The 144179-nt window shown below is 40.7% G+C and overlaps 1 protein-coding gene across 2 annotated transcripts; it reads right to left on the reverse strand.

Annotated features, from left to right (window-relative positions):
* Positions 1 to 4329: 4329 nt before the first annotated feature.
* On the reverse strand, positions 4330 to 119237 carry PAWR (pro-apoptotic WT1 regulator). 2 transcript variants are annotated; one of them, XM_008256842.4, is made up of 7 exons: positions 119097 to 119237; positions 117897 to 118591; positions 47920 to 48051; positions 34406 to 34440; positions 17975 to 18122; positions 16793 to 16897; positions 4330 to 13160 (listed from the first exon to the last, which is right to left on the reverse strand). In XM_008256842.4, the coding sequence occupies exons 2-7, from the start codon at positions 118431 to 118433 to the stop codon at positions 13074 to 13076; spliced, it is 1044 nt and encodes a 347-aa protein (XP_008255064.1). In that variant the 5' UTR covers positions 118434 to 118591; positions 119097 to 119237; the 3' UTR covers positions 4330 to 13073. The 2 variants fall into 2 exon arrangements, 1 of the variants encoding a protein (XP_008255064.1); XR_011380183.1 differs by lacking the exon at positions 119097 to 119237 and having other exon boundaries at positions 13116 to 13160; positions 16793 to 17228; positions 117897 to 118779.
* Between the last annotated feature and the right edge of the window lie 24942 nt (positions 119238 to 144179).

Genomic DNA, 144179 nt, shown 5'->3' on the forward strand with positions numbered 1-144179 from the left:
GACTTCAACCCTAGCGGGAGTGTTTCTCAAGTAACTAGATATCAACAGCTTGTGGAGTGTTAGTTCCACCTCAACTGCAGAGCTCAACAGGAAAGAAAACTGCACGAAGAGGTTTACTTAACTTGTGGAATTCTTTAAAAAATGTTTGAGAGGGAGAGTGGAAGGGAGAGAGAGGTCTTCCATCTGCTGGTTCAGTCCCCAAATGGCTGCAACGGCCAGGGCTAGGCCAGGCCAGAGCCAGGAGCCAGAAGCCATATTTGGGTCTCCCATGTGGGTGCAGGGGCAGCCATCTTCCACTGCTTTCCCAGGAGCATTAACAGGGAGCTGGATCGAAAGTGGAGCAGCCGGGACTCGAACCCATGTCCATATGGAATGCCATGCCAGCTTAACCTGCTGCACCACAGTGCCAACCCCAAGAATTTTATGAGCTGTAAGAACACATATATTTGTGAATCCATTGCAAAATTAAGCACAGAAACTGAATAATTTCAAGTGATTATCAGAATATACTGGAAAATGTGGCACTCTTGACATCCACCGAAGGGTTAACAGCACTGGTCTCCCACGTGGGTGCAGGAGCCCAAGGACTTGGAGCATCTTCCACTGCTTTCCCAGGCCACAGCAGAGAGCTGGATCAGAAGTGGAGCAGCTGGGACTTGAACCAGTGCCCATATGGGATGCCAGCACTGCAAGTGGCAGCTTTACCTGCTACGCCAGGGCACCAGCCCCTACACTTTTTTCTCAAATTATGGATTTAATGTATACAGCCATAATACTTTTTCACAGTTAATTCAATGAGTTATGTACTTACTTTTACAGTTATATGGCAGAAAATAAACAATCTTGACTTTCATATACAATTATCTTAAGTTATGAACAGGCATGACTAGACTTAACTTTCCAAAGAAAAATCAAGATATATCTACTCTCTGCCTATCATTTGCAGAGAAAATGGTAAACAAAATAAACCAGATTTCTGTGACCCTAAAAATTTTCAGTGGGGGATGATGTTATGGTGCAGTGGGTTAAGCACCACCTATGACACCTGCATCCCATATGGACATGAGTTCCACACTGGCTGCCTCACTTCTAACACAGCTTCCTGCTAATGTGCCTGGAAAAGCAGAAGACAGCCCAAGGACTTGGATCCCTGTCACCCTCATGGGAAACCCAGATGGAGTTCAAGGCTCCTAGCTTAGGCCTGGCCCAGCCCCAGCCACTGAGACCATTTGGGGAGTGAACCAGTAGATGGAAGATCTTTCTGTCTCTTCCTGTGTTGGTCTTTCAAATAATAAGTATGTTTAAAAATGTCTAGAAAAAGCACAAGTTAGAAAATGTTTTGTGTCCTAATAGATTTTACAGTTCAGAACTCAATAACGTCCTCTCATCTGATAACTTTGATGGTAATCAAGGCTTTAATTCTCTAAGTAGCTTTTTTTTTTCTTTTTAAGATTTATTTATTTACTTGAAAAGCAGAATTACACAGAAAGAAAAGGAGAGGCAGAGAGGTCTTCCATCCATTGGTTCACTCCCCAGTTGGCTGCAATGGCTGGAGCTGCACCGATCCAGAGCCAGGAGTTTCTTCCGGTCTCTCATGCAGATACAGGAGCCCAAGGACTTGGGACATCTACTGCTTTCCCAGGCCATAGCAGAGAGCTGGATTGGAAGTGGAGCAGCTGGGACTCGAACTGGCGCCCATATGGGATGCCGGCCCCTCTAAGTAGCTCTTGATTCCAGGTCATGAAAATGGAATACACATTATGAGACAGGAACATCTTAGACCAGAACCCAAGGACAACACTAGAAACCAGCAGGATACACACAGGAGCCAAATGGAAGGTGCTCTCAAGGGTCAAAATAGGACAATTTGAACATTAAAACAAATGGCTGCCATGGATTAAAGCACATTAAATATATAAAACTCGTTTCTTACTTTTGCATGTTGCAAGGGCTCTGGCCATGACCATAAAATTGGCAAGTATCAGCATCATCTTCTTTCTTATACTTGAAGAAAACCAAATACCTAATACCATGGATGAATGCAGCAAACCTAATGTTTGTTGACAGCGTTACACAGAAGGCTGATGAACCTACTAATCATTAAATATGCGACAACCAGACATTGTGTGCCTTGATTCTACAGAAAAGTACACACCAAACCCAGCTTCCACCTCTAACAACTTACAGAAAGTAGAGGGTGATGGAGAACCATGTTAACTAACATGGTTAAGGTGCTATAAGTCACATCCAGAATGTGGAAATTTCAAGAGTAAATGATTTAATTTCAATTTGGAAAATAACTTAACTGACAGATTAAAAAGATTGGAGACAGTCTAACCAGTTGCACCGTACGACTCTGGATTGAGTATTTGATTAAAACAATAAAAACCTTTTTACTTTCAGGTTCCTGGGAGAAATTTGAACACAAGGGATTAGATGAAGTGGCAGCCATGAAAACGGGCCTCTCAGAGGGCCAATCTGGGGTGGCCACTGACTGCCGGTTCGAGTTGCTGTGGTCCAAGTCTGCAGTGGTTTACAGTGAATATTACACTTCCTGCTGGCAGCTCCTTGCCAACACATGAGCACAGCAGGAACACACTGGCAAGTCCACTCCTGTAAAATGTGAGGTTACTGAGAGAGAGCACACTTGGCTGGAGGACTTGCAGTTGCTTAGCTAACACTGTGTTTTTTTTTTTTTTTTTTTTTTTTTTTTTTTTTTTTTGACAGGCAGAGTGGACAGAGACAGAGAAAGGTCTTCCTTTTGCTGTTGGTTCACCCTCCAATGGCCACTGCGGCCGGCGCCCCGCGCTGATCCGAAGGCAGGAGCCAGGTGCTTCTCCTGGTCTCCCATGGGGTGCAGGGCCCAAGCACTTGGGCCATCCTCTACTGCACTCCCTGGCCACAGCAGAGAGCTGGCCTGGAAGAGGGGCAACCGGGACAGAATCTGGCGCCCCAACCGGGACTAGAACCCGGTGTGCCAGCGCCGCAAGGCAGAGGATTAGCGTATTGAGCCACGGCGCCGGCCGCTAACACTGTTTTAAGAACTTCCCACCCATCATCCTCCACTGGAGTCAGGCCTCTATCGAGGTAAGAGCACTCCCAAATTCTTTGAGTCCTCACCTCTATTTTCTTCACAGGTGTTTTCCTCCCAAGAAATCTTCTGCATGCTTGCTTCTCAGAGAACCCAAAACTAAACATATGCTATTATGGAATATGAATTAGGATTAATTTTGTTTAGTGTAATATTGTGGTTATTCTAAGATTTTACTATTAGAGACACACACGGGAGTATTTATCAGTGAAATGACAAAATGAGAATTTAACTTTAAAATATCCCAGCAAGAAAGGAAAGACAAAACAAAATTGGTAAGGTATTGGTATGCTTTTTTCTTATCTATCTGTTCATAGGAAAAAGTGAAAAATACTTGACTTACTCTCAGCTCTCTCAAGTGCATGAGAAACTGTCACAGTTGAGGAGTCTAGGGGCCAGCGCTGTGACATAGTGGGTAGAGCTGCGACCTGAAATGCCAGCATCCCAAAAGGGCACAGGTTTGAGTCCCGGCTGCTCCACTTCCGATCCAGTTCTTTCCTATGGCCTGGGAAAGCAGTAGAAGATGGCCCAAATCCATGGGCCCCTGCACACATGTGGGAGACCCAGAGGAAGCTCCTGGCTCCTGATTGGGGCAGCTCCGGCTGTTTCAGTCATCTAGGCAGTGAAGCAGTGGATGGAAGAACTCTGTCTCTGCCTCTCTGTAACTTGGCCTTCAAATAAATAAAAATCTTAAAAAAAAACAAAAGAGGAGTCTAAGGAGACATGATTACTAAATGTAATACGGTATCCTGGTTTGGATACTGTAACAGAAAAAAGATACTAGGGAAAAACTGAGGCAATTTGAATCAAGTATGGATGTTAGTAAGTAATAATATATAAATATTGGCTAAGTGACAAATGCACAATACTAATGTACAATGTTAACAGGAGGAACTAGGTGTGAGGGCATGTAAGAACTTTAGGTATTATATTTACAATAATTCTGTAAATACAAAACTGTTCTATAGTTTCTAAAGTACAAAAACCAAAAATAGCTTATCATTAAGATATTATATGAGAAATGAATGGTCCAGAATCAATACATATAGCTTTTTATGTTTATTCATGGGTATGCAATATTGTAGCTTTTTTTCCCCAGTGATCAATTAGCTAGAAAGAGCTGCTGACTTCTGAGCTCACCACGTAAATTTCAAAGATTCAGACTCCTTAGACACAAACCCTCCTACCCCTCAGCCTTGGACTGATATGTATAGAAACAAAAGACACAAAACTGCAACTTGGATGAAATATATATTTATTTGTTTCAATCATGTTTTAAAATTGGACAAAAATACATTATTGTTACCAAAAACCTTCAGGCAATAGCTGAGATAAATCTTAACACAGAACAAAGATTTCATTCCAGTCTCTTGGACTTGAGAATCCACTCGAGTTCCAGAGATAATACTAAACTAATGGCATTATGTCAAGCTGCCAATGCGCACACTGAGGCTTTTCCTGATACAATCTTTTGCAGTGTAAACAAGAAAGACTAGCTTCCCCCCTTTTTTAAAGTTCACATTCTATTACTCTATTACACAATGTACAAAACAAAAGACCAAGAGCTTTGCTTAAAAATAAAAACACACAATGCAATAGTTTGAAAGCTTGACCTGCATCAAAATTACCTTGAAGGGCCTAATAAATGATTACTGGCTCCCACCCTCAAAGTTTTGCATTCAGATGCTAGGTGCAGCCAAAGAATTTTGTGTTTCTAAAAAGTTCCCAAATGAAGCCAATGCTACTAGTGTGGGTAGCACTTTTGAGAACCACTGGCAAAACATTTAATACAACAGTGATTATGTCACCGAAGTAGGTCATAGCACAAAAACCAGTAAGTTTTGTAACCAGACTAACTTTATACATTGGACAAATTACCCTGTTAATAGGTATGTTGCTCATATTTTAATGACACAGATAAAACAATGCTTAAAGTACCTAACACACTGCCTAGCACATATGGCTATTGAATTACTAACTACTGAATGTTTACACTACATTAAATTAGGATTAAAGTTATGTTCCAATTGTTGCCTAACTGAACTGTTATGCTTAGCTAAAGCTGAGGTGTATTGATCTTAAAATGTGTTACAAAATACTGTTAGGCCTCCAATGATCATCAATTAGCATTTCCAAAGTGTCCATTTATTCACCCCACTAAAATTTATACCAATATTTTGATTTAATTAACAAATACAATGAATATGAACATGGCTGGCATTTTGTTTGCAGGTTGTAATGTTGTCCTGATGCATCCACATATGAAATTTTCAGTCTGCTTGGGAAGGCTAATAATTTTCTACTTTTTCCTTAGTACTTGGACTATCAAATTTATGTATTCTTACAAAAAGTGATTTTTCAGATTCTACAAATGTGGATTTTGTATACTTTTGATATCTTTGTTTATATACTGTCCACTGTAAAAACAAAAAATAAACTAAATCCCATTCTATTCATTGCTCTTAATAATTTGCTTCTTGTAATGCTAAAACATCCACTGATGACATCATCTACTTCTGGTTAACCACAGTAAAATGTGCACATTTTAAAGGAATGCAAGTATTTCTTTGGATAGAGGTCTTTAACAGATTGTGCACTTTATATCCCATAGTAGTGCATCTTAACAGGGACAGCAACTGAATATGGATTAAGACACAGTGATTAATGCAACCCACTTGTAATGTGAAAAATAAAACAGCAGCAAAACTCTTGTTTTCAGATGCATAAAGTAAAAGTTCACCTATTTTTCTTAATTGCTTTTTTTTCATGTTACTCAACTATCTGACAAAGTAGGGCTTCTCCTTTCTTTAAAAGCATTTTGCTTCAGTGATAAATGTCTGTGAAAATTGAGTGTGAAATTGTGCATTTGGCCCAGGTTTAAGAATAAAGTTTTACTTTCCAGGGTTTTTTTTTTTTTTTAACATTATCTGGTTAGATTAAAATAAAATAAATGAAAGGATTGTAAAGGACATTATAACCAGCCCTATTCCTTTAACATGAAGGTCAGCATTATAGAATTCTTTCCAAGGGCTGGCCAGAAATAAAATGTAAGTTCTTGTGGAGATGAAGAAGAGAAACTGCAGGAATGAGATTACGAAAGTATGTGGTAGTTTGCAGCTGCTGATAGAATGTGTGCATGCATGCACAAACAGAGTGAATCTAGAAGAAAAAAAAGAGATTTGATGAAGTCCAAGATAAAGGGTTCCAGTTTCAATTAAGATTATGAGACCTTGCAGAAGTTTTTAATAGGCTTGCTAGTGGAGTATGTTCCTAGTTCAGGACTTGAGACATATAAACAGACTGACCTGAGGATGCCTGTTCACTTGTTAGACATGTATGACATAACTGAGAAGATTAATTTAGGGGCGTCGAAGTAAAGAAGACTGATTAGCTTCTGCAGGTGTACAAAGAATGACACAAAGACCAAAGGTTATGTAAACCATTTACTAAAAAACAAAGACTGGATTTATACATTCCCAGAAACTTACTTATCTTTATCAAACTATGAAGGACCTGAAATTCTTTGAACATTGTAAGATTCAGTTTATAATCATACCAATTTTGAATTAAGAAATTATTCAAGTAGCTTTACAACAAAGACAATAGAAATTTTCAGTTTGAACATATGTACACTTCCTCACTTATTCAAGGAGCCTCCCAATTAATATATTCAGATCTTAACATTATATTTGTATTATTCTAAAATAATACACCAAATAAAGATCTTTAAAGTACTGCATACTGTTTCAGTAGGAGGCACGCCGCTAATTAGATTAATATATTAGCATTATCCTTTAGTCATAAAAGTAAAACTCCTGGTAAGGATTTACTGGTATTATAGCAAGGAAAAATACAATTAACCAGTGTTGAAAAATAAATGAAAACTTACTTTTTTACTGAGTCTTTATTGTATTTTACATAAAAAGCATATTAAAAGTGAATCTATGTTGACTTTTCCACAACGAACACCCATGTAGTGGGAAGGATTAAAGCTGTCTAAACAATACTAACATGTTCAATAAATTATCCAGGTGTTTTCCTACAAATACTTTGATTACCTGAATTAGCTGATTTTTCAACAAAACAGTAAGCTGTAGCCTTCATACAGTCTTTGCTAACAGCAACAGCCACCTGCTACTTAAATTTGGAGAAAAATAGCGTAAGAATAAAATCCCTGAATAGTTTAACCCAATGCTTCAAGAAACAAGATCACCAAAAAAGAAACATACCAATTATGCATCTAGAGGGGAAAACAAAACACAGGCACTTAGTCAATGTCCATCAAATGACCATCACTAACATTCTATTATTACGAGAGTAACTACCAACACATGAGCTGTAGATTAGAGTAGCTTTAAATAACGTTAATGGCAAATCAGTAATCAGTATGTACACAGAAACACTAACCTGAAATCATATTCGAGTACCATTAACTGTTTGGTGTATGTGATATACACTGAATTCTTTCACTTTGTTAACTGCTACAAATTCCTTATAAAAGTTCTTTTCCTAATACATAATTATCTAAAGAAGATATTTCCCAATATGTGTCAGTTCTTTCACTTCATCATTAAGTATATATTGAAGCAAATTAAACATTACCTATTAACTACATATGAAAGGTAATGGCTGGATTAGTAACATAAAAATGTACTTCTGAGTGAACTACCTAGTTTAGACAGACAAATGCTAGCTAAGTTTGTACTCTGTGCTACCGATATACACTATATTGATTGTACACCAAGAGCTGAGGAGGTGGTCTCTATCCATTTATTTAAAACTTGTGCAATATCTATACTAGTATACCCAGTAGACTCAGAAATACTTGCTCAAACAGGTATAAAACTTTAAGCAAACTTCAAATCTATATTTCTCTGACATATAAGTATTTTGGGGGGTGCTGACATAAATTTAATGTGCTTTGATATTCTAGCTAAGTACAATAAAAATAACGTGGGCTTGGTTTTTCTTCTGTAATGGTTCAAGTCCTTTTTTAAAATTTATATAAGGGGAACTGATTTCATGTATTTCATATATACAGTTTTAAGAACATACCGATACTTCCCACCCTACCCTCCCTCAATCCACTTCATTATTTATTAGTATTATGTTTCCAATTTAATGGAACAACAAAAAGGTCACATTGTTCTCAGTATGAATTACAGTCCTCATCAATGGGATGTTCTTTATGTATGACAGTGTAGTTCTTTCTTTGTTTTTCTAACATAAAAGAAGTCAAGCTCTGTTACAAATTAGAACTCGTTCAGATACAATATGAGAATGTTTAATACTAACTTAAAGTTCTGACTTCTAAATGGTAGTTCCTCCTCACTTAACATTTTTCCTTCCATGAAGACCTGTTGTGTTTGGCTTCATACTGGGTTATTAAATAAGACTTAAGTGTTATTAAATAAGAGCCAATACTGTCTGAACTTATTAGTCAAACTCAAAATTATAAAACTACTCCAAAACAGAAAAATGGCCCTCACTGTACTCAAAAATACTGTCCAGGACATCAGATCAATGGTCAAATCCAATGCCTTTGCTGTCATCTTATGGTATTGAAAACATGGATATTTCTAATACACTGATTTGTACTGTTTTCAAAAGTTATTAGTAGACTTAAAATCTTACATTTTAATTTCAAATTTCAAAACTCCAGATTAATCCAGAAAGCATAAACCACATGTACCTGAGGTAGGTTTCTCACTTCAACAATGTGTTACTTCTATTACAATTTAAAATTTTTTAAATTAAGAAAAAGATCACCTGACTTTACATGACAACTTCCCCAAAACTTAGTTTTTTATATTTTAAACTAATCAAACAAATGTAAAAATGCTAATCTACTACTATTCAGTAAATCCCTTACATTATTTAGAATTACATGTCCAAAAGCATTTCCCTTCCTCCATTAAGGTACTGTAGTGCAATAAAGTTACCCACAATTCTAGAAAGATGAAATAAAAATGGCTACAGTAATTTTCAAGTTAATTCCTATCAGAAATAAGGAAGGTAAGTCGTGTTCATTTTAAAAATAATACAGTTACTGTTTTCAAAACAATCTCATACACATACTAGAATTTTGGATGTGCTTTATTATACAACAAATTCCCAAGAGATACGGGAAATAATATTTGTAAATAGGAGTAGTAATTTTGTGAACACTTGTACTTCACCGATAATAGCCAAGTTTTCTACGGTAGCAAACATGCACTTAAATTATCTTTAAAAAAATCAATGCTTTTTATGTTTTACAAATAAACTGTAGCAGATTCTACTTATTTTTAATGGTCAAGGGGAAAAAAATCTGTGAAATAAGTACACATTTTAAGGAGGTGAGATGGTTTGCCCAAGCTGCAGGCCTATATTTGCACCTGGTATCATCAAGCTAAAAAACCAAAACTTATGGCTGGAAACATTCCCAAAAAACTGAAGAAAAGGAAAAATGATAAACCAGTCTTTAAAAGCACTAATAATTAGTATAATTTAAAAAAAAATAAATGTTCTCTTAAGTATGAATTAAATGGAAAACTCAACGTATTTCTTTTATTGAGAAACTAATATACTAACATATTTTAAGGTTGGAGACTGACAGCATCTTCATACTTAGAGTGTAAGTGAGAGGGCAGGTGTTTGGCCTAGCAGTTCAGATGGCAGTGGGTAGGATGCCCATGTACTGCTCTGGAGTCCCTCGGTTGCATACCTGCTCTGGCTCCCATTCCAGCTTCCTGCTGATGCAAACACTGGGAAGGCAGCAGTGATGACTCAAGTAACTGGAGCCCTGCTACCCACATGGTAGATCTGGATTTTGAGTTCCCGCTACCCCTTGCTCCTTGCAGAATTGGGGGAGTGAAACAGCAGATGGGGAAAGAATGCTCTCTTTTTCAGATGAACATTTGAAAAAGTGTGAGGAACTAGGCAACAAAAAGACGTACCTAAGGGTAACTAAAAGGAGATGAGTACCTTGCAACCAAGGTGGTGACCACTCTGACATATGGGCAGAAGTCACTGTTCCCATGCTGCGTAAAAGTCTCCAAGAAGGAAGCACTCTTTGCAGTAATTCTGCAACAATACCAAAGTTGGTACTCTGAACTTTTTGTGAGCAGAGTATACAAGGGTACTTGAAAAAGTTCATGTAAAAATGGAATTAAAAGGCAAGTTTAGGGGCCGGCATTGTGGTGTGAGAGGTTAAGCCACCACCTGCAAGGCTGGCATCCCATAGAGGCACTGGTTGGAATCCCGGCTGTTCCACTTCTGATCCAGCTCCCTGCTGGCCTGGGGCCATCCGCTGCTGCTTTCCCAAGTGTTTTGGTCTCTGCACCCACGTGGGAGATCTGGATGAGGTTCCTGGCTCCTGGCTTTGGCCTGGCCCAGCAAAGGCCACTGAAGCCACTCGGAGAGTAACCAGTGAATAGAAGAGCTCTCTCTCTCCCTCTAACTCTGCCTTTCAAATAAGTAAAATAAATCTTTTTTCTTTTTATTTGACAGATGGAGTTAGACAGTGAGAGAGAGACAGAGATAAAGGTCTTCCTTCTGTTGCTTCACCCCCAAAATGGCCACCATGGCCGGAGCTATGCTGATCTGAAGCCAGGAGCCATGTGCTTCCTTCTGGTCTCCCATGCAGGTACAGGGGCCCAAGCACTTGGGCCATCCTCCACTGCCTTCCTGGGCCAAAGCAGAGAGCTGGACTGGAAGAGGAGCAACTGGGTCTAGAACTCGACACCCATATGGGATGCTGGCACCGCAGGCGGAGGATTAACCAAGTGAGCCATGGTGCCAGCCCTAAAATAAATCTTTTTAAAAAAAGGTAAATTTATTTTGGTGCGAAGAATTTTGAATCCATATATACTATTTTTATAATATGCATTTTCCATAAAATTTAGGGAAATTCGTGCACATTATTTTCATAATACACATTTTCATGAACTTTTTGAAGATCCCTAGTATAATATAGACATATGATATTAAATAAACTAAAATGAAGAAAGTGCTAGTAGCTAAAACTATTTTGATTTCAGGATCTGCACTGGAAAATATAGGAGTAAAGACACAACAGCAGCTGTTTCTAAAACTACGTTGTGATCAGAAACATCAGATGCTGAGTTTGAAAAATTATGGCATACAGGGTCTCAATCTAAACCTATCCAGGAGCTGTAGCTAGGGAGTTCTTTTTAAGTTTTTCATGTGATTCTGATATTCAGCCAAGCCTGGAACTTCTGAAGTGGGGAGGAGGCAAACCAATTTAAGAGGTAAAGGTAGACTTAGAATTCAACATGTGATACTTCTAATTTCCTTCACGTTTGTTCTCAATTGTCTCACCTTCCCTGTTTTCCTAACAGCGATTAAACAGAAGGGCTTGGCAAGTGAAGGGAAAACTTAGTAGGGTACCAAAGATGGATTTTACTATATTCAAGCCACTTTGATACATCAATTGACTAAAAAGTTACCGGTATTGCTGTTTAAGATTCAACTGAGATGACCGGTGCTGCAGCTCACTTGGCTAATCCTCCACCTGCGGTGCCGGCACACCGGGTTCTAGTCCTGGTTAGGGTGCCGGTTCTGTCCTGGTTGCTCCTCTTCCAGTCCAGCTCTCTGCTGTGGCCCAGAAAGGCTGTGGAGGATGGCCCAAGTGCTTGGGCTCTGCAACCGCATGGGAGACCAGAAGGAAGCACCTGGCTCCTGGCATCAGATTGGCGCAGCGCGCCGGCCATAGCGGCCATTTGGGGGGTGAACCAATGGAAAAGGAAGACCTTTTTCTCTGTCTCTCTCTAACTGCCTATCAAAAAAAAAAAAGATTCAACTGAGAGGCTCCTATCTTTCAGTGTTAATGTATTTTAAGGTAGAGGAGGAGGTTCTTAATGTGAAAATATAATTATGAAACAACTCTAAACACTATTAATATTTAATAAGAGCAAGTCTGTATATTTCTTTAAAAATAATTGCTTCAGTTTTGTATGTGGGAAGGGGAATATCCTCATGAGAAAACCTGCATCAAAGTGTTGTACTCCAACTTAGAAATTAGGCAAAGTATTTTAGTATTATGTCTGCTTATATGTGGTTTTGTTAACATATGTATAAACATTTAAAGTATGGATAAAGATTTTTTTGAGTTTAATGAATATAATAATATGGATGTTTTTACACATTGGAGTTGTATACATTTTCAAGGCCTGAAGAATAAACAACTTTTTAAATATGCCATGTTCACTAATAAACCTTGGAATAATTAAAAAAAAAAGTAGTACCTACATAAGACACTTTACACTAGAATCACAATTGTAATATTTCAGAAGCTAAAATGATTTAAAATTTTTTTCAATATTCAAACACAAAACAGTAAATTTTTACTTACTATATATAGCAAAATTCAAGTATTTTCTTAAATTTACATTTAGCCAACTAGAACATGCTATAAACTGACTTTTATTTTATAACAGCTTTCCTTTTATAAGACTACATTATACAAAATAGTCTAACCCTCTTACTATAGATCACTTAAAGTGGAAAGAACAAACAGTAGACTAAATACCTTGTTAACTAAGTCATCAACAAGTAAAAGGCTGCACACATTAGTAATAAGGCATGTGAAGGTAACTCCCCAAAAGTATTTGAATTCATGTAAACAAAGACTATGCATATATCTTTTAGGGAGAAAAATGTACTATCATAGATAAAACAAACTCAAATGGTTGTGACTTTAAGCCATGTTATTATTTGAATACCACGTAAAACCAAAGGAGGCATTATCTATCATTTTAATAACTGAAAGACGCTACTTATGAAATAAAAGTTGAAACTATTCTGAAACTAATAAAGAAAAGAAATATTTTGAAAATAAACATCCATCCATTTTTTAGAAATAAATATACATACTTAGTTATTTTAAGGTATTGCAGCATAGGAGTATAGTCCTAGCATTGATCATTAACATTCAATCAGTAGTTTTAAAATATTTTTTCCACATTGAGCCTTGGATCTTCTACCTTGTCAACTGCCCAACAACTTTCAAAAGAGTTTTATTTTCCTGCTTTAGTTGTTGATTTTCATCTTCTACGTCATCCAGTTCCTTAAGTGGGGAAAAAGGAAAATAATACTTGAAAAATAGGCGTTAGGATATACTAAAGGAGATGTAAAAAAAAAACCACTAAAAATACGTATTTATAGATAATTCATACTATCAATGTTGAAATGTGAGCAAGTTCTAAAAGCAACTTTAAACCCATAGTGAGCATCCATTATCAGAACTTCATGATTATCATACTTAGCAGGTCAGTTCTTGCCAGATGGTTCAGTTTTTCAAGGGACGTCAGAAGTCACGATTTTTAAACTGTGATGACCTCTCTCTCTCTTATCAAAATGTTTATTTATTTACCTATTTAAAAGTCAGAATCATGGCAGGAGGGAAGATAGAGATATCTCTCATCTCCTGGTTCACTCCTCAAATGGTTGTGACGGCTTCTTCTGGGTCTCCCAAGTGGGTGCAGGGGCCCAAGGACTTGGGCCACCTTCTGTTGCTTTCCCAGGCAAATTGTCAGAGAGCTGGAATGGAAGTGGAGTAGCTGGGACTTGAAATGGAATCGGTCCCTATATGGGATGCTGGCACTGCAGACGGTGGCTTAGCCCACTGCACCACAGTGCCGGCCCCTGAGCTTCTGATTTTTAAAAATCATAAATAACTTAAGCCATTAAACTAAGTATTTACTTCTCATCTTTAAAAGTGTATGAGCCAGGGGCTGGTACTGTGGCTCAGCAGTTAAAAGTGGCAGCCTGCAGAGCTGGCATTCCATAAGGACATGGGTTCCAGTCCTGGCTGCTCCACTTCTGACCCAGCTCCCTGATAATGGGAAAAGCAGCAGATGATGGCCCAAGTCCTTGGCCCCCTGCACCTACATGGTAGACCCAGAAGCAGCTCTGGGCTCCTGGCTTTGACCTTGTCTAGGCCCAGCAATTGTGGCCAACTGGGGAGTGAACCAGAGGATGGAAGATCTTTCTCTCTCTGTAACACTGGCTTTTAAATAAATAAATAAATTTTTCCTCACCTCCAAAATATAACCACTTAGATAATACTAAGTTAATACTAAAATAGAAACTTATTTCAAAGCAGACTATTGAACAACTGTTAGAAAACCAGATATTTACAGATTTCTCTTTGCAGTTTATAATATTTTGACACAATCAATTTGAAAGACATATTCTGATAAATTTAGTATACTAACTTTGGACAACTGGTAAATGATTTTAAAACTAAAACATAGGCCGGTGCTGCGGCTCACTAGGCTAATCCTCCGCCTGCGGCACTGGCACCCCGGTTCTAGTCCCGGTCGGGGTGCCAAATTCTGTCCGGGTTGCCCCTCTTCCAGGCCAGCTCTCTGCTGTGGCCCGGGAGTGCAGTGGAGGATGGCCCAAGTGCTTGGGCCCTGCACCCGCATGGGAGACCAAGGGGAGGCACCTGGATCCTGGCTTTGGATTGGCAGCGTGCCGCCAGAGCGGCCATTGTGGGGGGGTGAACCAACGGAAAAAAGGAAGACCTTTCTGTCTGTCTCTCTCACTATCCACTCTGCCTGTCAAAAGAACAAAACAAAAAACAAAAAACAACTAAAACATCAAGTTTGCATTTATTCACAAACTGATGCTGGGGAACAAATCTGTTGAAACTAAAAATATGAGATTATTAAAATTATCACAACTGAGATCTATCTAGGATTTTGGATTAAATGACAGAGCACCAGAAGATGGCCCAAGTACTTGGATCCCTGCTGTTCACCTGAGAGACCCTGAAGGAATTCCAGGTCCTGGCTTAGTCCTGGCCCACCCCCAACTGTTCAGGCCATTTAGGCAATGAAACAGTGGATGGTAAAGTTTCAATCTCTCTCTTCCCTTGTCAATAAATCTTAAAAAATATATATTTGCATAATTTCTTAAACAAAATTTTAGCACCAACAGAGGAAACCTGTGTTAGAAATCAGGATGAAAGTAGTCTAACAAAAGAGTAGGACTATCAAATACCTCAGTGCAAATATTGCATCAACACTTATTATACAAATAAGGTATTTCAAAAATTTCATGGCAAACTGGAATCAAAAGATAAGCTTATTTGGGAGCAAAAGTAAATTTCTGAAATTTATGCAGAGCCTTTTCATAATATATATTTTTGCACAAAATATACTTATCTTTTTAAAAACTCTTATTTTTATACTGGTTTAGTTTATTGGAGATGCAAGGAAACAGAGATGAGAGAGACAAAACTCCTATCTGCTGGTTCACCCCCAAACATCTGGGGCTGGTTGAAAAGTCAGAACTAAGGAACTCAGGGACCGGCATTGTGGCAAAGCAGGTAAAGCCATCACCTGCAGTGCTGCCTTCCCAAATGGGCACTGGTTTGAGTCCCAGCAATTCCACTTCCAACCTAACTCTGTGCTATGGCTTGGGAAGGCAGTAGAAGATGGCCCAAGGGTTTGGGCCCTGCATCCACACGGGAGACCCGGAGGAAGCTCCTGGTTCCTAGCTTCGGATTGGTGTAGCTCCGGCCACTGTGGCCAGTGGATGGAAGATCTCTCTCACTCTTTTTCTCTCTCAGCCTCTGCCTCTCTGAAACTCTGCCTTTCAAATAAATAAATAAATCTTAAAAAAAAAAAAAGAACTCTGGAACTCAAATTCTGGTCTCAGAATGTGGGTGGCAGGGACCCAGGTACTTAAGCCATGATCTGCTGCCTCCAAAGAAGGTGGAATCAGGAGATGGAGCCGACTCAAACCTGGGTACTCTGATATGAGATGTAAGCATTCAAAATGCCTGCCCCAAGTATTTTTTATTCCGCTTTCCACAAACTTTTTAAAGTTTTATTTGTTTATTTGAAAAGCAGTGTAACAGAGAGGGAGAGCTTCCTTAAGCTGGTTCACTCCAAATACCCACAACAGCTGGGACTTGGCTGCCAGATTGAAGCCAGGAGCTAGGAACTTCATGAGGGTCTACCACAAGGGTGGCAGGGGCCCAAGTACTTGCGCCCTCACCTGCTACCTCCCCAGGTGCAACAGCGTGAAGTTGGATCAGAAGCACAAGTGGGACTCCATCTCAAGAGTGAGCATCCCCAAGCATCAGCTTAATCAGTTACACCACAACACGGCCCAATTGTTCACAAACTTCTTGAAGCACCTTTATATGACTGTGAGCAAGTTAAACTCTGAGTCTCTGTGTCATCATGTATAACCTGTGGTTGATGCCTTACTTAGAACTTTATTTATTATCAGTAAATCAATTCTGGGGCTAAAGATAGAACTACAAAGAATAATAATATAAAGTGTGAGGTAAGGCTAAAACTTGGGATGCATACAGGTAGAAAAATGGCAAAGATACTTGAAATTTTTTATGGTAACAAAGGGCCAGTTTTAGTTCCTTATTCAGGCAACAGTGTGGACTGCAGTGCCCTTATACAAATGGTGGTTACCAACCTCCCTGTCACTTCCAGACCAGCAAAACAGAATAAATCCATTCACCATTTCAACCCCAAAGAATAAAACTGAGTGAGCAAAACTGATAACTGCCCAGAGGATATTAGCTTTATAGAACAAAATGAGGGGTTCTCATAATCTTATTATCAAAAGAACAGAATAATAAAATTAAATAATTTGTTCATATTTATGTATTTTTAGCCAATTGCCAAAAATTGCAAACCCTGAAGTTGAAATATGTGAAATACTTACTCTATTTAACATATCAATTTCTTCCTTGAGTTTTCCAATCATTTCTTCTTTATCTTGCATCAGTCTCACAAGCCTTAGGTTTTCTTGCCTTTCTCTTAGTATTTCCTGGTAGATATGATTACAAAGCATTAATTGAGAAGGAATTGGTTGTTTATAATCTTAAACGGCATACACCTGCCAAATTTGGTAAAGTATCTTAGATATATGAAAATTTCCAAAGAATTTCTTAAGACACTTTCAAGGGAAGAAAGATTGGGTCATGAGGGGCATATTGGAACAGTAAGTTATGGTCCTGATTAAACCCATGTTTATATGTACAAGTCTTCAGCAAGCAGTTACAGACTCACAGTGACTAACCTTCTTTAGCTGATCACCACCATTACTTATAAACTGCCTTTTAAAAATGAATAATTCCTTGTTAGAGGAAACTCAAAAACTGTAAATAAAAATATAAAGTGTAAGAAAAAGAGATGCCCCACTAGAAAACTAAACACAAAAACAAAGGCCCTCAGTTTTATTTCTGGTTTTGCCAATTAACTGATGATTGATACAATGAAGGAACTGAAAGAGATCGCTGATTTTAAAACTTTTTTTATAAAAACAATGAAACACCTTATTCAAATAAATCTTATTTAGAATCCAGGACCTTGGACTCAGCCAGACATGTTGGGTATAAAAGGGAGGCAGAACTTAAAAGGCCTTGGCCAGACCTTGGCTTCTGTCCTACAAAGTCTCAGAGAAAGCACCCAGCAATCTCCACCAATCAGCTGCTACAAGCTACCAGCAACTCAACCCAAACTCTTTCCAGACCTGAAGCCTTCCCAAGGAACTTCCTTGAAAACCATTAGGCTATGTGTTCTCTAAAATTTTAAATTTAAAACAATGAATTAATGGTTCCAAGAAGAAACTAGTACTAAGGCTTAGATGTGACCTAAAAAATAACAATGTTATAAAATAGAAAACTCTTAAAATTAAAGGTCTAAGGTTCACAAATATATGCCAATATTCATTTGAACTATTCTTAAAAATAATTCTAAGCAGATTTATTCTTACACAAAAATGTCTCAAACAACAGTGCAACTCAGAACCAGTGGCAGGTCTACAAATGACAATCTGTTCAAGCAACACAGTTAAGTACATAATACATAATTTTATAGATGTTAAATAATTTATAATTCATACCTTTTCAAGTTCTTCAATTTTCTTTTCCAATGCACTACTAGATAGCAGATTACCTGAAGCATTTCCATCCCTGTTATATCTACTGAACCCACTCCTATCTGTTCGTGGATATCGACTTGATCCATCTTCTTCAGAGGCAGCAGCTGTACTATGGAGAGAAAAACACAAATTTCACAAAAATCTCTGGTACCGAGTAAGAGAAATGCCAAGAATAGCCAACTTATTGGAATTAATAACTTCAGAAATTAATCATTGTTCCAACACAATTTTAAAAAAAGGTAATAGAGGGGCTGGCGCTGTGGCTCAGTGGGTAAAGTCGCCACCTGCAATGCCAGCATCCTATATGGTTTGAGTCCTGGCTGCTCCACTTCTGATCCAACTCTCTACTATGCCCTGGGAAAACAGCAGAAGATGGCCCAAGTTTTTGGGCCCCTGAACCTGTATGGGAGACCTGGAAGAAACTCCTGGCTTCAGATCAGCTCAGTTCCAGCCACTGCAGCCATTTGGGGACTGAACCAGTGGATGGAAGACCTCTCTCTCTCTCAAGGGAGGATTTAAAAAAAAAGTAAAAGAAATGTTAATTCTTTCAACCAGCACCTACAAAGTAGCTGCTAAGTACCAGACCAATGTTTTGGGTATCCAAGATGTTAACAGCAAACACGGAAATGGACTCAGCTCTTCACAGAGCTCTCAATTTAACAGGGAACACGAACAATCATAACCAAGTGAGACAAACATTCTGACAAGGTCAGTGAAAAGTACTATGAAGACTATGACAGAGTAGATCTCCTAGACTAGCTGTGGTGAAGAACAACTCTCCTTTTCCTCTTCAACCAACTTCAATCTTTCATAGGCCAGTATTTTTGTGAAATGAAACAAAAATGAACAGCTGGTTAAATAAGTTAAAAAGTTTAAAAGGTCATCCAAATGTTTTATTAGATACAGACCCATAAAATTACAGATAAATGTAATTAAAATAGAAAAAAGGGAAGAAGGGGCCGGCACAGTGGGTTAAAGCCCAGGCCTGCGGTGCCTGCATCCCATATGGGAGTCCTGGCTGCTCCTCTTGCAATCCAGCTCTCTGCTATGGCCTGGGAAAGCAGGCAGAAGACGGCCCAAATCTTAGCCCCTTTGCACCCACGTGGGAGACCCAAAGAAGCTCCCGGCTTCGGATCAGCTCAGCTCTGGCCGTTGGCATTCGTTTGGGGAGTGAACCAGCAGATGGAAACCTTTTTCTCTCTCTGGCTCTACCTCTCTAACTCTATCTTTCAAATAAACAAAATAAATCTTTAAGAAAAAAAAGAAAGAAGAAAGGGGAGAATTACACAAAGCTGTATGTTTTTCTTTGAAAGTATGCACGTAGGTAATCAATATAGAAAACTTACCAATTTAATAAGTTTTGCCACTTTATAAACATAATTTAGACAAAAGTTACAGGCAAAAAAGTAATTTTTCAAATTCACACACTCTCAAGGCAGGGAATCATTTGGGTATTTATATCATTTGCAGGTCATACAAAATTGTCAAGCGAAAAATTAGCTTGCTATAAATTTATTGAATTTTGAGTTCTATCTGTGGTTGCCTAGGCATGGCCAGACCAAATGATTCTATAGGCCTTACTTGGCCCACGGGCCGGATGGTCCCCACCCTTTCTGAAAGAATAGCAAACACATAATTATGTAAAAATTTTAATGTAACGAGTGTGCTTGTTGATTACTATATATATCTATTACTACATAAAAACTACTCCAGAAATTAGTGGCTTTTAGGACGACACAAATTTGTTATCTTAAAGAGTCTGTTTTTCAGGATCTTAGAAGGAGCTCAGTTGGGTGCTTGGGTTTCAAGTCTAAGATGCTGGTCAGAGCTGGTCATGCGAAGGGGAAGGGCCTCACCTGCTCCCAGCCTCTCCACTGGGCTGTTCACCATCTGGCAGCTGGCTTCCAGAGAGAAAGCATCAAAGCAAACAAGACAGGAGCTGCAGTATCTGTTACAACCTAATTTCAGAAGTGACATACTATCAAGGAGCCTCACTCTATTGGTTGCAGATATCAGTCCTGGCACCATGGGGGGGATTATACAACTATCAATATCAGGAGGTAGGGCATAGTGGGGGTTATCTTGGATGCAGGCTACCACATTTGTTAATTTATGTAATCCAGGCTGGACTGATAGCAAGCCTACTCACAAGGGATAATGTACATCTGAACTACATCTATGTTTTGTTTTAATAGCCCTCAGAAAGAAATTGACATTTCCAGAATCAATTATTGCTTACAGCTTGGCTCTACTGTTGTAGAAAAACAAACAAACAAAATAAAAAAGCACTCAAAAAACTACTCTCACTCATGTATGTTGACAAACAGGATACAAAATTTTTTTTAAAAAATATATTTATTTGAAAGATGGAGTTACAAAGAGACAGAGGCAGGGAGAGAGAGAGAGAGAGAGAGAGAGAGAGAGAGAGAGAGAGAGAGATCTTCCATCTGTTGATTCAGTCCCCAAATGGCTACAACTGCTGGAGATGGGTCGATCTGGAGCCAGGAGCTTCTTCCAGGTCTCCCCATGCAGGGACAGAGGCCCAAGGACTTGGGCCATCTTCCTCTGCTCTCCCAGGCCATAGTAGAGGAGCTGGATTGGAAGTGGAGAAGCCGGGTCTCAAACAGGCGCCCATGTGGGATGCCAGCATTGCAGATGGCGGTTTTACCAGCTATGCCACAGCACTGGTCCCAACCCGAGAGATTTTTAAAGCAATTTCAGCAAGCTTAGGATAAAAATTTTTCTCTGAAATGCAAAAAATTTGCTTTTCAAAATTTGCCTTTAGTGCCTCACTGGTTTAACCAGAAAAAGAAAAAAATATATAGTTAAACCTAAATTTTTAAAAAAGTTGATTCCTGATACATGAATTTCCTACCCATGGATTCTCTTTTCATGGAAAACACAATTCAAAATGTCTTATCAAAATTTTTAAGTATCTGACTATAATTTTTCTTTTTCTTTATATACATATATACATATATATTTATTTAATGAATGCATTTTTTAACTTTTATTTAATGAATATAAATTTCCAGAGTACAGCTTTTGGATTACAATGGCTTCCCCCTCCCCATAACTTCCTTCCCACCCAAAACCCTCCCCTTTCCCGCTCCCTCTCCCCTTCTATTAATGAATGCATTTTTACATAGATTCAACTTTAGGAATACAGTGGTTCTTTCCTTCATGCCCCCAACCCTGCTCCCTTCCCTCCTCCCATTCCCTGTCCCATCTCCTTCTTCATTATGGATCATTTTTAGCATGACTTTATATATAGAGGACCATCTCTATGCTAACTTTTTCAACTTAGATTACAACCAACTTTACTGGTGCTCAGCCCACCTGGCCTTCCCCATTCAACCATGTAACCTCGCTCTCTCCCAGTCCGAGCTACTGGGCGCTCTCTCTCTGTGCCTTCCGTTCTGACGGATGCCCTGTCCCCAGTAAAGCCTTATCACTCCGGGGCAAAAAAAAAAAAAAAAAAAAAAAAAAGAAAAACAAACAAAAAAAACACAACTTTACTAGTAATTGTTTCTATATTATAGATCCACCATAACAAGTTATAAAAACTTCTCCCCAAATTTCTAACCGTCATATTTGCTGTTTGATTTATCTGCCATTGAAAAAAATCTGACATTTCTTCCTTACAGGAAGGCTAAAATAAATAGGGAATGGAAGGGAAGAAGGGAAGGGAAGGGAGGGAGGAAGGGAGAGAGAGAAAAGGAAGAAGGAAAAAGGGAGGGAGGGAAGAGGAAGAAAGGAAGGGAGTGAGTGAATGAGTGAAGGAGCTTTCAAGCAAAGAAGTCTAATTCACATATTCAAAAATCTGGGGGCCAAAATGATTTCTCATCTTGCAAAAAGAGTATGAGAGTCCACCCCAAAGTTCAAATACTCTAGACTAATAATTTCCCTGATAAACAAGGTTTACATCAGCATATGATGACAGCTGATCAGCTCAACTGTTAAGATCAACTCCCAATCATTTAATGTTTTAGAAATCTCAAATTCACACTTTGAGTGAGCTATTGTTAATTCAGCTGACATAGCAAGCACACTGCTTAGTTCATCTGGCATAGTAAGACTTCCTCATAAGGCAAAACACGCTGATTTACATCCTGGCACAACCTCTAGCATATTTTCCTTGTCACTATTCCTGTACAATCAGAATATATTGCAAGAAAAGCAAAACAAAACTCCAAGCCACATTTACAGATATTGTAACCTTTTAAAGTTCCATATACTTTAGGGAAATTTATGTTTGTCAGCAATGAAGCTGAAAAATAAATTCTTTCTTTGCATCACTGTCATGTTAGCAAAATCAATGTGTTTACTCAACTGTTACAAAACTCTTCTGCTACCCTTATTTGTCTGAGAATTGGTTTTCTTCACCACTGTCCTGTTCCTAAATACATCAAGCTAGTGTTGTGGAAACTGGTTTACAACCTACCTCCTCTGCTTCAGAGTTATCCAATATTTCCAAGCTAAGACATTTTGTCTTGTCATTTGTGTGTGTGGTTTTAAAAAATATTTGTTTATTTATTTGAAAGGCAGAGTTACAGAGAAAGGAAGGGAGACAAAGACACACACAGAGAGAGAGAGATCTTGTATTTGCAGGGTCATCACTCCCCAAATGGCCATAACAGTCAGGGCTAGGCCAGGCTGAAGCCAGGAGGCAGGGGCTTTATCCAAGTCTCCCAGGTGGGTGGCAGGAACCTAAGAATTTGGGCCATTCTCAACTACTTTCCCAGATGCATTAGCAGGGAGCTGGATTGGAAGCGGAGCAGCCAGGATTTGAACAGGTGCCCATATGAGGCGCTGGCATCACAGGAGGCAGTTTAACCCACCACGCCACAAGATCAGTCCCTGTATGTAGGTTTCTAATGTTGGCAACATGAAGTGAGACTATATAAGAAAGTCAGAAAGCATTAATGAATACACGTGAAATCATGAACATTACTTCTGTCAGCATTTTCATGTAACATTCTTTCTTCCAAATGGACTTGGTTTTGAAAATATTTATAACATGCATATAAATGCCGAGTAAACTTTGATGGACCTGCTGTTTCATCAGCTATGTTTTCACAAATAATATTCTATCATTTCAACATTTCTCTATAAATTTTGGCTCAACACTGAACTCATTATAAGACAAATAACACGTGTCAACAAAACCAGTAGACTCTTTTTGTCTTTATCTCTCTGAAATTACTTCCACTGCCATCAGTTGGTTTACTACTACTGTCACATTCAAAGTATGCCTTGTCCTTTTTTGTTTGTTTAAAGACTTATGTGTTCATTTGAAAGGCAGAGAGACTGAGACAGAGAGAGAGCTTCCATCTGCCAGTTTACTCCCCAAATGGTTGCAATGGCCAGGGCTGGGCCAGGCTGAAGCCAGGATCCTGGAACTCCATCTACTTCTCCCAAGGGTGGTAGAGACCCAAGTACTTGGGCCATCTTCTGTTGCTTTCCCAGGCACATCAGCAGGGACTTGAATTGTGCACATATGGATGCTGGCACTGCATGCACTAAGGTAACCCACTGTGGCACAAGACCCGGCCCATATATCTTTTCTGTCAAAAAAGTCTAGTAAAGCTTGTTTTGTCATTACCAAATAGAATTAAATATTAAATGGCATGAATTTTATTTCTAATATGTAAGTCATACTTAAAAAAATCAGAAACTTAAAGGAATGAAAATGATTTTTGCTTTGCTTAATTAATATACAGCGATTTTAAAAAATCATTTTGGAACAAAAATAAGTACTTCAAATTAACACAAAATGTTAAAAATAGACAAATGCTAACATTTTCTTCTATTTTTGAGCATTTCTGGGTCACTAATTATTTGCAAGAATAAAACCACAGATTATAACAGTTTTGCAGAGCATGACCAGCATGCAACTCACACGGCACTTAAACTACTAGTCTGTGTCTATTCACAGAGTAGTTCACTTATTAGGCACTTGGATGTCACGAAGACTATGTCAAATGCATTTCGGGTTTCTAAATGCTTACTCTCAAGTTCTTTTCTTGTCTTGTTATGGACTGGTAACAAACAATTCAAGGACCTTTTTGAGAAGCACTATGTTTGAAAATATCCAAACAGACTTAAAAGAGGAACAACAATGTGCAAATGTCTAGAAAGAAAGAGAATATGGCCCATGTGAGATACAGAGAAGTCCAATATGGCTAAAACATGAAAGTAAACATGCAGTGATAAGATTTGAGGCTATAAAAGCAAGCAGGAAACTGAAAGCTATTTTACATTCATTACATACCTATGTTGGTATGTATATTATTCACTATTTTTACAGGATTTATAAAATAATAAATAAAAGTATAATTGAATATGCATCATTTCTGAAGATCTTACTTTAACATTTTGTGATACACAAGAGTCAGACAGCTGGTTCTAATAATTTATTCACCTGATTTTTAATGGCTATCACAGCAGAAGAAGTCACCACCAGCAATACCAGGATCCCATACTGGAGTGCTGGCTCAAGTCCCAGCTGCTCCACTTCCAATCCAGCTCCCTGCTAATATGCCAGGGAAGGTAGCAGAAAATAGTTAAAGTACTTACACTCCTGTCACCCACGTGGGAGACCCAGATGGAGTTCCTGGCTTCTGGCTTCAGCCTAGCCCAGCCCCAACCATTGTAGCCATTTGAGGAGTGAACCAACAGATGGAAGATCTCCGAGACTCTGTCTCTCCTCATCTCTCTCTGTCACTCTGCATTTCAAATAAATCCTTTTTAAGTTTTACTTAAAACCTTAAAATCAGCACTAAGTTTTTTTTTTAATTTATGAAAACAGACTTGATTTTGTGTACCCTGCCAGTTCAATAACCATGAGATCATCTTTGTAGTCATATATTGCATTTTCATTTCCTCCATAAATTCCTCACCTCCACTTGGTGAGTACTGGTTAAACTAAATAACTCAAAAGCTCACAGACATTGAAATTAGAGTACTGTGTCATACGCAGAAAGTGAATATAGCACACTTCCCTCGGGATACCTTCAGGATCAAATGACTAGCTGACAAATGAGCAAAGGAAGAGTGACTAAATAACTAATATGTTTAAACTAAATGTTTAAATACAAATGTCTTCATGTTTCTCAGAAAAAAAAGGTAAAGAGAAACAGTGATTATAGTAACTTCTTCCTACACTCTAGCAGTTTACCTGTGCACTGCCTCTCTTTGGACACCATTCGTTTAGATTCTAATTAAAGGTAATCTGAAGCTATTTAAACAGGGAAAGTAACAGAATGGTTTTTACAGAGTGTACTGGAGATGAGCACAAATGGAAGCAGGGAGGCCAGTCTGGAGGCTATTGTAACTACCTATGTAAGAGGCAATGGTGTCCTAGACTGGTGTGGTAGCAATGGAAATATACAGGAGATAAATTCAGCAAGGCTTGCTGAATGACTGAATACAGGTGAGGTAGGAGAAAAAATAGTATCAAATAATGTCTAAGTTTCTTGTCCTGAAAAGAGTACATTTTGATGTCAAAGACTAAAATCCATCAGGGTTCACAAGTTCACTTTTGGACATGCTGAGTTTAGTATGCTTCTGAGAAATCTGACAATTGCTGAATACACAGGTTTGGAACTAAATATTCAGAGTTAACACCATATGTATAAAAAGTAACTGAATGCACTGAACTGAATGAATTTTCTAGCACAAATACAAGGAAACAAAAGAGAATAGTGTCTAGGAGAGCTGAGTAACAACAACACATAACAAACAGGTACAGAAAGGACTATGAAGAAGTATGGTAAATACCATTGAAGTGGCAGGAAGAAAATAAAGTATCACTGAAGCCATACCATACCACAGAAGAGCATCAGAACATTTACTCAAAAAAAAGTCCAATTTTTTTACAACAACCAAACAAGACAATCAGGTAAACTACAAGACTGGCAACTACAAATAAACCACACACCTAGATATACGGATGTCCCTTAATGGTTTTGTATGTGCTTGATGAACCAGTTTAAAACAGCATTTCAAGAACAGGTCTTCAAAGAAGGAGGTACCTTTCTCTGAAGGGAGGAGAGAACCTCCACTTTGACTATGACCTTGTCTAAACAAGATAAGAGTCGGAGAACTCAAGGGGCTTCCATAGCCTTGGAAACTCATGACTGGAGCATGGGGAGATTACTGAGGCCATAAACCAGAGTGTTAATTTGTAAAGTCAACAACAGGAGTCACTGTGCACTTACTCCTCATGTAGGATCTCTGTCCTTAGTGTGCTGTACATTGAGACTTAATGCTGTAACGAGTACTCAAACAGTATATTTCACTCTGTGTTTCTATGGGGGTGCAAACTGTTGAAAGCTTTACTTAATGTATACTAAACTGATCTTCTGTAAAAAAAAAAAAAAAGAAGAAATTATCAATTCCCAACTTGACTCTCACTGGGATTAAACATGACAATAGGTCTGATCTGATTTCATCATCATTTAAAAAATCATCTATTATTTTTCACTTTATGTTTCTGTGTGGGAGCAAACTGTTGAAATCTTTACTTAATGTATGCTAAACTGATCTTCTGTATATAAAGAGAATCAAAAATGAATCTTGATGTGAATGAAAGGGGAGAGGGAGTGGGAGAGGGGAGGGTTGCGGGTGGGAGGGACGTTATGGGGGGGAAGCCATTGTAATCCATAAGCTGTACTTTGGAAATTTATATTCATTAAATAAAAGTTAAAAAAAAACAGCATTTCAAAACAATTTAATCTGTCAACAACTTCATAAATACTTGGTGTGGGCATCTGGTAACAGCAGTTAAGATGCTGCTTAGAATGCCTGCAGCCTATATTGGAGCACCTGTGTTCAAGTTCCTGCTCCACTCCCAGCTCCAGTGCCCTGCTAATGTGCACCTGGGAGATAGGAAGTGGCGGCTCAAGTACTTGGGGCCCTGGCACCTATGTGGAGTGATGCAGATTGAGTTCCGGATATCTGGCCAGCTATTGCAGACATTTGGGGAGTAAATCGGCAGACAGAATATCTGTTTTCTCTGCTCTTCAAATACATGAAAATAAAATAACTTTTCCTAATTAAAAAAGTCCTTCACACGGTCCTTGTCAAAACATAAGTGGTATTATTATACAAATTAAAGGCAAGAAATAATTATTACTGAAAAACAAAATCAGTGTTTTATCTCTAGGATGTATTATATTTGAAAAGAGTACTGACCTAACTGTGAAAAACTGTGTTATTTGATCTTACTGCCAAATTTAGTTGTTTATTCTAAAAACAGAAATGTTCTTAACCTATTTTGTAGGCCAGATATGTAGAGTGCAAAATACACAGAATAAAAGATTGTTTCATTAACTCCAAAGGGTTTGTAACGTTCTGCTTTGGAATGTCAACACAATCTCTAACATGATCCAAAAAGAATCCTCCCTCTGCCCTTGGGTATGAAGATATTAACTATAATATTCAGAAAAGGAAAAGAACAAACAATATCATCAAAGATAAATACCACCCTTTACTGGAAGTTTTACCCTTCTGGGAATTTTCACATTTTCTGTGGAAGGATCAAGGGGTGTTCGGGTCGGGGGAAAAACACTGTTATTCTGAAACTATCATGAGAATGAGATCGGCAGCAGTAAGAGATTACAGCTAGAGGAATTTTCCACTAAAATAGACATTTTAAAGCCAGCAATTAGAAGAAATACAAGACTCATGGTAAAATCCTACTTTCAGAATGAGTATCAAATATACACAAGTGTTGAATATATCATGACACTCCTCAATAACCAAGTACATGAATGGCCTCCACATTTTTAATACCTTTGAAATATCCTGTTCTGTTCTCTCACCACCACTCCCAATCCTCACAACAATCCCTAGTCCAGTGTAGGGTTTCTTTCTTCTTCCTTTAAATACAACCACACACAAAACCATATACCAACAACTAAAATTCAAAATGAACTCTCAAACCCTATTAAAATTCTTGACACACATTCACTGTAGAAAACAGAAAATATAATTAGTAGCTTAACACTTTTTTGGATCACAGATCCTTTTAAGCAATTTGATGAAAAATATAGATCTTCTTCCAGAAAATAAACATGAGGGTGGGCATCTGGCACAGCAATTAAGACGCCAGCGTCCCAGGTCAGAATGTCTGGGCTGGAGTCCCAGCTTCCACTCCCAATTTCATCCTCCTGCTAACGGCACAATGGGAGGCTGCAGATGTCTCAAATAGTTGGGTCCCTGACACTCACAAGGGAGACCCAGACTAAGTGCCCAGCTTTGGCTTCAGCCTTTGCCCAGCCCTTACTTCTGTAGGTACTTGGTAAATGAACCAGCAAATGGAACCACTGTCTCTCAAACTTTAAAAAAAAAAAGAAGAAGAAGAAGAAATAACTTTTAAACGTTCACGATAAAAATGGAATTTAAAATTTATATTTTAATGGCCAGTGTTGTGGCATAGCAAGTTAAATTTCTACCTGAGACATACCATATGGGCAGTGATTCAAGACCCAGCTGCTCCACTTCTGATCCAGCTCCCTGCTAATGTGCTTAGTAAGGCAGGGGAAGGTGGCCCAAGTTCTTGGGCCCCACCTCCATGGGAGACCCAGAAGCAGCTCTAGGGTCCTGGCTTCAGCCTGTCGGGCCGTTTCAGCTATCTGGGGGGATGAACCAAGGGACAGGAGATCTCTAGCTCCTCCTGTCTCTGTGACTCTGCCTTTCAAAACAAGTAAAAAATCTTTCAACAAAAAGTTTATTTTGATGCAAAAAAATGAAATCCATGTATATTTTTTCATAATGCACATTTTCCATAAACTTCTAAAGACAAAATGTATATAGATTGAAAAAGTTTCTTGCAGCACAATAAACTTATTTTTCAAGATTGATTTGAAAGCTACAGAGAGAAGAGATAGACAGATCTTCCATCCACTCCTGCACTCCACAAATGGCCACAACAAATGGGCTGAGCCAGACAAAGTCAGAAACCAGGAATTCCTTCCTGGCTTCCTACATGGGTGGCAGGGGCCCAAATACTTGTACAATTCAATATAATACTGGAAGTTTTCGCCAGAGCCATCAGGCAAGAAAAAGAAATCAAAGGGATACAACTGGGGAGAAGGAAGTCAAACTATCCTTGTTTGCAGATGATGTGATTCATAGGAGAATCTAAAGACTCGACTAAAGGAACTACTGGAACTCCAAAGAGTCTGGTAAAGTTTGCAGGATATAAAATCAACACACAATAATCAACAGCTTTTGTACACATAGACAATGCCATGGCTAAGAAAGAACTTCTAAGATGGGTCACAATAGCTACAAAAAAATTTAAATACCTTGGGAATAAAGTTAACCAAGGAGGTGAAAAATATCTACAAGGAAAATTATAAAACATTAAAGAAGGGAACAGAAGAAGATACAAAACAAATGGAAAAATCTTCCATGTTTGTGGATTGGAAGAACTAATACCATCAAACTTACAGATTTACTATGATCCAAATTACAACACCAACATTCTTCTCAGATTTAGAAAAAGGATATTAAAATAGACATGAGGGCCAGTGGAATAGAATAGAATCCCCACAAATCAATCCACACATCAACCACCAAATAACCTTGGACAAAGGAGCTGAAATCAATCCCTGGAGAAGGGACAGTCTCTTCAACATATGGGTGCTGGAAAAACTGGATCTCCACATGCCAAAGTACTTTAAACCTTATACCAAAATTAACTCAAAATGGATCAAGGATCTAAATATGCAAACTGATATCATCAAATTACTAGAGAACAACGGAGAAACTCTGCAAGACATCTTAGAAAAGAACTCAGAAGCACAGGCACTAGAAGCAAAAATAGATAAAGGGGATACATTAAGCTAAGAAGCTTCTGCATTGCAAAGGAAACACTAAACAAGGTGAAGAGGCAACCAACAGAATGGGAGAAAATATTTGCAAACTATGAAATTGACAAAGAATTAATATTCAGAATCTCTAAAAAAGCTTAAGAAATTCAGAAAACAAAATAAATAATCCAGTTAAGAAATGGTCTAAGGGCATGAACAGTCACTTTTCAAAGGATAAAATATATGCGGTCAATAGACACATGAAAAAAATGCTCAGGATCACTAGCCATCAGGGAAATGCAAATCAACCGCAATGAGGTTTCACCTCTCCCCAGTTAGAATGGCTCTCACACAGAAATTACAAAAATAGGGGCCAGCACTGTGGTGCAGCAGGTTAACGCCCTGGCCTGAAGCGCTGGCATCCCATATGGGTGCCAGTTTGAGATCCAGCTGCTCCACTTCGAGCCAGCTCTCTGCTATGGCCTGGGAAATCAGAAGATGGCCCAAGTTCTTGGGCCCCTGCACCCATCTGGGAGACTCTGAGGAAGCTCCTGGATCCTGGCTTCGGATTGGTGCAGCTCTGGCCGTTGCGGCCAACTGAGGAGTGAACCAGTGGATGGAAGACCTCTCTCTCTCTCTCTGTCTCGCCTCTCTCTGTGTAATTCTGACTTTCAAATAAATAAATAAATAAATCTTAAAAAGAAACCAAAATCCAAAGCATCTTTCATGCCTATTAAAAATAAACAAACAGGGGCTGGCGCCGTGGCTCACTTGGTTAATCTTCCACCTGTGGTGCCGGCATCCCCTATGGGTGCTGGGTTCTAGTCCCAGTTGCTCCTCTTCCAGTCCAGCTCTCTGCTGTGGCCTGGGAGTACAGTGGAGGAGGGCCCAGGTGCTTGGGCCCCTGCATCTGCATGGGAGACCAGGAGGAGGCACCTGGCTCCTGGCTTTGGATTGGCGCAGCATGCGGGCCATAGTGGCCATTTGGGGGGTTAACCAACAGAAGGAAGACCTTTCTCTCTGTCTCTCTCTCTCACTAACTCTGCCTGTCAAATAAAAAAAATAAAAATAAAAATAAACAAATAAACAAGCAAACAAATAAATGCTGAAGAGGATGTGGGGACAATGGTTGCCTAATCCACAGTAGGTGGGAATGTATACTAGAACAGCCACTGTGGAAGACAGTATGGAGATCCCTCAGAAATCTGAACATTGACCCACTCCTGGGAATTTACCCAAGGGAAATGAAATTAGCATATGAAAGAGCTATCTGGTCCCCCATGTTTACTCCAACTGAATTAAAAATAGCTAAAATATGGAATCAACCCAGTTGACCATTAACGAATAACTGGGTAAAGAAAATGTGTCATTAAATAAATTGAAAGCATGTCATTGTAAAAATTAAAAAAAGGAAGGAGATGAGAGGGTAAGAGCATGGGAGTGACGGTAGGGTGGGAAGTGGGAAGAATCACTATGCTCCTAAATCTATGTATTTATCTGAAACACCCAAAATTTGTTTAGTTTATATAAATAATAGTTATTTAAAGAAAAAAGGAACACACATACAAAATAGTCTTCTAGATACCCAAACTCTATAGTGACTGTTTAAAAGTTCCTCCCATATGCACATATATACCCTAAGTTATTTGGTTTACTAAAAGTATTTTCTAACATAGACACTAAGTTTCTCTTAACCTACTTCTGTTTTTCCTATTCCCATTAGTCAGTAAACACTCTAAGAACCATCCATTTTCTAATCATTGTTACACCTTGCTGACAACATCATGAAACTAACAGACTGTCCTAGTAGATAAAAGAATGGATAAATTTACTTGTAAATTTTAGGATTTTTGTTTGGTTTTGTATTCTTGTGTATTAGCTTTTTGGCTTTTTTTTTTTTTTGCATTTTTAGATGGCACTAAAACAGTTGTAATCCAGTGAAAACTGAGTTGAAACTTAAAAATATCTGTAATAACACAAAATGCTATTCGTAGGCTAACCATTTAAAAGGTGAAAAGTAACAAAAACATACTCTAAAATAAAAGGCTAAGAATGCAAAATAGTTATAAGTGAAATAACGGTCTTGGGAGTTGGTGTTATGGCACAGTGGGTTGTGCCATCACCTACAATGTTGGTGATTTTCTTTCTTTGTTTCTCCATCTCTGCCACTGCACTTCTCAAATAAAACAAAAGAAATCATTTTTAAAATGGTCTTAAAAGTGTTGGGCCTGTGCTGTGGTGTAGCAGGTAAGGCTGCTGCCTGCAGTGCCGGCATCCCATATGGACACCAGTTCGAGTCCCAGATGTTCCTCTTCCCATCCAGCTCTCTGCTATGGCCTGGGAAAACAGTGGAGGATAGCCCAAGTCCTTGGGCCCCTGCACCCATGTGGGAGACCTGGAAGAAGCTTCTGGCTCCTGGCTTCAGATCAGTGTAGCTCCGGCCTTTGCAGCCAATTGGGGAGCGAACCAGCAAATGGAAGACATCTCTCTCTCCCTCTCCTTCTCTCTTTGTGTAACTCTGAGTTCCAAATAAATAAAATAAATCTTTAAAAAAAAAAGTGTGTGTATGTGTAAGATTTACTTATTTATTTGAAATGCAGAATAACAGAGAGTAAGGGAGAGACAGAACAAGATCACCTGCTGGTTCAGTCCTCAGATGGCCACATAACCAGGGCTGTACTAGACTGAATCCAGGAGCCTGGAACTCCATCTGAATTTCCCATGTTGCTGGCAGCAGCCCAAGTAGTTGTGCCATTTTCCGCTGCTTTCACAGGTGCACTAGCAGGGAGCTGAATTGGAAGCAGAGCAGCTGGGACTCGAATCAATGCTCTGATGTGTGATGCCAGCATCACACGCAGTGGCTTAACAACTGTGCCACAACGCTGCTAGGCCAGTGCTTAAAGATTTTATAATAAAAATGTGCACCCTTGAAATACATAAAACCTGTACAACTTAAAGTGATATTCATAATTTTAGGGTCTATTATTTAACAACTCAACATGTATGATTGGGACAAGTTGGGAAAGTTATAAAAGTTTATCTTTTTTCTTCAAAGTAAAAAAAAATTTTTTTGGTTAGGAATGTGGCCTGAAAGCAGGCTACATTAAGGCTAGATGGCAATGATTTCTGGTGGGAGAAAAAAGATTATTTTTAAACTATCTTTGGTAAGCAAAAATGACCACACCATGTTCACATATTAGAAGGTTAAAAGAACAGGTTTCATTATACCTAAATAACAATTATTTAGAAATGGTAACAAAAAAAAATGGTAGCAGGAAATATATTGTGTTTTTTTGTGTGTCAGATTTGAGAGCAACTGATTTGCTACTGACTGCACTTGGCCCTCTCAGCCTCTTGAACCTCCTGAAATACTAATAGGTTCTACCTCCCAGGGTAAAAATAAAATATTGAACTTTATTTACATAGTATTAAAATTAGAGTTCCCATTAATGAATTATGTTTTACTTCAGTGGAATACAATAACCAAAATATGTTAAGTTTTTACGTCCACGTAACTGAAAATAAACACTTCCTACATATAAATCTGATGGTGATGGCCTGGTGTAGTTGGCAAGCATGTGGGTTCTAAGGTCAGACTGCCGGAGTACAAACCCAGACTGTGCTGCTGACTAGGTTTGTAACCCCAGAGAAAGCATTCCACTTCCTTAACCTCATTTCCGATGTCCACAAAATGAAAGTAAACACTATTATCTACTTTAGAGATAAGCCCTGAGAACTGAATGAGCACCTTGAACATTACAAACACCCAATAATATTCACAATTTCTATGGCCTCAAGTAGGAAGAGGTAGGTTACTATCTCAGGTACCTTATTCTCAGGTAACTTAATTCTTTCCTCTTAGGTACCTACACATTTCTCTGGCAGAAAGCTTACTTGGTAGGTAGAGGGAATGTAATGGAAAGAATTTTGTATTCCTCACATTCTTATTTTGAAGCCCTAGATGGTATTTGGATATAGCTTTGGGGAGATGCTTAGGTTTAGAACAGGTTGTAGGGGTCGATCAGGAATTCATTTGTAGGAAGCCACATTAGAGAGCTCACCCTGCCCCCACCTCTCTCCACCTTGGTGCAGAGGAGGCCATCCGAAGCCAGGGAGAGCCCTCTCCAGAGCTCGATGACTAGGGTGGCTCTATGGCCCTGGATTTTCAGCCTCCAGAATGTAAGAAAATAAGTGTCTGTTGTTTAAGACATCCCATCGATGATACTTTCTTATGGCAACCTGAGCTGACTAACGCAGGTGGTCTACATGTACTTTCAATGTTTATATGCATGAGGAAAAGCAATTCTACATTTTGTACTTTTGAAAGTTCATCGAACTCATGTAAATTCATGACCTGGGCAGATTTCAAAGACTGCAGGGTGTGTCAGAATAAGCCAGGGTCAGACAGACATTACACTCCTACCTACAACATGCTTTCTTTTTAAGAGCACAATATTGAGACTTTTACTTTTCAAAAAGCTGCTATAAACAGTTCCAGATAAGCTGCGATCAACCAGACATTACACTCATATCTGCAATATGCTGTAAGTCATAATGTAAGGATTCTTACCTTTTGTATCTGCCTGAAACTGTTCTAGATGGTTCCTGTAACATAAAAACAATGAAAAATCAGTTTGAAAGTATGTGTAAGCATGCAATTACTGATCATATAAATAAACAGCTGGCAGAGAATACCTAATTTGAAAGAATGAATTTAAAGCAACTGTAATTGTGTTATAAATACACATTACTGATAACACACACACACACACACACACACCACAAAACCAAGACTCTACATCTGATTTTGCATCCCAAATCAATTACTTTTTAAAAATAATTTTTAAAATTAGAAATGTTTTAAAACTCAGAAAACAGGGGGCAGAGCTGTGGTATAGCAGGTAAAGCCACCACCTGCAGTACCCGCATCCCACAGGGGCACTGGTTAAAGTCCTGGCTGCTCCACTTCCAATCCACCGCTCTGCTGTGGCCTGAGAAAGCAGTGGAAGATGGTCCAAGTCCTTGGGCCCCTGCATCCAACATGCGAGACCCAGAAGAAGATCCTGGCTCCTGGCTTTGGATTGGCACAGCTCCAGCCACTGCAGCCATTTGGGAACTGAACCAGCAGAAGGAAGACCTCTCTCTCTGCCTTCCAAATAAATAAATAAATCTTTTAAAAAAAAAAAACACTCAGAAAATGGACAAGGGGGTATTATTCATCAACTGATCAGCTTAAATCTTTCTGGAAAATCAACTGGCATTAAAACTCACAACCATTATAATCTTAACACAGCCACCTTTATCTTTTTATATTCACTTTAAAAAAAAAGATTATTTATTTATTTGAAAGAGTTACACAAAGGAAGACAGAAAGAAAGAGACAGAGACAGATCTTTCACCCACTGGTTCACTCCCAAAATGGCCACAATGGATGAGGTTGGGCCAGGATGAAGCCAAGAGACAGAAGCTTTTTCTGGGTCTTCCATCTGGGTGCAGGGACCCAAGCATTGGGCCATCTTTCACTGCTTTTCCAGTCACATTAGCAAGGAGTTGGATTGGAGGTGGAGCCGGATCTCAAACCAGCATCCACGTGGAAGGGCAGAGTGGAAGGTGGCGGCTTTACCTGCTATGCCACAGTGCCGGCCGCGTTTTTATACCCTTAATTTTAAAATAAGTTAAAGTTCATTACTTATATACATACAATGACTAATAACTTTTAAAGATCATAAATGCAGGTAAAAATAAAAAGCAAGGAAGTGTATTTTATTGTACTGGTTCTATGCAACAAAGGAAAAGTTAGGATGAAATTTAACATCAATCATTGGGGTAGAAAAATTATTACCACATAGCTAACCAGGCCATTATTTTGATGGCCCAAGCCCTCCCAATATTTTTGCAGTTTCACTTTAAAAAAACAGTATTAAACCAGATGAGTCTTTTTAAAAACTGTGCAATCATCTTTTTAAAAAAGCTAATTGTTGGGGTAGGTGTTGTAGCCCAGAGAGTTAAGCCACCACTTGGGATGCCAATACCCCCATACTAGAGGTTCCAGTCAAAACTGCTCAGCTGCTGAGCCAGTTTCCTGCTAATGCATCCTGGGAGGCAGCAGATGATGGCTCCAATGTTTGGGCCCCTGCCACAAATATAGGAGACCTGGCTGGATTTCCAGGTCCTGGTCACAGCCTGGTCCAATTCTGGCTATTGCAGGCAATTTGGGTGTGTATCATTAGAAGGTCTCTCTTTCTCTCTCTTCTCCCTTCTCTGTCATTCTGTAGTTCAAACAAATGAAGATAGATAAATAAACAATTTAAAAAGTTAATCATTAAGTCTCCAAGAGAAAATACTATAAATAAACAATTTCTGGGGGCCAATGTTATGGCATAGTGGGTAACGCTGCTGCCTGCGACTCCAGCATCCCATATGGATGCTGGTTCGTGTCCCGAGTGCTCCACTTTCAATCCAGCTCCCTGCTAAGATGCCTGGGAAAAGCAGTATAAAATGACCCCAATGTTTGGGGCTCGGCCATCCACATGAGACACCCAGAAGAAGTTCCTGGCTTTGGCCTAGCTCAGTCTTCTTGCGGCTACCTGGAGAGTGAATCAGTAGATGGAAGATCTCTCTCTCTCTCTCCCTCCCCCTCTTTTTCTCTTCACTCTCTCTAACTCTGCCTCCAAACAATAAATAAATCTTAAAAAAAATTTCTGGCCTGGTTAAAATAAACAATAAGCTCTCATTACAAAATGAGCAGTTCAATGGTAAAAGAATAAATGTTGCCTATGTGATACTGTAAAAGACATGGCAATATGAGGAAGCAGTACAGCAAACCAAATGGTTAAAAGGTATAATTATGTCATTCCATCCAGACAGGCCACTCGGTGGCTTTGAGACTGTGGGTTTATTTTCTATCACGCCTCTTCTCCTCACCTCTATAATGAAGTAACAACAATGCCTATTTTACTGCTTGATGTGGGAGTTAAATAACATAAGTAAACAAAACTAATACAATTTCTTTACAACAGGCTTAATATAAATTTGATGGCTCAAATTAAAAAAAAAGTTACAGAAAAATTCAAGTGGGATACAGAATTTTAACGAATCTGACTTTTTTTTCACTTTTTTTAAACTTTTATTTAATGAATATAAATTTCCAAAATACAGCTTATGGATTACAATGGCTTCCCCCCCCATAACTTCTCTCCCACCCGCAACCCTCCCACAAATCTGTCTTAATTATTCCAAATCAATAAATTTCTATTACAACAGCCTAAGTCACTTAGCTAAATATAACTATCTCAAATTTTCATGTCTGCGTCTTATTTTCTAAATAAAATACTGGCTTCTGGCAGACAGAGATGCCCCCCTGTTCTTGGGTTCCTTTCTTTCTCCCTAAAAACCCCAGCTCAACTAGCATACAATATACAAAATACATATTGACAACACATTTCGGGAAATAACTAATTTCCTTAGTAATCTCCAGTTACAGAAAAAAGCATCACTAGGGAAGTAAGCAGTTGCAGGCAGCCACAAGGTAACAGGAAACCAGAGTGTGCATGTGTGTGGGCTTGCGTCCCTAAGCAGGATTACCCCTGGGAAGCCAAGCCTTGACTGTTGATGCGAAGACAAGTTTCATCCCTTTCTGGGCTTCAGCTACTCTTACATCAGGGACAGTAACAAAGCCCTAGCAAGTAAACTTCAATAAGAGTTTCTTATCTTACTGTCATTAAAGGGGCACCCTGCAATGATGAGAGAGGAGATGGATCTTCTGTACTTTGTGTGCCAAACACGTAAAACAGACTTCCATTAATAAGAATATGGTATCTCTAGTAACAGCAAAGAAACATATTTCATAAAATCTAGTTTTACACTATTTTTGAAAGCTTAATAAAGTGTTTAATTAATGACTGTTTAGATAAAACAGAATACTAAGTTTACATGTATCCATTCAAAGTACATTTTATTGAATATGGATGAAAATAGTCTCACACAGAACCATTTCCCCTGGAGTTCTGCAAACAATACCATACCAATGTTTTATAAAGGTTTTGTCATCAAATTAAAACCAAGAAATATACCTCGGGGCTGGCGCTATGGCACAGCAGGTTAACGCCCTGGCCTGTAAGCGCCAGCACCCAATATGGGCGCCAGTTCAAGACCCGGCTGCTCCACTTCCTGTACAGCTCTCTGCTGTGACCTGGGAAAGCAGTAGAAGATAGCTCAAGTCCCTGGGCCACTGCACCCACATGGGAGACTGGAGGAAGCTCCTGGCTCCTGGCTCCTGGCTTCGGATCGGCAGAGCTCTGGCCGTTGTGGCAACTTGGGGAGTGAACCATCGGATGGAAGACCCCTCTCTCTCTCTTTCCTCTGTGTGTGTGTGTAACTCTGACTTTCAAGTAAAAATAAATAAATCTTTAAAAAAAATATCTCAAATGGTGTCTAAATATGCATGAGAAAAAATGCTAATAATACTAGAATCTGCAAAACAAACACTGTAAACATCACATTGCCCTCATTTTGATATACACAAATATTTCAGAACAAAATTAGCATGACTGCACAGACCTCTTACTGAAATTGAGTAAGCAGAATTGCTAAACCACAACAGCCCTAGAAATTTACTGATTTGTTGGTTACTGATGTATCAACCAAAATGATACGAATGTGGCAAAAAATACTATTTATCAGGCCTGAAATAAACATTTTCCAAAATATCTAATACTGAGATAACAAAGATGTAGAGAAGAAATTTTAACTAACACATAAATGTGAAATGGGGGGGGGGCATTTTACCAACACTGAACTAGAGTGGCATTATACTAATTTTATGTTTCCACACAAATGATTTTAAATGACTTAAGGTCAGCAGCACACACGTTTTCATACATTTTTACAATCTGTTAGTTTTTAAAAAGCAAACAGGCACTTAAAATACATAGGTTTTACACAGGATAGTCTACACAGCTTGTTGCAGTTGATAAAATCACAACTTTAAAATACCTGATCACAAATACACTTTTCCTTAATTATATTACTAAAGGGAAGGGAAAAGACCTGTGTAGAGCTGACAGAATGTTGGCACAGCACAAACTGTTTAATGTACATTTAAATAAAGCATTCTGCTTCATTTAAGCTTAGAATGGTCAACAAGGAAATCCCATAAACACTGCCTTTACAGGTGCAGTGGCAGATTAGAACTTGGATAAACAAATATAAAAACACATGTGAAATAAGATCTGACATATACAAGCCCAAAAGCATACGGCAAAAGAATATCAGTTATTAAATAAACTAATTAGCAAAAAAGTCACAGTGCTCAGTAAAATTATGGTGTAACATGTTCACACATCCTCAGGACTAACTTGAAATATTTATATTCATGTGTAATTTAGTAAGTTAAACAGCAGAAAGATGAGTGCAGAACAAAATTTCTGAGACCTATAATTGATATATTAAGAAGATGAAAAATAAAGAACTTTATCAATTAACATCAATTAACGAAGATTTTAAAAGGAGAAACTCATCTTTCCCATTACATTCCTTTATTGAAAAATTCAGTACTAAAGCTATTAGAAGGGGCACAGCCAGGTAGAAAGAAGCCTGGATCCATAATAGAGTATCTGGGTCTGAGTATCAGCTCTGTTAATTTCAGCCTGCTTTTAATATGAACCTTGGTAAGCAGCAGGTGATGGCTCAAGTATTTGGGTCCCTGATACCCACATAGGAAACCTGGATTGAATTCTGGGCTCCTGCCTTAGCCTGGCCCATAACTAGCTGTTGTGGAAATTTGAGGGGGTGAACCAGTAAAGAGGGTGCTGTCTGTTTGTTGGTCTCTCAAGATAGATAGGAAGGTAGGTAGACAAATATTTTTTTTAAAAAAGAAGGGTGCATAAAACTCACTAACACCCTCTGACAACATGGCATTGATTACATAAAGAAATATAAATTTTTGCATAAATAATTTAGGCAATATGTATCAATACATTTAAAATCTTAATGTATTTCATATTTTTTGAATTAGTAACTTTCTCTGGAAATCAGACCAAAGAAAATAATTCCAAGTATAAAAGTTTAATCTCCACAGATGTTAATTCCAGTGTTATTTATAACAGTAAAATTCTAAACAGATTATTTCCATTAATGAGAAATTTGTATTAAAACACATTAAAAAATTAAAATACTATGACACTGAAAATAATAAGCAGAATTTTGAAAAATGGAAAACACTTACACTAAAACAGTTTAGAAACATTATCAAAATTAAAAATGCAGTTTTTCACTAAGCAATTCCAATGCTAGGATTTTAATCCACAGATTTACAAACACATATGCAAAATAGCATATACATTTTTTATCACTACTTTTTTTTTGACAGGCAGAGTGGACAGTGAGAGAGAGACAGAGAGAAAGGTCTTCCTTTTTGCCGTTGGTTCACCCTCCAATGGCCGCCCACAGCCAGCGCGCTGCGACCGGCAAATCATGCTGATCCGAAGCTAGGAGCCAGGTGCTTCTCCTGGTCTCCCATACGGGTGCAGGGCCCAAGGACTTGGGCCATCCTCCACTGCACTCCCTGGCCACAGCAGAGAGCTGGCCTGGAAGAGGGGCAACCGGGACAGAATCTGGCGCCCTAACAGGGACTAGAACCCGGTGTGCCAGCGCCACAGGCGGAGGATTAGCCTATTGAGCCACAGCGCCGGGCAGCATTTTTTTAAAGATTAATTAATTTATTTTCAAGGCAGGAGTTGGGGACAGAGAGATAGAGATCTTTCATCTACTGGTTCACCTGCCAAATACCCACAACAAGGGCTGGTCCAGGCTGAAGCCAAGAGCCTTCTGACTGTTCCCCTGTGGTTAGCAGAGACCCAAGCATTTGGGCCATCCTCTGCTGTTGTCCCAGGCTCATTAGCTGGGAGCTAGAATGGACACAGAGCAGCTGGGACTCAAACCAGTGCTTCAGTATGGAAGCTAGTGTTGCAGGTGGTGGCTTATCTCACTGTGCTGCAATGCCAACCTCTAAGCATGCTGTTTTGCAACTTGTCATTTTTCATTTAATATAATGAGTAGACTTCTGCAATAATGCATAAAGCACTATTATTTTCTTACAACTGCACAGTGTTCCATTGTATACTATCTTTTTTTTAAAGATTCTATTTATATACTTCAAAGTCAGAGTTATAGAGAGGCAGAGGCAGAGAGAGAGAGAGAAAGAAAAACGTATCTTCCATACACTGTTTCACTCCCCAAATGGCCTCAATAGCCGGAGCTGAGCTGATCTGGATCCAGGAGCCAGGAGCTTCCTCCAGGTCACCCACATGGGAGCAGGGGCCCAAGGACATGGGCCATCTTGTACTGCTTTTCCAGGCTATAGCAGAGAGCTGGATCAGAAGTGGAGCAGCCAGGACTTGACCAGCACCCATGTGGGATGCTGTGCTGCAGGTAGCAGCTTTACCTGCTATGCTACAGCACTGGCCCCATATACTATCATTTTTGTAATTCTTCTTAATGATTACTTGGATTATTTATACTCTTGTTCTTAAAAAAAATGTAGTTGGCCGGCTCAATAGGCTAATCTTCTGTCCTGCGGCGCCGGCACACCAGGTTCTAGTCCCGGTCGGGGCGCCAGATTCTGTCCCGGTTGCCCCTCTTCCAGGCCAGCTCTCTGCTGTGGCCAGGGAGTGCAGTGGAGGATGGCCCAAGTCCTTGGGCCCTGCACCCGTATGGGAGACCAGGAGAAGCACCTGGCTCCTAGCTTCGGATCAGCATGATGCGCCAGCCGCAGTGCGCCGGCCGTGGTGGCCACTGGAGGGTGAACCAACGGCAAAGGAAGACCTTTCTCTCTGTCTCTCTCTCACTGTCCACTCTGTCAAAAAATAAAAATAAAAAAATAAACAATTGTAAGCATTTTTATTTATTTAAGTATGGATTAGGCACTCGCTAAGCTGCCAGTTAATGACACATCTCAAAAGGGAGCACATGGGTTCAACTCTGGGCTCCAACTCCTAACTCCAATTTCCTGTTAATGCAGACCCTGGAAGACAGCAGCATTGGCTCAAGTAATTGTGGTTCCTTTGTGGAAGACCTGGACTGAGTTCCCAGCTCCCTCCCATCTTAGGCATCTCCTCCCACCTCCACCACATAGGGAGTGAGGCAGCAGGAAGAAGTGCTCACTTTCGCTCACTTTCTGATTCTTACATAACAACAAAAAAAATTTTAAATTATTTTATTTGGGGAGTGAACTGGAAGATGGAGGACTTCTCTCTGTAATTCTTTCAAATAAAATAAATCTTAAAAAATTATTTTAGTGGAAGTGCATAAAAGATAGGCAAGGGTTCTTCAAAGAGTTCATGAAAAAATGTGTATTATAAAAAAGCTATGCACACATTTGAAAATTTTCTGCACCAAAATAAACTTAAACCAGCAGTTCCCAAATGACAACTAGATTCAAGAAGGAGCAAGATCATACTGAAGATGAAGCCTGAATCACCTAAATAGCAACATCATTCTGCAAGGAAATAAATCAATCCTGCTCATGTTCTAATTGAAGGGAAATAATGATTAACACAACAAACAACACCCAGTACCACAGACTTCTCAACGGGATCATCTTAACAGAGTTCTAACAACAGAAGTAAAGTGGAGCAAACTTTCTGTTTGATGGATACCAAAACTGCTGTGCTCAGATCAGCTGCAAACAGGAGTGGAGCTTTCAATGGAAATTTCAAACAAGAAGGATCAAAAGCCTAAACCATTTCTTCTTGCATTTTTAACAGAAGATGAACATGGCTTTCCTAGTATGACCCTGAAGACAATGCACAATCAAATTAATGGCTACCAAGAAGTGGTTGAGCAAAAGCAAAGGCAGACCAGTCAAGAGCAAAGGTCATGGCAACAATTCTTTGGAATGCTTAAGGCATTTTGCTTCTTGACTTTCTGGAGGGACACAGAACTGTTAATTAGCATCTGCTTATTCTGAGAGTGTTCTGAGAAAGTTAGCTAAAGCTAAAGCAGCAAAATGCCTGGGAAAGTTTCTCTACTACAACAATGCTCCTCCTTATTAAACAAGTGCCATTTTGTGAAAGGGCCAGGGGAAAATAATGAAGCATCCACCTTAATGTAATTATTTGGTTCCATCTGAATTCTGCTTCCTAAATATTAAAAAACATTTAAAGGGGACCCATTTTCCTTATGTTAATAATGTAAAAAGGACTGCACTGACGTGGTTAACTCCTGGAACATTCACTTCTTTAGAGAGGGACTGCATAACTGATATCATCGCTTAGGAAAGTATCTTGAATTTGATAAAGTTTAAAAAATAACATGTGTTTTCACTTTATATATTTCATTTCCCAAGAAATTTTTATAGTCCTCTTATACAGACTTATTTACTTGTTTATTTATTTATTTATTTCAAAGGCACAGTGACAGAGGGAGAGACAGAGATCTTCCATTCAATGGTTCTCTTCCCAGGTGGCTGCAATGGCCAAGGCTGGGCCAGGCTGAAGCCAGGAGCCCTGAACTCCATCCAGGTCTACCACATGTGTGATGGGGCCCAAGCACTTGGACAATCTTCCAATATATTCCCAGGCCATTAGCAGGGAGCTTAATTAGAAGTAGAATGGGCAGGACAAAAAGCAGCACCCATATGGAATGTTGGCATCACATGCCAGCTTAACCTGCTGTGTCCAACGCTGGCCCAGATATATTTATTTATTTAGACAAAGATAAAATTTTGGGGCCAGTGCTGTGGAGTAATGGGTAAAGCTACCACTTGCAGTGCCAGCAAACAATATGGGCAGTTTGAGTCCTAGCTGCTCCACTTCAGATCCAGCTCTCTGCTATGTCCTGGTAAAGCAGTAGAAGATGATGCCAAGTCCTTGGGCCCCTGCACCTGCGTGGGAAACCTGGAAGAAGCTCCTGGCTTCCCATCAGCAGCCATCTGGACAGTGGATGGAAGACTTCTCTCTCTCTCTCCCTCTCAAATAAATAAATAATTTTTTTCAAAACAAAGTTTTGTTTATCCAGTTCTGGAAAGCATATATGAGATAAGAAAGAATTAGCTGTTTCCAGAGGAGGTAACCAGGTAGCTGAAGGAGATTTATTTTTTATAGTTTTTTTTTTTTTTTTTTTGACAGGTAGAGTTATAGGCAGTGAGAGAGGCAGTGAGAGAGACAGAGAGAAAGTTCTTCCTTCTGTTGGTTCACCCCCAATATGGCTGCCATGGCCAGTGCTGTGCCCATCTGAAGCCAGGTGCCTTTTCCTGGTCTCCCATGCGGGTGCAGGGCCCAAGCACTTGGGCCATCCTCCACTGCTCTCCCAGGCTACAGCAGAGAGCTGGACTGGAAGAGGAGCAACCGGGATTAGAACCCAGCACCCATATGGGATGCTGGTGCCGCAGGCAGAGGATTAACCAAGTGAGCCATGGCGCCAGCCTCTGAAGGAGATTTTTTGTTATCACATATTCTCTTATGCCTTTTGCATTTTTTATCACGTGAATGTATGTAGCCTTAAAGTTCAGTTGAGCTGGGTGCAATTGTTGTGGCACAGGCAGTTAGGTCAGTGCTTACTATACCAGCATCCCACGGTGGAGTGCTGGTTCAAGTCCTAACTGCTCTGCTTCTGACCCAGCTTCCTGCTAATGCACCTGGGAAAGCAGCCGATGACGGCCTAAGTACCTGGGTCCCTTCCACCCACATGGGAGACCCAGCTGGAGTCCCTAGTGCTCATCTCAGGGATTGGTGCGTTTGACAAATGAGCAGATGACTGTTGCAGTCATTTGGGGACAGAACCAGTTGATGGAAGATCTCTCCATCTCTCTGAGATATGGAATACTGTCATCTTAACCACAAAGTCAATGTCTGCCCTTACTTTTCTTCATATTTAAAGATCTGTTTCCTGAATGGTTCAATTCATTAACAATGCTAAAAAAGCAATCTTTCAAAAAAATTTTCACAACAATCTGAAGTTGGAAGTGTAAACAAGTATTTATCTGATACATATAATAGAATGTGCTAGTTTAAGTAGTAACTCTGAGGTCAACTACACAGATAGAGCAGTTCTTGTTCCCACTCCAATTTTAATGAGCCAATCTGAGGCATCCATGAGAGAGCATTAACCCTACTCTCATCCCACACAAATAGCCTAGCAAAACAGACAATTAAAGTCAAGGTCAGCAGTGAGTGATCAATTACTAGTAAGACAAACAAAGTGAAAGAAAGGAAGATTATGACTGGGAAGAGACTGCGAAAGCTGAAAGAAAGAAGACAAATTAGAAAGGTCTTCCGAGATTCCATATCAGCTGAGTTCAGAGTTCTTTATCTGTGTTTACAAGTATATTCAGGTGGGGGTGCTGTGGCGCAGTGGGTTAAAGCCCTGGCCTGAAGTGCCAGCATCCCATATGGGCGACAGTTCTAGCACCAGCTGCTCCACATCCAACCCAGCTCTCTGCTGTGGCCCGGGAAAGCAGCAGAAGATGGCTCAAGTGCTTGGGCCCCTGCACCCATGTGGGAGACCCAGAAGAAGCTCCTGGCTCCTGGCTTCAGATTGGCGCAGCTCCGGCCGTTACGGCCATCTGGGGAGTGAACCAGCAGATGGAAGACCTCTCTCTCTGTCTCTACTTCCTGTAACTCTTTTAAATAAATAAAACAAATCTTTAAAAAAAACAAAACAAGTATACTTGGGAACAATATTAGATGGTGAGTGAATAGGGACCTCCTTCTCCAGCAAGAACTAAGCTCTTTAAAAGTCACTGTCTGGAGGCTGGCGCTGTAATGTAGTGGATGAGGCCGCCGCCTGCAGTGCTGGCATTCCATATGGGTGCTGGTTCAAGTCCTGGCTGCTCCACTTCTGATCCAGCTCTCTACTATGGCCAGGAAAGCAGAAGATGGCCCAACTCCTTGGGCCCCTGCACCTGCATGGTAAGACCCAGAGGAAGCTCCTGACTCTGGGCTTCAGATCGGTGCAGCTCCGGCCATTCCAGCCATCTGGGAAGTGAACTAGTGGATGGAAGACCTCTTTCTCTCTGTCTCTGCCTCCACCTCTCTTTAACTCTGCCTTTCAAATAAATAAATGTCTTTAAAAAGAAAAAAAGAAAATGTCCACAGGGGCTGGCGCTGTGGCATAGCAGTTAAAGGTGTCACCTGCAGTGTCAGCATCCCGTATAGACATCAGTTTGAGACCCGGCTGCTCTACTTCCAATCCAGCTCTCTGCTATGGCCTGGGAAAGCAGTAGAAGACAGCCAACTGCTGGTGCCCTTGCACCCGTGTGGGAGACCCGGAAGAAGCTCCTGGCTCCTGGCTTCAGATCAGCCCAGCTCTGGCCGTTGCAGCCATCTGGGGAGTGAACCAGCAGATGGAAGACCTCTCTCTCTGTCTCTACCTCTCTCTAACTCTTCTTTCAAATAAATAAATAAATAAATAAATAAATAAATAAATAAAAGATCTCTGTCTCTCTAACTCTCGGCCTCTCTGTAACTTGATTTTCAAATAAATAAATAATTTCTTTTTTTTTTAAATCACAGGTTGTATGAGCATGACACTATTTGAGTATGGCAGGATAAGTGGCAGAACCAAGATGTGAGATCAGGTAGTATAGACCCTGGATCTAAACGCTATATTGTTTCTATCTCAAAAAACTAAGCATTCATCTTGTAGTAAATATTTGCTGGAATCTGCCAAGATTTAAGTTCAACTCTGTTAGCTAAAGGACACAAAGATATGTTAGATTATGAATAGTCACAAGGATACTGAGAGAAATGCTGGCTGTTAGCTTGTACCCAGTTAGAAGAGGGCACTACCTTTCCTACAACTGTAATGACTATCACGCACAGTGGCAGTGATTTTCTCTTCTTGCCTCTGGGAACAGAAGAGAAAGCAGTTTGGCACTTCCTAATCCTTCAAACTATTTGCCCCTCTCTGAGAAATGCCTTCATAATCCTGCAAATTAATAGGTAGGTTTATATTTTATCTTTTCATCAGTAAGATAGGGGAGATATGTAGACTGACCTGAAAGTTCTTTTAAAGTGATACCATAATAAAATTCACTTTCAAAGTCAAGACTAGAAGTCTGAAAAAGCACAGAGTACCCTTAAGATCTCAAAATGCCACAAAAATAATGACAAGATTATAAGAATATTCCTAAATTACAGCTTATATAAAATAATTCTGTAGAGTGATTTGTTTTATAGTGAAGCAACCTTATAACATAAGCTCCCAATTTTCTGTACCACAATTGCCCAAAATAATAGCAAATTTGAAATTGAATTGAATTTCATTTTTAAAAGTACTTTACAATTACACAGAAATTTAGATGTTTCTGGAAATTCACAATACTAAACAGTATGTTTTATTATTATGTTTAAACTTTTGACTTTGAGAAACTCTGTTCAACTTTTCATTTGCTATATAATTCTTTTTTTTTTTTAAAGATTATTTGAAAATCAGAGTTATACAGAGAGAGAGGCAGAGAGAGAGAGAGGTCTTCCATCCGCTGGTTCACTCCCCAGATGGCTGCAACGGCCAGAGCTACACCGGTCCAAAGCCAGGAGACAGGAGCTTCTTCCAGGTATCCCACGCGGGTGCAGGGGCCCAAGGACTTGGGCCATCTTCCACTGCTATCCCAGGCCATAGCCGAGAGCTGGATTGGAAGTGGAGCAGCCAGGTCTTGAACTGGCGCCCATATGGGATGCTGGCACTTCAGGCCAGGGCGTTAACCCACTGTGTCATAGTAGTGGCTCCTGCCATATAATTCTAATACAAGTATCAGAGTAGAGCAGAACTGACTGCTCATTTCAATGTACTAATTCCTACTTGTTTTATGAGCAAGGAGATAACTACTTTTCTTGGGTATTTTTACAGTTGACACTGCTTAAAGCTGCTTACTCAGTCAGCAAATACTCACTGGTCAGAAAGCAAGGGCTAAACATGGCTTAAGTAAAAAAATATTTGGATATAAGGAAAAAAAATTCAGTGGTTAAATCTATCAGAATCACTTAAAAGTAGTTGAAGCCACCAAAATGAGACTGGGACAATTATTAACAGTATCTTACAAGTTGTCATTAAAACAGCTAGTGACTTCCGGGTACCTTTACTCACCTGTGGCAGATAGGAACCGCCTGGGTCTACTAAGCTGACAGCTTCATTCTGCATTGTGTTCTGTTGTGTGACTGCATCTTCTCGTCTCCGCTCCTTCTGTCCTGCTTCATCGTCGTCATACTCATCTAAGCACTGAAAGAAACAACGGTTTCTGTTTATTTTCACATATAATTAATAAGATGTTTCAATCGGCACATTCAGAAACTAGTTTACACAACAAAAGTGTCCTTTCAGGAATATTTATTACATACTAAATAATTTAATTCTTATAAATCAAATGAGGTGTTTTTTTTAAAAAGATTTATTTATTTATTTGAAAGTCAGAGTTACACAGAGAGAGGAGAAGCAGAGAGAAAGAGAGTTAAAGATGGTTCACTCCCCAACTGGCCACAACAGCTAGAACTGCACCGATCCGAAGCCAGGAGCCAGGAGCTTCCTCCAGCTCTCCCACACGGGTGTAGTGGCCCAAGAACTTGAGCCATCCTCCACTACTTTCCCAGGCCACAGCGGAGAGCCAGATCAGAAGTGGAGCAGCTGGGTCTAGAACTGGTGCCCATATGGGATGCCAGCACTTCAGGTCAGGGCATTAACCCACTGCGCTACAGTGCCGGCCCCTCAAATGAGGTTTGTAAAGCCCATACCTCCACATTCACATCCCTGACAACATATCTATTCTCTAGGCTCTAGCTACCACTCACTTACTCACCTGCACATTTCTCTCACTGAATAAAATCCTTAAAACTTAAAACAAAAAAATCTACTAAAACTGACATTGTGCAAGATCACAGGATAAAATCAAACAAAATTAATTACATTTGTATATACTGACAACTTGAAAATTGAAGCCAAAGGGAATACACCATTTTAAAATACTTACAGGCAAAATTAACATAATATATGCCGTACTTTCTATACTAAAAACTACAAAAAACTGATAAGAAAAATTTGAAAGACCTAAAAAGTAGAAAAATACATGTTAATGGATCAGAAAATCTTCTGTTGTCAAGGTGCCAATTTCTCCTCAAATTAATCCATAAATTCAAAATAATCCCAATCCAAATCCTAACGAATTTTTAGGAAAAACCTAAGAAACTGATTCTAAAATTTATATAGAAGTAAAGATGTTCTAAACTGGTACTACAAAAATAAACTTTCAAAGAAGAACCAAATTCATGAATTTATACTACTTGATTTGGACATGGATTATGAAACTGCAGTAATCAAGACAGTGTGTACTGACATAAAGAGTCACACAGAGCACAGGAATGAACTAGAGCACAAACAAACCTCTAACACACAGCTCATCAATTTTCCACAAAGGTGTCAGCAAAATGCCACTGGGAAAGAATGATCTTATAAAGAAATGATGTCTTTAAATGAGTGCTCATATTACCTCTCCTCCAAAAAGGAAAAGTTAACTTCAATCTTTTACCTCACATCAACCCAAAAATTATCTCAAAAGGTACCAAAGATCTAAACATATAAACTAAAATACTTCTAAAAACAAAAACAAAGAAACTGGAGTGACCTTCAGGGAACTTTTGCTCTTCAAAAGACATTCTTAAGAAAAGATAAGCCAGGCTAGGAGAAAATATTTGTAAAAAATACACCTAATAATTGATTTGTATCCAGAATACCATAATAAACTCTTAGAATCCAATAAGAAGAAAACAAATAACCCAAATAAAATGACTAAAAACTCGGACACACACTTCAACAAATATCTCGAGATGGTAAAGAAATAAATAAAAAGAGGCTCAGCCTCCTAAGTCATTTAAGAAATGCAAATATAAACCATACTAATTTATCACTACACATACACCAGAATGACTAATATTTTAAAAGACTAACAATATCAAATGTTGGTGATGATTACTGGTGAGAAATGATCACTGTAAAGCCAGTAGGAATAGTTTCGCAGATTCTTGTACACTTAAATATATGCTTATCAAGTAACTCAAGAATTCCACTCCTAGTCACTTACCAAGGGAAATTAAACATGTTTACCCCATATTTATAAATATTCTCTTCTAGACAAATCCAGCTTTTTCCATAATGGCTAAACACTGGGGGGAAAGCTGCCCATCAATTTGTACATGGATAAACAAATAGTAGTATATCCAATATGGAGTAGAATACTACTCAGCAACCAAAAGGAACAAATCTCAAAAGCATTATGCTAAGTGAAAGGTAGCAGAAAATGGAAACTATATATTATATGATTCCATTACCATAAAATTCTTGAAAAAAGCCAAACCAAAGTGAGGGAAGGGGCCAGCGCTGCGGCGCAGCGGGTTAACGCTCTGTCCTGAAGCACCGGCATCCCATATGGGTGCTGGTTCTAGTCCTGGCTGCTCCTCTTCCAGTCCAACTCTCTGCTATGGCCTGGGAAAAGCAGCAGCAGATGGTCCAAGTGCTTGGGCCCCTGCACTCATGTGGGAGACCTGGAAGAAGCTCCTGGCTTCGGATCGGCACAGCTCTGGCTGTTGCGGCCATCTGGGGAGTGAACCAGCGGATGGAAGACCTCTGTCTCCACCTCTTTCTGTAACTCTTTCAAATAAATAAAATAAATCGTAAAAAAAAAAATGAGGGAAAGTACACCACTGACTGCCAGGAGCTAAGTGTAAGAGGAAGGGCTGCCTAGACAAGGGTAGGAGGACTATGGGAATGCACTATAACCTGATTTGCAGGTGGGTACCTATCTGTAAAAATCTGTCAAATCATCACATTGCACTGTTAGGATGCTATTTTGTGTAAATTATCTTAAAAATTTGATCTACAAAAAGAAACGAAAGGGAGGTAATGAACAAAATGAAATGAAATACTGAACCAGAATCTGATCAGGCCTCTAAGTTCAAGTTTTAATGACAGGAAATAGGACAGAAGAACATATTACACAACACCATGCAGATGTAATCATGAAAATTCAGATTGTGGGAAACTCAAAACATGGGTCACAAAACTATAAAAGATAAAAAAGCAAGTATTAGACTTTGGGGGCCATATAAGGATTGTTTTCTTTTTTTAAACAATTCTTTAAAAATGTAAAAACCAATTTTGGCTCTCCATTACACAAAAACAAGCCTCTGCTGACCACTGCTATAAAAAATAAATGGTCCATTTTCTCTAATAAATTGCAAGAATTAGAAGAAAAGGAAAAGAGTCCTATAAATCTCAAACTCAAAGGACATATGAACCACTAACAACCCACTGACCTCATTTGGGTCATTTAAGGAAACTAAAACAGATGGTTTGAACAATGAATGAATATATGATGAAATTAAAAAACTATATTTTAAAGCTTTTTCAAGTATGACAATGAGTTTGATTTAAAGAAAATATCCTTTTTTAAAAAAGAGATTTATACTGAAGTATTTAAAATTGAAACAATATACCATCTGGGATTTGTTTCAAAAATAACTCCAGAGGTAGAATGGGTAGCATGTGGAGGTACAAATAAAACTGTCCATGAAGGGACAACTTTTGGAGCTGAATAACAAGGATGTAGAAGACTTCCTACCATTCTCATTCTCTTGACTTCTGTATATGATTGAAATTCCCATAATAAAGTTTTTAAAAACAGCAACAAAAGTTAACTATGGTTTGACTAAATAACCAGAACTAAGTATTTTATTCTAAATAACACAATACTCTGTCTCTTGAAAATAGAATGGGGAGGGGTTGGGGGTGGGCACTGTGGTGCAGTGGGTGCTGCCTACCTCCCATATAAGCACCACAGATTCAAATTCCAGCTACTCTAGTTCCTATCTAGCTCCCTGATAATGCACCTGGGGAAGTAACAGAAGATAGCCAAAGTCCCTTGGGCCCCTGTGCCCATGTAGGAAACTTGGAAGTAGCTCCTGGTTCCAGGCTTCAGATGGGCCCAGTTCTGGCAGTTGAGGTCCTTTGGTGAGTGAACCAGCGGATATAAGGTCAGTCAGTCTCTCTCTCTCTCTCTGTCTGCCTTTCAAATAAATAAATCAAAAAAAAGAAGAAGGAGAAGGAGAAAAGGAAGGAGAAATGTAGGGACATGCTTAAATTAATGTAAAGTGAAAAAGTACGTATGAATAGTAGGGAAAACGATACATTAGATTAATTTTTCTTTGCTTTTTAAATAATCTGTAAACATGTGTTAGGTCATAAAACTACAAGGTAAGATCTCAGATTTTGGAATTGGAGATCTATATTCAAATTCCAGATCTAACAGTTATATTAATAATAGTGTCCATTATTAATTCAGTATTTTCTAGCTGTAGGACTCTGTAGCACTGCTATCTAGCATTTCATAGAATTCTCGAAAGAACTTGTGGAGATGGTGCCAGCACTGTGGCGCAGTGGGTTAACGCCCTGGCCTGAAGCGCCGGCCCGGCATCCCATATGGGTGCTGGTTCTAGTCCCAGCTGCTCCTCTTCTGAACCAGCTCTCTGCTATGGCCTGGGAAAGCAGTAAAAGATGGCCCAAGTCCTTGGGCTCCTGCACCCGTGTGGGAGACCCGGAAGAAGCTCCTGGCTTTAGATCGGTGCCACTCTGGCCATTGCAGCCAACTGGGGAGTGAACCAGTGGATGGAAGACCTCCCCTTCCCTCCCTCCCTCCCTCCCTCTCTCTCTCTCTCTCTTTCTCTCTGCCTCTCCTCTCTGGGTAACTCTGATTTTCAAATAAATAAATAAATCTTAAAAAAAAAAAAAAAACTGTGGCGAGAAATACCACTTTGGAGACAAAGAATCTGAACATCAGAGTTAAAAACCAGGTTTAGGGAACAAAGCTGTTAAATGGTGCGGTCTGCAACTAAGCAGTCTGTTTGAACCCTGAACCCAGTTTTTCTAACAGCCAGGTACAATCTGTTTGTCAATTATAAAGTTGATTCTGTGCATTGCAACACAGAATGTTTACAAAGAAACAGAATAGAATAAATAAGTGAATAGTTTTCAAAATTTTTGTTTCAGATCAATGTCCTGGATCACTTCGTAACCAGAGAATTACTTGGAGTTGCAGCCCAGAAGAATGGCTATGGACTCATGGTTCATCTGCTCTGTTTTTCTGTGTGCTAACATTTTCAGATTTTTCAGATTGAAAAGAGGCTATGTGGAGGCATTCTGGAAGGTCTCATTTCCACATTTTCCTCAGTCACTGACAGCAGACAATCCTTCCTAAGTCTCACGTATCACTGTACACATTCTCATTTGCATATTGCTCTGTACATAACCTAAGCTGATCCAATCCTGCAATCTTTTTCTCCCTTCTCTTCATTTCATTGGGCCCCTTGAAATTCCTATTTAATAATTAACAACTTGCTATCCTCACTTGCAGACTGGCTTCCTGAAAAAGTCCCTCTCCTTGCAGCTCTCTCAAATGAAAGCTATTTGCTTTTTAATTTTCCTCACACCTTGGGAACCCCCAGTCAAGTTAGTGTCTTCTCTGACTACCTCTCAGAGAAAGTCTCCCTTTTGGCCATAATGTTCCAGCCCAATCATTCTGAGTCAACACTACTAACTATAAAAGATTTGGAATTTTGTGGATGCCCTTTCAGCCATCATGAGACTGAGGGATTCTACCGGGTTTATGGAGCAGAAGCCTAATGTGACATCTTGAAATTTGGGAAAAAAAAAAAAAAAAAGTTCTGCTATGAAAGAACTGCCGCGGATCTCATTCTGCTAATATCAAATAAGCAAGTGCAGGTGAAAAATATGTATATAATGTTTTGAACTCGGTAAGTTACCTATAAAAATGAAGTCAGTAGGGGAAGTAAGGATTTAAAAACACACACAGATTTCTCTAGAATGACCCATTCCATAAATCCATGAAATAAGGTATCTTGTGTGTTTGTAATTTATTTAAAAAATTACAGGCAGGTGCCGAGGCTCACTTGGCTAATCCTCTGCCTGTGGTGCCGGCACCCCGGGTTCTAGTCCCTTTTGGGGTTCCAGATGGCACTTGGGCCACCCTCCACTGCACTCCCTGGCCACAGCAGAGAGCTGGACAGGAAGAGGAGCAACCAGGACAGAATCCGGAGCCCCGACTGGGACTAGAACCTGGTGTGCTGGCGCCACAGGCAGAGGATTAGCCTAGTGAGCCGCGGCACCAGCCCCAGTTTTATCCTGATAATACTTAGGGAGTGGTGATTCCATCCTTCTAATTTCCAATTTATTGTGAAAACGCAAGCCACCAATCCCACCCTTTTGATGTTTTCTTGTCTTATCATGAGCAAGCTAGACAGGGCAAATAAGATAAATAAATCAGGCTTTTGATGGGTTTTGTCCCTGCCTTCTCATTGTTAGCTGATCCTCAGTTTTCCCCAAAATTGTGCTTTAAAACCCCTTGACCTGGCAAAGCACCTGGGGCTTTGCCTCTCTTGCATCTCTTGGAGGCCCCCTCCAGGCCGCTTCAGCTGGAAGTTTCTGACTTAAATAAATCTTGCTTTTCTCTCTGCCTTGTCTGTGGGGAATTCTTCTTTCACGAGACAAAGAACCAATCTCTCTCCTCCCATGACAACAGTATTAGCATTTCGAAAGCACAGAACACAGGGCAGACTGTACATATTCAATAAAGGTCTGCTGAACTGAACACTAGGAAGTGTGGTGAAGAACCCACATTGACTTGAACAGATTTCAAAGGACAATGACACATAGGAACTGCTGAGACCTAATGTACAAAATATGATAGAAAACAATCAATTGAGGTAATTTCTTAAACAAATGAGATGACACACTGGTTTTTAAAGACAGACCTTACTGTGATGCAGCCAAGAATGTTCCAACGTGGAAATAAAACTGATTTAATAATCTTAAAAGCAGCAATTTCCTACTAAATCTCTATTATTATAGCTCTAAAACAAAGAAAAAGGATTCATTTCATGTTACATTTTTTCTAAAACAGAATTCCACAGAATTCTGAAAAAGCAATCAGCATACCATTTGCCTATTTTAAAAACAATGTGCATTATCATATTTTAAAAATATATATATAATATAAGGAGAACAACAATCCCTAGGACTTTTTACTTATATTAGTGAGAATTTTTGGACAGGAGAGGTAAACTTAAACATAAAAGTCAAGTAGTGGGGCCAGCACTGTGGCTCACTTGGTTAATCCTCTGCCTGCAGTGCCAGCATCCCATATGGGCGCTGGGGTTTAGTCCCGCTTGCTCCTCTTCCAGTCCAGCTCTCTATTGTGGCCTGGGAGGGCAGTGGAGGATGGCCCAAGTGCTTGGGCCCTGCACCCGCATGGGAGACCAGGAGGAAGCACCTGGCTCCTGGCTTCAGATCAGCGCAGCTCTGGCCGTGGCAACCATTTGGGGAGTGAACCAATGGAGGGAAGACCTTTCTCTCTGTCTCCCTCTCTCTCACTGTCTAACTGTCAAATAATTAAAAAAAAAAAAAAGCATTATCACTTTCCTACAACTATGCATAATAAATATGGTAAACTTTTTCATTTACATATTAAAAATTATCAGGATTTTTAATAAAATAAACTCTTGAGACAAGTTTTGAAACTCTGATATTCTGATAGCTTAAATTGTACTGTATACTATTTATATGAAGGGTTACGCTAACATTCATTTCTTTTTTCATATCTGTTCTCCCTAGTAAATGATGAGTCTTACAAATTAAAGCAACAACTCATTCATCTTCACATAGATAATTCTGACAACAGTTCAAAGAATCCTTTAAATGATATTGACATTCCTTATAAATAATGCTGGCATCCCATATGGGTGCCAGTTCGAGTCCCAGCTGCTCTACTTCTGATCCAACTGCCTGCTAATGCACCTGGGAAAGCAGTGGAAAATGGTCCAAGTCCTTAGGCTCCTGCACCCATGTGGGAGATCCAGAAGGAGCTCTTGGCTCCTGGCTCCAGATTGGCCCAGCTCTGGTAGTTGCTGTCATTTGGGGAATGAACCAGTGGATGGAAGAGCTCTCTTTCTCTCTCTGCCTTTCAAATAAATTAATAAATTAATTAAAAAAATAAGTTGTGTCTTACTAGTTTTGTGGGAATACTTATTTATGAAAACATTCAAATTTCATGAAGACAAACCACCTGGTGAGATTTTTGGGAAGAGAAAAGATTGTAGACTAGAAAGCAATGGCTACATGCTGAGATTTCTCCAATCCAATATGCTTTTACTGAGAATTAAGAAATATCTAGGAAAACACAATGACATCTGTATACATACTTGAACAGAAGGAATGACAGCAATGAATCTTTGGGAGTTTAGCAATCATCCTAGAATCACTTTTATGCTCTGAGAAACAACACCGAACAGCTTCGCTGTCTCCCTTAGCCAGAATCCTCAAGAGAACATCACCATTTGGTGAATACTACTAAAAAGAAATTACCAAATAAGGGAAAGTAACAAGAAAAGAGATCCTAGAGAAGAGTAAGTTTAGAGTCAACAGCAGGTTCCCACATGCACGGCACAATGCTCCATGCCTAGATTCTGCTGAAGATGAACTTTTCTGGTTTAGCATTTGTAAAGCTCATCTTCAGCCCTTTTTCCTGCGGGACTATTCAGCTGGCCCTTCACGAAGTTTTACACTCTTGCTTAAATTCTCTTGTCCCCTGGCTTTCTATAGGACACTTCAAAAAGTTCATGGAAAAGGGAAATAAAGATTTAAGTTTGTTGTGATGTAATCATTTTAAAATCCACGCAGTTTTTTTCATTAATACATATTTTCATGAACTTTCCGAAGACCCTGTATATATACACATCCTCTTCTTCCACTCATAAATTTAAATAAAAACAATCTGAATTTATATAAAGAATTCAAACATACAAATATATAAAAATATACAAATATACAAAAACACAAAACCTCCATTTTCAGGATCTATTCCTCCCAGAAGAAATTAAAAATTTTTGATTGCATAAACTACAACTGACTTTGACTGTAAGCTAGGACTTAGGACAGAGGTCAGCACATTACAGATACTTAGGAAATACTAACTAGACTCTGTCTAGTTTAGTCTAGCAGTTAAGACACAAGCATCCCACATCAGAGGATATGAGTTCGATTCCTGGATTTGGTTCCTAATTCCAGCTTCCTATCAGTGCAGACCCTGGGAGGCAGTGGCGACAGCTCAAGTAATTGGGTTACTGTCACCCATGTTGGGGACTTGGATTACATTCCCAGCTCCTGGTTCCTTCCCAAGTTGTTGTAGGCATTTGGGAAGTGAACCAGTAGATGGGGGCTCTTTACTTCTGTCAGTCTCAGTCTCTTTGTCCTTCTGTCTCTATCAAAACAAAATTCGGAAAAAAAAAATACATCTTTTTTTGTTTTTAAAAATAGGGGCAGGCATTTGGTTTCATGGTTAAGCCAGCGGTTTGAATGCCTAAACCCCACACACCAGAGCGTTCAAGGCTCTGCTCCAAATTATCAGCTTCTTGGTAACACACACCCTGGGAGACAGCAGGTGATGGCTGAGGTAACTACGTCCCTGCCACTCAAGTGGAATATCCAGACTGAGTTCCTAGCTGGGAGCTTTAGCCTGGCAGCACCAGCAGTTCTGGGCATTTGGGAAGCAAGCCAACGAATGAGATCTCTCCCCTCTCTCTCACTCTGTCTCTTTCAAATAATTTTTTTTAAAAAAACAAAATATTAAGTAAATGAAAAAACTGACCAGTAAACTAATTTAAAAAAAAAAGATTTATTTACTTATTTGAATGTCAGAGTTACACAGAAAGAGAAGAAGAGGAAGAGAGAACGAGAGAGAGAGCGGGGGGTGGGGGGGTGTCTTCCACTGCTGTTTCACTCCCCAATTAGTCAGAATGACCAGAGCTGCGCCTATTCGAAGCCAGGAGACAAGAGCTTCTTCCAGGTCTCCCATGTGGGTGCAGGAGCCCAAGGACTTGGGCCATCTTATGCTTTCCCAGGCCATAACAGAGAGCTGGATTAGAAGTGGAGCAGCTGGGACTTGAACCAGCACCCATATGGGATGCTGGCACTGCAGGCTGTGGCTTTACCCACTAGGCCACAGCGCCAGCCCCTAAACTAATCTTCAGCCATACCAATCACCAAGGAAAAGACTCACCAGTTTCTTTAGCAATATCTTAGTCCAAAATCCTCCACTTATCTCCTATCTTTCTACCTCAAGACTTAAAGACTGAGTCCTATTTATTGTTCCTCCGCCATCTCAGGTCTGCAATCATTCTGTGACCTAAGTAAGCAGTTTAATCTTCATGGGAAATTCTCAAGCTCTCTACTACTTTGGATTCATACATTGCTGGCACATAGAAAAGAAAGGACCTAGGGGAAGGCTGATTGGCTGGAAGTACAGGGATGCTGATTAAAGAAACTCAATCCTTGTTTGATGGGTAAGAATCTTGGATAAGAACTTGTGAGTGTAAGGATAGGTATCTTTGAGAGTATGAGATTAGGGGAAATAACTAAATTGTACCAGTTACTTCAACATTTTGTGGATAAATTTAAAGGTGCATTTTCCATGAACCTTTTGAGGACATCTTAAATAGTCTATTACACTGCCAGTGGCTAGATACTAAAGGAAATGAAAACAGAACTAAAAATTTAATCCTAATTTCATGTAATTACCATATAGCCCACTCATCATTAAAACCAGGGTTTATTTAACTTTTTTTTTTTTAAAAAAGATCTATTTTATTTATTTGAAAAGGCAGAGTTACACACACACAGAGAGAGAGAGAGGTCTTCAATCAGCTCGTTCACTCCCAAAATGACTGCAAGGGTTGGAGCTAGGCCAATCCAAAGCCAAGAGCCAAGAGCTTCTCTTCCATGTGGTGGCAGGGGTCCAAGCACTTGGGCCATCCTCTGCTGTTTTCCTAGGTGCATTAGCAGGGAGCTGGATCAGAAGTAGAGCAGCCGGAATTCAAACTGGCACCAATATGAAATGCCAGTATCGCAGGCAGTACCTTTACCTACTATGCCATAACATCAGCCCCATTTGAACTTTCATTTGATAACTTTAAATTCTACTGTGTCCTTAATTCTCAGGTTTTGTTGATTACATAGAAAAGTAATTAACCAATAATTTTTTAAAAAAGAAGAGAAAATACTACTCATATTAACTCAAATACAGGAACAACAATGGCAGTTAACAATATATAGCACTCATGTCCCAGGCAATGTATCAGGTGTTTTTCAAAAAAATAATTCTTTTAGGGCCAACACTGTGGTATAGTGGGTACAGCTGCTGCCTGTGATACTGGCATCCCATAAGGGTACTGGTTCATGTCCCAGCTGCTCCACTTCCAATCCAGCTCCCTGCTAATGTCTGGGGAAAGTAGTGTAAGATGGTCCAAATGTTTGGGCCACTGCCACCCATGTGGGAGACCCAGATGAAGCTTCTGACTTCGGCCTGGCCCAGCACAGGCCGTTGCGGCCATCTGGGAGCCAATCAACAGACGGACGATCTCTCTGTGTCTTTCCCTTTCTGTAATTCTGACTTTCAAAATAAATACATAAATCTTAAAAACAGAGAGAGATTGAGAGAACAACTCTTAACCTTCACAACAACCCTATGTGCTAGGTATTGCAATTATCTCTATTTTCCAGATTTGGAAGAAATTCAGCAACTTGTCTGAAGTCACATGGCTAAGAAGTGACAGAACTGTGATTTGAACTTGACAATTTGGCTGAAGAGCCTATACTCTTAACCACTAAGCCATATATTCTATTTTATGAAAACTAGTTTGTTCTCTACTTTCAATGACATAAAACAATCCTTCAAATACAGTAGATAGTTTATATAATGTTCCTTAAAGGATTAAAAAAGTTGAATGATTTACCAACTGAATAATAACTCCTTTTCTGAGCCTTGTGAAATACTTATCTGAGATGCTACAAGGGGAATTGGGTAGAAGATGTGATGGTAAAAAACTATTTTGGGGCCTGCACTGTGGCCTACTGAGTTAATCCTCTGTCTGTGGCACCAGTATCCCTTATAGGCGCCGATTCAAGTCTGGGCTGCTCCACTTCTGATCCAGCTCTCTGCTATGGCCTGGGAAAGCAACACAAGATGGCCCAAGTCCTTGGGTCCTGCACTCGCGTGGGAGACCTGGAAGAAGCTCCTGGCTTTGGATCAGCGCAGCTCCAGCTGTTGCAGCCATCTTGGGGGAGAACCAGCAGATGGAAGACTTTTCTCTCTGTCTCTCCCTCTCACTGTCTGTAACTCTACCTCTCAGTTAAATAAAAATCTTAAAAAAAAAAAAAATTATTTCATTTCACCTAAGACACCAGTCCCGAAAACACGGCATTATTTTCTGTGCCATAGAAAGTAACTTCTGCAAAATTATAATACACTATCATATTAAAATACACCATTAATAGGGAGAGGCATTTGGCCTAACAGTTAATGGGGCCCACATCCTGTAATGGAGTACCTGGTTCAATTTACAGCTGGGCTCTTCATTCCAGCTTCCTGTCAATGCAGACCCTGGGAGGCTTGGATTCAGTTCTCAGCTCTTGGCTTCTGCCACGGCCTAGTTTTGACTGTTGCAGCCACTTGAGAGTGGACAAACAGATGAGAGCTCGTGCTCTCTGTCTGCCTCCTAAGTACTTCTTCATCTCATATATGCCTAGATTAAAGCATATGGAATAGTTTTCTACTGTGACCATATCAAAATCCTACAAATGGGCTGAGTTAAACCACAGAAATTTTATTGGAAGCCGAGGATCAAGATGTCACCAGATTTGGTTTCTTCTGAGGCCTCTCTACTTGGCTACAGAGAATTGTTTTCTTGCTGTAGACTCATAAAGCATTTCTGCTGTGTGTGTATAAACCCCGGTGTGTGGGAGTGTGAGTGTGTCTTCTTGTAAGGACATCAGTCATGCAGGATTATTGTTTCACTTTCAAAACTTCATCTAACCTTAATTACCTTAAAGGCCCTATCTCAAAACCACCCATATTGTAATATTTTAATTTTAAAAAATTTATTCAAGAGGCAAAGTCAGAGAGCCAGAGAGAGCTTCCATCTGCCAGTTTATTCCCCCAATTCCTGCTGTCATTTGGAGGCTGGGACTGGCCTAAAGCCAAGAAAGTGGAGAGCCACACAGCTCACACATGTGGTTGGCAGGCACATTAACTGAGCCAACATCGCTGCCTCCCAGAGTCAACATCAGCAGGAAAACAGAGTTAGGAGCCAGAGCCAGCTATCAAACTCAGGTACTTCAGCAGCAGCTGATATTATAGAAACCCAGTCCTGGGATATAAAAATCATTTTATGTATTACAGCAAACTATGTTGAACTAACAGTACTACAAAGTCATTTCCACATAAGGATCAACATCTCCCTTCCTCACCCCCTCAAAAAAAAAAAAAAAAAATCAGAGTCACACAAATGATTAAGCTGCAGCCTGCAACACTAGTGTCCCATGTGAGACAGTTCAAGTCCCAGCTGCTCCACTTCTCATCTGGCTCCTAGCTAATGAACCTGGGAAAGCAGCAGAAGATAGCCTGGGAAGACCCAGATGGAGTTCCAAGCTCCTGCCCAAGCCCCAGATGTTGTGGCTACTTGGGGAATTAAACCCCACAAAATGGGGTTTAACGCTATCTGGGGCCGGCGCCGCAGCTCAATAGGCTAATCCTCCACCTTACAGCGCCGGCACACAGGGTTCTAGTCCCGGTCAGGGCGCCGGATTCTGTCCCGGTTGCCCCTCTTCCAGGCCAGCTTTCTGCTGTGGCCCGGGAGTGCAGTGGAGGATGGCCCAAGTGCTTGGGCCCTGCACCCCATGGGAGACCAGGAGAAGCACCTGGCTCCTGCCTTTGGATCAGCGCGGTGAGCCGGCAGCAGCGCGCCGGCCGTGGCGGCCATTGGAGGGTGAACCAATGGCAAAAAGGAAGACCTTTCTCTCTGTCTCTCTCTCACTGTCCACTCTGCCTGTCAAAAAAAAAAAAAAAAAAAAACAAAAAAACAAAAAAACCACGCTATCTGAAAGGAGACCTATCAAAGCTTATGAGGCATATACTACTGCCAGGAAGTCCTCTACCCCCTCCACTTACCACCACCACCAAAAGAAATTCTTAAACACAGCATTTGGCACAGCAAAGGAAACCGTCAACAGAGTGAAGAGCAAACCTACACAATGGGGGAAAGTATTTGTAAACTGTAGATCTGACCAGAGATTAATATTAAGAAAATTATAAGGGGGCTGGCGCTGCTGCTGCTTTTGATGCCAGCATCCCACACTGGAGCGCCACTTCAAGCCCTGGCTGTTCTGCTGCTACGCTTGATCTTAGCTCAAAGGCTAAGGAAGGCAGCTATGGCTGGGAAGGCAGCAGAAGATGGACCAATACTTGGGCCCCTGCCACCCTTGTGGGGGGCTAGGGTGGAGTTCTTGGCTCCAGGTTTCAGCCTGGTCTTGACCTGGATATTGCAGGCATTTGGGAAGTGAATCAGGGAATGGAAGATCTCTCTCTCTCCCTCTCTTCTGTATATTCCTCTATCTCTGTGACTCTACCTTTCAAATAAATCTTAAAAAAAAATATATATATATATATATATAAGGAACTCAATAGCAAAAAGTCAATCAATCCAATTTAAAAAATGTGTGATAGATCTAAACAGACATTCTTCAATGTTTATTTTGGAAGATAGACAAATTTAAGATGGTTGAAGGCTCAAAATTTATTACTGGTTCTTCCATGTCCTTATCCTGAAATCTACTGACATACTATATTACAAAGACAAATCTTGCTTTTGGGCAATTTTCATACAATATTTTCTGCATTACTTAAGAACAAAAGCTACTTTGTATATTTGACTCACTAGCTCCTTGCAAAGTGCCTGGCATATTGTAGCTTCTCAGTGTACCTTTCATATGCTAAATGTACATGGAAAAAAAAAATGCTCCACTCACCATCAGGGAAAGGAAAATCAAAACCACAAAAAGGGATCACCTCACTTTGTAAAACTGGCTATTATCAGAAAGATAAAGATAGTAAGTGCTGGCAAAGATGTGGAGAAAAGAGAACCCTTAAACCGTACTGGGAATGTAAATTAGTACAGCCCTTTTAGAAAAATATGAAAGTTCCTCAAATAATTAAAAATGGAACTACTATATGCTCTAGCAAACCAGCTAGCTATTGGCTACATATCCAAAGGAAATAAAATCAGTCTGTTGAAGAGATTATCTGCACTCTTGTGTTCACTGCAGCACTATTTATAACAGCCAAGAAATGGAAACAACCTAAGAGCCCATCAACTGATAAATGAAGAAAGTGTGATTCATATACACAGTGGAGTATTACTCAGCTATAAAAACAACTGAAAATCTTGTCATTTTTGACAATATGGATAGAAATGGAGGTCACTATGTTGATTAAAATAAACCAGGCACAAAAAAACAAGCACAGCTTGTTACTTACAGTAACAAGTACTAAGTTAGTTAAGTAGAATTAGAAATATCAGTGTCAGGGCTGGTGCTGTGGCTTAACAGGTAAAGCCACTGCCTGCACTGCCAGCATCCCATATGGGCGCCACTTCTGATCCAGCTCTCTGCCATGGTCTGGAAAAGCAGAAGATGGCCCAAGTTCTTGGGCCCCTGCAACCATGTGGGAGACCCAAAAGAAGCTCCTGGATCCTGGCTTCAGATCAGCCCAGCTCTGGCTGTTGTGTCCATTTGGGGAGTGAACCAGCGGAAGGAAGACTTCTCTCTCTCTCTCTCTGCCTCTGTGTAAATCTGCTTTTCAAATAAATAAATAAAAGAAGTATCAGTGTCCTATTTCATAGTAGGGTGACTACAGATGATAATGGACTCTGTGTGTGTGTGTGTGTGTGTGTGAGTGTGTGTGTATATGTGTTTAAAAGGAGAACATTCTGTTTTTTATCATAAAGAAATAACTGAGGAGATAGTTACCCTGATTTGAATACTGCATAATATATATGTATCTAAACATCACATGAACATACACTAATTATATATATATAATTTTTATCAATCAGCTAATTTTTTAAAATATTTATTTATTTACTTGAAATTGTTAAATGAATTTTATTACAGACAGAGAGGGAGAGAGACATCTTCCATCCATTGAGTCACTCGCTAAATGGCTGAAATGACCAGGCTGGGCCAGGCCAGACCAAGATCAGAGCTGGGAGATTTTTCTGGGTCTCCCACGTGGGTGGTAGGGCCCCAAACACTTGTGAAATCTTCCACTGCTTTCCCCAGTCCTTTAGCAGGATTTTGGATCAGAAGTAGAGCAGCTAGGAAACAAACTGGTGCCCATACGGGATGCTGGGGGCATAGGTAGGAGCATTACCTGATATGCTATAATACCAGCTCCTGAGCATTTACAATACCAACTCTTCTATTGTTTAACAATTTATTTACTTGAAAGTCAGAGTTACAAAGACAGAGATGGACAGACATCAAGTCCAAGATATTCAGAACAACCCACTGTACAGTCAGCTCACTGAAGTTTTATTTGTGGCACCAATGCACAAAGGGAAGAGTGGGAGCAGAGCCACAGGGAAACAGACACTCTTAAATGGTTTCCTGCTATTTTTCACCTGTGGAGAAGTATCAGACCTTTAAACAAAATAAAGCAGTTGGGGTCTTACCCATATGAAAACTACTTTTTAAAAGATTTATTTACTTATTTATTTATTTGAAAGGCAGAGTGAGAGAGAGGCAGAGGCAGAGAGAGGGGGAGGTCTTCCATTCTGCTGGTTCACTCGCCAAATGGCCATAACAGCCAGAGCTGGGCTGATCTGAAGCCAGGAGCCACTTTCAGGTCTCCCACATGGGTGCAGGGGCCCAAGGACTTGGGCCATCTTGTACTGCTTTCCCAGGCCATAGCAGAGAGCTGGATTGGAAGTGGAGCAGCCGGGACTCAAACCGGTGCCCATATGGGATGTTGACATCTATTTCAATGGCAATGGACTGAATACGGCATCATGAACAAATCTGTATTGTTTTTTGTGCACTTTGATTTGATGTACTACAAATCTCTCTATAATTCAGATAATTTTGTGTGAAGATGTTAAGAAAACAATACAACTTTACTGATTCAGATGTGTCAATTCAACCATTAACATACAATAGTTATTTAGAAGGAAAAACATTCCCTCAGAATAAATGTGCTTATTTTGTGGTTTCTCTTCTTTGTCACTGAAATTTAAGATTTGTTTAAGTGGCCAAAAAGCCCCATATCATCGGGTTTTAGTTTATTTTAAAAGATTCCAAAGTTCTTGATCTCTCATGTCAGCAGGACAGAACAGAACCTTTAAAATGAGAGAAAACAACATGTCTAGAGAAAAAGTTAATTTTGTCTTAATTTCGACATTTACTAAAAAATGCTCTTGTGCAGCATTCTGTTCAAAGCCTTTTAAAGAACGATAATAATATGCTTTTCCCATTACATAGTTCAGATCAAATTATATGCCTAACAATTACAGCCACGAAGTATTCATTTACATACCTTCCTTCAGTGTTCAGAACACATTCACTGTTAACCAAATCACTGCAGCGAAAGATTTAAAGGGACAGTAGGTAACAAAACTTGCATTTCTTTGTAACTCATTTGTTTTCCAGTTCCTTTTATTAAATAACTGGTATTTAAAAAGTCTTTCTATGGAAAGCAAAAAAAAAAAAAAAACAAACAAAAAAAAAAAACAAAAAGAAAACCTTACATTGATGATGATTCCCTATTTTTTAAAAAAGCTCTCTGCTATGGCCTGGGAGGGCGGTGGAGGATGGCCCAAGTGCTTGGGCCCTGCACCTGCATGGGAGACCAGGAGGAAGCACCTGGCTCCTGGCTTCGGATCAGCGATCAGCGCAGCACGCCAGCCATAGCGGCCTCTTGGGGGGTGAACCAATGGAAGGAAGACCTTTCTCTCTCTCTCTCTCTCTGTGTCTAACTCTGCCTGTCAAATAAAAAAAAATCTATAAGCAAAGACAAGAAGTGTTATATTTTAGGTGCTCAGCTTGCCTTGACTGTATCAAGAGTCCACACCAAGAGACTAAGCTATACTTCTAAGTGTGTATATATACACTATGATGTTCACACAACAAAATAGCTTGATGATGCAGGATGCATCCCCACTGAGAAGTGACACATGACTGTGTTTGCCAATGGGTAGAGTGGTAAGAAATACCCCTTTTCATGAAACTTAAGATTCTAATGGGGAAAATAATATATTTAATCTCAGTTCCCTTCTATTAAAATGACAATAAAGAAATTAAAAAAATATATTAGCACACAATGACAAAAACCTACAGGAAACAGAATGAGATGAGAGTACAATTTTAGAACACAAAAACAAAGGGGTGAGGGGGCGCACTGTGGCGCAGTAGGTAGAGCTGCAGCCTGCATCCTCTATGGGCGCCCGTTCAAGTCCCAGCTGCTCCACTTCCAATCCGGCTGTCTGCTATGGTCTGGAAAGCAGAAGATGGCCCAAGTTCTTGGACCCCTGCACTTGCGTGGGGGACCAGAAGAAGCTCCTGGCTCCTGGCTTTGGATCAGCACAGCTCCAACAATTGTGGCCAACTGGGGAGTGAACCAGCAGATGGAAGACCTCTCTCTCTCTCCCCCTCTGCCTCCCACCCTCTCTCGCCGCCTTTCCTTCTCTCTCTGTGTAACTCTGCCTTTCAAATAAATCAATAAATCTTAAAAGAGAGAGAGAGAGAAAGAGAGAGAGAGAGAGAGAGAGAGAGAGAGAGAGAATTGCTGATTCAGCAGAAAACACTAAATCTACAAGCCATCTAAAAAAATGGGGAAACAAGGGGGCTGGCACTGTGGCACAGTAGGTTAAAGCCCTGGCCTGAAGCACCAGCAACCCATATGGGCGCTGGTTCTAGTCCCGGCTGCTCCTCTTTTTTTTTTTTTTTTTTTTTTGACAGGCTGAGTGGACAGTGAGAGAGAAAGACAGGTCTTCCTTTGCCTCCAATGGCCACTGCGGCCGGCGCACCGCACTGATCCGAAGGCAGGAGCCAGGTGCTTCTCCTGGTCTCCCATGGGGTGCAGGGCCCAAGCACTTGGGCCATCCTCCACTGCACTCCCAGGCCACAGCAGAGAGCTGGCCTGGAAGAGGGGCAACCGGGACAGAATCCAGCACCCTGACCGGGACTGGAACCCAGTGTGCCGGCGCCGCAAGGCGGAGGATTAGCCTATTGAGCCACGGCGCCAGCCAGCGGCTGCTCCTCTTCTGATCCAGCTCTCTGCTATGGCCTGGGATAGCAGCAGAAGGTGGCCCAAGTCCTTGGGCCCCTGCACCCACATGGGAGACATGAAGGAAGCTCCAGGCTCCTGGCTTCGGATTGGTGCAGCTCCAGCCATTGCAGCCAATTGGGAGTGGAACCAGCGGATGGAAGAACTCTCTGTCTCTGCCTATCTCTGTAACTCAGTCTTTCAAATAAAATAAAATAAATATTTTTTTTTTAAATTGGGAAACAAATAAGCATATGTCAAGCAGTTGGAGAAAAGGCTTAGAAATTAGAGGTATCAGGCACTCCTTATGACAAAGAAGGAGGGATGGTAAAAGCTTTAAGAAGAGCAAACAGTCTATGGAAGAAGTTAAGACACCACCATCCCTACTCTCCTCAGTCAAGCAACTACTTCTTCCTCATAGAAATGGTTTATTCTCTGCAGTTACTGGACTAGAGAGGTACCTGACTCTAAGAGACAAGTTAATGGTCAAGAGTGGAACTGAAGAACAAATCATATAAAAAACAAGGAGTTTAAGTATACACACAAAATAGCAGTACTGGGGCCAGTGCTATGGCACAGCGGGTAAAGCTGCCACCTGCAGCACCGGCATCCCATGTGGCACTAGTTCAAGTCCCTGCTGTTCCACTTCCAAACCAGCTCTCTGCTATGGCCTAGGAAAGCAGTGGAAGATGGCCTAGTCTTCAGGCCCCTGTACCCAAGTGGGAAACCCAGAAGAAGCTCCTGACTTTGGATCAGTCCAGCTCTGACTGTTGTGGCCATCTGGGGAGTGGACCAGTGGATGGAGGACTTGTCTCTCTCTCTGCCTCTGCGTAACTTTATCTTTCAAATAAATAAATAAATCTTTAAAAAAAGAATAGCAGAACTTCCAACTTCTTTGCCCCAAATGGGTCTAAAAACAGTAAAATAAGAAATTATTTATATAATCTCCTATTTTCAGATGTATCAGATTTACTGTATATTATTTATAATGGTTCCTGTCCACCAAAAATCTGTAAACCATAAAGAAAAATATTTACTACATTCAAGTTTTATAGAAGCAGAGAAAAACAGAGAAAGGGCATTGTTTTCAAAGACTAGATGTTAATCCTGTCAGGATAAACTCCATTTAAGCAATGAATAGCGAATACTCAATAAAATTATAAATATTACACAAAATAAAGTTATTTTAATATACATTGAAAAATAATAGCCAAAATACTAAATATGTAACTTCACAGGTATTATTATTGCTTAACCAAGGGCAAGTTTAAAAAAAATAGCAAGTAAACATTAACATAAACTAACATAGGCTGTTTGTAGGAACAGCAGTAGCACGTAAACATTTGAACTCTGAGGCTCACTACTATAAAAACAATTATTAAACTGGGTGTTGAAAGCCAAACTAAAATTCCTTCAAACTCCAAGGATTCTTTCAAATATTATCCTAAACACTTTTTAAAATAGTCACATGTTCAGCTCTCTGCTGTGGCCCAGGAAGGCAGTGGAGGATGGCCCAAGTCCTTGGGCCCTGCACCCGCATGGGAGAACAGGAGGAAGTACCTGGCTCCTGGCTTCAGATCGGCGCAGCGCTCTGGCCGTTGCAGCCATTTGGGGGGTGAACCAACGGAAGGAAGACCTTTCTTTGTCTCTCTCTCTCACTGTCTAACTCTACCGGTCAAAAAAAAAAAAAAAAAGTCACATGTTTGAAGCAAGTATCTTTTAAATTTATATTGATATAACTTTAATCTAACCACAAACATGTTTTGTCAGGGACATTTTTCCAAAATAGGAGTTAACATTTGGGAAAATTAATTTTTCAAGTTCTGATCATTAAAAGTTATAAAACAGTGCAATAGATTGGATAAAGCAAGAAAAAAGATATGAAACAAGAGAGACAGCAGTTACAGCGATAAAAACCATCACTTATTGAGCTGTTTCTATGTTCTAGGCACTGAGTTAGACAACCAAAATGTAGTCATTACACAATTCCTTTAAACAGATTAAAAATCTAAGACTGAGAAGTTAAGTAAGTTACTTATGAGCCCAGCTGTGAGGAGGGAGAAATTAAAAGGGAAAAAGTGGGAAAAAAAAGAAACTTTTGATAACCAACTCTTATAATTAAATCCTCAGTATATTTTTGTGACACTCCTAGCCAGAAGGTTCTAACAAAATCCATTATGTAAATAAAATGGCTAAGGACAGGCAGGTAAACAAATAGCACCAAATTAGATTTGCTGCATTAGCATTCAAAAGAGATATGGTGGCTAGAAAAATAACTAATAGATGCATCATGTTCATCTTATCCTAGCTAAGGACTTCATTACATTTCTGGTTCAATGAAGAGTCAAAAAAAAAAAAAAAAAAAAAAAGCCCCGAAAATAAATATTTACATTTCCACTTTTCAATTAAACATAGTGAGAAGTTATTGAGCAACCCAACAATAACATAAAAAAAGAGACTTACAGACAAAAACACTAGGCTATATGCTTTACACTGTGATGATTTGCGTCCTTAAAAAGTCAAAAAAGTTTTAGCAATTCTCTAAGTTTTCAGAAATCCTCCCACATTTGCATTATCACAAAACAGTTGAAATTTTGTGAAACTGAAGGAAGACTCTGCAACTCATGCTTCCTAAATGTGCTTTTAATTTTTTTGACTACTATAAAGGCCATAATAATGTCACTGGGAAAACAGAAGGCTGAGTGAGCATCTGAGGGTAAAAAGGAATGTTTTCACAGGCTCAGTTGGTAAATACCACTGGCTCTAGCTGAACATTCTTCCTTAACAGGAAGCCAATCACAATTTAATGTTAAAAACCTCTTTGTTGTAAAGAGCAGTGGAAGGCCATATTATCTCAATCATTCCTTCACATAAAACTTAACAGTTCTACTAATACTTAAACATTATCAGAATGCATCCTTTCCTTTTTAACTGTGTTTCTAACAGTCCACCCTGAAAAATCAGACTTAACTAAGCAATCAACGGGCTCAGATGTGAGTCGCCTTCTAGTTTGGGTACTATGAAGGGCAGACTTTTATGCTCCCTCCATGCTTTCATTTTGATTATACATTCAATTTGCAAGTTACAGAAAGAACTAGGGACCTGAGACATGCATGAAGCATAATCACATGAAATAAATAGAAAATGTTTAAATAAATCAAAATATTACATTTCTGAAACTTAAAGTATTTTTCTTTGTTCACACTTAAATTGTTACTGTAAGTGACCAGACAGAAAATATACTTTAAATGTTAGAAAGGACCAGGGTTGTGGCATAGCAGGTAAAGCTGCAGCCTACAGCCCCGCCAGCCCATATGAGAGTTGGTTCTTATGCCAGCAGCTCCACTTCTGATCCAGCTCCCTGGTAATGGCCTGCAAAAAGCAGCAGAAGATGGCCTAAGTGCCACCCATGTGGGAGACCCAGATAAAGGGCTTGGCTACTGGCTTTCTCCAGGCTCAGCCCTGACCTTTAGCCACTAGGGGAGTGAAATCACACGGATGGAAGACTGATCTATTACTTTGATTTTCAAATAAATAAATGTAAAACCTTTAAAAAAAGTTTAAAAGCATGAAGGGACAATTCAAGAAAGAAATATCCCCAATGACTAAGTTTATACATATCTAAAATCTCAAAGAAAGAAAATTACAAGCAAATGAGAGACCATTTAAAGAAATTATGGATGTTATTTCCATTACAAGGCTATATTCTGTAATCCAATCTTAGTCTTCCGCACCTCATCACTTCCTCCAAAATACCTGCCTCATCAGACATTTCAGTTTAGATCTACCCTGAGGATTAGGTTATTTTCATATCCAGGAAAACAGACTCATATGACAATGAAGAAAAATCAAAGAATAAAGCAATAATTTCAATGCTTAAACTCCTTAGTACCACCTATAGTGGATTTCTAAACCACAGTCATGATTAGATACTGACATGAGTATTTAAAATCTATGCTATAAACGAAAGAAAATGAAGCCACCCATGTTCCAGCAGTACATACAGTGGGATCTTTTTTCAGCCTTAATTAAGAAGAAAATTCTTATACATGCTGCAACATAGATGAACTTTTAGAAACTTTCTAAATGAAATAAGCCAGTTTTATTTTAGGACTTATATTGCATGATACCACCTTTACGAACTATCTAGAGCAATCAAGGCAGATGGTGGTGGCCAGGGGGTGGAGGAGTTACTGTTTAACGACTTAAGAGTTGGAGTTTAGGAAGGTAGCAAAGTTAGGAGACAGTCAGTAAATGTACTCAATGCCACTGAACTGTACACTGCATACTTTCCTAAAAATATAAGGAGACTCATTGACTAAATACACCTTGCAATACAGACCACAACCTGGCAGATGTGAGGTTTTGAGCTGATAAAAGAAAGGCATTAATACAAGTCACGTTAAAGCTTTTCATGAAAATGATTCAGAGTTGTGATTCTGAAGCAAACGTGTCTTTTTGAAAGCTCTTTTGGAAAAAGCTCAATCATAAAATAAGATAAAAATATGGAACATCATGCACTTACTTCATTTTCCAACCTCTACATTGACCTGTTCCTGAAATGTCTTTACAAAGAATGCATATTCTGTAGCAAATCTTTTCATCAATCACCATGTGAAAATCTTTGGCAGAGACATTATGCATTCCAGGGAGGATTTAAATTAGTTTTGTGAAAGACTGAAACCTGGCTTATAAGTAAAGGATTGGATTTAGAATTTCACAGTTTCTTTTCTGCCACAACTAGATATGTTCCATCAGTTTTCACATTCATATTTTCTATTATAAGGTTTAAAATAATATAGACCTTCAATTAAAATTATTATTGGTAGCTATCTACACATTTTTAAGCTTGATCTGTCTGCAACATACAGTATTTGAAATCACATTTTCATTTTTAGCAAAAAATAAAGTATTCCAGCTGCAGGTATTTCTGTAGGTATTTCATTCTAAAAATCTTACCTACATTAGAAGAACAGGAGACCTTTACAAGGCAATCTTTTTAACTGACACAATTTCAATCTCTTAAAATATTTTTCAATTGAATATTTTCAGTGTTTAGCTTAAAAAAACAAACCCCTCATTTTATGTTTACTTCAAACTCAAATTCTTGTGCTTTTTTAAGCTGCTTTGATGAATTATTTTAATTTTAGACACCAGGAAAAATATTTAATCCTGAAACTTTAAGTGTAAGCCTACATACTCAAAATGATTTAAAAAGCATCCTTATTTGTAGTGTGTGTAAATCACAGAAAATTAAACAATACTAAAGGTACTTCTGGCTGATATAAAATCTTTCTGCAACAGACAAATTGTCAGATCAGCTTAATCAAAGTAGTGAAACATGTTAACAGCTGCTGTAAAACTGAGAGAGCAAGATAAAAAGAGTGACAAAAATGATCTGACAGTCTTTACAAAAGAGAGAAAAACCAATAGGTTCTTGTGAAAATACTAGAGGAATATTCTACTACTCATGGAAATAGTACCATTATTGGTGCAACAATCACTAGCATAATGGAGAGAAGTCTGTCCACAATATTGGTATTCACCATTCAATTAGCATAAACGGTTAAACAGGAATGTATTTAAAATTCACCATAAGTACAAATACTACTCAACTAAAGAACCAGAAGATTGTGTGAAGCAGAACATGGATTAGTCAATTCAGTGGTTAGAATGAGACCAAAAAAGGTCAACAACAATAAAAGTGTGATCAATATTTAAAAAGGGGGGAAGGTATCTGGCACCATAGGTAAGACACTGCTTACAACACCCACATCCTCCATCAGAGTGCCTGGTTAAGATCTGCTTAAGATCCAGCTTCCCACTGGTGCACATCTTCCCAGGAAAAGGCAGGAGATGGCTCAAGTACTTGGGTCCCTATCACACACGTGGGAGACTAGATTGAGATCCAGGTTCCTGGGGTTTAACCTGGCCCAGCCCCAGCTGTTGCAGGCATTTGGGGAGTGAACCAGCAGATCAAAGAGCTCCATCTCTCAGTGTCTTTGTCTTTCTTGCCTTTTGAACAAAATGCAGAAAAAGTAAAACAAAATTTAAAATCCAACACAGTCTTTAAAATATTTTTTATTTTCTTTGAAAGGCAGAATTACAGAGAAAGAGATGGAGAGACAGAGAAAGAGAGAGAGAGAGAGAGACATCTTCTGTCCCCTCCTTTACTCCCCAAATAGCTGCAACAGCCAGAGATGGGCCAGGCCAAAGCTGGGAGTCAGGGAGCTTCCTCCGAGTCTCCTACGTGGGCAGCAGGGGCCCAAGCACTTTGGCTATGTTCTGATATTTTCCCAGGATGCTAGCTGGAAGCTGGATTGGAAGTGGAGCAGCTGGGAATCAAACTAGTGCCCATATGGAAAGCAGTGGCTTAATCTGCTAGACCACAGCACCAGCCCCTATAGTTTTTCTTTTTTTTTTTTTTTAAAGAATGTGTTTCCATAACACAAAGCTTTACACCAATTCTAAGATGATGGCCCAGAAGACAGTCCTTTCTTCCTCTATACAAAACAAATAAAATCTTTGAGCGAGTTAATAAAAAGCTGTTCAAGGGGCTGGCGCTGTGGTGCAGTGGGTTAACGCCCTGGCCTGAAGCACCAGCATCCCATGTGGGCGCCAGTTTGAAACCCAGCTGCTCCACTTCTAATCCAGCTCTCTGCTATGGCCTGAGAAAGCAGTAGAGGATGGCCCAAGTCCTTGGGCCCCTGCACCTACATGGGAGACCCGGAAGAAGCTCCTGGCTCCTGGCTTCAGATTGGTGCAGCTCCGGCCGTTGCGGCCAATTGGGCAGTGAACCATTGGATGGAAGACCTCACTCTCTGCATAACTCTGACCTTAAATAAATAAATAAATCTTAAAAAAAAAAAAAAAAAAGCTGCTCATAAAGCGTAGTTTTGCAACACTACTAGTCGAACAATACCCTATACCTTGTGCGGTTGTGTGAGTACAGCCTGTTGAAATCCTTGCTTAGTATATACTAATTTGATCTTCTGTATATGAAGGTAACTGAAAATGAAACTCGATGAAGGGTGGGATGGGAGAGGGAGTGGGAGAGGAGAGGGCCGAGGGAGGGAGGGAGGGAGGTTGGGGTGGGGGGGAAGCCACAACAATACAAAAGTTGCACTTTGTAAATTCACATTTATTAAATTTAAAAAAAAAGCCTAGTTCTGACAGTGCTTCTCCACTCCACGGATGGCAGAACTTTCACATGGGTACTGCAGATTACCAACACTTAGATGCTCTTTATTCTGCTCAGTAACAGTCAAGGAACCTATTTTTCCAGCTTACTTAAATGTAGGTACCACAGCTGTATTCTGAGGGAAAAGTTAAGGAAGTACATGTTTGCTTATTTTTATTGGAGTTACTCAGTAACTGTTAGTTTTCTAATGTGCAGCCAAGATACTTGTTAAAAATACACAATCTTGGGGATGGCGCTGTTGTATAACAGGTAAAACTGCCGCCTGCGGGGCAGGCAACCCATAAGGGCACCGGGTCAAGTCCCGGCTGCTCCACTTTTGATCCAGCTCTCTGCCATGGCCTGGAAAAGCAGTGAAGGATGACCCAAGTCCTTGGGCCCCTGCACCCATGCTGGGGACCCGGAAGAAGCTCCTGGCTTCCGGCTTCAGATCGGCCCAGCTCTGACTATTGTGGCCATTTGGGGAGTGAACCAGTGGATGGAAGACTTCTCTTTGTCTCTCTATCTCTAACTCTGCCTTTCGAATAAATAAATAAATATTTTTTAAAATGCACAATCTTAAACCTTTAAACAAATCCCAGATACTTTTAACAAACTCTGCATCTTAACAAAGCTTTAGAAAATTTGTATAAAGTCTAAGGTGTACTAGTCTAAAAGTGGCTACACCTACCAACCTGACATCCCCAAGTAGCCTCAGATCTAAGTACATAGCACCACTGCCCAAATATTTAAGGTTTAGAATGGATGTATGAAAGCAGCTCAAAATTCAAATATGAGCTGATACTTTCTCAAATTCAAGACTAAAATGAGTACTTGAACCAAACACAGGTTCTTAGTTCTGGCTCTCCTAAGAATTTTCCAAGGAGTTGTACAAAAGTATTAATGCCCAAGACATACACCAAAGGATTAAATACTGGCTAATCAGTTCCACAGATAACTTTAACATGTAGCTAAAAACCAAAAACCAACAATCTTTTTTTCTTTTTAAAGATTTATGTAATCTGAAAAGCAGAGTTACAGAGAAGGAGAGGGAGAGGTCTTCCATCCACTAGTTCGTTCCCCCAAATGGCCGCAATGGCAGCAGCTGGGCCAGTCTGAAGCCAGAAGCTTCTTCCAGGTCTCCCACATGGGTGGCAGGTGCCCAAGCACTTGGGCCATCTTTCACTACCTTTCCAAGTACATTAGCAGGGAGCTGGAATGAAGTTGAGCAGACCGCAGACCAGACTCGAACTGGTGCCCCTACGGGATGCTGGAGCTGTAGGCAGCGGCTTTACCTGCTACGCATTTCTAACAACATTCTGAAAAGGAGCAGGTTAGCCTCTGTCTTGTGGTCTGAGAACTCAAAAACCAATTCTCAAAAAAAAAGTTTTGCTCTCAACTTATCTTTTCATATATGTAAGATACTGTTTTAGATAAAGTCAATACAAAATTAACAAAAACACGTGAAATTCTTACCCTCCTGGACATACAGTCTTACATGAGGATACAAAACAAAGTTAGCAGAAACGCATATTATGGAAAAACTGCACATGGATTTCATAACTGCCTATGGATTTTATAACTTTCAGAACAGACAGGAGGCAGATAATGAGGATCACTACAATGAGCCACGTGAGTGACACTCCTGGGCTGAACTGCAGTATCAGTAAGGAGGATGGGAGAGAAGTGGATGAATGCAAGCAGTATCTAGAAGGTAAAACTGGCAAGACGAGGTAAATGAATGGCCATGCAGGAGGGGCAGGGAAATAAGGAAGACACTCAAGTCAATCCAAAATATGCACGTCTGACTTGGAAAAGCTAGGCAGATGGTGGGACTACTCACAAGTTAAAGGAACACAAAACAAATCTGAGCAGGAGACACTCGTGAATGAGTGGGGGAAAGAAGGGCAGAAATGCCCAAGAGGCAGCATGGGACACAGTTCTCATTGAAATGAAGCTAAGGGCTGGAAATAGAAATTAATAAATCTAGTAATTACATCTATACTTCTGGCCAAATTGTAATCATAGGGACGTGATTTACCATCCTGCTTGAAATAAAAAAACAAAAAATAGATCAAATACATAAAATAAGGATATTCAGGCACCAACATTAAGGCAGCTCACAATAATGACTCCTGAGACAAAGACAAATTATGTGAGCTCTACAATTACTGTGCAAGAGCCTAGCAATCTCCTTCAGTTGAAGAAATAGAAGTGGGGGTCCTGGAAGGCCAACTTAGCAGGTCAGAGTGGTGAAGAAGAGAGAATAGCAAAAAGATCTCTAAGCAGCACATGCCCACGAGGAAAGAATCCAAGCCTGGGCTGAGAATCATCTGAAAGGATTAAAGGAAACAAATGCAGAGAAAGCTGATATAGCCTTTCAGCGCTCTGAGCAGCAACATCACAACTGGCAAGAATACAAAACATGGCAAAAGGGAGCCAAGAAGAAGCTGGTGCTGTGGAGCACCAAGTTATGCTGCCTCCTGCAATGCTGGCATTCCCACAGCCCCATCCACTCCACTTCCGATCCAGCTCTTGCTAATGGCCTGGAAAAGCAGCGGAAGATGGCCCAACGGTTGGGGCACCTGCATCCACATGGGAGACCCAGATGACACTCCCTGGCTCCTGGCTTTGGCCTGGCCCAGCCCTGGCCATTGTGGCCATTTGGGGAATGAATCAGCAAATGGAAGCACCCACTCTAGCGCACTCTCTCTCTCCCTGTCTCCTTCACTCCCTCTCTCCCTCCCTCCCTAACTCTGCCTTTCAAATAAATGAATACACCCTTAAAAGGGGAGAGGGAGAAAGTAGTTTATTAATTTTAAGAGAAATGGCTGTGATGTGAAAGCACCTGCTATGTTCAATATATGAAATATTGGAGGGTTGGCATTGTGGCATGGTGGGTGCCTGCAATGACGACATGCCATATGAGCCAAAGTTTGAGTTCTTGCTGCTCACTTCTGATCCAGCTGCCTGTTAATGTGCCTAGGAAAGCAACAGAGGATGGCCAAATTACCTGGCCTCCTGCCACCTACATTGGAGATCCAGATGGAGTTCCAGTCTCCTAGCTTCAGTTTGGCCCAGCCTTTTGTGGCCATTCAGGGAGTGAAGCAGCAGATGGAAGATAACCTCTCTGTTTTTCCCTCTCTCTAATTCTGCCTCACAAACAAATTTTTAAAAAGGTTGGGGGGAGCCCAGTACTGTGGCATAGTGGGGTAAAGACACTGCCTACAGTGCTGGCATCCCATATGGGCTCCAGTTCCAGTCCCAGCAGCCTCACTTCTGATCCAGCTCTCTGCTGTGGCCTGAGAAAGCAGTAGAAAATGGCCCAAGTCCTTGGGCCTCTGCACCTGTGTGGGAGACCCAAAAGAAGCTCCTGGCTCGTGACTTTGGATCAGCTCAGTTTTTGGCCATTGTGACCATTTGGGGAGTGAACCAGTGGATGGAAGACATTCCCTCTCTCTCTCTCTCTGCCACTCCTCTCTCTGTGTAACTCTGACTTTCAAATAAATAAATAAATAAACAAACAAACCTTTTAAAAAAGAGAGAGAAATCATGGAGAACTCTAGAAAAATCTATACTGGTAAAACATTACACCAGGACTCAAATTATCTGCAAGCCTCAAGGGTCGTATTTTTGAAGTGACTCTTGCTGGTCTACAGAAGGATGAAGTTGCATTTAGAAAATTCAAGGTAATTTCTGAGGATATTCACAGTGAAAAGCTGGTGGGCATGAGCAGTGGAATGCTAAAACTGAACAAGCTGGTAGCTATAAATCATCAGTTCAACAATCTGTTCAAAATTCAGACTTTTAGAAGTGACAAAAAGTCCTATTTACAAAGAAATGAAGCTGATACAGGCAATATGGGTGAACCTGAGTGAAACCAGAGCTTTTGTTAAAAGAATATATAAGGGGGAACTAGTGCTGTGGAGCAATAGGTTAAGCCTCTGCCTGTGGTGCTAGCATTCCATACGGGTACCAGTTTGTGTCCCAGCAGTTCCTCATTTGATCCAGTTCTCTGCTATGGCCTGGGAAAGCAGTAGAAGATGGCCCCTACATCCATGTGGGAGACCTGGAAAAAGCTCCTGGCTTTGGCACAGCTTAGCTCTGAAAGTTGTGGCCATTTGCGGGGTGACCCAGTGGATGGAAGACCTTTCTCTCTGTCTCTCCCTCTGTCTGTATCTCTACCTCTCAAATAAATAAAATCTTTAAAAAAAAAGATATAATGGTTGCTTCTGTTTATACAAAAAATACAATGTAATCTATTGCAACAAAAAGCAAAACAGTGGTTGCTTTCCACAAAGAAAGGATTATCAAGGAACACAGGCAGACTCTTGGGTCTGAGGGCTTGTCTTCTCAGTGTCTTGACTGTGGAGGTACTTTCACTGGTGAAAACATCTGTAAAGGGGCCCTGGCCTGAAGCGCTGCATCCCATATGGGCACCTGTTCAAGACCCAGCTGCTTCACTTCCGATCCAGCTCTCTGCTATGGCCTGGAAAAGCAGCAGAAGATGGCTCAAGTCCTTGGGCCCCTGCACCCATGTGGGAGACCCGGAAGAAGCTCCTGGCTCCTGGCCTCAGACTGGCGCAGCTCTGGCCATTGTAACCTATTGGGGAGTGAACTAGCAGATGGAGGACCTCTCTCTTTCTCTCTCTGCATAACTCTGACTTTCAAATAAATAAATAAATCTTTAAAAAAAAAATCTGTCAAAACTTGACAGGGAACAAACGTAGCCTCGTGGTTAGGAGAAGACATGAGAGGTATGGAGTCATCAAAGCAAAGGGAGGAAACAGTATTTTTCTGAGGGACAGAAAATGACACAATGCCAAATCTAAGATATAGCCTAAAAAATTCCACTGTAACAGAGGGGAAGTATACAAAGTATGCATCATGGTATAGGAGTAAAGACAAGGAAAACAGTCCTCATACCCCATAATTTGTATCACTTTGACTAGAAAGACTAAGCAATCTACAGGGATTTTTATTTTAGACCTGACAGTAAAGAGAAACCAGGCATCCTAGATGCCAACAGATTCTTGCATCTGGCACTGACATCCTCATACCTAACATGCTAGATTCAACATAAACAACAATTGTCCTTGGTTCTTTAAAAGAAATTAAGTCAGAATGAAGCTAAGAGTTATTAATGCACACACTCATTAAGCACAAGGCAAGTTCAACTTGGAGGTCTATCTGCCCATCTAAACTTAATAGGAGACTAAATACTTGAAATTCTTCTGGTTTTTCTTTTTTTAATGAGTAATAGGGTTATTTATGTTGCTATTATCAGACAACCAGAGAAATAAGATGTTTTGCCTCTTTTAGAATAAAAACTTGTTAACATACAGATGTACTTCATCAGTACACACAAGAATTCAGTAAATTAAATTTAGTGAACAATCCTCAAAACAATTTCTTCAGGGCCAGCATTGTGGCATAGAGGTTAAGCTGCCGCCAGCAACGCAGGCATCCCATATGGGCGCCGGCTAGAATCCTGGTTGGAGTCCTAGCTGCTCCACTTCCAATCCAGCTCCTGTTAATGTGACTGAGAAAGCAGCAGAGGATGGCCCAGGTGATTGGGCCCTTGTACCCACAGAGGAGATCTGGATAAAGCTCTTGCCTCCTGGCTTAAGCCTGGCCCTGCCCCAGGCCACTGTGGCCATTTGAAGACTGAACCAGAGGAAGCAAGATCTCCATCCATCTCTCTCTCTCTCTCTCTCTCTCTTTCTCTAATTCTGCCTTTCAAGTAAATAAAAGAATTAAGAAAGAAGAAAAAATTCCTTCAAAGTAAATATGAAAGAATTGCTATGATTACTAAATTTTATTGTTTACATAGATTCAAATTACTAAATAGTCCAAAATAGTTTTACAATGGATTCTATAAAGCTTAAAATTTTTTTAAAACATTAAATTGTTTAAAAAATCTGACCTCAAGCTAAAAATTCCTCTACAATAATTTAGTAGGAGCATTTTAGACACTGGATAAAATAGCTAAATTTGTAGGCCAAATATAACCATATACTTTCACAAACACAGATATGCTTTCTTTTTATCATTAAAAACACTGCTTCTGCCATCTAGTCCATGGTAGCAGCCTAATGTTCAAGCATACAGAAGTGATCCAGAGAAAGGCCATTATTCCATTACTGCCCAAACCAATCAACCTGTAAATAAAACGAAAGTGCTTATGAAACTTTTAGCAGTAAACCATATTTTGCAATTGTGAACATTTCTCTCTGCAGTCCCTGAGAATATTTATTGAATTCTTACACAACTACAGAGGAAAATAAACTACAGCAGCTTGAGGGTTCACATTAATTAAAAACCCTATCAGTAATAAACACAGAACATCAATCAAGTTTTAAAGAATTATTTTGTGATATTTAGAAAAGACTTTATGGTGCATCCTGTTTGCATTTTTTTCTTTTCTGATAGTTAACATGTGAAAATATTTGGTTTTAAAGATTACATGCTCCCCAAAAGTAGTTCAATAAATTATCCAAAAAAAAAAAAAAAAAAGAGAGATTAGAAGGAGGCAGGGGAGGAGAGAGAAATGAAGCCTCTCTTCTTAACCAACTAGTTTACTCAACAAGGCCACATAAAATAATATGGGGAGAAAAAACTGCAAACGATATCTCTCTCATTATGTTTAGTGCTAGGCACATATTAATAGAGAAATAACTAGCCATTAGAAGGTATTAAGGAAGTCCTGCAGGTGGAGTGAGTTATGTTAATATTGAAGTTCTGCAATCAGCTACCCTGGGCTAAAAGTCTGATGCACTGATCTCAGCCAGGAGTAGCCAGGGGAAATCAATGAGGGAAAGAGGTAACAGCACAAAATGTTTTTTCCTAGGATAAACTTCATAGTGGCATTGACAGGAATCTGGTCTTTTCCTGATTAAATGAAATTGGTATGAGGTAGAGACTAAAAGGAATTGGGTTCTACAAAATTTAGTATGAAAAAGGCCGGGAGGCCACTCTGAGAAAAGGGGGGTAAGAGAGAAAAGGAAATAAAAGAAAATGGAGCTTACCAACAGCTTTCTGAGGATAACCTTCACACACACACCACTACCTCCAGAGCACAGCCTCACAAGACAATACCTCCCTCCACAGTTCACCTTCCTAACAGCATACACCAGAAGTCCTCACACTCCGCATGCTTGTTGTCCAGAAGGAGAGAAGAGATTTACTAGCAATGACTTTATATAACTAGAAAATGGTATTTCAAAATGCAAAGTGTGGGACCAGCGTTGTGGCATAGCAGCTAAAGCCGGCAACCCAGATGGGTGCCCATTCACCTTGCAGTTGTTTCATTTCCAATCCAGCTCCATGCTAATGGCATGGGAAAAGCAGCAAAAGATGGTCTAAGTGTCTGAGCCCCTTCCACCCACGTGGGAGGTCTGAAAGGTCCTGGCTCCTGGCCAGCCCTGGCTGTTGAAGCCATCCGAGGAGTGAACCAGCGGATGGAATCCGACCTCTCTTCATTTCTCCCTCTCTCTGTAACTCTTTCAAATTAAATAAATAAATCTTTTTTTAAAATGTAAAGTGTGGTGACACTCTTATCATCATCATCACTAAAATTCATTAAGTATCCATGAGTCAGACACTACATTAAGCAGATAGATTTAACTAACCCCCCTCCAAAATAGCAAGTCTCTATATTCTACAGATAAGTAGTTAGGCTTGCCTTGGAGCTCAAAGGACCAAAGCATTAATTAATCTGTTTGCCTACCTCATCTAGTACAATGGCCTTAGGCAAATATTTTAGCTTTTTTTGATTTCTTATTTAACTGTTACTCCTTCTATTAAATCAATTCTTGTTGTTATGGTTTTATGCGTATTTTAACCTATCATATAATGAGTACCTTGTACATTAAATGGTATGCGGTCAAAGGTCTTAGGGATTAAACTCAATGAACACAGAGGCGCACAGGTCTCAATTCCAGAGAACAATTTCTTCATTTATGAAACAGGAAAAATAATATCAACTACATATGGCCTTAAAAGAATGTCTAATAATGTCCATCATGATGATCATCGTTAATGTGAATGCATATATACCAACAGAGATAAATACTAGCACCACTTACAAGCGAGGAAATTAAGGCTCAGAGATTAGGATTTGGGATCCATTTAAGTATTTGACAAATTTAGTTATTTTACCTATACACAAAGCAAGATTAATAAAAAAATTTTATTTATTTTTTAAAAATCCCTATTTAAAAAATTTCAATATATAAAGCCTAAAGTAGATAGTGTACAGGAAAAGATTCTGTAAATGTGATGGGGTAATCAGGGTTGAGGGTATGGGGAGATATTCTTAATAGAATTAACCTCCAAATTAGAACAGTTAAAGAGGTAAGACAAAAGAAAAAAAAGAAAGGGGTCAATATTATTTTTTCTATGATATGCCCAGAATTCATAAAGAAAGCCCTCAAAACATACTTGATATGACAGATTTCTACTTTCTCAGAAACCACCTTTCTCACTTTAGGGTACAAGGGAGGTAAGGGAGGTGCTTTCTTTTTTCTTTCTTTCTTTTTTTTTTTTTAATTTATTTGACAGTGTTAGAAAGTGAGAGACAGAGAGAAAGGTTTTCCTTCCGTTGGTTCACTCCCCAAATGGCCACCACACACCACAGACGGAGCTACGTCGATCCGAAGCCAGGAGCCATATGCTTTCCCCTGGTCTCCCATGCAGGTGCGGGCACTCAAGGACTTGGGTCATCCTCCACTACCTTTCCCGGCCACAGCAGAGATCTGGACTGGAAGAGGAGCAACCGGGACTAGAACCTGGCACCCATATGGGGTGCCAGCGCCGTAGGCAGAGGATTAACCAAGTGAGTCACAGTGCCCACCCATGGGAGGTGTTTCCAAGAAGTGCATGAAATAATGTATACTATGAAAAAAACTATCCTTGAATTTCATTTTTTTGCACAAAAATAATTTTTTATTTTTTATATTTTTATTAAGATTTATTGTATGTACTTGAAAGGCAGTTTCCGGGGGGGGGGGGGCCCAAGCAGTGTATTTGTGACATATTCCTAGAGCACTAAATATATTCAAAGATTGGTGAGGATAGAATGGGAGACCTCAGAGAATTAGGAGTTCATACTAAGACATCCTGAGCTCCTTGGGATGAAAAAGTATATCCTCTACCACTTAGGGCTGACGTGGTAGCAGTTTGAGAAGCAGTGGTTTGTAAAATAAACCTACAGTAAGATACACTAAATCTTTTTCTATTAATTACCAAAAATGAAATTGTTATGATCAAATACAATGAGATGAAATTTAATGATCTGGAAAGTTATATGCATTTTCCTCAAACTGCCAAGCTCCATCTATGTAAATTAGTATCAATGACTGCTTTGCTTTTTAGAAAACTGACTTACTGGAGCTAGAGCTGTGATGCAGTGGGTTAAGCCACCATCTGAGGTGCCCACATCCTCTATGGGTGACAGTTCAAGTCCTCAACTTGAACTATCTCGGAAGTGCTCAACTTCCTATCTAGCACCCTGCTAATGCGCCTGGGAAAGCAGTGAAGGATGACCCAAGTGCTTGGGCCCCTGCACTCACGTGGGAGACCCCAAAACAAGCTCCTGGTCCTTGACTTCAGATTGGCCCAGCTCTAGTTATTGCAGCCTTTTGGGGGAGTGAACCAGTGAATAGATCTGTCTCTGTCTCTCTGCCTTTCAAATAAATGACTCACATCTTTGAGGAAAAGGTTCATGTGACAAGTGGTTGTTTTTCTCTCCAAATAAAAAGTCATTGCACCTAAAAGGTAATCTATAGAAGTGAAATTCACACTTTGAGATGCACTGACTTTGAACAGCCCTTGTCTTGACCATTGAGGAACAGTTTTTTTTTGTTTGTTTGTTTTTTTTTTTTTTTTTTGACAGGCAGAGTGGACAGTGAGAGAGAGAGAGAGACAGAGAGAAAGGTCTTCCTTTGCCGTTGGTTCACCCTCCAATGGCCTCTGCGGCCGGCGCACCGCGCTGATCCGAAGCCAGGAGCCAGGTACTTCTGGTCTCCCATGCGGGTGCAGGGCCCAAGCACTTGGGCCATCCTCCACTGCACTCCCTGGCCACAGCAGAGAGCTGGCCGAGGAACAGTTTTAATACTATTTGTTCAACTCTAGTGAGTATAGAGTTAATCTTTTGTGTATAAAGTAAATTGAAAATAGATCTTAGTAAAAAATAAGAATGGGAATAGGAGTGGGAGGAGGAGGAAGGGTGGGAGTGTGGGTGGGAAGAATCACTATGTTCCTAAAGCTGTATTTATGAAATGCATGAAGTTTGTATACCTTAAATAAAAGGTTTCTGGGTAAAAAAAATATATATATATATACATATATATATATAAATACAATGGGAGATGAAACTTTTAAAAAGTCACTTTTATAATTAATATTTGTAGAAGATTCTCTACCAATATGCCTTCAGAATACCTACACAAATTGTTCTGGCAAAGTGATTTGAAAACAGATTTGTTGGCCGGCACCGTGGCTCAATAGGCTAATCCTCTGCCTAGCGGCGCCGGCACACCGGGTTCTAGTCCCGGTAGGGGCGCTGGATTCTGTCCCGGTTGCCCCTCTTCTAGGCCAGCTCTCTGCTGTGGCCAGGGAAGGCAGTGGAGGATGGCCCAAGTGCTTGGGCCCTGCACCCCATGGGAGACCAGGAGAAGCACCTGGCTCCTGGCTTCGGATCAGTGCAGTGCGCCGGCCGCAGCACGCTAGCCACGGCAGCCATTGGAGGGTGAACCAACGGCAAAGGAAGACCTTTCTCTCTGTCTCTCTCTCACTGTCCACTCTGCCTGTCAAAAAATAAAAAAAAAAATAAAAAAAAATAGAAACACAGATTTGTGTTAATCTTTTTAAAACGTTATATAATTCACTAGTGAGTTCACATTTTCTCTTTCATATGAACATATTTCATCCACTGACAAATGCCACAGTACCAGAAGCTGACTGCTTCCACTGTGATTTTCCTCTCTCCCCTAAATCCATGCTGACAGAAATAAACTGTAAGATGGATATGTAATGTTAAGTGTTCTCACAATCACATTCAAAAAGTTAAGGCAAGTAAAATTAATTATATTTAACCCAATATCCAAAATCATTTGAATATGTATCTCAAATATTAATGGGATATTCAATATTTTTATACAAATATATTTTCATAGAAAGTCCTCAAAATCCAGTGTGCATTTATTTCATACTCACAGAACACCTCACGACTAGTCAGGTGCCCAGTAGTCAGCCACATGTGGTTACTGGCTATAGAATCAGGGAAATACAAAAAAGGGTTTCATTGAACTGAAGGCTACAAATTCCTGACATTCATGCCTAACTAATCTGCTAAAGAGATTAAAAGAGAAGGTCTTTATTCACACCCCCTTTTATTATTTATCACAGTAAAACTGTGAAATCAAATGCAAACAGAGAAGAATTTAAAACAATAAATACAAAAAGCACAAACCCTCCAAAGTTAAAATGATTCAGTGGCACATCGTCAATTCAGATACCAAAAAAGATCATCTGGTAAAAATGGAAATTCATTAATCCAGTAGTACTAATTGTGTCTAATCTTCATCTATTAAAAAAAAGTATGAATACTTCTACTTCTCAGTGATTCCCAAACATGGCTAGAATTGGCTCCATGAGGACCTTTTTGGTGGTATCATGTTCTTTTTTGTCATAAACATTCCTTTTTCCAAGAATACGCCATTCTGTACCAACCCAATTCTGCTGGCCATTATTAGAAGGATCTCTACTGCAACCCCTTCCTTCTGCCTACAAGGTAAGCAGACACAACTGACTGCTTGAAAACATCATTTTTCCCTCTCAGGAACTTCTCAAATTCTTTCACATGTCTGTGTATATTCTGAACTTCCAAGAGAATGACACAACATACAGGATTTTCCAAATTTACCAGCTGAACTCTTCTGGTCCTCCAGGTAAAAACCTGATCCCATCTTATCCATATCCACCCACAGGCCCTAACTCTGTTATATCTAAACCACCTCCGTAGAGTTTAAAACAAATTCTTAAATGTTTTCAATACTACAGATAACTAATTCTCAAGTGGAATCCCCGAAGCAGCACTAGCTTCATTGGAAACACGTTGAAAATTCAAGCAGCATTAGCTTCATTGGAAACACATTGGAAATTTAAATTTCCAAACACCAACCCAGACTTACTGAATTGGGAACAGGATGGACCTTAGCAACGTATGTTACAATAAGCTCTACAAGTGATGCTTATGTGTGCTGAAGTTTGAGAACCACTGCCATGGACAGATGATCAGCTCCTAGTCCTTACCTCTCAGGCAGAGCTCTTTCCTAAAATGCAGACTCCATATACTCACAGGATGGCCAAAAAAAACTGTACATTTTAAAAAGATGGAAAATTAAACATTACAGAATATAAAAAGTAAATACATATTTATAGCTAAGAAAAAGAATCTGCCCTTATGAGCTTAAACTATTACCTACGGTGTTTTTAACAAACAAAAGATTTCAAATTCATTATGATGTTTATTAATAGCCTTCAAAGAAAATATCTCTAGGGATATCCATACTTACTTGTTAGTAAAAGCAGAAAATCTCTCTGGAAGGATACTTTAGAACACGATAACCCTGGTTGTTTTCTATACCACTCAAATTTTATCATGTGCATATAATTCCTAAGAAATTAATGTAGAGGCTGATGATGTGGCAAAGGTTAAGCCATCATTTGGGACAACTGCATGCTGTATCAGAGTTCCTCTGCTTCCTGCTATGTATTCTGAAAGGCAGCAGATAATGGCTCAAGTGTCCCTGCCACCCACATGGAAGACCTGAATGGAATTCCAGATACCTGGCTTTGACCTGACACAACCCTGGCTGTTGTAGGCATTTGGGGAGTGAATCAGTGAATGGAACATCTCTCTCTCTCTCTCTTACCCTCTGTCTCTCTGCTTTTGAAGCAGATTCATCAGTCCTATCAGAGACTTACTGAATTTTCCTTCATGATTCTTAGGCAAACAGTTTAATAACATTTATTTTCAATAAGTGGAGAAGCCGGGACTCGAACTGGATCCCATAAGGGATGCCGACACTGCAGGTGGCAGCTTTACCCGCTACGCCACAGCGCCAGCCCCAATAAAGGATTATTTTCTTAAGAATGGTATTAAGCAAATCTCCTCGAAATAGTCATCAGAGGTCACCACTTAAAGAGCTAAAAGGAGCAACTAGGCCATAACTTAATTTTTAAGAGTGAGTTTTCATTACTTACAAGGATTTGAAGATAAAGGAATATCAGAGGAAGCATCTTTTCTCACTTCATTCTACAGAACCCTCCCTCTATTAAAAAAATAACACCGTAAATCAAACACTCAAAAAAGAAGATTATCTTAGTCTCTTATTTAGGATCTTCTCTAATTTTTGGCCCTTTACAATCATTCCACACTTTTAAATCATTAATTACAAAAACTTTAATTACCAAGTTTTTACGATAAACCTCTACTTACTGGAATATGCCCTGAAAGGATATTTTGTTTTTATTTTTAAACCCATAGTATTATCTTGTTCTGGGCCATATGTCTTTTAGAAAGTCAGCGTGTTTTTAAAAAGATTTATTTTATTTATTTGAAAGTTACAGGGAGAGTTGAATCAAAAAAACTTAAATAACATTACAGAGAGAGGTAGAGACAGAGAGAGAGGTCTTTTATCCTCTGCTTCACTCTCCAAGTGGCCACAACAACTGGAGCTGGGCCAATCCCAAACAAGGAGCCAGGAGCTTCTTCCAATTTTCCCACACGGGTACAAGGGCCCAAGCACTTGGGCCATCTTCCACTGCTTTCCCAGGACATAGCAGGGAACTGAATAGGAATTGGAATAGCTGGGACTTGGACCAGCACCTATATGAGATGCTGGCGCTGCTGGTGGCAGCTTTACCTGCTATGCCGACAGCGCCAGCCCCTATAAATAAAACTTTAAAAAATAGAATAAAATAAAAATACTAAATGTGATAGCAAATAATTTGTCAGAATAGACTTTTTTTAATCTCCAGTTTAGACTTTAAAGGAAAAAAAATGAAAACAGAAAACATGGTGACAATAGTCAATATATATCTACTATTTCAGTAAACAAAAATTCTTCAAAAACTTTGTAGTACACAGTCTCATCATTCACCACTTACAACTGAGCACCACCTTCAATTTCCAACCTGGAAGGAGGGGCAGTTCACCTACTCTTTTTACAAAAATCAACCATGTTTATATTTTAAGAGTTCAATTGTGAGGAAGTTTATATGTGCTCCAATAAATATGAAAAACAGGTTGAAATAGTTAAAAAAGAAAAATTCCTTTTCTAAACTGAGAAATGCTTCCATGGAATGGGGACTGCTCTTAAGATTCTCAAAACAGCTGATTTTTTTTTTTCAAAGAAAGTATACAAATACAGAAGTTAAATTTACTTTTTCTTATAATGTATTTTTCTTACAGTACATAGTATAACATACAACCGAACAGCTACTTACAAACCACAATCATGCTGTTAAGTTCTGATCTCTGAAACAATTTTTCTTCAATTCCAAAAACAACAAGAGATTAGGCGTAACTGGAAATGATTTATTTTGCTGACAGATTATTCTATTTGTTTCAGCTTCCTTTCAACCTTCCAAACAGTCCCACTTCTAACCCACATTTAAACTGCCAAATATTTTCAGATCTATAGGTACACGACTCAATATGCTCATCTCAACATATTTCTTTTATATCATAAAAATTTCCATAAATCAATTAAAATAAAAATTGCTAAGTTCAGGAAAATTCATTTCATATTTCATCTCAAGTACACACGAGTAGGGATTAAGATGCTTTTCCTCTTTCATTTATGTTTAAGAACAAGAATTGAAATTTTATTATGCCTAATTAATCTACTGCTTACACTACTCTGACACACATCTCCTCTCTCCAGACCTCATTCCAGTCCAATTTCGCTCTCTGGGTTTTATCACTTATGACAGCTTACAACTCCCTGTCTTGCTTCAAAAGTGCTCAAATTTTGGAAGCAATTCTGGAAGCAGATTAGATAGCTGAGTTTTCTAAAATCAAACCACAGCAAAACTCAATAACCCATTAACACAGCCTGTATTTTTTTCCTCCTGTGAACAGTAACACATTTCATAATCAATAAGCATTTTAAGCTATTCAGACATTATCTTGTTAATCTTTACAACATTTCTATAAGGAAGCAGTTGAAAGTATCAGATATCTTGGAAGCTGCCAATGCCTTTTAGTATTCAAGCAAGGTCTTAACTCGATTATAGTGTTATTTGATATACTAAAATAAGCAACCTGAGGCCGGCGCCGCGGCTCACTAGGCTAATCCTCCGCCTAGCGGCGCCGGCACACCGGGTTCTAGTCCCGGTCGGGGCGCCGGATTCTGTCCCGGTTGCCCCTCTTCCAGGCCAGCCCTCTGCTGTGGCCAGGGAGTGCAATGGAGGACGGCCCAGGTGCTTGGGCCCTGCACCCCATGGGAGACCAGGAAAAGCACCTGGCTCCTGGCTCCTGCCATCGGATCAGCGCGGTGCGCCGGCCGCAGCACGCTGGCCGCGGCGGCCATTGGAGGGTGAACCAACGGCAAAGGAAGACCTTTCTCTCTGTCTCTCTCTCTCTCACTGTCCACTCTGCCTGTCAAAAAAAAAAAAAAAAAGCAACCTGTAAGATACAAACTGCATCTTAATAATTTAAGAAGGCAACTCAAATGTATTAGCAGAGGACTTCCTTTGACTTGTAGGAGTATGTAAGTGGAAGTGGTTTCAATTAGCACACAGGGGGCTTAGTGGTCCTCCCTTATCTCTTTCTCACGCAGTAAAACCAATGCAATAAAGTCTCTGTCTTCCAAAAGGAAAAAAGTCAAGCATTTAGCCTACCTTATTTGTACAAACTGTGCCTCAGGTTAACTAAACAACTGATAAAAGGACATTTCTCCTTATTAAATACTCCAGCTTACAAATTACAAAGGAATGACAGACTAAATTTTCAACACTGAAAAAAAATGAGTCTAAACCAGCAGTTCCTATAGCACAGTCCAGGCAACCTCATCGGTCCCCAAGACCCTTGGAAGATAAAAATTATTTTGACAATACTAAGATGTTCCCTGTCCTTTTGCCTCCTTTTCCTTCATGCATGTACATAAAGGTGCCAAAGGTACCATGACACGTGCTGTCACAACAGGCTGAACGGTGCAGCAGATATGAGGATCTAGCTGTCGTCTTCTTTTCTAGCTGAACAATGAAGAGACTTACTAAGCAAAAAACAATGTTAATCTTCTAAGTTTTCGTGTCAGAAAATAGTTCTCACTAAAATGTTATTTATGTAAATATGTAATGGGTTTATTAATGTGATTTTTAAATGAGTAACAGGTAATTCTGACTGTTTAGTTTTATTAATTTCTAATAAGCTAAACACTAAAAGATATATTTATACATTAACAAAACTCAAAGTACTCAATTTTTAAAGGTACAAAGGGATCCTGAAACAAAAAGGTGAGGTGACAGCTAATGTAGGCAATCTACCAATGATTCTGATCTGTCCACACTTTTACTGCTCCTGATAGAAACACAAAATATTACCTATGAATTCATATGCCAAAGTTGGGTCAATCTAATCAAACCACTCATTTAAGGGCTAGCACTGTGGCGCAGCAGATTGCCAGCATTCTCCATCGAGAGTGCCAGTTCATTCCCAGCTGTTCCACTTCAGATCCAGTTCCCTGCTAACACACCCGGGAAAGCAGTGGAAGATGGCCCAAGTACTTGGGCTCCAGCCATCCATGTGGAAGACCAGGATGGATGATGGAGTTCTGGCTCCTGACTTCACCTGGCCCAGTCCTAGTTGTTACAGCCATTCTCTCTGTCTCTCCTCTCCTCCATCTCCTGCTCCATCACTTTGCCTTTCAAACAAATAAATATTTTTTAAAACAACTACTAGTTTAAAACCCAGTCTACTGATTTATAGAAAATAAAAGGCTTTGGGGGATTATATTAAATAATGTCATAGAGACGAATCTACAAAATTCAGACTGTAGGAAATATATAACAAATGAACAATAAAATTGCAAAATAATGAAAGTTAAAAGACACAGTAACAAAATGCAGCATATAGGCCTTATTTAGACAAAACATAAAACACATACATGAAAGGGGGCTGCTTCCTGCAACACTGGCATCCTATATGAGTGCCAGCTGGAATCCCATCCCAGCCCTTCCATTTCTAATCCAGCTCCCTTCTAGTGTACCAGGGAAAGCAGCAGAGGATGGCCCACATTCTTGGATACCTGAAACACAAGTGGGAGACATGGAGTTCTAGACTCCTGGCTCTGGCCTGTCCCAGTCCGGACCATTTGGGAAATGAACCAGTGGATGGAGGATCTCTCTCTCTCTCTCTACCTTTCAAGTAAATAAATCTTAGAAAGTAAAAAAACACATGTATGAAATAATCTCAGAGATCTGAGTACTGACTACACATTTGATATTAATGAACTATTATTATCATATTAATAGTTAAACTGTGTTTAAGAAAAACAAGAGGGACCAGTGCTGTGGTGCAGCAGGTAAAGCCACCGCCTACAGCACCAGCATCCCATATGGGCACCGGTTCAAGTTCTAGATGCTACACTTCCGATCCAGCTCCCAGCTAATGTGCCTGGGAAGGTGGTAAAAGATGGCCCAAGTACTTGGGTGTCGCTCCCCCTCTTCATGGAGGAATGACACTAAACCCTGCCTAGGCTTCATATCCGAGTCACGGCACCATTATGTCGCTCCCCTTCTTCATGGAGGAACGACACTAAACCCTGCCTAGGCTTCATATCCGAGTCACGGCACCATTATGTCACTCCCCCTCTTCGTGGAGGAGCGACACAGGACCCTGCGCTGTTCTTTTGTCTGCTTGGCCCTCCCCGGGTTTGCTGCTGGTTCTTCCCGGGTTGGCTACCGACCCTTCCACCTCCGTGGAAAGGCGGTTCCCCCTAGCCACTTTCCCCACTTCCGTGGGGGAGCGGCACACCGCCGGCCGGCTCTCTCGGGGGCTGCACAGGTGTTCCCTCAGATGTTCCCCTTAGATGTTCCTGGTGCATGTTGTCTCTCTCCTCCTTTATAGTCCTCTTCCACCAATCCCAACTCTGCTACCCACACGCCGAGTACGCTGCTCTCCTCCAATCAGGAGCAGGTCCTACAGTTTATTGGTTGAACTGGAGGCAGCTGTGTAGAAGCTGTTTCTCCCTTCTCAGCGCCATATTGTGGGAGAGCAGATGCATAGAATAAGTCTTAATTCCAGTAACTTAGTCTAGTCCGAGTTGCTCCCAGTTGCTCCCCACACTTGGGCTGCTGCACACACATGGGAGAACTGGATGAAGCGCCTTGCTCCTGGCTTCAGACAGGCACAGCTCCAGTCGTTGGGGCCACTTGGGGAGTAAACTAGTAGATGGAAGACCTCTCTCTCTGTCTCTCCCTCTCTCTCTCTGTAACTCTGCCTTTCAAATAAATAAATCTTTAAAAAAAAAAAGTTAAATAAATAAATCTTAAAAATTAAAGAAAGAGCCCCTATCTTCTAATAAATGCATATTACAAATGAAATGTTATATCTAGAATAGCCCCAACACATTAGGGAAAATCAATGAAATGATTAATTGTTAAATTAACAACAGGAGTCACTGTGCACTAACTTCCCATGCAGGACCTCTGTCCTCAAAGAGTTGGATTATGAAAACTTGTTCTCAAAGATTTATTTCATTTTAGTATATTAAGAAGAGGATATTCTTATGTCTCATAAGCTATAGTTATGTCTAAGTACTCACAACAGATGTATCACTTTTGGGTTCTTCTTCAAAGTAATTAAGTTTCTCAAAATATAAAAGAATAAATTGAACTTCAGAAAGGTTTACTTTTATTAAATTAAAAAGTTTTTTTTCCTTATTGTAAAAATAATCCTTCTAGTAATCTATTGCATAGTAGGGTAACAAGAGTTAACAATAACATATTGTATTTCATATTGTATTTTTCTAAATAGCTAGAAGAAAAACTTTTGAATGTTTACACTACAAAGAAATCTAAATATATGAAGCAATGGATGCTAATTATCCTAATTTTATTATTGCAATGTATGCACATATCAAAATATTACATTGTACCCCATAAATATATACAATTATTGTCAATAAAAACATATAATCTAATTAAAAAGTCAAAAACAGATCATTATTGAAGCTAGGTAATACACTTATGCATGGGGTCACTATACTATTTTGCTTCCCTTTGCTTGTTTAATTTTTCTGTAATAAAACTTCTGAGTCAGACATTTGTCCTAGCAGTTAAGATGTCTACGTCCCTTATCAGCGTGCCTGGGATTCGGTCCTGGCTCTGCTATTAACTTCTGATTCTCATTAACACAGACTATAGGAAGAAGTATTGATGCTCAAGTAGTTGGGTTTCCTGCCACCCATGTGGTAGACCTGGAATAAATTCAGGTTGCAGGCATTTGAGAAGTGACCAGTGGATGAAAGCTCTCTGCCTCTCAAATAAATACTATTTTAAAGATATGAGATGGATTTTTAAAAAATATTTCAGGTTAGAAGAAAATGTATTTTCCCAGATAAGCTGAATCACAGACTTTAAAAAAATACGTTTTTATTCATTTGAAAGGCAGAGTTACAGGGCTGGGAAGGAGAGAGGGAGAGAAAGAGAAAGAGAAAGAGAGAAAGAGAAAGAAAGAGAAAGAGAAAAAGAGAAAGAGAAAGAGAGGGAGAAAGAGAGGGAGTGGGAGAGGGAGCGGGAGAGATAGAGGGAGAGGGAGAGAAAGAGAATCTTATCTGCTATGGCTGCATCAGCTTGGGCTGGATGAAGCTGCAGCCAGGAGTCTGGAACTCCATCCGAGTCTCTTACATGACTGGCAAGGGTCCACGCAGGGAGGACTACTTTCCCAGACACATTGGCAGGGAGCTGGACTGGAAACGGAGCAGTCGGGACTTGAACCAGAACTCATATGGCATGCCAGAGTTGCAGGCTATGACTTAATTTGCTGCACAGTGCCAACTCCAAATCATTTACCTTTTTTTTTTTTTTTTGCTTTTTTATGTTTATTTATTTATTTATTTAAGAGGTAGAGTTACAGAGAGAGAGAGAGAGGGAGAAAGGTCTTCAATCCGCTATTTCAATGCCTAGGTGGTCACAACAGCCAGAACTGAGCCAATCCGAAGCCAGGAGTCGGGAGCCTCCTTGGGGTCTCCCACGAGGGTGCAGGGGCCCAAGCACTTGGGTCATCTTCCACTGCTTCCCTAGGCCACAGCAGAGAGCTGGATCAGAAGAGAAGCAGCCGGGACTTAAACCAGTGCCACAGATGGTGGCTTAGCCCACTAGGCCACAGCGCCAGCCCCCTCATTTTCTCTTAAGCCTACAAGCATTAAAACCAGTGTTTCCCCTCACTAAGTTGTTTAATGAAGTGCTGTTTCTGCCTCACAAAGCAGCCCTGAGTAGTTTGTCTTTGGCATTCCAGCATCTTCTAACCTATTCACTTCCAACACAGTGAAAACAAAACAAAATCTGCTAAGAAAGGAAGGTTAGGGGCTGACGTTGTGGCACAGAAGCCATCAACTGTGATGCCAGCACCCCATACAGAAGCTCCAATTTAATCCTGGCTGTTTGGATTCCAATCCAGTTCCCTGCTAATTTGCCTGGGAAGGCTGTGGAAGATGGCCTTTGGGCCCTTGACATCCATGTGGGAGACCAAGATGGAGTTTCTGACCCCTGACTTTGCTGGTCTAGCCCTGGTTGTTGTAGCCATCAGGGGAGTGAACCAGAGGATGGAAGATCTTCCTCTCTCTGTCACCCTGCCTTTCATATTCATATATATATATAACAACATAGGAAATATATATATATTTATATATATATAAAGGAATATTGGGGACGGCACTGTGGCGTAGTGCGTAAAGCCGCCACCTGCAGTGCCGGCATACCATATGGGTACTGGTTTGAGTCCCGGCTGCTCCACTTCTGATCAGCTCTCTGCTATAGCCTGGGAAAGCACTAGAAGATGGCCCAAGTCATTGGGTTCCTGTTTCCTGGCTTCAGATCAGCACACCTCCAGCAATTGTGGCCATCTAGGGAGTGAGCCAGCAGATGGAAGAACCTCCACCCCGGCTCTTTGTAACTCTGCCTTTCAAATGAATAAATAAAAATCTTTTTTTTTAAGTTTTTTTTATTTTATTTATTTATTTATTTTTGACAGGCAGAGTGGACAGTGAGAGAGAGAGAGACAGAGAGAAAGGTCTTCCTTTGCCATTGGTTCACCCTCCAATGGCCGCTGCGGCTGGCGCGCTGCGGCCGGTGCACCGTGCTGATCCGATGGCAGGAGCCAGGTACTTATCCTGGTCTCCCATAGGGTGCAGGGCCCAAGCACTTGGGCCATCCTCCACTGCACTCCCTGGCCACAGCAGAGAGCTGGCCTGGAAGAGGGGCAACTGGGACAGAATCCGGCGCCCCAACCAGGACTAGAACCCAGTGTGCCGGCGCCGCAAAGCGGAGGATTAGCCTAGTGAGCCGCGGCGCCAGCCAAATAAATAAAAATCTTAAAAAAAAAAAAAAAAAAAGACAAATACAAGGACATAAACCAGACAGCAAGTTGGGGACTTCACATTAGGAAATACTCTTATCCCAATTAAATAAATACTTGTACAAGTATCTTACACATGTGCACTTCTGACTGTTTGTTATCACAGCCCAGATGGTGAAATAAAGGAACAGTTCAAAGCAAACAAAGACAGAGGAAAGAAGTACAAAATACATTTTAATATAATTTCACCCATCTTTTTCTATATCAGATACATGAGAATCTTTGATAAGTCCTTACATTTTGGTTTTGAATGCTTCAGTCCTTGAGATACTGGAATCCCAGCCCTAAAATTGTTGCCTTCAGCCATGCCTAAGATTCCCCATATAATGGAGGTTATGCAGGATCAGGCATATAAATTGAGGGTTTCTACACAATGATCTTAATAAAACTTTAAAAAAAAAGTAATGTGAAGAAATTTATGAATCACAGAGGCATTGAAGGTAAAAGTAAGCCATACCATGGAATAAAGCCATTTCTGCTCTCAAACCATTCACACTCCAAATTTGCTATGTTGTCATCAGATTCTATATCCTGATTACCAGATTGAGAAATATGGTAATTTTATCCACATAACTCAAGTAAGTAAGAAACCATTTAAATAGTATCTTCCCTTCTAATAATCATCTTAAATTATGCTTCATTCCGAAGCGCTCTAAGGCAAGAAACTAACAAATATCTTGATCATCTATCCTGAATAACTTTTAAAAATTAGCTAAAAAAAAAAAACAAACCCTGATATGTGGAAAAACATTCAAACTGCTGAATTATTTATACATGGGTAATTGTTTTTTTTCTGCTTTTAATGTATTGCTTTTCTAAGAAACATTATCAGTATTTTCAATCCATGTGTGCACAAACTGCTAAAGATAGGAGTTTGAAATAACAAAAGAAATAAAGTTGTTAATCACACTGTTCATTCCTTATACCACAGCAAACTTTTATTGCTTTTTCCCATTTTTAGAAATGTCAACAGATACAACACCAAAAAAATTATGCAGAATGCACAGTCCAAAAGAAAAATGCAAAGAAAGTTACTAAATTACCAAAAGCCTTCGTTTGTTTATCTGTATTTTTGAAGATTATCATAAAATCAAGTAATGTAAACTTAAAAAAGCAAAACTTAAAAAAAAAATCAAAGCTGTTCCTGGAGATAAAATCAAACAAGTGATCTGTTTTTTACCTTGAGAATGCCCATCTTACATTAGTATTTAAACACTAATTAGTATTTTATTAGCATTTAAATACTTTAAATCCATTAGTATTTTTTCTTTTTCTCAGATAAAATTCGTTAGAATGAAAATTCTTCATAACTGTGAAGAACTTCATAGTTTCTGTGAAGTTTCAAAATGCAAAAGTATCCCTTATTTGAACTCATCCTGAAAAATTTCATTGGCTTAACAGAAGTAATAATGAAGTTTCCTGAGACAGCAGATGGTGCAATGGGAGTCATGTGCATAGGAAGATAACAGTAATTACTGTAACTGACTCAGGCTCACACACATTTTTTGACAGGCATACATTTTTTTCTTTTTTTAAAAAGATGTATTTATTTATTTATTATTTTAAAGGCAGAATTACAGAGAAGAGGGAGAGGGAGGGAGGGAGGGAAGAGGGAGAGCGAGGAAGAGCAAGAGAGAGGGAGAGCGAGGGAGAGCAAGAGAGAGAGAGAGAGAGAGAGAGAGAGATTATCTTCCATCCAGTGATTCACTTCCCAAATGTACAATGGCTGGAGCTGGGCCAATCCAAAGCCAGGAGCCAGGAGCTTCTTCTGGGTCTCCCACATGGGTGCAAGGGCACAAGCACTTGGCCATCTTCTACTGCTTTCCCAGGCCCTAGCGGAGAGCTGGATCGGAAGTGGAGCAGCCAGGACTCGAACTGGTGTCAATATGGGATGCTGGCACTGCAGGTGGCACTTTTAACCACTATGCCACAGCGCCAGCCCCAGTAGACATTTTTTTTTTTTTTAAGACATTTATTTATTTGAAAGGCAGAGTTACAGAGAGGCAGAGGCAGAAAGAGAGAGGTCTTCCATCCACTGATTTATTCCCCAGATGGCAACAACAACTAGAGCCACGCCGATTTGCAGGCAGGTGCCAGGAGCTTCTTACGGGTCATCTCCCACATGTGCAGTGCCAATGACTTGGGCCATCTACCCCTTTCCCAGGCCATAACAGAGAGCTGGAAAGTGGAGCAGCCGGGACTCGAACTGGCGCCCATTAGGTAGGTTGGCACTGCAGGCAATGGCTTTACCCACTAAGCCACAGTGGTGGCCGGTCCCTGCCCCCCACCCAAAACATTTTCTAGTATTAAATATTAAAACTGAGGTCAGTATTGTGAAGCAAATTAAGCTGCTACTTTTGACACAGTCTCCCATATCTGATGTGCTGGTTCGAGTTGCAGCTATGGAACCATTCAGCTCCCTGCTGATGCTCCTGGAAAGGCAGTGTAGGATGGCTCCAGGATTTGGGCCCCTGCCACCAACATGGCTCCTGTCTTTGGCTTCACCCAGCCCTGACCACTGAAGCCATTTTGGGAGTGAACCAGCTGATGGAAGACCTCTTCTCCCCTCTACCATCCTCCCCTGACCCTTTCACTCCGCCTTGAGGTAAATAAATATTAAAGGAGTATATTAAAACTGTAGTTCACAAGAGAGAAAGGGAAGTTGAACTCCAAATTTTAACTGTACCTCAAGATGTTGTCATTTCTGAGGAAACTCCAGGAGAAAACAAGTTTATAAATTAATAAAATAATTTCCCTATCAGGACACATTTGCCACATTGTTAATGAACATCAATCTTGCACGGCAAAAAATGAGCTCACACTGAGGATACTAAGAGAATGAACTCAAGGAAAATCTAGCTTACAAAAGGAAAACCTTATATTTCCAACTCAGCAAAAGCCCAAGGTTACTTGTATGGTAACTGTTTTAAAGTTTAACAAAATGCACTGTTGGGAATGTAACTGAAATCCATTTTCTTTGTACAGTTTGCCATCCAAAATATTCCACAAACTTCAAATTTTAAGATTGAATCCCTTTCTCTCAGAGAATCACACACACAGATTTCATCAATACAAGAAAGGTTTCAATCAATACTCTAGAAACACAGACCTTATGTTCTACATACTTTAAAAAAAACACGAAGATTTATTTTATTTACTTGAAAGAGTTACAGAGAGAGGTAGGGGTACGGGTACGGGTACGAGTGCGGGTAGGGGTAGGGGTAAGGGTAGGGATAGAGGTAGAGGTAGAGGTAGGGCTGGGGTAGGAGTACAGGTAGGGGTAGAGGTAGAGGCAGTGGTAGAGACAGAGGCAGAGGTAGAGGTGCAGGGAGGGATCGTCTATCTGCTGGTTCACTCCTCGAATGGTCACAACAGCCAGAGATGAGCCAATTCAAAACCAGGATCCAGGAGCTTCTTCCAGGTCTCCCACATGGTTACAGGGGCCCAAAGACTTGGGCCATTCCCCACCGCTTTCCCAGGCACATTAGCAGGGAGCTGAATCAGAAGTGGAGCAGCCAGGTCTTGAACTGGTACCTATACGTGATGCCAGTGATGTAGGCTGGGGCTTTAAACTGGCTGGGCCACAGCTCTGGCCCCTGTTCTACAAACTTTTGGTGGAAGCAGCTATCTGGAGATAAAGTTAGGCAGAGAGAAGACATTTGAGCTTCAGATGACAGGCCCTCTGACATTTCACTGAAACAATAAAAAATAAGCATTCTGGGGCCAATGCTGTGGCACAGTAGTTTAATCCTCTGCCTGGGGCACCAGCATCCAATACAGGCACAGGTTCTAGTCCCAGCTGCTCCTCTTCCAACCCAGCTCTCTGCTATGGCCTGGGAAAGCAGCAGAAGATGGCCCAAGAGCTTTGGCCCCTGTATCCTTGTGGGAAACCTGGAAGAAGCTGCTGGCTCCTTGCTTTGGATCGGCTCAGCTCCAGCCCTTGTGGTCATTTGGGGAGTTAGCCAACGATGGAAGACCTTTCTGTCTTGTTTCTCCCTCTCACTGTAACTCTACCTCTCAAATAAATAAATAAAAATCTATACATAAATAAATAAAAGGCATTCCTTTCTAAAGATCTCTGGAAAGTCACAGATTTTGATTTCTTTTGGAAAACATCTGATCAGATATTTTGTGGAAAACCACAAAGAAACTACAAATCTGAACTAAAAAGTTATATGACAAAAGTAACTGTAATATTTTAATGTAGACATATCCTACATTGAACACAAATGATATCCTATATATCACATAAACAGCATCTTCTCATTTAGGTGTACCTTATAAAGCTGTATACAATTTATAATACATAATAAAATACATGTGGAAAACCACATAGAAACTATAAATCTGAACTAAAAAGCTATGTGACAAAAGTAACTGTAATATTTTAATGCAAATGTATCCTATTAGGTTAAAAAGCTGTACACAACTTATAAAAATATATTAAAAAAATACTTTCAGGGCCCCTCTTTTGGAATTCCCCTTAGAGCTTTGCCATAGCTTATTGAATAACTGATCTGATCAAATTGAGGAAGTTTCTATCTATTCCTTGCTTATTTCATCATAAATGGCTGTTGGATTTTCTCAAATGCTTTTTCTGTACCTATTTTTTTTTCCTTTAACCTGATGTGATGGATGGTATTAACAAATTTTCAAATATTAAACCAGCTTTACCTGAAATAAACCATACGTGGTTATAGTATGTAATTCTTGTTATTCTGGGCAAGATTTTTATCATGGTATATTGTTCAGTTTCTTTAATATGGGGAATATAAAAAATAATAGTTTCTAATATACATAATTGACAAAGATAATAAATGAATACATAACAGACTTAAGAACAATGCCTAGCATAAAAATAATCAACATTACATATATACAGAAGAGACTCAATGATTATAAGGATAGACATTTGGCATTGTGGTTAAGACACAGCTTGGGACACTTAACATCCTTTATCAGAGTACCTGGGTTCAAGTCCCAGCTCTGCTCCTGGCTCTTGGTTTTGGACCGGTGCAGCTCCAGCCATTGTGGCCATCTGGAGAGTAGGCCAGCGGATGGAAGACCTCTCTGTCTCTACCTCTCTGTAACTCTGTCTTTCGAATAAATAAAATGAATCTTAAAAAAAAAAAAAAAAAAGCTGCCTGCATGGGGCTGGTGCTATGACATGCAGGTAAAGCTGCCGCCTGCAGTGCCAGCATTCTATATGGGTGCCAGTTCTAGTCCAAGCTGCTCCACTTCCAATCCAGATCTCTGCTGTGGCCTGGGAAAGCAGCAGAAGATGGCCCAAGTCCTTGGGCCCCTGCAACCACATGGGAAGATCCGGAGGAAGCTCCTGCCTCCTGATTGGCGTAGCTTTGGCCATTATAGCCAACTGGGGAGTGAACCAGCAGGATGGAAGACCGACCTCTCTCTGCCTCTCCTTCTCTCTCTGTGTAACTCTTTCAAATAAATAAATTCAAAAAAAAAAAAAAAAAAAAGATGCCTGCAAACCACATGGGAGTACTGAATCAATTACCAGCTACACATCCCAGTAGCTTCTTGCCAATACAGACTTTGGAAAGCAGGGTGATGACTCAAGTGGCTGAATGTCTACTACCCATGTGGGAGACCAGGATTGCATTCCTTGCTCCTGGCTTTGGCCTGACTGAGATCCTAGTCTTTCAGGCATTTTGAGAAGTTTTCTCTGTCCCTTTCTCTTTTTGTTTCTTGAATACTTTACATTTTTTTTAGATCTTTAATATAATTAACCTTAGATTATCTACGAATGGATGAACCATTATAAATCAAGCTTTTAGTTTACCTAGGTATTAAAAACCACTTCCCTTTAGAGAAAAATAAAACCCAACTTACTCTTCCCTCTCAGGTAGCTTTTACATCAGAACAAGAAGAAAAGACTCAAAAATGATGAAAATCCTGAAAGTAAGCAAGATGTCTGCTTTGCTCAGGCTAGCACTAAAAGGTGATGTAACCCTATTATGAAGTTGGAAACACAGTGGGGAAAAACTCAGGAGTAAAGGCAAAGCAAAGTCGGCAACCAAACCATTGAATGGGAACCCCAGCAGGGCTTATGCCTTCCTCATCTGTACAAAAGGACTAGAAGCATTGACTTCCATACAGTTGTTTTGTTTCTGATTTTTGGTCCACTGAGACTTCTATTTGCATGTATGTATCATATCCCTAGAAAAAGAATCTCAGGATTTTTCCATCCTCTGTGTTTTTGTCCTGCTTCTTCATGGTCCTTGATGACAGCTGAGGTTGTGAGTACAATAAAACCAAACTGGCACTATGGGAGCAGATTGTTCTGCCATTTTCCAGCTTTTCTGATTGCACATCAACTCTAGGGCTGATCACTCCACACTTGTTTAACCTGCCTATGGTTGACAACAATTTACACAGCTCTGTGATCATCAACAATTTCACATTCACAAATACAACAATGTTTCATCATAACAGTTAAGAAACCTGGTGCTGGTGCTGTGGTGCAGCAGGTTAAACCACCATCTGCAGCACCAGCATTCCATATGGGCACCAGATCAAGTCCCGGCTGCTCTACTTCCAATCCAGCTCTCTGCTAATGTGCCTGGGAAGGCAGCAGAGGATGGCCCAAGCGCTGGGGGCCCTGCACCCATGTGGGAGACCCAGAAGGGGCTCCTGGCTCCTGTCTTCGGCCTGGCCCAGCCCTGGCCACTGTGGCCATTTGGGGAATGAACCAACGGATGGATCCCCACCCCACCCCGCCGCCGCCAATTCTGACTTTCAAGTAAATACATACATCTTTTAAAAAAAAATAAAAAAGAAACTGACAATGACTCTAGAGCAGGGCCTGATAAAAACCTGGCATTTGCCTCTATTTTCAGCCTTGCTGATGATCTCGAGAGCCTCGGCCAAGTCATTCATGAACACCATTGTGGCAACACAGAAAGATGACAGAAAAAGCCCTCCAGTTTTTCTAAAGATTTAAAGAGTTAACACACATAAACACTCAAAATGGTGCCAGGCCTTTTAAGCACATAAATGTTTTTTATTAATGTTTATTATGAAATACAAACATCAGGACTAGCACCATGGTGTACCAGGCAAAGCTGTTTCCTGTAGTATCAGCATCCCACACGGGCAAGGGTTTGATTCCTGGCTGTTCTGCTTCTGATCCAGCTCTCTGCTATGGCCTGGGAAAGCAGTGGAAGATGGCCCAAGTCTTTGAGCCCCTGCACCCACATGGGAGACCCGGGGTAAGCTCCTGGCTTCTGGTTTCAGATTGGCCCAGCTCAGTGAACCAGCAGATGGAAGGACCGCCCCCCCCTTTCTCTCTCTCACCCCTAACTCCACCTCTCAAATAAATATATAAATCTTTTTTTTAAAAAAAGAAATACACATACTTTCTTTCACTCAAAATAATAAAATATTTTAAAACCAACTTGTGGTATAAGCGATGTCTTTGAAATTATTACACGACTCAATAAAATAGTAAATTCTCTAATGTCCTCCAGTTAAAGAAACATAAAACAGGGGCCGGTGTTGTGGCACAGCAGGTTAAGCCATCTGGGTATCAGTTCAAATCCCAGATATCCCATTTCCCAGTCCTGCTCCCTGCTAATGTACTTGGGAAAGTAGCAGAAGATAGCCCAAGTGTTTAGGCCCCTGTCACCCACATGGGAGTCCTGGAAGAAGCTCTGTGCTTCTGGGTTTGGCTCAGCCCACACCTGGCCATTGCATCCATTTGGGGAGTGAACAAGCAGATGCAAGATTTCTCTCTCTCTCTCTTTCTGTAACTCTGCCTTTCAAATAAGTAAAAAATAAAAAAAAATCAAAAGCATAAAACAGAGAACATCATTAATAAACTACATTCTACTCTAGTGCTCTAATAGTTTCACATACAAGGTATCCCCAACTGAGTGTACATGTGACAACCTCCAAACAAATCCCCTTCTCCCTGCTCTCTCCTTCCTCTGATCTCATCAGTATATCACTGCCAAACAGCTGATCTTATTAAAATCCTGCTCTCTGGGGCTGGTGCTATGGTATAGCAGGTAAAGCCACTGCCTATGATGCCAGCATCCCCTATGACCAACGGTTCAAATCACAGCTGCTCCTCTTCTGATCCAGCTCCCTGCTAACGTGCCTGGGAAAATAGGAGAATGGCCCAGTGCTTGGAACCCTTGAACCCACATTGGAGACCAAGAAGCAGCTCCTAGCTCCTGGCTTCATCCTGGCCCAGGCCTGGCTGTTGTGGCCATTTGGGTGGTGAACCACAGGATGGAAGATATCTCTGTCTCTCCCTCTCTCTCTGTAACTCTTTCAAATAAATAAATAAATTTTTAAAAATAAATAAATAAAATCCTGCTCTCACAATATAAACATACACAGCTCAAGCTCTTCTGTAACCTGACACATCAAGCATAAAATTTTCAACCTGGTTATTAAGGACCTTCACAATTCTGCTTCCTCAGTTTTACCTAAAATTATTTCCCAGTATATTCTATTCTAATCAGATTGCTAATTCTCACCTCTGTATCTCTGCCCACTTCATTCCTATAACCTAAAATAACCCCTCTCTTCATCTGTCCGTTTCCTATGTCCTTCAAGATCTAGCTCAAATCTCACATTCCTTCCACAAAATTTTCTGTATCATTTTGTATTCTAGGGACCTCCCACAGCTCTGTATTATCACTATGGTTTAACATTTCACATTTTATAAACCATATAATTTAATGTTGCAGAAATATCATATCTCTTTTCTTCCAAATTAGATAAAAAATTACTGAAGACAAGTCATGAGTCAGTCCAAATCCTGGCAATGCTGATATAGCTTAGGTACAGCTACTTAAATGTCCAGAGGCCTCATGTATTATCTAATATGTAATAGCACTAACAAGACAGTAAATGTACAGTGGCTGTATTAGAACATTCTGCAGTCATTAAAAATAACAACAGAGTTATACACTTCTTGATATGTAAAGATGCTTATACAGCACTGACAAAAAGGTTATAATGGTAATTTTCTGTATATATATTCATTTATATTTGTATGCCTAAAAATAATCAGAATTATTGTATTAAAATTATAAAGTAATAGTTATCAATGGACAGTAGGAACAATGTTAACAACAAAAAAAAAATGATAATTAACATACCTGCTTCCAGAAACAGTTTAGCATGAAATAATATTCATGATACAATGTCAAGCCTGAAGGTAGTTTACAAAAGTATACCTAGAGAGACTGGCATTGTTGCTCAGCTTTTTCTCAAGCTTGCAGCTAAATGCATCCTGGGAGGTGCTGGATGATGATTCAAGTGCTTGGACCCCTACTACTCATATGGAGTGGATTTCTGGGCTCCTGGCTTTGGCTTGACCAGCCCTGGATATATGGGCATTTGGGGAGTGAATCAGCACTTGGAGGATCATTCTCTGTCCACTCCAACTCCTCTCTAGTTCAGCCTTTCAAGTAGATGAAAATAAACCTTTTTTAAAATGTAAGTAGCATAAAATCCAAACAGATAAAAATGGAAGACAATGTAATAAATTTATAAACTGTAATTGGCAGCTGATTTTTGCATAGGCCGGTTTTTGCTGCGTAACTTTAAATTTTTTCCAATATGAAAGAATTACTTTCACTCAAAAAAACAGTATTCTTAAAACATGGTTTGGAGATGCACTTCAGTTCCTTTATCATATTTAGGGAATGATAGAGGGAGAAATGTTTGTAGAAGTCAAACAAGTAGGCCGGCGCCATGGCTCACTAGGCTAATCCTCCGCCTTGCGGCGCCAGCACACCAGGTTCTAGTCCCTGTTGGGGCGCCGGATTCTGTCCTAGTTGCCCCTCTTCCAGGCCAGCTCTCTGCTGTGGCCAGGGAGTACAGTGGAGGATGGCCCAAGTCCTTGGGTCCGGCACCCCATGGGAGACCAGGAGAAGCACCTGGCTCCTGTCATCAGATCAGTGCCGTGCGCCAGCCGCAGCGCGCCAGCCGTGGCAGCCATTGGAGGGTGAACCAACAGCAAAAGGAAGACCTTTCTATCTGTCTCTCTCTCTCACTGTCCACTCTGCCTGTCAAAAACAACAACAACAACAACAACAACAAAAGTCAAACAAGTAACGTGGAAAAAGGGTCAATGGCAATGCTCATCTTTTAATACTTGTATTCCAGCCATCTGTATTCCAAGATGAACTGCAAGAGCCAGAGAATAAGTATCTATTTTTATATCAAGTGTAGGGCTCAGGGACAACAGTAAGCTATAAACTTCTCCAGTTATATACACTCAGATCAGACTGGCAATTTAATACAACCAGAGATCCCTATCTCCACTTGGCTCTGGCCCTGTCTGAAAAAGCTACTCACAAATGTATTCATTAGTATTCTCATAGCAAAAGAAATCAGTTGGTGTAACTTTGTTTAGATTCTATCCTCCAATTTATTTTTAACCTCTGAGGAAATTAGAATTGACTTATTCTACTATGTGCATATTATTTTTACAGCATTTTATGTGGTTTACTACTTTTGAATAGAAGATTCTCTCTGAAGAAGAAAATCAACTTAATGATTTCAAACTAGGCAGGCAAGACTTTTTCCTCTTCAAAAGCTGTGAGAGCTGTTATATAAACAGGTATGGACAGAGGAAGGAGACATCCAGTCAACAATACTAACAAAAGACAGCAGAATAAAGTATGAATTCCTCAGGGTGACATTGGAATCCATCACAATTGGTTCATATAATAACTGTAATCCATTCGCTCCCCACCATGAATTCTCTGCACATCAAAGTTTCCAATGTTAGAACATATCCTGCTTACTTCTGACAATGATAACCAATGTTTGGTCACTGGCACACAAACACATGGAAGTCAGAACCAAGTTCTGCCAGTAAGGCCTTTTAGAGAGTCTTTGAGGCTCAACTTCCTCATCTAGTAAAATGATAAGTACTGAAGATTACAAATAACACCTGCAAAGCATGCTGCATAGTGCTTGGCATGCAGCAGAAAAACATAAAACTATTATTTCCCAGCTCTGTGCCTTTGCACATGCCACCTGAGTTACCTAGAACGTTACTGTGTCCCCTTCTCCATTTGGAAGAACCTTCTTACCAAATAAGACCTAGGACACAATATCACCACATCTTATATAAAGACTTCAAGTAATCAGTGACCCCTTTTTCTGTGCTAGTTCAATACTTTGTTTTCTCTGTCACAGTTATTATGGTACCTCGTTGTAATTACTTGTTATCTTTTTCTCTGACAGAAGGAAGGCCACAAGTTCCTTCAATTCTGTTGAATATCATTGTTATTACTAGGTTTGAGGCACAGAACAGACACTCAAATGCTCCTGAATAAACCAACTAAAAGAAAGTCACAAAAATGCTGCAGCATGCAAAGGAGAGGAATGGTCAGGGCACGTGCTAGAGAGAAGTCAGAAAGGATGAAAACAGAAAAGAAACTGCTATGCTTGGCAACCAGGAGGTTCCAAGCTACCTTCAAGAGATCAATTTCAATAAGAAACAGGAACTCAGCAATGAAACTAATTGGCAAAGTAAACACACCCTTAAGAAATTGAGCTGTGGCATAGTGGGTAAAGCAGCTACCTGCAGTGCCGGCATCCCTTATGGGCACCAGTTCGAGTACTGGCCACTAAACTTCTAATTCAGCTCTCTGCTATGGCCTGGGGAAGTGGCAGAAGATGGCCCAAGTCCTTGGGCCCCTGCCCTTGTGTGGCAGACCTGGAAGAAGCTCCTGGCTTTGGATCAGCACAGCTCTGGCCACTGTGACCATCTGGCGAGTGAACCAGCGGATGGAAGACACCCCTCTGCCCGTCTCTCTGTAATTCTGCCTTCCAAATAAATAAAATAAATCTTTTTTTTTTTTAATGCCATGTTTTAAACTTTAAACCAATGTTCCCAAATGTTTAGACAACACATTTTCATATCTTCATGAGATACATATAAAAATTAAAATAAATTAAAAGTATCACAAATTAAATACCTCTTTAAACCAAACTTCAGCAGCAGCAGATGCCCAAGTTTTAAAAACCTTATAATTGAAGAGATTCTACCACAACATTTTTTCTGTGAAATGTGGGAAAGGTTCATATTAAACTATTTTAAATTAATTACTTCTCATGGTTTGACTATCATTGCACTTTACTGGTTGGAAAGCTAAAACTTAGGTAACAGAGGTTCTAGTATTATAATGAAAATTCAACTGAAAACACAAAAAAAGCATTTAGCACACAACACAGTGACTATATTAAAAACCATTTTACTGTACATCCTAAAAAGGTGAATTTAACAGTTTATGAACATCTCAATTTTAAAAAAGGACTGAAAATTATGAAACCTAGTATTTGCCAATAATTTTAAACTTCTAAATTATTACATCAGCATACTATGAAATAGTGTAATTATTTTCTGGCCTACATCACAGGTACCAAAAACCAACAGAGAAATGACAAAGAACATAAATAGGGGGCCAGCACTGTGCCATAATAGTAGGTTAAGCCACCGCCAGGTTAAGCCACCTGGCGGCATCCCATATGGATGCCAGTTTGAGCCCCAGCTGCTCCACTTCTGATCCAGTTCCCTGCTAATCCTCCTGGGAATGCAGTAGAGGATGGACCAGATGCTTGTGCCCCTGCACCCATGTGGGAGACCCAGAAGAAGCTCCTGGCACCTGGCTCCAGACCAGCCCAGATCCTGCCACTGCAGCCTTTTGGGGAATGAACCAGCAGATGGAAGACCTCTCTGTCTCTCCTCTCCCTTTCTGTAATTCTTTCAAATAAATAAAAAATGAATCTAAAAAATGAAAAAAAAAAACATAACGAGGCCATGAGTTTTGTTAATAATTTTAAATAAGAATATAAATGTTATTTATGTTTATTGCTCTCAAAGTTTTCCACTAAAGTCCCCCTTTCATTCATCTTAAAAAAATGATTGATGGAAAGCCAAGACACTGTGGCAAAAAACTGTCCTCCATGAAGGACATGTAGTGGTGAGTCCCCAGTGGAAAGAAGTGGTTATCAAACAAGGAGGTACTTTTCTCTGAAGGGAAAAGAGGACTTCTACTTTACTTACGGCCTTCTCTAAATACTGAAGGAGTGTGTGGATTCAAAAGGCTTCCACAGCCTAGGCAGCTCATGTCCAGAGCCTCGGGTGATCACTGTCATCATGCCTAATAGTGTTAATCATTAAGTTAACATCAGGAGTCACTGTGCACTAACTTCCCATGCAGAACCTCTGTCCTCAAAGAGTTGTATTATGAGAGTTAACAGTAAAACTGTTCTCAAAGATTTATTTCATTTTAGTGTATTAAGTGGAGGATGTTCTTATGTTTCATAAGTTCTAGTTATGCCTAAGTGTCCAACTCCATTGCTTGTTTTCGTAGGTGCTTCCTTAATTAACGATAAAAATTTATTCTCAAGGACTTTCTTTTAATGTATTAAGTGGAAGATATTTTTACGCCTCACAAGTTTTATGTCTAAGTGCTTGCAAAAGATGTATCTTTCTTGGGTGCTTCTTTAAAGTTAATTAAGTATCTAAAAAAAGGAAGTGAAATTAACTTCTAAGATGCAATGACTTTGAACAGCTCTTGTCTTGACTGTTGAGGAACAGTTTGTGTTTTTTGTTTTTTTTCCTCTGTGCAAATTGTTGAACTCTTCACCTAGTACAGAGTTGGTCTTCTGTGTATAAAGTTAATTGAAAATGGATGTTAGTGGAGAATAAGACTGGGAATAGGAGAGGTGGAGGAAGGGTGGGGGTGTGGGTGGGAGGGCAGGTATGGTGAGAAGAATCACTCTATTCCTAAAGCTGTACTTATGAAATGCATGAAGTTTGCATTCCTTAAATAAAATGTTTCTTTGGGGAAAAAATGATTGAAAGGCAGAGTGACAAAAACAGAGAGCGATCTTCAATCTGCTAGTTGCTCCCCAAACAGCCATAACGGCCAGGACTGGGCCAGGCAGAAGCCAACAGCCCAGTACAACTCCATTTGGGTCTCCTGCATGGATGGCAGGGGCCCAAGCACTCGGGCCATCTTCTGCTACTTTCCCAGGCACATGAGCAGGCAGCTGGATCAGAAGTGGCACATCTGACAGGTTGCCAGTGGATTAAGCCATGCCGTCTTCTGTGGAACAGACTAATTTCAATTTCTACAGTATTTGCACTAGCACCTTTTAACACAAAAGTATCTACTTCTTAATCTGAGTATATAGTAAGAATGAAGTATAATAACAATCATTAAGCATCAGCCTGTGAATGCAAACTACTTCCTACTACATGTATGATTTCAGGCAAGTATGTAACTTAGCCTCTTTGTCTCATTTTAGTGCTATGGTGAGAATTAAATGTCCTAATACATGTAAAGTGCTTAGAACAGTCCTTGGCACTCATTACTTACACCACAACTTTAATTATGTAATTATAACTTTTATAAGAAAATCATCAGGGCCAGTGCTGTGGCATAGTGGGTCAAGCCACAGCTTGCAGTTCCAGCATCCCTTATGGGCGCCAGTTCAAGTCCTGGCTGCTGACTCCCCATCCAGCTCTCTGCTATGGCCTGGGAAAACAGTAGAGGACAGCCCTACTGGGGACACCCGGAAGAAGCTCCTGGTTCCGGATTGGCTTAGCTCTGACCGTTTTGGCCATCTGGTGAGTGAACCAGTAGATAGAAGACCATTCTCTCTCTCTCTCTCTCTCTCTCTCTCTCTCTGCTTCTGCCTCTCTGTAAAAATTCTGCCTTTCAAATAAATAAATCTTTAAAAAAATCATCACAGCTTAAAACACTCATTATATTATAAATTCTGATAATATTAATCTGCTTTATCAATGAGCTTAAACCTTTAGGAAAAGTTGGACTTAATCAGTAAATAGCCTCAGAGTTTACACAACACTGACCCCATTCAAATTTTCTCCAACACAGAAAGGTCAACAACAGTCTGGAACATAATGGTGATACCAAAGGCATTCCTAGGTTCACCTGGATTTACAAAGTTTACCAAGTAGAACTTGTCCTGGATGATGGTCAATGCATACACTGAACAGTAATGACCTAAAAGGTGTTCATATAAAGGTGCTTTCTATTAAATGATCCTTTACCTTCCCTTTTGTCATCCTGAGTTTCAACTCTGGAGTAGGTACTATTTCCAATCTTGTCAGACAACATACCCCTTAAATAAAATTAAAGTCCACATTTTCTGACCACCAGCCAAACTTTTTAAGTTATACTTACAAAACTTTTTATTTATATAATTAAGATTACAAATAATTTATAATTATACTTCACTTGTGAATTCATATATTATTTTATATTTATTTATGAATAATTTATTTATAATTATGTACATTTTGACAAGCTAACTCTAATAGGTAAGAAGCAATCTTCGGACCTACAAATCTGACCTTAAGTTCTATTCAATTTCACATTTGCAATGTTTTCCTTATGCACATGTTTATTTAAAATTGCCTTTAATAAAAAGTTATGGGAAGAAATTTAGGAAACTATGCCAAACAATGCAAAATAAAATGTATTTATTTATTTGTAAGGCAGAGTTACAGAGAGGCACAGGCAGAGAAAGAAGTCTTCCATCTGCTGGTTTACTCCCCAAAGGGTCGCAACTGCCGGAGCTAAGCCAATTGGAAGCCAGGAGCTTCTTCCAGGTATACCAGGCAGGTGCAGAGGCCCAAGGACTTGGGTCATCTTTCACTGCTTTCTCAGGCCATAGCAGAGAGCTGGATGGGAAGTGGAGCAGCCAGGACTAGAACCAGCACCCATATGGGATGCTGACCCTGCAATCAGTGGCTGTACCTGCTACACCATAGCACCAGCCCCAAGATATGTATATTTGAAAACTTCCCTTTCCCTAGTCTGTCTGTCTTTCTCTTTGTCACTCTCTCTCTCATACACATACTCACAGAAAAAAACCCGCAAGAATATTTCAAATATTGCTCTATCACTCACTCTCTATTTTTAAAACTGAAATACAATAATTGTGCATAATCTATGTGATTTTGAATCATTCAAGTTCCAAGATTTTACTTTCTCCTCTGGAAATGAGGATATAAAGATTAACTATCACACGAGACTGCTACCAGCATTAAGACAGTATGTAAAGCACTTTAGCCAACCACCAGAGACAGAAACTTTAAATGTAAATTAATTTTTATTCTTAGCCCAAAACTTTAGTGCCACTTCTACCAACTGAAAGATTTCCCATGGTATCCATTTCCATCAGCCCATTAATTAACCCATACTCAATGGCAATAACTTTACAAACACTCTGGGAACAGGTGTATAACTGGGAAACCCTCATCTACTATTTCTCCTTTTTGAGTCCAGTACCTTGCCCAGGGAGGACTAGGCTATACTTAATCACCATACTTGTTTTTTTATGCTACCTGAGAGCACTTTATGGTCAAGTCTATGTCCCTTTCTATATTCAGAGCACAGCTTGATATTTATTAACCCTGACTCAGTTTAGAATCACCAACGGATCTTATAGAAGTACAAATGCCTGGGATCCAGGGTGGCAGTGGGGAATGGAGACAGCAAGGAATCACTGTGAAGGAAGATTTTCTTAAGACCCTGACATCACAAGTGGGTATCTGGCCTAGCAGTTAAAACACTGGTTAAGATGCCTGCATCCCATTGTAAAGCATCTGGCACAGAGTTTGGGGGCGTAGGTGGCGGGGATTCTGGACCTGCGGGGGCCGGAGCGAGGAGCCTGCGACCCGTCGGGCCGACAGGTGGCAGGGTCCAGCCGGGTCGCCAGACCGCCGCAGACGCGGACTCTGTGGGGATGGAGCGGGGCAGGCCGGCCGAGGGTGGGGTCAGCTCCTCTCTCCTCCCCGCGAGGGGCGGTGATCGTCCCGCCCGCGGTCTAGGTGCGTTGGAGAAACTTTGCAGGGTGGGGACGCGGTAGCCACTGGCCGGCGGCACCGGTGGGCACACAGCTTCCAAACGCAGATCTCAGGAGGCAGCCATGATGGCTCAAGTACTTGGGCCCCTGCTATCCCTATGGCAGACTTGGATTGTGTTCTTGACTCCTGACTCGGCGTCCACCCAGCCCTGACATCACAGGCACCTGGGGGAATGAATCAGTGCATGGGATCACTCTGTCTCTCTGCCTCTCAGACAATAAAGAAATTTGTAAAGATCCTCACGTGATATTAATGTGCTGCCAGAATTAACAATCACTGCAAGGGCCAGCAATGTGACATGGCAGGCTAAGCCGACTGTAATGTTGCCCCATACTGAGTCCCAGATGCACCGCTTCAGATCCAGCTTCCTGCAAATGTGCCAGGGAAAGCTGCAGATGGCCAAGTGCCTGGGTCCCTATCATCCATGTGAGAGACTCACATGGAGTTACAGGCTCCTAGCTTTGGCCTGGCCTAAACCCAGTCATTACAGTCATTTAGGGAATGAACTTGTGGATGGAAGATCTCTCTCTCTCTGCCACTCTGCTTTTTAAATAAGTAAATATATCTTTTTAAAAAATTACTGCATTCTAACACTCAAAATACAATTTAGTTACGTATACAGTGAGGATACATATGGAAATACACAGGTACAGAAACACAAGACTCAAGTCAAGACTTATATGGCTATTTCTTAAGAAACTAAAAATACGATCCAAAAATTCCACTATTGGGGAATAAAATCAGTCTACATTCCCATGTTTATAGCAGTACTATTCACAAAAACCAAGAAATGGAAAAACCCAAGTGTACATCAAATGACAAATGGATAAAGAAAATACAGTGCATGCACAAAATGGAATACTATTTAGCCATAAATCAGCAGAAATATCATCATTTGCAACATGGATGGTACTGGAAGTCACTGTGTTAAGCAAGACAAACCAGCCACAGAAAAACAAGTATCACACAATGTCACTCACATGTGGAATCTGAGCTGATTCCATAAAAGTTGAGTGTATAATTGTGGTTACTAGAAGCTAGGAAGAACAGGAGGAAGGGAGGATGAGCAAGGGTTAACTGATAGGTACTAAGCTACAGTTAAACGAGAGTAAAAAGTTCTGACATTCTGTTTTACACCAGGGCAACTATAGATATTGATAATGTACTGTATTAACAAATGAAAAAAGTAGAAGAAAGGATTTTGAATGTTTTCACAGCAAAGAAATGATAAGTTTTAAGTAGATATGTATAAACTGATATGGATAATACATATTGCATACATGTATTGAAATATAAGAAATCTCATCCTCAATAAGTTCTCCCAGTCAGTCCAATCATCTCTCCCTTTTAAATTTTGATTTATTTATTTATTTGAAAGGCAGAAGACAGAAACACAGACACACGCACACAGAGACAGAGAGAACAGATCTTAATCTGCTAGTTCATTCCTCAGATGACCACAACAGCCAGGACTGAGGCAGGCGGAAGCCAGGAGCCCAGAACTCAACCCGGGATCCCACCAAGGTAGAAGGGACCCAAGGGCTTCAGCCATTACCTGCTGCCTCTCAAGGTAAACATGAGCAGGAAGGTGGATCAGAAACAGAGCTGGGACTTGAACCTAGGCACTCAGGGTTGCAGGTGTCCCTAGCAGCATCTTAACCACTGCACCAAACACTGGGCCCCAACTCTTCCCTCTAAACACACAATATTTCTAATGTAATTAGTTACATGCTGAATTAAAATGGCTTTTAAACTGTAAACTCAGCAGTAATGTTTTTTCACATAATTATGCCTTATGCTTCATCCTAGATTACAACCTTGTTCCTTATTCTTCTTGCTTTTTCCAGTGCTCAGGATAATGTGTTTAACTCAGATATGTGACAAACATGATCGGATAAACATACAAAAACTACTGGAAGAAAATATATCACATCCCAATTATGCAGTACAAGCTGTTACCAGAAAAGAAAAAATGCAAAAATTCAAAAAAATTATTTTTCCAAAAAATAAGCTCTTAGTAAATGAGAACTAAAGTTTATCTCATTAAACAACCTCTGGATTTGTGGACTATTAGAATCATCACACACAGTACCCATCTTTGGTTTCCCCTATCATCCAGTTTCAGTTATAATTTGCTTCCTTATTAAAACTACATTTGGGGGCCAGCACTGTGGTGTAGCGGGTAAAGCCACTGCCTGCAGTGCCAGCATCTCATATGGGTGCTGGTTGGAGTCCCGGCTGCCTCACTTGTGATCCACTCTCTACTATGGACTGGGAAAGCAGCAGAAGATGGCCCAAGTCCTTGGGCCCCTGCACCCACATGGGAGACCATGAAGAAGCTCCTGGCTCTGCACTGGTGCAGCTCCGGCCGTTGTGGCCGATTGGGGAGTAAACCAGCAGATGGAAGCCCTCTCTCTGCCTCTCCTTCTCTCTCTCTGTAACTCTTTCAAATAAATAAATAAATCTTTAAAAAAAAAAAAAAAAAACTGTGACTGATTGGATATCTTCAGCTGCTTTCAAATACTTTTATGACAGTACATAATGCTCTTTGACTAATAAGTTAATGACACTCAAAACGAGTGTGTCATAGAGATGTTTAATGTTTACCAACCACTAAAACAGGCTCTGTACATAGCACCTGTATGTTAATCTATTAGTATAAAGTTGGCTGAGAACACTGTCTGAAGAGTCTTGCTTAACATTGGATAAAATACAAGTCTACTTTTGAGTATGGACAGTTTGGTGATTTTCAACTTTTTTTTTTTTTAAGATTTATTTATGTATCTGAAAGGCAGAGTCGCAGAGAGAGAGAGAGAGAATCTTCCATTGCTGGTTCATTCCCTAAATGGCCTCAATTGCAGAAGTTGGGCCGGTCCAAAGCCAGGAGCCAGGAACTTCTGCCAAGCCTCCCACACAGGTGCAGGAGCCCAAGCACTTGTGCCTCCCGTGCTGCTTTCCTAGGCCATTAGCAGGGAACTGGATCTGAAGTGGAGCAGCCAAGACTTGTTCAGGCACCCATATGGGATGCCAGCACTATAAAAGGCAGCTTTACCCATTACGCCACAGCGCCAGCCCTGATTTTCATCCTTTTACAGTATTTTCATATATGAAAAATGTCTCAGATACAATGTAACTTTTTAAAATCTGGAGTACAAAGTTACATCACACAAGAAACTCCTCAGCAACTTGCCTTCTCCCTGTGGAAACTACTAAGAAAAACAACTGACAATTCTAAAGAGCAACCATCTAAAGAGAGGAAAATGGCCCATCTTTGGAGTTATACTTCACCACTATTAAATAATCTGAAAGATTTTACAAAAAAGTGAAAATGTGGGGCAGAGCACTCATGATGTATGTTCATTAGACACTGTAGCAAAACATTACCAGACAGAGTCACGGTTACCACTGAAAGTTCAAAATCCAGGACAAAAAATGGTACCCTGGGTTGTTTGTTTTCAAGGAAGGTTAAATTTAGGAATTGCCAACACCCAAACAAAAAACATTCCAGAGTATTAGACTCAATTGTCGTGGGGAGTCATCTACATTCTCAGCACTACATTCCCTTACTCAAAACCTAAGTATTAACAAAAGATGTTTCTTAGGATCTCACAAGATACACTCTACTTATTTCCCCCAGAAAACATTACTCTTTTTTTCTTAAATACTTGAAAAATTTTTAGCAGAAGCAGCCAGACAGAAAGTCAGTTTACCATCTGCCAAGATATTTCCCAAAATAAGACCCCTGTCAGATGAACAATGAAGAAAAGATTGAAAATGACAAATTCTTTTATTTAGACCATGAGCTATTTTTAAAATAAACTTGAGGAATGCAGCCTTTCCAAAGCCTTGCCTTCAAATTCCCCTTAATCTTCAACAACAACCCAAAAAAAAAAAAAAAAAAAAAAACCCTGGAAATCTGATTACCACTTTCACGAATTCCTTTTAAAGCAATTTAATGAATAACATATTTTGCGCAAGTAGCAAACCACAAAGGACAGTTCTGCTGGCTGATAAAAATCTTTTCGAAACACTCATACAAAAATACACTCTGAAATGACACTCTAATTTTCCAGACATGGAAATCATATTAATACTTAAATATCTGTATATTTTTGATATATGCCAAACTGACTGCAAATACTTTTACTTAAACCACGAGATTAGTAAATTCATAATAGTTATTTACTGGATTGCAAAGTTGAGAAAATTAAAAGGTCGGGGGAGTAAAAGGGGAAAAAAACGTGGAATCTCAGGAGCCAACAAGAGAAAGATGCAGCTTACTTTGGGTCAAACAAGGTAGTTGAACCACTTCCCCCAAACCGGTGAGCTACTCTTTAAAGCAACCAAACCCTGCTTAGAATTGCTTAGTTTTGTTTCAGGCAGAGCGAAGTGTCACTAAGCAGGTATTTTTTATCACCCTAAGGAAAAGATGCTGCTACTTGCAAAAATGTCGTGAGACCACTCAGAACTACCCAAACAAAAACATAACAACAATCACAACAACAAAAAAGCCTACCACAAATGCCTTCCAGAAAAGAGACAGTCTGGGCAAACAGCATCTCTATAGTCCTAAACATCACAGGGGGGAAAAAAAAAAAAAAAAAAAAAAAAGACGTACACTGGGGAACGCTACGTAGTAGAAAGTTGGTTAGAATATGAAATAGGACGTAGGTTCATTTGGATCTACTCGGCTTTGCGTCCAGGGCAAAATAAAGCTCTCTTGGCTAATGCTAAGGCCACACTTCCTTTACAGGTGCTTGTAAACACTGTTTAGACAGAAGAGATAAACTGATAAGTTGAGAAGGACACGTGGGAAACCAGAGGGTGTCGTCATCATCACGAATCAATTTTCCTAACTGGTGAGCAAAAACAGGTCCAGGTAGTAAAGGGGGGGCCCTGGGTCTGAGACCTTGGCCAGGAAGCCAGAAAAGCACGTGTCCTACTCTGGGTTTGGGAACTTCCCGGGAAGCGCTGGGTTCCCAGTAAAACTCCATCACCCTCTGGCTGCCTCACTCGGGAGAAAGCAGACGAAGTACGAGTCGCCACGGGAACACGCCGGCCCCGAGGCCCGGGAGGGAGACCTCGGAGGCGGCGGCCCGTCCAGGACCGGCCGCGGCCCCGCCCGGCTCACCTCCGCCGCCGGGATGTTGACCACGCCGGTGGAGCGCCGCTTCTCCCGCAGCTTCCTCTTCTCGATCTGCCCCTTGCCTTTCCTGGCACTGGGGCCCGAGCTCTTGCCCTTGTCCGGGGCGCCGTCCGGCTCCTCCTCGTCGCCCCGGGGCTGCGGAGCGCCCGCGGCGGCGGCGGCGGCGGCGGGAACCGCGGAGGGGCCGGGGGACTCCTCCTCCGCGCGCCGCGGGCCCGGGGCCGCCCGGCTCAGTCCTGCGGAGCCGACGGCGCAGTTCACGCCTCCCGGGCCGGGGGCGGCAGGTGCGGCCGAGCCGCCCGGGAGGTTGTTGTTGAGCTCGTTGGTCGCTGCGGCCGCCGAGGTGGCCAGAGCCCCCACTGGGGGCTTCCCGGCCGCGTCGCTGCTGCCCCCGCCCGGGACGGCCGGGCCCGGGGGGTTCTGCTTGGCGCGCATCTTCTCGCGCTTCGCCTTCCACTCCTCCAGGAAGTCTGTGGTGCTGCCGCCGAGGCCGCCGCTGGCCCGGTAGCCACCGGTCGCCATATTCCCAGAGGGGCCGGTCGGGCTAGCACCTCAGGCCGTCCACCCGTGCTCCTGCCGCCGCCGCCGCCGCCCCTTCCTTCTCGTGGCCAGGAGGACGCGAGCGAACGACCCCCACCCCGGGCGCGGGGTGACCGCGGCTCCTCCCGCAGCCCGCGAGTCTGAGGAGAAACACAAAGGGGGCGGAGAGGGGCAGCGTCAGGTCCCGGCCTGGCCGGAGGGTCTGCTAGTCGACCGCGCGGCGCGGAGCCCCCCAGAGCGTGCCCACCGGTGCCGCCGGCCAGTGGCTACCGCGTCCCCACCCTGCAAAGTTTCTCCGACGCACCTAGACCGCGGGCGGGACGATCACCGCCCCTCGCGGGGAGGAGAGAGGAGCTGACCCCACCCCCGGCCGGCCCGCCCCGCTCCATCCCCACAGAGTCCGCGTCTGCGGCGGTCTGGCGACCCCGGCCGGACCCTGCCACCTGTCGGCCCGACGGGTCGCAGGCTCCTCGCCCCGGCCCCCGCAGGTCCAGAATCCCCGCCACCTACGCCCCCCAAACTCTGTGCGAAGAACCGCACCCCGAGCCGGCTCGCGGAGGGGGGCGGGGACCCAGCTGTCCGGCCGAGCCCCAGGAGGGGATGGGGTGCGCGAGCCGAGCTGGGGCGGCCGGGGCAGCTCCTTACCTCGGAGGAGCTTCGGGCGAGGTGGCGCGGGGCTGGGAGCGGGTGTCCAGGTGAGCCGAAAGCGCCGAGCGCTCTCCGGACGCGTGCAGGGAGTCCCGGCACACTCGCAGTCCCAAGGCTGTGCGAGGCTCGCAGGGAGGGAGAGGCGGGGGGTGGGGGGAGCCGAGCGGCGCCGAAGCGCGGGCGGAAAGGGCCGAGGCAGCGCGGGGGGCGCGGCGCGCCGTGGAGCCGGGGGTAGGGCCCGCCGCCGCCACGCCCCCGGCGCTCAGGTGCGCGGCGCCGCGGCCCGCCCGCCGCGCGCCCTCATCCCTGCGCGCTCCGCGGCCGCCCGCGGGTCCGACGGCGCATTCCTGAAGCTGCCGGCTCGCGGTGGCCGGCCTCCCGGCGCCTCCGACTCCGGGCTGGGGACGGCTCTCCACGCCGGGCTCCTCCCTGCGCCTGCTCGCCGCTCCCATCTCCCGCCGCTCTCACTTTTCGGTACAGGACCAGATCATTCGAGGGAAAGCCTGAATGGCCGCTTGGCTGAGAAGGAAAGTGCCATCGACCTGGGAGGACTCAGGGCCTGACTGGACAGTTTGGGGAAAATCCCCATGCGTCCCTTTTGCTCGTCACTGCCCACTTTCAGATGTTCTGGGCTGGCGGGTACGGAAGCAAACCCAGCAACTCCTAAAAATCCTGGGTACACGGGGCTTACTGTCCCTGCATTATCAGTGTACTATTGTGTTAGGCTTGCAGGAGAAAAGCAAAACTTATTTCGAGTATTTATTGTGTGGGCGATCCCTATCTTATTCGGAATTTTCCTCTGACCCCTGTCTCGACATCTGCTCTTTCCAGAAAGTGAGTTCAGCCAGCAATACTCCCTACCAAAGTGCTAAAGCTGTGTTAATGCTGACTTGAGATGAGCTGGGCCGCTGATTCTCTTTGTCCATCCTTAACTGGCCGTAGGGTAACTTTTGCCCCGTGCTGAAAGTCATCTGTGATTTGTGTCGGCGTTTGGCTGGGCTGTCGCTGACAAGCAGCAGAGGAGGGAGCGTTGCAGGTTACAAATGCCAGGTCTCCATTTTGTAGGACAGCCTTGAGTCACATTCTTACCTAACGTGAAGGCTGTCTTCCTGCTTAGCATTCCCGTTTAGCACAGGTGGCACATGGTGGGTGGGCAGGCAGTGTGAGCCTGTCACAGGAATGGGAACAGAAGAAAGTGACTCACACACTGTCTATTTTGCAGAAGGAAAGTCGCATAGTTCTGGTCTTTGATCTCTTGAGGTAAGCAGATGCGTAACTGCAGAAAGATCTGGAAAAATCTTTGGGAAAACAAAGGCCTGTCTTGAGAAAAGGTTTAAAAGGTGAAGTAGCCGTTTGCCTAAGTGATACCAACATGGGTGTGCCACCTGAAATTTCTCAATTATGCATTCGTTATTTTGATTTCTGAGTTTAAGGGGGAGGAGGATTGGAAGATTGGGCATTAAACATACTCGCATTAACATGCTTTGTAATTTATCAGAGGATTTTCTCTTGGAGGGACCACAAGATACAGTGGGAAAACGATATACTGTAGTAAGCCTGGATGCAAACATGTTAAGTAGCTGAGCCATCCTGAGGATACTGTTTTAAAAATCTGAACTTCCAGTTTTCTTTACTACAAAATCAGCACTAATAGCACATGGTTTTAGAATTGAAAATGGAACCTGCATTGTGTTGCAGCAGGTTAAGCCACCACCTGCCATGCCAGCATCCAGAGTGAGCTCCGAGTAATGTCCTGGCTGCTCTACTTTGATCCAGCTCCCTGCTAATGCACCTGAGAAAGCAGCAGATGTCCCAGGCACTCCGGCCCCTTCCACTCATGTGAGGGACCAGGATGGAGTTCTTAGCTTCTGACTTTAGGCCTGGCCCAGCCCCAATAGTCACCACCGTGTGGAGAGTAAACCAGCTGAAGGAAGATCTCTTTATCTCTCTTTTTCTCTTTCTCTTTCTCTCCTCCCTGTAACTCTGCCTTTCAAACAAATAATATAAATTTAAAAAGAACTGACACTGCATGTAAAATTTTATTGCTTCAAGAAATAGTAAACAGTCCTGTTGTTAGCAGGCTATCAATTAGTTTAGAATCCTGGATCTTTAAGAAGTGGATTGGGGCCAGCACTGTGGCATAGTAGGTTAAGCCTACTATTATTATGTTATTATGTTATGCCATGCCAGCATCTCATATGGGCACCAGTTCAAGTCCCGGCTGCTCCTCTTCCAATCCTGCTCTCTGCTACGGCCTGGGAAAGCAGTGGAAGATGGCCCAAGTGCTTGGGATCTTCCACCCATTCGAGAGATCAGAAAGAAGTTCTTAGCTTCTGGCTTCATATTAGCCTGTCTCCGGGCCATCTGGGGAGTGAACCAGTGGATGGGAGACCTTTCTCTGTCCCTCCTTCTCTCTGCTTGTAACTCTGCCTCTCAAATAAATGAATAAAATCTTTAAAAAAAAAAAAAGTGGGTTGGTAGAGGAGGCAAAGAATGACAAGATACTGAACATACACTATTCACCTGAAGAGGATAGATTTGGTATGAACTAGGATAACACTTACGCCACATATTTTGACACTGCATCTCTTAGATCAGTTCTCTTAGTATTAATAGATTCTGAGTCAGAAATTTTGGCTACTATTGACTTGTGTGACTTTGGGCAACTTGCTTAACTGTTGGGCCTCTGTTTACTTACTTATAAAATGGGGGTAATAATACTTCCTACATTGTGAGGGTGTTGTGAAAGAGCCTGAGATTCTTAGATAAAAGGTAGTATATGAGTACCAGAGTAGTTATTATTAGTCTATAAAGAGCCCTAGGAGCCATAGATGAAAGAAATTATTGAGGTACAATGTGCTGTGTTTTATTATTGTTATCACTTGTTGTACCTTTTGCCTACCTTTTTCAATATTCCCAAATATATATTTCTTAGCCCCAAAATTATACCACAATATTTGGCTGAGTCAGTCCTGAATTGCAAGATGTTTGCATATCATCAATCTTTATGTATAGAGTTCTGATGAAATAATCCTTAAAGGATTACAGCTTGGTTTCTCAACCTCAGCACTGTTGACATTTGGGGCTGGAAAATTCTTTGTTTTAGGGGTTGTCCTGTTCACTATAGGATAATTATCAGTATCCTTGGCTTGTATCTACTATATACCACCAGTACCTCCCCACCACCATTGCAACATTACCTAAAATAATTTTAATGATCTATTTGACTTAATAATAAGGGAAATATGATAATGCTAACAAAACAAAGATTCATTTCAGTGTGTCAGAGTGAAACATGTTCTAAGTGTCAAGTCTTACCTAATGTTTTCTAGACAGTGGATTAACTATGATGTGAAATATCTGTGTCGAAAGAATTAATAATATATTGGGAAATAGCCATTTTGCCTTTCAATGTAAATATTTCTGGCACATATGCAATTCATCTTCCGAAATTGAAATAATACATATACATAGTACAAAAAAGTGAAACGTTTTTGTTCTATGCTGATTATAATAAAAGACGACAGCCCTCTACACACCTTCCCAAATCCCAAAACCCTACCCAGATTGAACTCCTTGACTGTTTCTGCTAATGCAGAGCTTCATGTTTACTTTTTCTAATTTATTTTCATTTTATTTGAAAGGCAGAGCTACAGAGAGAGAGAGAAACCAAGACAGAAAGACAGATGACTTCCAGCTGCTGGTTCACTCCCCAAGTGCCAGTCACAGCCAAAGCCCAAAGCCCAGAACTCTGTCCGGATCTCCCATGTGGATACCAGGGACCAGGAATTAGAGCCATCATCTACTGCCTCTCAGGGTGTACATTAGCAGGAAGCTGGATCAGAAGCTCGCTCGCTCTCTGAAACTCCTATTAAGTAGGTGTTCAATTACTACGAGTTCTCTATTAAACTTATCTTTTCTCTCCTATTTCTCATCTTTTTTGGCATACATTTTAAGTGAAATGTCCTCTACTTTATATGCCAGACATTCTATTCAATTTCCTGTTTCCTGCCACTGATTTTTTTCCCTAAGGTCTCTTTGTGGTTCTCTAAATGTTTCTTTTCCACATCATCCTGTTCTTATGTCATATATTTAGCATCATTTTTTTTTAGTCGTCTTGTTTAATGTTAGAGCATTTCTTCATCAGCCTGCTCTCCATTCATATTGTAAAAACTGAAAGACAGATTGGAAGCTCTGCTGTAAAGGGCAGAGCCTATTGACTAATCGACCTCATTTAGAAAGCTGGCTTTGGACCTAGACATTTTGTGGAGGCATATGTCAAGTGTCAGCATGTATAGCCTCTCTTTTGGCCCTGGTAAGTTTCCCTGGGAAAAGACTGTTCCCGCCAATGTTGCCAACTGTTTTCAGGTGCCAAGCAGGCAAAGGGGACTGAGAGATCAGTCTCATTACCCAACATGCAGGTTTCCACTCAGTCCCCGTGCTCAGGGTGCCTTGCATACTCTCTGCAGTGCATCTGTGACTCAACAACCACAGAATCTAACTCTACCAGGATCAGCGAAGACAGTCCCACCACTGTTCCCTGCAGGGGGAACTTAGAACCTAACTGATTCTTACGTTGATTTTCAACTAATTCTTTTGTTTTCATCCCATCGGGTGCTCTTTTTCAGAGGTATATGCTGCAGCTTCCATTTTTTTAAACCTTTCTTCAGGAGCCTGTAGAGTAGAAAGGATGACTTTTGATTGGCTTTCTCCTCTTCAGGTCCTTAGAATTCACCTTTTCTGCTTAACCTAACTGCTTTTCAACTTTCATCTTCTAAAATTGTGGGTTTTTTTTAAAAATTATTTATTTGAAAGGCAGAGTTACAGAGAGAGAGAGAGAGATTCCATCTGCTGGTTAACTCCCCAAATAGCCACAACAGCTGGGGCTAGACCATGCTGAAGTCAGGAGCCAGAAGCTTCTTCCAGGTCTCCTAACATAGGTGCAGGGGCCCAAGCACTTGAGCCATCTTCCACTGCTTTCCCGGGCATATTAGTAGGGAGCTGGATCAGAAGGGGAGCAGCTGGGACACAAACCAGCGCTCATATGGGATGCCAGAGTCACAGGTGAGGTTTAACCAGTCAAGCCACAACACTGACCTCCCCTGTGTCCTCCTCTCCCATCCTATTTAATGTTACTAGCTTGTCATTTTACTTTTGTTTTAATGAGGTTACTTGAGGGAGTAAAGAAAAACGTGTGTTCAATCTGATTTTCATAGGAAGTCCAATTCATCCATTTTGCAGATTTCCAATACTGTGAAATGTGCAGGTTTCCAGAAACTGAAATGTGGCCCATTAAAAAAAAACTAGGAAAAAAATTCACTGACATCCACATTAAGAGTAGATGTATTTCCCTTTTGCAATTTTGTTTAATCATAGTAAAACTAGTTGTTACATAGGTCATGAGTTTTTCCTTTTTCAAATGCCTACAGGTAATCTTAGACTATAATTTTGGCTTCTCAAGGAAGACCTTGGTGTTATAGTGCTTGAAGTTTTTATAATCTGGTGGGTTTCTTTTAAAAAAAAGAATAGATAATAAAATAAATATTTAGAATAATTTAAAAACATTAAAATCATAAATTTTAACAAATTAACAAATTTCACAAAAATAAAAAAACTAAATTTCTCATTAATTTACTTTCTGAAATACTTGTTTTTTTGTTGTTGTTGTTTTGTTTTGTTTTGTTGTTTTGTTTTGTTTTGTTTTTTTGCTTGAGGGACAGTTATAGACAGAAGGAGAAACAGAGAGAGAGGTCCTCCACCCACTGGTTCACTCCCCAAATGGCAACAATGCCAGAGCTGAGCAGAGCAGGAACCAGGAGCTTCTTCTGGGTTTCTCGTGTAGGTGCAGGGGCCCAAGGACTTGGTCCATCTTCTACTGCTTCCCCAGGCCATTAGTTGGCAGCTGGATAGGAAGTGGAACAGCCAGGACTTGAACCAGTGCCCATGTTGGGTGCTGGCACTGCAGGTGGATGCTTAACCTACTATGCCACAGTGCTGACCCCTGTGGTGTTTTTTTTTTTTTTTTAGACTTATTTAGTTATTTCTTTGAAAGCAGAAATGACATACAGAGAAAGAGAGAGAGAGAGATCATCCATCTTCTGGTTTACTCCCCAAATGACCACAACAGCTAGGAGCCTGGAACTCTGTGTGGGTCTCCAAAATTGGTGGCAGAGGCCCAATACTTGGGCCAACATTTGCTTCTTTTTCAGGTACATTAGTGGGGGGCTAAATTGGAAGCCCATCAGTGGAGACTTGACCCTACACTCCAATAAGAGATTCTGGCATTGCAAGCAGTAGTTTAACCTGCTGTGCCAAAACACCAGTCCTTCTCTGACATATTTCTGTAACACTCTTTAATATACATTATTATTGGCCAGCGCTGCGGCTCAATAGGCTAATCCTCCACCTGCGGCGCCAGCACACCGGGTTCTAGTCCCGGTCGGGGCGCCAGATTCTGTCCCGGTTGCCCCTCTTCCAGGCCAGCTCTCTGCTGTGCCCCGGTAGTGCAGTGGAGGATGGCCCAAGTCCTTGGGCCCTGCACCCGCATGGGAGACTGGAAGAAGCACCTGGCTCCTGGCTTCGGATCAGCGCAGTGCGCTGGCTGCAGCATGCTGGCTGCAGCGGCCATTGGAGGGTGAACCAACGGTAAAAGAAGACCTTTCTCTCTGTCTCTCTCTCTCACTGTCTACTCTGCCTGTCCAAAAAAAAAAATATATATATATATATATACACATTATTATTTTATTATTTACTGATGCATAACATGTTATTCTCACATAGATGTATCCATCATCTGTGGTACAAATATAGGCTTATGGTTCACAATCACAGGAACCCTCATAAACTTCTAGTTGGTACTATCACCATCAAAACAGAAAACAATGTATTGGGCATTCATAATTCTATGCCTTGTATTATCTAATATACCCTTGATAGGAGAAAACTTACATTTTTGACTACATATAAATGAAAACAGAATTCTCTACTTATTTTAGAGAATTGGAAAAATTTCCTACAGACTGGCTTGCAAGCCATCAGACTATATACTACTCCCTGTAAGGAGAAACCTCCTTGTTCCTGTCATCAACCCACTTCCCAGTCGCTCTTACTGAGAACCTTAGCTCCTAGCTGTCATATGTCTGCTCATTTTGTGTCCGGTCCTTAGTTACAACATCTGCAAGATAGTTAATACAGTCTCCTGGCATCACACATACAACTTCACTCCCAATAGCCTTTTTCCTCTTTACCTCTATTCAATCAGGCATTCAAATGATTAGTCTCGGGGATGGCGCTGTGACACAGCTGGTTAAAGCCCTGGCCTGCAGTGCCGGCATCCCATATGGGCGCCAGTTCGAGTTCCAGCTGCTCCACTCCCGATCCAGCTCTCTGCTATGGCCTGGGAAAGCAGTACAAGATGGCCTAAGTCCTTTGGCCCCTGCATCTGCGTGGGAGACCTGGAAGAAGCTCCTGGCTCCTGGCTTCGGATCAGCTTAGCTCTGGCTGTTGCAGTCATTTGGGGAGTGAACCATCGGATGGAAGTCCTCCCTCTCTCTGACTATACCTCACTATGTAACTCTGTCTTTCAAATAAATAAAATAAATCTTAAAAAAAAAAGGTTAGTCTCTTAACTTTCTCACCATCAGCAAATGCACTTCCCAATCTTAGCATCCCTTCAGCACACTGACCCTAGTGCCCCTTCCCCAACCATTTTTGATCTACTGACCATACCAATTTTGTATTATCTACCACTACTTTCTATGTCCTAACTTCCTTGATCAGCTTTCATTCCAAAGTTTATCCTCTTCTCTGTGTACACATGTTCAGCTAAATAAAGTCAATTAAAAGCAGTAGACTTGCTTCCCAGCCCTACTCTAGATGCATGACCATAGTCTTAACTAGGCAATCCTCTTGTCCCAAAATAACTAAGTCACATCACCCTCTTTTTTATTTTTTTTATTTTCCTTTTTTAAAGGTCTTCCATTTGCTCTTTTACCCCCCAAATGGCCCCAATGGCCAGAGCTGGGCCAGTCCGAAGCCAGGAGCCAAGAACCTCTTCCAGGTCTCCCACATGGGTGCAGGGGCCCAAGCACTTGTGCCATCTTGTACTGCTTTCCCAGGCAATAAGCAGAGAGCTTAATCAGAAGAGGAGTAGCCAGAATATGAACCATGAGCTGGTGCCCATATGGAATACCAGTGCCACAGGTGGAGGCTTAGCCTACTATGCCACAGCGCTGGCCTCCAAATCACCCTCTTAAACTTTCAGTACCTCTTCATCTCAACCTCATTCTGCCTTCATTCTTCACTTCATTCTTCTCTATTAAATCAGTCCCTTCAGTATACAAATGAGCTCCAGTAATCCCCTCTGTATTTGTTTTCTATGTGTTGCTATAACAAATTTCCAGAGCCATAGCACTTTTAAACATCACAACTGTGTCCTCTGAGAGTTGTATAGGATAGAGGTCCTACAGTTGTCTCACTGGGCTAAAATCAAAAGGCCATCAGGGCTGCATTCATTTCTGGAAACTCAGGAGAAATCCTTTTTTTTTTTCTGCCCTTTCCTACCTCTAGAGGCCGCCCACATTCCTTAGCTGGTGGTCTTCTCTGCTCTTCAAAGCAAGATGTCTGTGACTTTTCTTGCATGGTCACCATCTCCCTATGATTCTCTCTTTGGTTTCCTTCTTCCACCTGTAAGGATGCCTTGGACCTCCTGGACAATGCAAGATAATCGGATTATTGACTAGCATTCCAACTTCAACCTTAATTTCTTTTGCCATGTGATTTAATGTATTCACAGGGTAGAGCCTGCAGTTCTTTGGGGGATTGTTATCTGCCTACCATGCTTTTAAAGAAATAAATTTTCCTGATTCCAGAATTCAATCTGGTCACTATTCTGTTTCTCTGTTAATGTTCACCATCAAAATTCATGGAAGACTTATTTTTAGTCACTATTGCTACTTCCATACTTACCATTCTTTCTTTAATAATTTCCAAATGGTCTTTGGCCCTCAGCACTCCACTTATCACCATATCACTTATCACTTATCACTAACCCCTCTAGTCAGTTACCAACAAGCTACTTGTTGAGAAACTCAATGCTCCTATAATTTTTAAAATCCTACTCAACCTTTCTTTCATTATTTGGTATACATAACTGTCTCATTCTTTAAATCTTCTTTCTATAACATTTTCCAAGTCATCAAAAAGTTTTATTGTTTTTTTAAAATCCTCTAACTTCACTGGATGCTATTTCTCTTCCTCCTTCACCCAGTCTGCTGATTAATGTCTTAAAGCTAAGGTCTTCCTGTGACTTAGTCACAGGTCCACCTTTCTTCTCAGTCAACACTCCCTATGTGATTCCATGGAACCCTATGGCTTTAGGAATCACTTCCACATTTATTTCTTAATGTAAACTTCTTCCCTAAATTCTATTCTCATATCTTATTTGTATATTTGATATTTCCATATGAATGTCTAAAAATCAGCTCTAAATGAACATGGCTAAACAAAACTCTCCATTCACTTCTCCATCTGTCCCCAACTTATTCCTCTCTCATTTCTTTCTCAGCTTGGGAAATGATCCCACCATCTATCCACTTATTGGAGCAAAAACTTAGAAGGCTTCCTTGATTCATCTCTTTGCCTTACCCCATAAATCCAATCCATCATCCTAATCTATAAACTCCCATTCCAAAATATATCCAATCCTCACAATAATAAGAATGATCTTAAAATATAATCAGACCATGTCATTCCCATGCTGTCAACCCTCTTCAACCTCCTATTCCACTTAAAATCTAAACTCCCTACAATGGCCTTTAAGACCCTTTATAAGGCTGGCGCCACGGCTCACTAGGCTAATCCTCCGCCTTGCGGCGCCGGCACACCGGGTTCTAGTCCCAGTCAGGGCGCCGGATTCTGTCCCGGTTGCCCCTCTTCCAGGCCAGCTCTCTGCTGTGGCCAGGGAGTGCAGTGGAGGATGGCCCAAGTGCCTGGGCCCTGCACCCCATGGGAGACCAGGAGAAGCACCTGGCTCCTGCCTTTGGATCAGCACGGTGCGCCAGCCGTGGCGGCCATTGGAGGGTGAACCAACAGCAAAAGGAAGACCTTTCTCTCTGTCTCTCTCTCTCTCACTATCCACTCTGTCAAAAAAAAAAAAAAAAAAAAAAAAAAGACCCTTTATAATCTGGTTCCTACCTTCACCGTTGACTTTGATTCAGAACATTCATGCTTTCTCATTATGTTCAGCTTTTTCTCTGTTCCTAAAATGTGCTAAGCTCCTTCCTGCCTTAATGCTTCTACACTGCTTAGAACTCTTTACTGAGGCATATCTTCCTAACATTGAGGTCTCCACTCAGCTGTCACCTCCCAAAAATGCTTTTCCTGATAACTCAATCTCAAAAAGTCAAATGTTCCACTCCAAACTTCAGTCATTATTGTATTGCCCTGTTTTATAGTTTTGATAATACTTATTGCTATTAGGAATTATTCATATGTGCTTATTGAGAGTCTCTCCCATCCTAGAATATAAATGTGCTGAAACAAATATTTCCCCTAATGTCTTCACAGTTACATCCCCAACACTCATGACTTCCAATAAACATTAGATATTCAACTTAATCTTAGCTCCATGGATAGATTTGGAAAGGTCTACAATCAACAAGAAAAATAGTTTATTTTTCTCTTCCTATTGGTTTAAAAATTGTCAGAATGCAAAGAAAATTATTTTTCTGTTAAATTACAACTTAACCGACTACTAAGAGTCGGAAGGCATATCATTTACATATAATGTTATCTGGTTTTTGTTGGAATTTAACATACGTTGCCATTATCATAATAAGTGTCTGCCTTTGGAAAATTTCAAAGAAGAAAAGGCACTTACCTTTATAGGTAAGTAGGGTTGTTGAAGAAGAGAAATGTAAATTATACTCCACATTGTGTTCAGCTACTTCCAAGTCATGTGACTTTGGACAAACTACATAATTCTCTGCCAGAATATTTACCTCACGGGATTATTGGGCTATTAAATGAGATTTATGTCGCTCCCCGTCTTCGTGGAGGAACGACACAGGACCCTGCGTTGTTCTTTTGTCTGCTCGGCCCTCCCCGGGTTTGCTGCTGGTTTTTCCCGGGTTGGCTACTGTCCCTTCCACCTCCGTGGAAGGGCGGTTCCCCCTGGCCACTTTCCCCACTTCCGCGGGGGAGCGGCACACTGCCGGCCGGCTCTCTCGGGGGCTGCACAGGTGTTCCTTCAGATAGATGTTCCTGGTGCATGTTGTCTCTCTCCTCCTTTATAGTCCTCTTCCACCAATCCCAACTCTGCTACCCACACGCCGAGTACGCTGCTCTCCTCCAATCAGGAGCAGGTCCTACAGTTTATTGGTTGAACTGGAGGCAGCTGTGTAGAAGCTGTTTCTCCCTTCTCAGCGCCATATTGTGGGAGAGCAGATGCATAGAATAAGTCTTAATTCCAGTAACTTAGTCTAGTCCGAGTTGCTCCCCACAATTTATCCTTTGATTTTGGTTTTGACACAACCACTGAATATACTGAGTTGCCAAAACCACAGCATTTTTTGTCTGAAAAGAATCTTGACAACGAAAAAAATTTGATTTCAACAAAGCTAAAAGGATGCTTCCATCTGTAATTACACAGCCAAATGAGGATTTCCTTCTGATACTAGAATAAGGGGGAATGTCTGAAGACACCACAGCAAAAAGATGCGATAATTTGACTACATGAAAAATCTCACAGTAAACAAAATAAAAAGACAAGGTACAGGAAGAGAGTAGGAATTTCCCTGTCATATAAAATAAAGAGAATTATCCAGAATACTGAAGGAATTAAGTCATTAAGGAAAAAGGCTACAATATTTTTTAAATTTATTTTACTTATTTGAAAGACAGTTACAGAGAAAGGCAGAGACAAAGAGGTCTTCCATCTGCTAGTTCACGCCCCAGATGGCCGCAATGTCCAGAGCTGCGCCAATCCGAAGCTGGGAGCCAGGAGCTTCTTCTGGGTCTCCCACGCGGGTGCAGGGGCCCAAGGACTTGGGCCATCCTCCACTGCTATCCCAGACCACAGCAGAGAGCTGGATTGGAAGAGGAGCAGCTGGGACTAGAACTGGCGCCCATATGGCCAGGGCTTTAACCCGCTGTACCACAGCACCCGTCCCTACAATATTTTCTAAATAGTCAATTCATAGCATAAAAAGCCTGAATGACAAATAAACACAAGATACTAAAAAGTGTCAAATAAAACAAACTATTTTACATCAATTATATTGCCAAAAGTTAGTGAATTCCTAGACTGTTCTGAGTAGTTAGATGTCTGTCCTGACTCCATGCACAGTTCAATCACATTCCAACAGGAGATGGTGGGAAAACTATATTTATGTCTAAAATATAGTAAAGTGTTAATATTGTTAAGTCTCAGTATGGAAGTATACAAGCTATTTGTTATATTGCCTTCTATAATTCTTTGCTTGGAATATACCATAACTTAAAGTATTTTTAAATGAAAATACTTGGACTTTCACAAGAAAAGTTTGATTTGAAAAGCTTTAATCTGGAGTTGCTGTTGTGGTGAGCCAATGGATGACAGATTTTCTCTCTCTGCCTTTCAAATAAATAAATGTTTAAAAACAGATTGAAACTTGAACAAATTTGAACTTGTCCCAACTTGTCTTGGGGCAACCTTAAAACTTCCTTTTTAAAAACAAACAAAAAAGCAAGAAAAATTCCCATAAAATTGGATAGTACTTAATGAAGCCAGGTACCCTAGAAATCTGTGAAATGGTTTGTGAGTGGAGCAAAAGAAGAAAACTGAAGTCTTGTAACCCCTGATCTTCTGCCTGGAAACAGATCCCCAAACTGGCGCCTCAACCACTCTACTTCAGTGCACAAGCAACTAGCAAAAACTGCTGATGCCTCTCATTTTAACCAGCACTGCATTATCATTCTTCATCTGTACACTTGTGCCATCAAAGACGTATTCTAATTTTCCTGAAACCTTTTTGGAAACTTGACAGGCCATTGTCATTTTCAAAGTGGTGAAAAAATGTTTTTGTCAAGGAAAAATTGGTGTAGATAAAACATTTGGGTTCTGTAGGCACAGATGGAGCATCTGAGAAGTTCAGGAACACACCTGCTTCGGCTGCTTTGCTGAAGACGCCCCACACTCTGCTGTGACTCATTGCTCTCACCGTCAACAGGAATCGGGCTGTGCCAGAAACTTTGAAAGGAAGTCTTGTCTACTGCTGGGAAAGTCATCGGCTTTATCAGAGCTCTGTCCCGACCTCAGCCTTTTGAGAAACTGTCTAGATAAAAGATCAGAGGAGAAAGTTTTTCTCTATTACACACAGTTCACTGACTTTCCAAGGAACAAATCTTAAGTATGTGACTGAACGACGTGGGGAGTCAGGACAGACACCTACCTGCTCAGAACAGTCTAGGAATTTATTCATGGTTTTTTTTTCCACAGATATTTTTAATCATGGCAGTGAGGTAAATCTTTTGATCCAAAATTCTACATAGAGCATGACAGATGCTGCAAAAGGAAACCCCACCAACTGTTGTGGTTCAGCTACCATTTCAGGAAGTGGAAGTGGGATGTAAACTTTCCAGTGTAGAGGAAGGAAAATGGTCTATCGTCTGAAGCCCATGTAGATACACTTGTTAGTTTCTTTGCAAGCAGATATCTTCAGTCGTTAAAAACAACATCAAATTCTTTTGAATGCTACTTCTGCTCAGGTGACTTCAAAATTAAACATGAATTTGTCATCCTTTTTGAACTACAAAAGCTTCAAAGATTCATACCTCACCAAAGATGGTTCCATTGATCTACAGTACCAATGATGAGACATTCAGTCCAGTCGTGGAGTATCTGACTTACACGATTCAATGTTTTCAGTGCTCGTTGCAATGATAAAAACAAGTGAAAGCAGCCGGATGCCCTGGATAATACAACCCAACTTCTTATTCAAATCAAAAGCAGTATTTCACTGGAATTTACTATTGAACAAAGCTAAAGTTGTCTTTTATTTTATTGATGCTTGGATTGAATTAAAATTAGTAAAGAAAACATTCTGGATAGTGTTTATAGAGTAATTTATTGCTTTCTATAAGCTGGGCACTATACTAATCATTTAATATACAGAGTTTAACTTAATATTTAATCTTTAATCCTCTATGAGGAGAATAATAATATTATTTTCCTTCCAAAGATCAAAACACTGAGGCTTACAGAGGTTGTTACACAGCGTTACACAGCTAACACACGATAAACCCAAATATATATTTAACATACGTCCGTCTGATTCTGCAGCCCATCCTTAGATTATACATCAAATAAACTAATTTTAATGCAATAAAATAAATCAAGAACAGCTCAGTTTCTGTGCATTTTTCTGTTAAATATTTGTTTTGATTTTGTCAAAATTTAGGGGTTTCATAATCAGCAAAGGACTGGGAATCTCTTAACTAGGCAAACCACATAATTTGGGTTCCTTAAGGAGTCTCTCTCTCTCTCTCTCTCTTCCCTGCCTCTGTTACAGTGTCTGGCATACAGCAGGTGCACCATATGTGTCAAATGATACACAATTATGATGACTATTATACACTTTCCCAGAAAAGTGGTCTAGCCGTCTCCTAGGGCTTTACTCAGGAGTTGGGGACAGTTTGGGGAGGGGAAGTATTCCTTGCTGTATATACCTCAGTTTTGAAGATTCAGAAATGATTTTTAAAATAGCTTCAATTTTTTTTTCATTTTATTTGAAAGGCAGAGCAATGATGAGAGAGGGGGTGGGGGGAGAGAGAGAGAGAGAGAAAGAGAGAATCTTTAAACTACAGGTTCACTCTCCATATCACTGTAAAAGCTAGGGCTAGGCCAGGGCAGAGATAGGAGACAGGAGCTCTATCTGGATCTCCATGTGGGGGGAGGGACCCAAGCACTTGGGCCTCATCTGCTGCCTTCTCAGTGTGGGCATTAGTGGGAAACTGGAGTAGAAGGGGAGCGGGGACTTGAAGCAGCATCCCAAGCTGTGTGAAATGTCTGCCCCAGAACTAATTTTTATCAGCAGTTGGAGACCACAATAGTGTCTCAAGAACATTGTCACGTTAATATAGCCATTTGCTTGATAGATAAGAGACAAATGTCTCATAGATGCATAATGAAAATATGGAAGTCAGAAACACAAGATTGTTAAAGTCATCATGATCAGCGTACGTTCTCCAAGAAGACAGGCCTACAGGTGAATGAAAGCATCATTAGAACTTTATGTGGTAAATATGGAAAAATAACAAGAATAGTTAACTAGAGGAAGAACTTTCCCATTTCTGCAGAATAACTGACTCTCTTGGTTGATCTCCTGGGACCATAGTCATCTTTCAGAAACTGTTTCCTCAGTCCACTCTTTAAATTCACAACTTAAAAATTAGTTTTTGGATGTACAGTACATGTATATGACACAATCTTAAAAAGCTTTTAGGACAAAATGGGAAAAATCCCATTCTGATGGCTAGCCATAGCGTTCTGCTCCTCTGGTCCCTGAGACAAGTCCTGGATACCCTTCCAGAAAGTCTTTGTATAAGCAAGTATGAGTGTGTGAATGTATATATGAATATATGTAACTTTTTGCACAAAGAATAAATACTACTCTATCTTACTTTCTTCATTCTAAAATAGATTTTTGAGATCTTTCCATGTTGAGTCCTTCTTTTATTCACTCACTGTGAATTCATTCAGTGAGTAGCTACTATATGCCAGGGACGCTTAGATGGTGAAGACAGAGTAGATAAAAATAGGTGAAATCTCTGCCTCTGTGGAGCTGACATTCCAGTAGAAGGGGTGCAGGAGAGATAACCAAAAACTAAATGAGCAGGGGAATATACTGTCTATAGGATGCCTTGCTGTGATAAGTGTTTTAGGGAAAATTAAAGTTGCAGGGTTAGAAATTAACCAGCTGTACTGGTCGAAAGGATATGGAGAGACAAAGCTTGTCCCACTGTTGGTCCTATAGAATTCTGTCAGATGAGAATAACACAATTTGTTTGATCAGTCCCTTCTGAGGAACATTTACATTGTTTCCATTATTTTGCTGTTGTAGCAATGCCATCTTTGTACATATGTCATTTGACAGTCTAAGATGTATCTGTAGGATAAAGGAATTGCCATTTCAGCTTTCTGTGCAGTTTATGTATTATTTTGAAGGTTTTTATTTAATGAGTACACATTTCATATGTACAGCTTTTAGGAATATAATGGTTATTCCCCCCATTCCTGCCCTCGAACCCCCAATTTTATTTATTTTTTAAAAAGATTTCATATAGTTATTTTGAAAGAGTTATGGCGAGTGAGGGAGAGATACAGAAAGACAGAGAGAGAGAGAGAATTACAGAGAGACAGAGAGAGAGAGGGAGAGTTACAGAGAGAGAGAGGGAGAGAGAAAGAGAGAGGGAGAGAGAGAGATCTTCCATCTGTTGGTTTACTCCGCAAAATGGCTGTATCAGCTGGAGCTGGAATAGGCCAAAGCAAGAACCAGGAGCTTCATCCAGGTCTCCAACATGCATACAGGGGCCCAAGCACTTGAAGCATCTTACACTGCTTTCTCAGGTGCATTAGCAGGGAGCTGGATTGGAAATGAAGCAGTCAGGAGTGGAACCAGCACCCATATGGATTGCCAGGGCTGCAGGCAGCAGTATAATTTGCTGTGCCACAGAACCAGTCTCTGCATTTCACTTTTTTTTTTTTTTTTCACAGAGTTAGACAGTGAGAGAGAGAGACAGAGAAAGGTCTTCCTTCCATTGGTTCAAATGGCCGCTACGGCCAGAGCTACGCTGATCCAAAGCCAGGAGCCAGGTGCTTCCTCCTGGTCTCCCATGCGGGTGCTGGGCCCAAGCACTTGGGCCATCCTCCACTGCCCTCCTGGGCCACAGCAGAGAGCTGGACTGAAAGAGGAGCAACCGGGACTAGAACCCGGTGCCCATATGGGATGCTGGCGCCTCAGGGGGAGGATTAGCCAAGTGAGCCATGGCGCCGGCCCCTGCATTTCACTTTTTATGTGTGCTTTATCACGTGCTGTTTTTATTTCTTGTGAACTGCCTATTCATGCCCTTTGCCAATTTTTTTTTTGTGGTGGGGTGTTGTTTTTTTGGGAGGAGGGGTTGTTTTCCTTTGCTTGTTTTTCCATTTTTGAGTTGTAGAAATTCTGCTTAGTAAAACATTTAGCCCTTTGTTGCAATGTGGGTGGTAAATATTTTACCCAATTTGTCAATTCTCTTTTGACAGTGTTTACAAAGCATGCAGAGAATTCATTATTATTTTGTAGCCCAATTAAACTATAACTTTTATGGCTTTAGAAATTCTTTTTAAAGTTTTCTTGTATTTTCTTCTAGTACTTTTACTATTTATTTTTAACATTTAAATATTTGATTTATCTGGAATTTGTCTTGTGTGAGTTGTGAGGCATGGCTCCAATTTTTTTTTCTCCTAATTGTTACCCAGATGTCTCAACACAATTTCGAATAATTCATCTTTCCTCCATGATTTTGAAATCCTGCTTTTTTTATTTGCCAAGTTCCAATAAGCATTTGAGTCCAATTTGGAATTTCTATTCAACTCTATTGATGTGATTGTTCACTTATTCCACAAAGATGTACTATATATGCAATAATACAGTTCTATCCATGTATTATTACCATATTTTACATTGGTTTAGCTTATAAAATGTTATTAGCTAATATAAAATGCATCCTACTTTATTTTTACTTTTTCTTTTATAAACTTTCCCTGGCTTTTATATGCTTGTTTTCCATTCGAATTTTAGAATAAATTTATCTGGTTCTAAAATAAAGCATTTTGTTATTTTTATTGGGGCTACACTAAAATTATAGATTGATTCATGAAGAATTGGCAGCTTTGTCATGCTGGAATTTACTGAGAGTGTCATATGTTATTTGGTATGTCTGTTTTTGTGTGTCCCTCAATATAGTTTTCTTCTTAAAAATCTTTCCTGTTTATATTCCCTTTTTCAGTTTTTCCTCCTTTTTTTAAAAAAGATTTATTTATTTGAAAGTCAGAGTTACAGAGAGAGGGGGAGAGATAGAGAGAGATCTTCCATCCTCTGGTTCACTCCACAAATGGTTGCAACAGACAGCACTGGGCCAGGCAGAGCCAGGAGCTTCTTCCAGGTCTCCCATGTGGGTTCAGGAGCCCAAGCACTTGGGCATCCTCCTCCGCCTTTTCCAGGTCATTAAGCAGGTATCTGGATCAGTCTTGGAGCAGCAAGGACTTGACCTGGTGTTCATACGGGGTGTTATCATGGCTATGCCACGATGCCAGCCTCTCAATTTTTATTTTAATTCATTCACGTTACCTAATTATATCGACTGGATAACAATCGTGATAAATAAATTCCTCAAGTTATTACTGATATCAGTGGAATGCAACTTGAATACAAGCTTGTATGTCACAGCTAGAAGCAGACATCTCAATTCAAAGTTTTTAATCATCAAAGTGTGAGTGCTCACCAGAGTCTTAAACTCTTTGAAAGTGAGGAGGTTTATATATAGATTCTTCCTAGTCGTGGGGATTTACCACAAGAATATTTTGAAAGTGAGAGAGTCAAGAAAACTTGGAAGTATGGGTGCTAAATACCCTTCATTTCACCATTCTATATCATAGAATGGCGGATGTCCTAAACAGCACTCTGGCCTCAGAATCAGCCCTAAAGGCATTCCGATCTGGCTGAAAAGCCCATGAGAGTATTTCAGGCATGGGAAGCCAAGACACTCTGGCAAAACAAAAACAAAAACAAAAACAAAAACAAAACAAAACAAAAAAAAACAAAACCTAAATGAAAGATCTCTGTGAGTGAGATCCCAGTGGAAAGAACAGGTCTTCAAAGAAGGAGGTACCTTTCTCTGAAGGGAGGAGAGAACCTCCACTTTGACTATGACCTTGTCTAAACAAGATAAGAGTCGGAGAACTCAAGGGGCTTCCATAGCCTTGGAAACTCATGACTGGTGCATAGAGAGATTACTGATGCCATAAACAGGAGTGTCAATTTGTAAAGTCAACAACAGGAGTCACTGTGCACTTACTCCTCATGTAGGATCTCTGTCCTTAATGTGCTCTACATTGAGGCTTAATGCTATAACGAGTACTCAAACAGTATATTTCACTTTGTGTTTCTATGGGGGTGCAAACTGTTGAAATCTTTACTTAATGTATACTAAACTGATCTTCTGTTAAAAAAAAAAGAAGAAGAAATTATCAATTCCCAACTTGACTCTCACTGGGATTAAACATGACAATAGGTCTGATCTGATTTCATCATCATTTAAAAAATCATCTATTATTTTTCACTTTATGTTTCTGTGTGGGAGCAAACTGTTGAAATCTTTACTTAATGTATGCTAAACTGATCTTCTGTATATAAAGAGAATTGAAAATGAAAAAAAAAATACCCTTCATTTCATTTATGCTAACTTAATACTATTCTAACATTTTTACTCACATAGATTGTCTGAGATTAATCTCCTTCAGGGTTATAGGTTATACAGAGAGGAAAAATTCTCTAAAAGGACATTTAATTGGGGACGATGTTGTGGTGTAGTGGGTTAAGCCACCACCATCCCATATTGGCACTGGTTTGGGTCCCAGATGCTCCACTCCTGATCCAGCTCCCTGCTAATGTACCTGGGAAAGCTATGGAAGATGGCCCAGGTGCTTGGGCCCCTGCACCCACATGAGAGACCTAAATGAAACTCCTGGCTGCTAGCTTCAGCCTGGCCCAGCCTAGGCCACTGTAGCCATTTGAGGGGTGAACCAGCGGACAGAAGATCTTTCTCTCTCTGTGTCTCAACTTCTCTATCTGTAACTCTGCCTTTCAAATAAATAATTTTTTAAAAAAAGTAAAAAAAAAACATGAAAGGATACACAACTGATGGAAATTTCACTTCACTGCTCCAACATTGCTCATTTTTTAATGGCTATACTGGTGAATAATTAAATTGCCAAACAAGAAGACTAGGAAGGAGGTACAAGATCTAAATGGCCTGATAGTAACTAACTCATCAGTCCTTAATTAACTAAAATTTGGCCTTAATTTAGGGCTTATTTGTTGTTGTTGTTGTTTTTCTTAACCATAAAAACCTGGCACTTATTTGTCTAACAACACTGAAGATTTGCTGTCCGCAGCATTTTCTTTGAGATAGTGCAAAGGCTCTCATTTTCATCCTTCACAATGTCTTAAGTATAATGGATTTTTTTTAAGATTTTTTTTTTTTTAATTTGTAAGTCAGAGTTAGAGAGAGAGAGAGGAAGAGACAGAGAGAGATCTTCCATCTGCTGAGTCACTCCCCAGATGGCCACAACAACTGGGGCTGGGCCAGGCCAAAACCAGGAGCCAGGAGCCAAAAGCCAGGAGCTTCTGGATCTCCCATGTGAGTGCAGAGGCCCAAGCAATTGGGCCATCGTCAGCTGCTATTCCCAGGCCATTAGCAGGGGGCTGGATCAGAAGTGGAAGAGCTGGGACTTGAACCAGCATCCATGTGGGGTGCTGGCATTACAGGCCACAGCACAACGCTTTACCCACCACAGCACAACGCTGGCCCCAAGTATAACGGATGTTAAAAGATTGAATGAGTGAATGCTATGTAATTAGTGTACCCTATGTGGCTTGATATAGCAACGTGATGCAATGTCTATTGAACAAAGGAAAGACTTTAGTTAGTCTGACAAGTGTGCAGTCTTTAAAAGTATAATTAATAACTGTAGATTGTTTCAAAATGTTATATTACTATACAAATATTTTGTTTATGGATTGTTAATAACTGTACTTACTGAAACTTTACCAACCTTTACAGTTAAAATTTATTCTAGGCTCTGATATATTTTCTGCTTTTCAAAATTTTTTATTTACTTATTTTCATTTTATTTGAAAGGCAAAGAGGTAGAGACAGAAAGATGAAGAGAGATCTTCCATCTGCTGTTGCATTTCCCAGATGCCTACACAGCTCAGGCTGGGCCAGGCTGGAGTCAGGAGCATGGAACTCACTCCAGGTCTGCCACACGGTGGCATGACCCAAGCACTTGAGCCATTGCCTGCTGCCTCCCAAGGTATACTTTAGGAGCTGGACTGGAAGCGGAAGAGCTGGAGCTCAAAGCAGGCGCTCCTGGATGGGATGTGCATGTTCCAAGTGGCATCTTTCCCATTGCCCTTTGTTTTCCTTGTAAACCATCCAAAAGAAACTGTAACCCTCTCAATTTGTTAGTTATTAATAACTTAGATGTTCAAGTAAGGACATTTCTAAAACCCCAAATTGCTTTCAGATGTGTGTCTCTGATTGATTTTTCTTTCAAGCTGCAATGGTGAGACTCAAGAGCAGAGTAAGTTCCGTGCTGCTTTACACATAAGAGGACAGAGCTGAGATATTTTTCAGTCTGGAAAAGGTTATGTTCAGACATCCCCTTTGCTTTGACTTTCTAAACTCATTTTAGCTATTCATTTGATAAAAGTTATTGCAAATTTATTAACTTTAATCCTTGAAATGCAAGCAATATAGAATTCATCTTCAAATCAATTTATAGGCAGTAAATGATGTTAAAAGAACAGATGAATGAATAAACATAATAAAGCTTTTTTTAAAAAAAAAAAAGATGCATTTATTTATTTGAAACCCGGTGAGACAGAGAGAGAGAGAGAGAGAGAGTCTTCCATTTGCTGGTTCACTCCCCAAATAGCCACAACAACCAGGGCTGAAGCTAAGAACCAGGAGCCTCTTCCAGGTCTCCCATTTGGGTGCAGGGGTCCAAGTACTTGGGCCATCTTCCACAGCTTTCCCAGATGCATTAACAGGGAGCTGGATCAGAAATAGAGCAGCCAAGACACAAACTGTGTCGTAGGTGGTGACTTAACCCACTTATGCCACAGTGCTGGCCCCGAAGTTTGCCTGCTTGCTTACCTATTTAGCTATGGAGCTCAGAATTAGTATAATTTATTTGACATATAACTAGGAATAAATGTTTTACAAGACTTACCCATTATCTCCAGTTGAAATAAGAAAATGTCAGTTTCATCTCTGAGTCCTCATAAATGTTTTAGAATTTTAACACAATCAAGAAATAAAATGAGAAGCTGGTGTTGTGGTGCAGCAGGTTAAGTTGCCGCTTTCAAAGGCAAGGGGAGTGCCAGTTCAAGTCCCAGCTTCTCTACTTCCAATCCAGCTATGTGCCAATATGCCTGGGAAGGCAGTGGAAGATGGCCCAAGTCCTTGGCCCCCTGCCACCCATGCAGGAAACACAGATGGAGCTCCAGGCTCTTGGCTTTGGCCTGGACCCGCCCTGGCTGTTGCAGCCCTTTGGGAAGTGAACCAGTGGATGGAAGATCTCTCTGTCTCTCCTTTTCTGTCACTCCGTCTTTCAAATAAATAAATCTTTAAAAAAGAAAAGACATAAAATCAGGTTTCCTGTATAATGCAGTATTTTGATGATGACTGATGGTCAAAATTCACCTAGTGAATCACTTGACTTACCCACAAAGGGGGAATCCCAGGATCAGAGAAAGCCAGAAACAACATTAGACACCACCTAACACAGGACTGACAAACAGGTGGCCACAGCTCCCAGACAGGTTTTTCTAGACCAGCACACTACTTTTCTTTTTAAATTTTGTTTTGTTTTTAGACACGGTTTTGGATCGGTCCCACACTTGATGGCTCTGTGAGTCCCTACTTTGTATCACTGAGATTTTTCACCCAGCTGCCTCAAATATTTCATCCTCCCTGTTTGGTCTCACAGTTTTCTAGGAATAGACTTTTAGTTCAGTTCGTGGCTTTACAGATGAGGCCCAGAATGGTTAAGGAAGATGTGCTACATGATGGAGTCTCCCGAGAAGAGCAGTTCTCAAAGGGAGGCATGCACTCCCAGATCTGGAGGGAACTTTCACCTGTGTCAGAGAATGGTCTCTTACACAGTGTAGAAGGCAGTGGCCAGGATGCTAGGTTCTTTCAAGTTGCCAGGGAGAGCTTTATACTCAGGGTCTAATCCTGATAGAGATTTACTGAAACAATGTGGGAAAGTGAAAGAAACCATGGCAGCGAATGAAAGGCCAGGCCTCAGGAACTAAAGGCTAGTGTGAAATTCAACAGTGGCCAGCGCCGCAGCTCAATAGGCTAATCCTCCACCTACCGGTGCCGGCACACCGGGTTCTAGTCCCGGTCGGGGTGCCGGATTCTTTCCCGGTTGCCCCTCTTCCAGGCCAGCTCGCTGCTGTGGCCAGGGAGTGCAGTGGAGGATGGCCCAAGTCCTTGGGCCCTGCACCCCATGGGAGACCAGGAGAAGTACCTGGCTCCTGGCCTCGGATCAGAGCGGTTCGCCAGCCGTGGCGGCCATTGGAGGGTGAACCAACGGCAAAGGAAGACCTTTCTCTCTGTCTCTCTCTCTCACTATCCACTCTGCCTGTCAAAAAAAAAAAAAAAAAAAAAAAAAAAAAAGAAAGAAAGAAATTCAACAGTGGATGCAGTAATATTGCATTCTCATGACTCACCAGCACCTCTGTCTCACTCTATTTTCCTTTCTTAGCTCAGCGCTGTCTCTAGCATATATTACATTAAAAATTCAGAAGAATGAAAATTTCATTGATTCAATAGCCACATACAGTTATCACCTTCCTTCATGGGTTAGTTCTTGCCTCAAGTTCCAGGCTATCCTGTGAATCAGCATTAATTATCTTGACTACAATCTGTCATAACAAACATATACTACATGTGATCTTAACCAAATTATGTGCTTTATACTCTTATATTTTCTGTTCTTAATCCTATCCTATTCTAGTCTAGTCCATTCATTTAAAAATTACTAGTTGTGACGTACTAAAGTGATTTCACAACTCTCAAGTTGTAAAACAATGCTGTTGATCAGTGCTTCTTAAACTATAATGTATACACACATCACCTAGGTTTTTTCTTAAAAAAATCAGATTCTAATTCAGTAGGTCTGAAATTCTGTGTTTCTAAAAAACACTCTGGTGGTGTTGCTTCTTGTGGTCTGTGGCCCACACTTAGATGTAAGCCCAGAGTTAAGTTTTTGTAGACCAGTTTCATTTATTTATTTATTTATTTAAATATTATTTATTTATTTATTTGAAAGGTAGAGTTACAGATAGTGAGAGAGACAGAGAGGTCTTCCATCCGCTGGTTCACTCCCCAAATGGCCACAATGGCCGGAGATGGACGGATCTGAAGCCAGAAGCCAGGAGCTTCTTCCGGGACTTCCATGCATGTGCAGGGGCCCAAGCACTTGGGTCATCCTCCACTGTTTTTCCAGTCCATTGTAGACAGCTGGATTGGAAGTGGAGCAGCCGGGACTTGAATCGGTGCCCATATGGGATGCCAGCACCGCAGGCAGAGTATTAACCTACTGTGGCACAGTGCCAGCCCCCCCAATCTCATTTAAACAACCAAGGGAAGAGTCTTAGAATCTGACTATAAAGCAGGGGGCCCCATGTATAGACATCTTTGACCACTGCTGGAAAAGAGCGGTGGCTATGGAAGGCATATATAGCACAGTATAGACTCTTACCTAGTATGGTGACATTTAGTTCAGATCTTACACACAATAGTATTCATTTAATGAATGTTTATTTTTTGAACGCTTACCATACGTCAGGCCCAGTTCTGGGATAAGGTCTTCCTCTTTGTATTTCACATTTTAGTGGAGTGAACAATTAAGTCTCTAATTTCTGGTTATGGAAAGTGCAGAAGTGCAGAGAAGGATGAAACAGGGTGAAGAGACAGATAATGGCAACGCGAGACACTGGATGTTTTAGATGAGGTGTTTCAGCAGTGTCTCCCTGGGTCAGTGACATATGACAGAGACCTGAATGAAGTGAGAGAACCTTAGGGAGAGCTGGGGGAAGAGCAGTCAAGACAGAATGCGGCAAGAGCCCAGGCCTGAGTAGGGGACAAAATGGTGATGGAGGGTGCAGCACAAAGACAGTTCTGACTAGTGAGGAAAGTGAAAGATCTGTTCATGTGGGACTTTACAGACTGAGGTCAGTTTGGGATTTATGCTAGAGGTGACTG

The sequence above is a fragment of the Oryctolagus cuniculus genome, chromosome 11 (genome assembly GCF_964237555.1).
Source record: "Oryctolagus cuniculus chromosome 11, mOryCun1.1, whole genome shotgun sequence".
In the NCBI taxonomy this organism is placed as follows: domain Eukaryota; kingdom Metazoa; phylum Chordata; class Mammalia; order Lagomorpha; family Leporidae; genus Oryctolagus; species Oryctolagus cuniculus.

Bases quoted from the DNA above. Each gene is read 5' to 3' on its own strand.
- PAWR (XM_008256842.4), bottom strand. From the start codon at position 118,433: ATGGCGACCGGTGGCTACCGGGCCAGCGGCGGCCTCGGCGGCAGCACC. The intron at 48,052-117,896 runs GTGAGCCGGGCG...TGTTTCTTTCAG, and splicing joins TCAACATCCCGGCGGCGGAG to TGCTTAGATGAGTATGACGA. The intron at 18,123-34,405 runs GTAAGAATCCTT...TTCTCTCCATAG, and splicing joins GTTTCAGGCAGATACAAAAG to TACAGCTGCTGCCTCTGAAG.